The 121,896-nt window shown below is 42.9% G+C and overlaps 1 protein-coding gene across 1 annotated transcript; it reads left to right on the top strand.

The window, feature by feature from the left end:
- Positions 1 to 12,672: 12,672 nt before the first annotated feature.
- Positions 12,673 to 89,267, top strand: FHDC1 (FH2 domain containing 1). The gene is made up of 12 exons (XM_068269582.1): positions 12,673 to 12,838; positions 41,874 to 42,439; positions 57,948 to 58,009; positions 61,706 to 61,808; positions 66,677 to 66,762; positions 68,428 to 68,528; positions 75,243 to 75,313; positions 75,428 to 75,535; positions 76,335 to 76,405; positions 79,721 to 79,838; positions 82,377 to 82,541; positions 85,796 to 89,267. The coding sequence occupies exons 2-12, from the start codon at positions 41,981 to 41,983 to the stop codon at positions 87,767 to 87,769; spliced, it is 3,318 nt and encodes a 1,105-aa protein (XP_068125683.1). The 5' UTR covers positions 12,673 to 12,838; positions 41,874 to 41,980; the 3' UTR covers positions 87,770 to 89,267.
- The last annotated feature ends 32,629 nt before the right edge of the window (positions 89,268 to 121,896 follow it).

The following is a 121,896-nucleotide window of genomic DNA, read 5'->3' as shown; positions in this document are numbered from 1 at the left end:
TCGGCCGATCATATAGGTTGCTCATGTATGGAGGAGCTGGGGAAAGCCCACAGTGTGGGCGTGGCTTGTTATACTTGGCGCATAGGAGACATCCTGGAGCCTACACATGGGGAATCCGACTGAGTGGCTAGCGTTACCCTGGTGGTGTTTGGAAGCAGGTACCTGTTAGCTGCAGGATGCCGCAGTGTTGCTTAGCTCATCCACGACAATCCATCTGGAGAGGTAACCTTAATTGTCGCTGAACAGTGGTATTGTGGTGGATGTGCCTTTACCCAAGTTGCCTATAGAGTCCAGGGGGTGGACTGGTTCTCCTTGGAGTAGGTGAAGATTGAGTACTTAGAGCAAAGAGTCAGGACTGTGCTGGAGATATATGCCTGGCATGTTTGCAGTGTTTGAGAGCAGAAGCCTTACACAATACTGCTGCCCACATGGTCTATATTGCATATGGAACCTCAAGAACTGACTCAGCCCTTATGGTCCATCGTTTTCTTTCCCCAGCTCATCCATACATGTGCAACCTGTATGATCGGCCAATCTGGACAGTATTGCATGCATGTGTGTGGCATGAGTGAGTGTGGGCCATAAGGAGCGCTCCTATGGATGGCCTAGCGTAGTTTTATGGGGGGTTTGTTGATGGTGGGATACAATTTTTGGGGTACCGCATGTTTTTGACCAATAAAGGTTTTTCTATTTTTCTAGTCTGGCCTCTTTTTCTTATAAATTTGGCTTCCCAGGTATCTTTTAGCTTTTCAGGCTGGTTTCACATTGCGGATTGGCGGTACCGATGAGGCACGCTGGCCGCACCGCCAAAAACAGCCTTCAGGGATTACCGTGCTAGTACGCCCAAATCACTCACTGAGCCCTGCTATAGCCGTAATTCCTATTACTGCCTATGGTGGCGCCGGCTGCGCCAAAATCTCCTACGCTGGTTTTACAGCACTCCATTAGAACTCTTTACTGAAGAAAAACATGCAGCCATATATCATACTCCACCATCAGGAAGTGCAGCTTGCTTAGAACACAGAGAATACAGAGTGAACACAGGAAATAAAAATCCCATTCAGATCATCATCGCATTTTACACACAGTGGCATCTTGTGGTTGCTTTACTATACTGCAGTTTAGGAAATAATCCTGTTGATACTCCAACACCCACATCACGATTTTTCCTGTGACCAGCGATTTTTGCGCAATGAGCGTCCGTTTCTGTGATTCTGCAACCTGGGTACGTGAGGCGATTAACTGAACAATGTTTTGCGATGTGTGGTGGATCGGATCTTTAAGATCCCTGTGTGCACCCATTGTGCGTTGTCGCATGATATTGTGTTCCCGCAGGTAGGAAGATGGTTCGTGGAACGCTCATTCATTCAGTTGCGTTGCTGTGGGTTACCCGATCCATCCTCCGGTGAGTACGGGACTTTAGAAGTATGTCCCCATCTGGGAGAGATTCCCTTACTTCTCACAGGAATTGGGTCATTATTTCCAAAAAGACAGAGACAGCAAGAAAATAAAAATTATTATAATTATTGTTGTCAAAATTCCCAGTTAAGTTTAAACGTTTCCTCATTACCTTGGATCTTCATGCCCTGGTGACTTGAAACTGTTTCCAGAGAATGGATTTCATTACTTGGAACTTAAACTTTTTTTTTAGGGAAGTCCCTTTCAGTAAAGGGGCATTTACTGGTCATGTTTATCTTGTCATCCACAAACAGAACCTCCCTTCACTACACGCTCTCATTAGAGGCACACATGTGTGCTCAGCCAACAACCTTCACGTTGTATAACCAAAAAACAGGACAAACATGTTGAAAATAACATTCACTCATGAAGGCCTGATAGGGCACAGTGGTCTGTACTATGTTTGTATCCATTTGCTCCACTGCAGTAAGCAGAATGCAAATTTGGAACGTGTACGATAATTCCGGGATTGACAACAAAGCAGATGCCAATGGAATCGATACAAGCTTATAAAAACGATCAATGGCTGTTCTCTCTAGGCTGGTCATCGCATACATTCCTGCACTACTCACCTGTCTTCGATCATCTAGAGTCCCCTGCCACTGTCACTTGGCTCCACTGCATGGGGCGCTCGGCTGGTATACAGATACAGATCAGGCTCTTATTGGATTGAAAAAACAAACAAAAAGAATCTTCCCTAGCAATGGCGAGGATTCTCATTGGTCCACCACTCAGTAAACCAATGACCATCCTCCCTAAACAGCAGTGGACCGGATGACAATGAGTAGTGTGAATATGTGTCGACAGACACGTGATGGGGCACAGCGTATCCACTCAGGATATGCTGTAAACTCACCGTTGTGTATCTGGTGTAGATGAAAGCTAGCCTAAATGACATAGTGACATAAGCAAGCACTCAGTGAAGCACTGCAGAAGATCTCAGCACTATATAAATATGCAATAACAAATAATAATAACTATAAGGAACTGAGCGCACTTATGTATATCTGTGCAACTGTTTTTTTTTCAGCATATGTATCACTAACCACTTCCAGACGGCAGTGATTGAAATCTACATCATGTTTGGAGGCTGTTATTCCTGCCAGGGCGTAGATTTCACCTCCTCACCACTGCGCATTCTTGCCACTCTCGTCGCTCCTGCTGATCTCGTTGCTGTCTCTCTGCCGCAGCTCACTGCTCTGCCATCTCTGACAGCAGAGCTCTGTGAGTCGGTCAAGTGCCGATTTAATTGACCCTGACCCTGTCATCAATGTGAGCGAATCCCATTGGATACATTGATTACATGATCAGGAGCCAATGAAAGCAGCTCCTGACCAGCTCATAGAGCTCTGCCATCATAGTGAGATGACGGATGTACAGGGTGTACGGTGGAAGCGGTGATTCGGCAGAAGTAGACAGTTTTTGGTGCCAGCGGTCTCTGGTCCTTAACCCTCCTGGCGGTATAAAAAAATCCGACAGGAGGCAGCGCAGCAGTTTTTTTTTTTTTAATTATTATATCATGTAGCGAGCCCAGGGCTCGCTACATGATAGCCGCTGCTCAGCGGCATCCCCCCGCCCGCTTCGATCGCCTTCGGCGATCTCTGATCAGGAAATCCCGTTCATTGCCATGGCGACAAGGCAGGATGACGTCACCGATGTCACCGACATCGGGACGTCATTGGGAGTCCCGAACCACCCCTCAGCGCTGCCTGGCACTGATTGGCCAGGCAGCGCACGGGGTCTGGGGGGGCGCACGGCGCGACGGATAGCGGCGATCGAGCACGAGGCGGCAGCGATCGGTGTGCTTTGCTAGCTGTGTTCAGCAAAAAAAAAAAATTAAACAAATCGGCCCAGCAGGGCCGGAGAAAACCTCCTGCGCGGCTTACCCCGAACTACGTTCGGGGTTACCACCAAGGAGGTTAACAGGCCAGAAACCGCTGGTACTGGTACTGAAGGAGTTAAAGTAAATCTGAGTACCTCGGGAGGGGCTTCTGCATTCTAAAGAGGCTTCCTCTGTCCACATATGTCAGCGGCTCTAGTGCTGGGACCCCTGAAGTGTGGCATCCCTGTGCATGCGCAGTAGCAGCATCCCGCTCATGCTCTGGCAGAAATAGCCGAGTCCGATCAGGTCTGTGCTACTGCGCAGGCCCGCTCTTGCCGTCGCAGGCAAAGAAAGCTCACATCTGCACAGTAGCGCAGATCTGATCCAGCACAGCATTTTCCAAAGAAAGCCAAGCGGGACGGTGCGAGTGCGCCTGCGCAAGCTGTGGACAAGCATCGACAGGCTCTTTTTCAGGAGTCCCAGCGCTGAAACTGAGCTGCGGAGGAGTATGAGGGGAGCGTCTTTAGGATCCAGAGGCTTCTCTCTCCTGAGAAAAATACCCTCTAGGGACACTTTTTTTTTTTGCTACAGGTACAGTTTACTGTGCTGCTGTAAAATGCACAGGCCCTATGTGTGAATTAACAGAAAAAATGTTTATCCTTTCACAGTCTCATGTGAATAATTTCCTAGGTTGTTATCCCTTGGCCTCATTTCCACTCTCATTCTGCGCACAGCTCAGGTAGCCATGGTGCTGCACGATTCTGCATTGCATCGTGATTCTCCCAGATGCGCCTGCAATCTAATTCATTTATAATAATGAGCGGGTTTGCTGAGCAAAAAATGTGTGCAACCATGCGTTGTGATTCCACAGTGACTCACACTGCATGTATGGAAACATCACACAGTGCAGTACTTTCTGATGTCCCTGCAATCTTGCACTAGTTGTGTCTCCAAAAGTGCAGCTAAAATCGTGCAGATGGAAATGAGCCCTGCATTCACACTATGTACGCTGTTGCTTCGCGCTGCGATGCTGAATGTGAACACACTGTCCGTACAATTGTATGGGCATGTTCACATCTCATTGATAGTGTAACGGGTGACCTTATCCAAATGTACTTTCTGCAGTTTCTGGATAGCAGGTGCGTTAATGAACAAATTACCATAGCATTCTTCAAGTTATGAAACAGTTTTGCACATTATAACCTGCAGAATGCTTGCTGTAGTCTTATCATGCCCACAGTGAGATCTGAACCAAAGAACAAACACATCTTGGAGCTGTAAGCTGTTCCTTATATTCATTTATAAGTTTCAAACAATCTTATACAAAGATAGCACAATATAGAACATAGTAAAAACAGTGGCTAACAGTAGCATTCGTGGGTTAACATCTCACTCAAACAAAGGAGTATATTGATCACATATCATAGTAGTGATAATAATCGCTATTGTAGACACTGAACATTTACGGTATATCACGCTTTTCTCCTGGCGCAGACTCAAAGCACCAGAGCTGCAACCACTAGAGCGTGCTTTATAGCCAGGAGCAGTGTTAGGGAGTTTTGCCCAAGATTTCCTCACTGAATGGGTGCTGGCTAACTGAACAGGAAGAGTCGAGATTCAAACCCTGATCTCCTGTGTCAGAGGCAGAGCTCTTAACCAGTACACTATCCAGATAGTAAATTATCAAAACAACATACATCTATGTTACTCAGCAGATCCAAGGCACCCAGTGCTCCCAAACCCTTTGAAATTGTGGCGTTAAGACGCTCATTCAACATTATGCTATGTACTTTGTCTAGCACACGCTTAAAATGGAGATCCCTCTGTCGCTATTGGGAGGCAATATACAGTATGTCTTGGTGGCTGCTTCCAGAAAGTGAACCAATGAACTTGTGCCGGGCATGTTCAATTTGGGGTCTTTAGTGAGGGATATTTTGAACATTTTTCCAACAGCACCCTGCAATTTTGACCATATTTTAACACCGGGCATGACCACCAAGTATGAAGAAATGTGCCTTCCACCTTACAGCCTCTGAAACAAATGAGGAGTACAAGCAATGAATCCTTGAGGGGACAAGATACGTCCTATGTACCACTTGAAGAGAAACCTCCATATGAGTCCTCTGCAAACTTCTCTTACCCAGTATCTCTACACACTGGGACCATAGTTCATTGTCTAAGGTACAACCAAGATCTTTCTCCTGTAATTTCATAGACCTCGAATTATCCTTTGTAAGATCTTGTTTTAGGATAGAATATAAAAAAGTCAACGTGCCTTTGCGGAGAGGGTCTGATTTGCAGAGTGACTCAAAGGAAGTGTTTTTGTCACTTCCAGTGAACAATATGAGAGTGTTTGAGAGTGTTAACACCAAATTTAATGCTAGGTGCACATGATGCAATTTCCTGTCAGATCGAAGGGTCAAATTGATAACTTCCAATATGTCCAATCTGCTCCCGATTGATATCAGGATTCATTTTCAGATCACTACTGCACAAAATTGATACCGTTATCGATCGCGAGCAAATCGGACATGTCAGAAATTATCCTGACAAGTGCATTTAAGTGCATTGTGTGTGCATTACACACCTGCTCCCCATTTACACCTTAGACCAGGGATGCCCACACTTTTTGGCCCGCGAGCTACTTTAAAGTTCGCCGATGCCAGGAGATCTACCGACGTTTTAAAATGCACTGCACCCTCCCCCCCCACCCCCGGAAAAGTAGTTAGGTATAGGTCCAATCAGTATAGGTTAGCTGGGTGTATGTGCCCTTAGTATAGGTTAGCTGGGTGTGTGTGCCCTTAGTACAGGTTAGCTGGGTGTGTGTGCCATTAGTACAGGTTAGCTGGGTATGTGTGCCCTTATTATAAGTTAGCCAGGTATATGTGCCCTTAGTATAAGTTAGCTGGGTGTATGTGCCCTTAGTATAGGTTAGCTGTGTGTGTGCCCTTAGTACAGGTTAGCTGGGTGTGTGTGCCCTTAGTATAGGTTAGCCAGGTATCTGTGCCCTTAGTATAGGTTAGCTGGGGATGTGTGCCCTTAGTATAGGTTACCCAGGTATCTGTGCCCTTAGTATAGGTTAGCTGGGTGTATGTGCCCTTAGTATAGGTTATCTGGGTGTGTGTGCCCTTAGTACAGGTTAGCTGGATATACGTGCCCTTAGTACAGGTTAGCCAGGTATATGTGCCCTTAGTATAGGTTAGCTGGGTATAGGAGCCCTTAGTATAGGTTAGCTGGGTGTATGTGCCCTTAGCATAGGTTAGCTGGGTATAGGAGCCCTTAATATAGGTTAGCCGGGTATATGTGCCCTTAGTATAGGTTAGCTGGGTATAGGAGCCCTTAGTATAGGTAAGCTGGGTGTATGTGCCCTTAGTATAGGTTAGCTGGGTATAGGAGCCCTTAGTATAGGTTAGCTGGGTGTATGTGCCCTTAGTATAGGTTAGCTGGGTATAGGAGCCCTTAGTATAGGTTAGCCGGGTATATGTGCCCTTAGTATAGGTTAGCTGGGTATAGGAGCCCTTAGTATAGGTAAGCTGGGTGTATGTGCCCTTAGTATAGGTTAGCTGGGTATAGGAGCCCTTAGTATAGGTTAGCTGGGTGTATGTGCCCTTAGTATAGGTTAGCTGAGTATAGGAGCCCTTAGTATAGGTTAGCTGGGTATAGGAGCCCCGGTACACGCAACTTACCTCCATCCAGCTCCAGCGGTGGCCTCCTGCTCTTCACCCCCTCAGCCGCAGCTGCCTGGAGGACAGATAAGCCATTTCGGCGGCTGAGGGAGGCTCCGGTGGGCTGCGTGCGTTGAGGAGGAAGTTTTTCTTCCAGCACCACGCCCCCATCCATGACAATGTGTCATGGCAGAGCCGCCCCTGGCCTCTCAGCCGCGCCTCTCTCCTCGTGAGATCAGCAAAATTCAATGGGACGTGGCCATGAGGCCACGATCTACCATTCAGGCGGTCGCGATCTACTGGTAGATCGCGATCGACCTATTGGGCAGCCCTGCCTTAGACCTTGTAACAATAATGAGTAACATGACCCCAGGGAGGGAAGATGTCTAATTGGGCAGAATTTTTACATTCTTTACTTAGGGCTGTACTCACTTTTGTTGCCAGCGCTTTAGACATTAATGGTTGTGTAGTGTTATTTTGATCGGAAAGAACATCTACACTGTTACAAAAGCTGTACACTGACTGCCTTACATTGTATATAAGTGTCATATGTTCAGTGTAGTCCCATGAAAAGATGTAATAAAATATTTACAAACAGGTGCGAGTTGTGAGATACTGTACTGTACTCTGACACTTCTTACACAACAGTACAGTTCATTGCCATAAATACTATAATGCATGTGATCTTGTCCTGTAGAGGGGTCTTCGGACCATAGCCTCACGTTCTGTACTGTTCCAACATTGACCCTTAATCTGTACTTTTTAGAATGATTATTATTATTATTATTAATAATTTATAAAGCGACAACATATTTCATGGCGCTGTACAAAAAAAATAAAATGTGTGACTTTTAAAGGGAACCAGAGGCCCCAGAAAAAAGATTTTATACATACCTGGGGCTTCCTCCAGCCCCATACACACGGATCGCTCCCACACCGCCATCCTCCGCTTCCTGTATCCGGCGGTACCGGGTCCCATAGTTTCGGCCAGTCAGCCAGTCGGCGGCAGCACGCGGCCAATTGTCCGCATCACAGGGGCTCCCGGCATACCCTTACGCGTGCGGCTGTATACTGCGCAGCCGCACGCGTAAGGGTATGGAGGGAGCCCCAGCTCATGCGGACAGTTGGCCGCGTCCGCCGGAAGTGACGGGACCCGGTACCGGCGGATCCAGGAAGCGGAGGATGGCGGCGTGGGAGCGATGCAGGCTTATGGGGCTGGAAGAAGCCCCAGATATGTATAAAATCTTTTTTCTTTTTACAAGTCTGGCGTCTCTGGTTCCCTTTAATTACAGTAGCATGTTTTAGTTTAAAACTATATTAGCTGAAAACTGAGAAATTATGATTTTTTTTTCTTATTTACTTTAACCACTTGCCGACGGCGCACTCATACCGCGCGTCGGCAAAGTGGCAGCTGCAGGACCAGCGACGCCGGCTGCAGGCTAATTAATCAGGAAGCAGCCGCTCGCGCGAGCGGCTGCTTCCTGTCAATTCACGGCGGGGGGCTCCGTGAATAGCCTGCGGGCCGCCGATCGCGGCTCGCAGGCTAAATGTAAACACAAGCAGAAAAAATCTGCTTTGTTTACATTGTACGGCGCTGCTGCGCAGAAGCGCCGTAAGGCAGATCGGCGATCCCCGGCCAATCAGCGGCCAGGGATCGCCGCCATGTGACAGGGGACAGCCTGTCACTGGCTGCACAGGACGGATAGCGTCCTGTGCAGCCCAGATTGCCAGGGGGGACAGGGATGAGAGGGAGGGGGGGAATTTCGCCGCGGAGGGGGGCTTTGAGGTGCCCCCCCCCCCCGCAACACCCAGGCAGGCAGGAGCGATCAGACCCCCCCAGCACATCATCCCCCTAGTGGGGAAAAAAGGGGGGCGATCTGGTCGCTCTGCCTGCACCCTGATCTGTGCTGGGGGTTGCACAGCCCACCCAGCACAGATCAGCTAAAACAACGCTGGTCCTTAAGGGGGGGTAAAGGGTGGGTCCTCAAGTGGTTAAAATGCACACCAAATAAAATAATTCTTAGCAAAAAGTACCACCCAAAGAATGTCTAATTTGTGGGAAAAAAAAACATGTATAGATGATTTCAGTGCAGGGCGTAACAATAGACCCTGCAATGGATGCAGCCGCAGGGTGCCCAGAAGCCACAGGGGGCCCCATGGGGGGAGAAGTTTCTTTTCCCTGTACTGAGAGACTGACAACTAAGGGAATGGAGAGAAAAAGCTTTCTGCTCTCTGCACAATTGTTCTAATGACTGCATCTGCTCAGCCACTGATAAGGAATCATACAAAGTTTTGTAGACAAAGATTTGTAGACAGTCCTTATCCAGTGTACAGCAGGCTCTTGTGCACAGCCCCCAACCTCTCTACCCCTCTCCAACTGCTGTGTACTGTAGTGATGCTGGAGGAGTCTGCAGAGCCAGCTCTGCCCCCCAGCTTCTCCTCCCTCTCCTCAAGTGCTCAGTACTGTAGTGATTCTGGAGAAGTCTGCAGAGCCAGTTCTGCTCCATCAGAGATGGACAGAGTGAGTGTTATAAGCTGAGGCTTGGAGCACACACATTTTCTGTATGTGTTTTCTGTACACCATGTGTGAAAACATGCATGTTTTATTACGGAAGCTAATGTAATTCATAGGGAAAATGCTCCCAGTGCTTCACTGCTGTTTTTATCTGCATGGGGAAAACACATTCAAGTGTGCAAAAGCCAATCGAATAACATTGGTTCTCAGTTTACCTGTGCAGAAAGCAAGAGAGTGGGGTTTCGTTTGGCGGGTGGGGGCCCTATCCAAAGTTTCGCAGGGGGGCCCAGTGATTTCTAGTTACGCCCCTGTTTCACTGTGATAAGTAGTGATAAAGTTATTGCCGAATGAATGGACGCAGCTCTGAAATGTGAAAATTGCTCTGGTGTTTAACCACTTGAGGACCCAGCCTTTACCCCCCCTTAAGGACCAGCACTGTTTTAGAAATTCTGTGCTGGGTGGGCTCTATAGCCCCCAGCACAGATCAAACAACAGGCAGAGCGAGTAGATCGCCCCCCCCTTTTTTCCCCACTAGGGGGATGATGTGCTGGGGGGGTCTGATCGCTCCTGCCTGCGTGTGGCTGGTGTGGGGGGGGGGGCACCTCAAAGCCCCCTCCACCGCAGGATTCCCCCTCTCCTCCCTCCCTGCCCCGGAGATCGGAGGCTGCACAGGAACGGATCTGTCCTGTGCAGCCTCTAACAGGCTTCTGCCTGTCATGTGACAGCGATCCCCGGCCGCTGATTGGCCGGGGATCGCTGATCTGGTACAACGCTGTTACTGTTAGCAGCGTTGTACAAATGTAAACAAAGCGGATTATTTCCGCTTGTGTTTACATTTAGCCTGCGAGCCGCGATCGGCGGCCCGCAGGCTATTCACGGAGCCCCCCGCCGTGAATTGACAGGAAGCAGCCGCTCGCGCGAGCGGCTGCTTCCTGATTAATTAGCCTGCAGCCGGCGACACTGGTCCTGCAGCTACCACTTTGCCGACGCGCGTTATGAGTGCGCGGTCGGCAAGTGGTTAATGGAGAAAGCCCTTAAGGTGCCCATACGTCAGAAGATTATGGGCAGATTCGACAAACAGAAAAATGTATCTCTAATCGAATCTGATTAGTGAGAGATTTGCATCTTGGTTGAAGATGCCCATATACTGCAGGCCGATTCCCGTCCGATTTCAGCAGGACATCTTCAGGGAATCTGCTAAGCCCGATGCCGCTGCCCCTGCCATGTATAAATGTTCCCCCCGTGTGTGCATTTATACATTACCTGTCCTGTGTCAGCCTCCCCGTGGTGTCCGTCCATAGCGTGTGACGTCAGACACTATGCGCCGCCGCCAGCATGTACCGTCTGTCCCCGAAAATAAGACAGTGTCTTATATTAATGTTTGCTCTAAAAGATGTGCTAGGGCTTATTTTCAGGAGATGTCTTATATTTCTATTAGAAAGTGTCTCTCAGCAGAACATTTCCTGTTCCTTTGTACTGTGATGTTCATGGATTTGAAAGTATGCTACTGTACTGATTAGGCACCTGCCCTGTCATCCCTGCACACAGCTGATAACCTGGATGTGTGCTGAGATGACAGGATCAATGCCCGATTGGCACTGCACCCCTGTGTCCCCACTTACTGGCTGCCTCTTCCTCCTCTTAAGCTTCCGCTAGGGCTTATTTTCGGGGTAGGGCTTATATTTCAAGCATGCTCAAAATTTCAACTAGGGCCTATTTTCAGGGAAAGAGGGTATGTAGCTGAGCCCACCGGTGATCGGACACCATGTGGAGGCTGACACAGAACAGGTAATGTATAAATGCATAAGGGGGGAGCACATTTATACATTAGGGGGCAGTGGCGGGGGGTTTGCCGTTTCGTCGCTCGTTCCAAAATGACTGTCACACACCAGATCAACCAACTTCGGCCCGACATCTTGCATCAGACGCAATCGATAAATGCAACCAATTTATTCCCGATTGGTCACAATGTTGGTCAGGCCTGCATTTGGCGGCACCAATTTTCAACCAATTTGATAATAATAATCAAATTGGTTGGTTGATCAGCCGACAAAAGGTGCCTAATGTATGGGCACCTTTAGAAGTGAAGTGGTAAAACAATGCACATTGCCTGGCTGTCCTGCTGAGCCTCTGTCTTGAATAAAAATTAGCCATAGACCCTGAACAAACATGCACATTAGATGTTTCTGACTGAAGTCTGACTAGAATTAGCCACATGCTTGTTTCAGGTGTGTGATTCTGACACTACTACAGCCAAAGATCAGCAATACTGCCAGGCAATTAGTATTGTTTAAAAGGAAATAAATATGTCAGTCACTATATCTCTCTCAGTTTAGGTGTTCTTTAGAACTATTAAATACTGTATTGCGAAATGTTAAAGTCTGTTGGAGGTTTATTGCATGTAGAGTATCTCAGTAATCAGTGCCATTACTATATACCAAAATGTTATTGCTTAAAACCCAAACGGAACACAAGTTTGGTTTAATTCTGGAGTGACAAACACATTGCATTGACCGCGCACGGAATGCATCAAAAACAAATGCCAAATAAAAACTGTTTTTACATAGATCCGTTTTGATCCATTTAGTGTGAACTAGGCTTTACTCCAGCGTTACCTAATTAATGTCTAAATCACTGGCAACAAAAGTGAGTACACCCCTAAGTGAAGAACGTAAAAATTGTGCCCAAATTGTGACTATTGTTTGCCCACCAGAGACTTTGTGGTACTATGGGGGCTGCATAGCCCTATGGCTGCCTACCTCTGCTTCTACTCTGCTACTTCTACACTACTAGTGAGCAAAGGAATTTTACTATTTAGCAATAGCGGAATATAATAGTTATTTATGTCATTATTACTTTTCATGTATTGTATATAACAATAAGTAGTGTAGTGCAGTAAATTAGAGCTCGCACTGTGGAGTAAGGGAATGTATACTTTGTTTCAATTCAGAAATTAAGATTCATTTTTTTATGTCCAGAGTCCTTCTTTAATCAGTCCCATGACTATAATCTTCAAGAAGGCAGCGTCATTCCTCTAACAACGGGCCAGAAAAGGCTAGTCATAGTGGAAACGGTGGGAGGAGGCAATGGAACCTGTGCATGGAAGGACATTGAGATGTGTACCTGTGCCTGCCATGCTCTCTACGCATGCGCGGGATCTCCTGCTCTGCTGCCTTCAGAAGACAGCGACTGCTGCTGAGCAGATAGATAGTGGAGCTCTCGCTGGTTGCCAGCAGTGACACGGGAGCTGCTCCCCGGAGACCCATCATTGCTGGATTATTTACCTTTGCCCTAAGCGTCTCTCTTCCACTGCAGCAATAACTACAGACGGGAGCTACTATTGTGGCTTATTTCTATGGATATGCAGAGGAAAGTCAGGTAACCTATTTTCCATTATAATTAACCTTGCTGATGGTGAATGGGGCTGTACGGAGTTCTGGCTGCGGATCTGTATGTCTAGATGCGGTAGTTCATCGTGTATGTGTGTGATGGGGGAAAGTGTATCCTCCGGTACTGCATGGAAGCTGGGGTAACTCCTGATCAGCGTATCCTCCAGTACTGCAGGAAAGCTGGGGTAACTCCTGATCAGCGTATCCTCCAGCACTGCAGGGAAGCTGGGGTAACTCCTGATCAGCGTATCCTCCAGCACTGCAGGGAAGCTGGGGTAACTCCTGATCAGCGTATCCTCCAATGCTGCAGGAAAGCTGGGGTAACTCCTGAGCAGCGTATCCTCCAATGCTGCAGGGAAGCTGGGGTAACTCCTGATCAGCGTATCCTCCAATGCTGCAGGGAAGCTGGGGTAACTCCTGATCACACTTCTGCTGCTTATCATCGTCATGCTGGGATATCAGGTGCTTCCCTGCCTGCTGCACCCAATCTACTGATCACAAGGCAAGCAATCCCATCACTACCCAACTTTCCTGATACTAAAGTGGCTTTGCTAGTGTGAAGAGCTCTGCATTTGCTCATGAGATGTTACCCAGCTTATGCAGGAGGCGATTTCCCATGACATCAGGCGTAATTAATCATTTATAGAACATGTTTCTTAAGTGCTTGGATAGGTGGCTGCTATCATGTGAGGCACTAATGTTCTGAATAATGAATATTATGTATGTTTTGTGTTTATCCAATGGTTCCCAAGTAGGAATACTCTACGCTGCAAGTGTCCTGCCCACCCCCTATACATGCAATCCCTGCACTGTACAATGAGTAATATTCATGCTTTTGTGCAATCATGGGTATGCCACTTTCCTGGAAAGTAAGGATCCTACTGATTTAGAACTTATTGCATTTGCTGATGGCTAACATGGTAAAATGCTGCTTCCCTGGAAAGTGTCAGCAGTTACTTCTGTAGACTAAGCTGCACTGTTGCAGAGCTGAGATCTGATAGGGCTGTTGGTCGGGCTGTGTGTGACCTGTCTAGTCTGTGAGGTTCGCACACTGCGATCACTGATTGATTCTACCCGCATGCTGAGGCTCTGACGGACCGGAGTCATGGTTTCCACTCTTTATTCCCCATTGAATCTGAGTTGGAGCAATAAAGTATAGTCCCCGTGCTCCCAGCCCTGGAGACTGTAGAGTGGCTTGGTGGAGGGGGAGGGACGCTGGATGCGCTCACCGCCACCCATGATCATTCAATGGGAAAGCTGGCAAGTGACTTCAAATAAGGTTTGCATTGTAAAACGCAGGGAGGGGATGAGAGAGAGACTCCTGGATGGGTGGGGGAGGAGGATGGAGAAGGCTGAGCTCATCCCAGCCACAAGCTTTACTAATTGCTTTTCCCAGGGAATCTGTCCAGCAACCTGTTGTGCATCTTTATCTGAAGAAAGGTGACTCCTCCTTAGTTATGGTGAGAATAATGGGTGCCTGTCATAAAGTGAGGTTTTTGTATGTTGCATGATGTCATGTTTTTTTCATACAAGACAGGAGTTGATAAACAGTTACTAGTATAATTGATTTGTTACATATCCCCTGCATCTCCTGTGGCAATGTTAATAAAAAGAAGTTAATACTGTTTTCTATTCCATTGATTAGGGAAAATCATAAACGCAAACTCGAAACACAGCAAAAAAAATTAGAACGCACAGGGCAGAAAGTGCATGGTTTTCTGCACTGCCTAGTGTGTGCTCAGCCTTTACTAATCATCTGCTACTAATATCTGTTCAGTTGACTCAAAGGCCTGGAACCCACTAGCAGTATGTTACTAAGCAGTTGTGATTTGAAAATCTCTTGCTAATGTAATGCTATGGATGTGATCCCACTCCAGCGATGTGATTTTATCAAAATCCGCCTTAGCATTGTAGTAGCATTTTCAAATCGCTAGCGCTTAGAGGCTGCTAGTGGGTTTGAGCCCAAAGACTGCATTGTGATGATGGGTTTATTTCCCTCAGTGATTGCAGTGTGCAGTGCACAGCGGGTTCTTGATGGGCCTCACAAGAGCAATGTTATGTCACAGTAATTTACCTTTGGACAGGTATTTGAACTCCTCCAGTGCAACACTGCAGGAACGTGGCATTTTTGTGGTGCAGGGACATGTGGTTTTAAAACCATACACAAAAAAATAAACAAAAGCAAAGGCTGGTGAAAGTTGGCAACTATCTATATATCTAGGTCTTTAAAGCGAAAGTTTTCTTTTGAGGAATGTGGTGTTTGTATTCCTTGCCTTTTGTTGATACTTGGGTGTAGATAGAAGGCAGGCACATGGTGGTATCTGTGTAGTCACAGTCAGTGGGCTTTTCTATATGGTATGTTATTTTCATCTGCATTGTAATTGTTTCTTGTCAGGGAAAGTCTCTCACACGCACAGTCTGCATTACACACAACATGACACCGCAGATGTCTATTGGCCCAGCTGTTTTACATAGGCTGCTCTTATTTGCCTCATCTGTTTGTAGCTGAAGCTGTATGTGTCTTTCAGGTATTTATGTGACTGCAGCACCATGCAAACTAGCAATTAAAGGAACACTATAGCAAAAATATTCAGTCTGCCCCTTGGTCATTTTTATGTGGAGATGGCCAGTGAGTAGCTAATAAATTCCAGATTGCATCTAAATTTGTATGCTCCTCAGAATTGGGTCAATCAAAATTGGCAGAAACTGCATTTAATTATTGTCCCAATACTAAGCTGCATTCAATTTGCATCATCAAAAAATGATTTCTGTATCTATCAGCAAAACTGCTGTTAAGGACCGTTATCCCCTTTTTCAGTTGGGCACCTCCACCTGACAAGAACAACATTTACTAATCTGTACACAGTTGTCATAGTAGCTGTCTGTCAGTTGTTGCATTGAAGTAATTGTTGTTAGAACTTTTGTTTGGTTAAAGAGACCAGACGAAATTGCTCTTTCTGGCTAGGAAAGGTTCCCATGTTTTACTTGCACAGCCATACAACCACAGAACCAGTCGCCTGTTTGATGGCTTTAATAGGAGGTAGTGGTGGGTGAACGTATTCATCTCTGACCTGCTTGGGAACGGCATTGAAAAGACATCATACCATCTGTGGGAACTAGACAAGGGTTGAATGCTGCCTGAAATAATCTTTTGCCATTGATTTGAGTAATTGCTTACTTATAATTAGAGATGTTGCGAGCGGTTCGCCGGCGACCGGTTCCAGGCGAACTTTGGGGGTTCGCATTCGCCTGGACCAAGCGAACTTTTGCGGAAGTTCGATTCTCCCCATAATGCACTATGAGGGTCAACTTTGACCCTCTGCATCACAGTCAGCAGGCACATTGTAGCCATTCAGGCTACACTAAGCCCTGGAGCCCTACCCTCCCTTATATAAGGCAGGTTTGCTGGCCATGACACTCACTCGTGTGCCTGCTGCAAATAGACAGACTAGGGACAGGGTCCCCACGGGCCTGAGCCCATTAACGCAATTTTGTCCGCTTTTTAGCATCTGTAACATTGAGATGTAACTGAAAAGTGGTCACCACTGCGTTAGTTGGCTCAGGCCCTGACTGTGCCCTTCTGATTCTTATGTGCAATGGTTTTGGATGTAAGGTTCTCTTTTAGGCCAGGCTCAGATGAAAGTTTGAAAGTTGAGATTAGTGTTAAGCTTCATGGAAAGGTTTAAAAGGCCCCCGGCAGTGAGATGTGCATGGAAGTTGCTGCACGATGTCTTCCTATGCCTCTTGTCTTGCTTGTATGCTAATTGTTCTCAATGCCACCAGTCCCTTCCAATCTGCTGATCTAGGAGTAGAATACAAGAGATTCAAACCAAGTATACTGATCAGCTTTCTCAACACCACTGACTTCATGCTTCTTTTCGGTATGTGAACAAACATGTAACCAGACAAGTAGCATTTTTAAATGTAATTAAATTGTCATTTTTCATATTTCAGGTTTTATTTGACCTAAAGTTGTACTAGTTGCTGTTTTAGTTGCCTCCACTTGCTGGCTGCTTGTAGTAATAACAAGCCTCCATTGTAGCAGGGAGTTGAGGGGTTTTATACTCCTGCACCTCCAGTCACATGACCATACCTTGACTTGTGCATTGGTGTAGAGGCTGGATGATGACATTAGAGGGGCCTTTGCTACCACTACCAAGAGGTAGTGCTGGGGCTCATGGCATACCAGGTGATTATATTTACAATCAGTGCAAAACTGTAATTACAGCACCATATAATGCGCCCACCAGGCTTTTTAGCAGTTATTTACTAAAATTCAAACCCACAGTATAGTCTGGTGCAACATTTAGACTGTTGATGTGGTTGGAGCTATCTGAAAAGCTGGCAAACTGTCAAGAGGATTTTGCCAGTGAGCTATTGATCCCTGCAAGCCTGATCTATAAACTTCTGACTGATTTTGGACAGCTTTTTCATCAAAAGTGTGACAAAGGGCCCATTTCCACTAGCCATGAATTGCAGCCATTCTCTGCATGCGATTTCGGATGCAGAATCGCTGCCTATTGAAATGGGCTGCATCCAAAATTACCTGTGCCAAAAACAATAGTGCTGGTTGCAGTTTTCCACAGATCGCATCCGAATACCTATAGGTGTGCAGGCCACGGCTATATTGATTTTACCGCAGCTTCGCAACAGCACGGGTGCTGCGTACAATTCAGCACGGCACCCAGTGGTAATAGGCCCTAAAAGGAACAAGGTGACAGACACATGGAGGCTGCCATATTCTTTTCCTTTCAAACAATACCAGTTACCTAGCAGTCCTGATGATCTTCTGAAGCAAGCATGCAGCTAATCCTGTCAGAAACGTCTGATCTGCATATTTTGCATATCAATGTAAAGTATTGAAGCGCTGGCAAATCGCTCATGAATTGCTACACACAGTGATTTGTGTGCGATATTAAATTGCAGGTAGTCCCTGATTAACGAACAAGATAGTGACAGTAGGTTAGTTCTTAACCTGAATCTGTTCTTAAGTCGGAACACTGTGCCATCTCTGTCCCCTGTACCTCCTCTGTACTCCAGTGTCCCCCTCTGTGTCACCTCTGCCCTCTGCCCTCTGTACCTGCTTATACAAGCTTAAAAGCCATTTTTTCTTTGAATTTTTCAAAATCGATTTTCTCAAAATAAAGTTAAATTTGAAATATTTTTTTTTTGCTTGTTCCCACGGAAACACAGAATCCAAGCCGTATCGGCGGGGCATTCATAAGTCGGGGACTACCTGTACTGTAAAAAAAAAAAAAAAAAAAAAGACCAATCAGAATTCAAATCCCTACATAATCGCCGGCAGAAACGTACACTTTTTAAAATCGCTACCAAAATCACCGGAAAACGCTCATCAAATTGCTTACAAAACTCTAATTAAAAAACGCTAGCAATTTGTGTTGGGTTCCAGGCCTTAGGGTCTAAGTATGGAGCAGTGGATCAGCAGGACAGCCAGGCAATGTGCATTGTTTAAAAATAAATATGTCGGCCTCCATATGTCTCTCACTTCAGGTTCCCTTTAAATGCAGTACTGCTTTTTATTTTTCTGATGGAAAGAGAGATTGGGACATATATGGCCTCATTCCTTTGTAATGCATTGGATGGTGGTAGGTAGATCGTCTCCAAATCAGAATCCTACTGAAATCTTGTAAAACCTTGTGTATATTCTGCTCCCCGGGTGGGATTGCTTGTCAGATTAAGCTGCTATTTACCCATATATTGCTCCATCTGTCAAAAGAAATAGATTTTTCTGCACATGTAAGGACACTTATGTAACCTGTTTCCCTGTAAGGCCAAGTGAATATAAATACTTCACAGTAACCCCAAAATTGGGATTTGCACTAGAGTATCTAATTAACTCTAAAGGCAAATATTTTGAAATCTTTATAAGAATAACTGTGAACTAAGCTATAGTCTTCATAATGGTTTCCCAGTTGGCCTCAAGCTGGTTAAATTGAAAATATTCTTTGTGTGATAACCTAGGCTAATTATTTACCTTATCACTTGAATGACTTCAGAGGTGCTTGATTGTCTACTTCTGAAGAGCTCACGCTTCATGAAACCTCTCTTCCTGTAGGAACAGAGTAACCAAGCAGCTCAGGGTGACCCAAACTACTAGGAATGTGTAGGGGGATAAAAGGGACCAAAAAGCCCTCTTACTAAAAAAGCAAAGCTTGGTGTAATTGCCTTCTTAAAACAGAAGGAAATTTGCAATAATTCGGTTATAAATGAACATTTGTGGTTACCCACAATGCACTACTACTAAATATGCAAATTATCCCTTTTCGCCCTTGTTAAGCCAAGCAAGCATCCAGAACCGCTGGTATATAGCAAGCCTATAGCTTTAAGTTTTACACAGCCATATCAAACCCACATGTAGACAGCCTGTTTCGGACTTTTGGTCCTCATCAGTACATGGCAGGGATTGATAAGGTTGTATGACACAACAGAGTAACCAAGCAGCTCAGGGTGACCCAAACTACTAGGAATGTGTAGGGGGATAAAAGGGACCAAAAAGCCCTCTTACTTAACCTTCTGCCGCCCGCGTCACGCCAGTAGGCGTGGCCGCGGCTGCAGCCCCAGGACCATCTAACGCCAATTGGCGTAAAGTCCTGGGGCTCTGTTTTGCATGAGATCGCGCGCATGGTGCGCGCGCATCTCATGCTCGGAGGGCGGAGTTCCGCCCCGCCTTCAGTCTCCGAGCGGCTATTGCCGCTCAGGAGACTGTTAGACGGCGATCACGCCGTCTATTTACTAGGTGCAGCGCTGCGATGAGCAGCAGCGCTGCACTGGGGACAGCCGTGTGACACGGCAGAAGCCTATGACAGCCGATCGCCATAATTGGCTGGCTGTGGGGAGGGAGGGAGGGTAGAAATTTAAAGTAACAGGGTTTTTTTTTAAACAAAACAAAACAATAATATTTATTAAAAAAAAAATAAACATGGGGGGAGCGATCAGACCCCACCAACAGAGAGCTCTGTTGGTGGGGAGAAAAGGGGGGGGGGGGGGATCACTTGTGTGCTGAGTTGTGCGGCCCTGCAGCTTGGCCTTAAAGCTGCAGTGGCCAATTTAGCTAAAAATTGCCTGGTCACTAGGGGGGTTTAGCCCTGCAGTCCTCAAGTGGTTAAAAAGCAAAGCTTGGTTTAATTGCCTTCTTAAAACAGAAGGAAATTACACCAAGCTTTCCTGTAGGAAAGGATGGCTAACTGATTTTGTGTTTCTGGTACTATGCTTGCTTATAAGGCACACCATCCACTGAACTACAAAACTTTGGTTATAACAAAGTGATATATGTGCTTCTTTTAAAGCAAAACTAGAATCTAAGCAAGAGAAATACAATGTTACCTTGATGTTCAGTCAAAAACAAAAACGAAAAATTCCATAATTTCCCTGTAAACGTGCATTGAAATAAATGTGACCTCCGCTTGCCTAAAGCCTTGTACACGCATGCATTTTTGATTGGTCAATCAATTATCAACTTTATCACCTTTATGTAGTATGAGAGCTTACCTACACAATCTGTTCATAGTATTTAAAGTCTGTTGACCCTCATACTACATGAGGGCCCATTCACACTAGAAGCACGTTTCTGAGCACTTTGTGATTAGCGCTTTTTAAAACACTCCCATTCACTTTCATTAAAGAATACCCGAAGTGACATGTGACATGAGCTAGCCGTGTTTGTACAGTGCCAAGCACACAAATAACTATGCTGTGTTCCTTTTTTTTTTTTTTTTTTTTCTCTCTCTCTCTCTGCCTGAAAGAGTTAAATATCAGGTATGTAAGTGGCTGACTCAGTCCTGACTCAGACAGGAAAGTGACTACAGACTAGAGTGACCCTCACTGATGAGAAATTCCCGTTATTTGTGTGCTAGGCACTGTACATACACATGTCTATTTCAGCATGTCACATGTCACTTCGGGTAGCCTTTAAAATCGGGTAAAAATCAGTGATTTTTGCATATGCGATCACAAAATCGATGCGATTTTTAGTGCGATTTCAATGAAAGTGGGAGCGATGTGTTTTTTTTTTTGTTTTTTTTAGCGATAATCAATCACAAAATGCTCAGAAAAGCGCTTCTAGTGTGATTGGGCCCTCAAAGTGGTAAAATTCAATCAAAATTGGATGTGTATGCACCTTTAGGATGGTAATATGTTACAGCTGCACTGTTAAAAATAAGTAGATGATATATGGTATTATTATTATTATTATTATTATTAGCGGATTTTACCAGTATGTGACAATATCAAACATATATATGTATCTCAATATATGTCTATAGTGCTACAGGAAATATAACCTAGCTAAACTTGACCATTGAACTGGAGCTTTAATAAAAGAAACTAAAAAGTAGCAAATTGTGTCATGTGGTGTTTATGAGCCACAATAAAGATTTAAAAACAAAATTGTTACAAATGTAGCAAATGTTTTGTATTTTGAATATTACAAAATATCTTTGCATTCCTGTTTGCAGCAGCTATGTTTCTACGAAACCAAGGATGAAAAAGTATTTCTCTTTAAAAGTCTGAATTCTATGGACTGCCTTGGAGCTACTCATTATCTGTACTTGCGCCAATATGTGGATGGGCAGGAAAATATAAATCTCCCACTTTACAGTTTCTTTTGTGAACTCCATGTTTCCACGTAAGGAAGTTAAAGTAATACTAGGTACACACGATTCAATATACTATCCAATTGATAGGTAATCTTGTATCGTGTGTACATGTTCAAACTGCTCCCGATCCTTAACTGGATCAATTTTTCCCATAACTTCACAAAATCAATCCCGTTATCGATCGGGAACAGATGGGACTTGTTGGAAATGATTGCATCGTGTGTACTTTAAATAAGGTTTGCCATTTATCGTATATATGTAAATTGAATAAGTTGCTGCCTTTTTAGAAATGGTAGAGTTTTAGTAATAATAAACATTGTGGGTTGCTTTGTACACCACGGCATACAGTTGTTATGACTGCAAAAAATTGCAAATAATTGAAAACTAAACTTCCTGGTAATAAAAAATAACCAGTTTCTCCTGTAGGCTGAATTGTGTAACACAAAGGTGGGGAAAATTATACATATAGGACGTTTACGATGGTTGGAGATCGCCAATGTGCTGCAATCTCTGCAGTGTAAGTAATCTCGTAGGATTATTCGTACAGCATCGTTTTGATTGTTGGCGATCAGCAAAACATGAAATTGTGGGCAAAACATGCCCAAGTATGACTGAGTCTTGAGGTCACAACTACGGTAGCAAAACAGATACCTAAATCAAACATGGGTCACTTCGGTCTGGTTAGAAGTGGAAGTGATTTGGGATCTTAATAGCCAATCAGCGTTGCAGCTCCCTGCTGTATTACAGTTTTGGTAACTCCTATATCTTTTCTCCAAACCCTTCACCATTGTTTATCTTTACCATACTCCTATACTCTTTATCTGAATTGTGCAGCATCTGTGTGATGTGCAGTGTTCGCGTTAGGTTTGATCTACGGACAGGTGAGAAATTATCAGGCTGTGTGGAAATCAGATCACACACTGAGAGGGTACAGTTGTGTTTCATGTCAAGACCAAGTACATGTAAACAATATGCAGCCAGGAAATCCTTTAGATCTATTCAGGAGGACACAATCTGTAATAAATTGCACTTTTGATCAAGGAGTCATTTGGCTTTGATAGAACTTTTTTATGAGTTTACTTATCCTTTAAGTTATGATTAGAGTAATATGAAGGTGCCCAGAGGGCATTCCAGCCTTGACATGCCAGGAGCACAGTATAGCTACTCCTTGTGCTGCCACTTCCTGTTCCAAAGATGATCGCTTTTATGTAACGCTCACTAAATTACCATGGTGGTGTTATTAAAGGGTAGGGAGTTAATAAAACGTGTGGAAATATCAAAACAATACTTGGCAAGCCCCTCGGGGCAAAACATTCATTGTATATGGCTTTACTTTATTAGCGTCTATTCACTTTTCTAGCCTATTCGTTTCTTTTCCCTTTTATTAGGGAGATTGATATTGTTTCCTCACAAGTTCATGTGTGATCTCCAAAGGCTTTACAGATTAGCCTGTTTCTCAAGTCCTGGTGAAGTGTCTCTTGATGGTTTTTCCATTGTTTGCTCTTCAGCCCACTCCCTGATACTGCACTTGTTCCTTATCTGAAGGAAGGATGTTCTAATTGCCTTTTGGGACCTGAATGAGAAGCTGTTCCCTTTACCTGGACAATTGTGTATTTCATGGACGGACCTGTAATCACTTTGATAGCTCTGATTGAGTAAGGAAGTGAGTGGATTTACCTCTATTCCTTCCTCTTAATCAATGCCCCCTCTTTGTGATTGGGAGTATAAAGGGACCATACAGCAGCTCTGATGACCCTTGATGTGCATGCATGGATGTGACTATGGGAAGAGCAGTCTTTCTGGCTTGGCTTATGTTTAGGTCACTCAGGCGTTGCATGTTTTCTGCTATTGGAGGGTATAGCTGACAGAAGCCAACTGGTAACCAGTCTGTGTGTTTGGGGCATGAAGTAGCAAAAGTGCTTAGATGCATTACCTTAGATCCAAACCTCTTTCAAATGACTCCAGAAGTAAGCCTAAGCAATAGAGTATCATGTATTTAGTATTTATATAGTGCTGACCTCTTCTGCAGCACTTTACACAGTATATAATGTTGTCATTATTAATGGGCGTATGACTATTTGTATCATTGGTGTTTACCTCATTTTCTCAATGTGCAGTAGATGTAGACATGAATGGGCATGATTCATAAAACTTGTTCTCCTGTTTTTTTCCCCTGTTTTCATCTTATCTATGCTACATATTTAAGCTCCCAAAGAGCAAAAATCTAATGAAGGTAAGAAAAGCAATACTGAAATTAAGTTACAGGAACAACTTACTGTGAGTGATTATTTTGCTTGTAAATGTGCTGAAAGGTTATGTTTATCAATTAGGTGATAAGTCATTTTATGAGAAGTTTTGTGGATAATTGGAACAGAAGGAGTAATATAGTATAAAGTGAGCTAAGCTTCAGAGATATCTCATTGATCAGTGAAGTCTTCCATTTTATTAATTAACTAATTATGGTCGTTATGAATGTAGACATGGATCTTCTTTTAGGCGGAGCTGTTATAAAAGCAGAACATGTGTTTTGGTGTTTATATGACAGAGCTCTCCTCAGCTGTTAAACCTGTGTGTCAGCCAGCATAGAAATGTGAGGGCTGCACTGTCGCCTATCCCCTCATGGTGGTTGTATAGCTGTGGGGAAGGCTTTTCTGTATTCTGTGGAGAATTATCTGCAATCCAATGATGCTTAAATTACACCTGAACTGAGAGGGTTATGGAGGCTGCCATATTTATACTTTTTTAAACCATAATTTCCTGTTGAACTGACAGCGCGATTCTGAGTGAGAAAGTAGTTTATACTCCTCCATCATCATTTTCACATGAAGTAGCGAGACCGCAGTAATCTACTAATGGCAATACTGTTTATGGCAGGTTTAAGGCAAAAATAGTTAAAGTAATTTTAACAATCTGCATACATTCTGGGACCCACTAGAACTTTTCTAAGTGCTTGTGATCTGAAAAGCTGTTGCTAATGTAATGCAATGGGGGATTTTGCACGCACGCACGCACGCACGCACGCACGCACACACACACACTGTAGTAGATTTCATGTATTGTTACAGTAAAGCTGCTACTGAACAGCTACTGTAACAAAAACCCTGGCAAACCGCTCTGAAGTACCGTTTTTCAGAGCGGTTTGCGTTTTTCCTATACTTAACATTGAGGAAGAAGCGCCTCCGCAATCCAAAATCTGCAGCAGCCCGGGAGTATGCGTTTCTGCAAAACGCCTCCCGCTCTGGTGTGCACAAGCCCATTGAAATACATTACCCAAGCGGATCCGCACCCGCAAGCGAATCGCAAACTGCAGCCGAACCGCTCTGGTGTGCACTAGGACGGGCACGCACGCACGCACGCTTTTCAAATCACAATTACTTAGAGAAGTGCTGCTAGTGCCACTAGCAGCACTTTTCTAAGCTTTATGTTAGCGCTTAAGATTTGAAAAGCTCTTGCTAATTTAATGCTATGTGTGTGATCCCACTTGAGGGATGGGATTATTATTATTATTTTTTTTATCCCCTATAGCCTTACATTAGTAAGAGCATTGCAAATCACAAGCACTGCTAGTGGGTCCCAGGCCTAAAGGTCCGTACATACGCCGGACTGCAGGCAACGACGGGTCCGTTGTCACCTCCCGCTGAGTGGGCGTTCCAGCGACAGTCCGGCGTGTGTACGGTCTGTCTGCAGACTGATACGGCTGTTTCTGAGCGATTCGCCCGGCGCATCGCTCAGAAACAGCCGTATCGGTCTGCAGACTGTACACACGCCGGACTGTCGCTGGAACGCCCACCCAGCGGGAGGTGACAACGGACCCGTCGTTGCCTGCAGTCCGGCGTGTGTACGGACCTTAAGACTGGTTGCTTTATCTGTGACTAGTGGACCCACAGCATAGCATACGCCACATAAGAGGGTAGCGGGCAGGAAGGGGGTATTGGGCACAGCGGCGGGGAGGGGGTCGGACCACCCCTCCCTCACCTGGGTCCCCCATCTGCGCTCCCCCTCCAGCTTAAGTGCCGCCGCCGCTATTAGTAAGAGACAGTGGGCAGGGATGACTCACCTCTTCCGCGTTCCAGCGTGTTCCACTTTTGTCACTTCCTGCAATGCCGCCCACTGTATTCTAAGTGGACGGCATTGCAGAAAGTGATGACAGTGGAACGCACGCTGGAACACGGAAGCGGTGGGTCATCCCCCGCCCACTGCTTCTTACTAATAGCGGCGACTGCTGCTGAACTTAAGGTAGAGCTAGCTTGAACTCCCTGCCGCTGTGCCCAATAACCCCTTCCTGCCCGCTACCTCCTCCAGCTCGGCGGCAAGTATAGGACCGCCCCTGGGGGCAGGGCGCTACTGCTTCTTCTTGCTTAGACCGGCCCCTTCTTCTTACTTGGACCGGCCCTGGGGGCAGGGCACTTCTTTTTCTTCTCCTCCTTCTCCTTTTTCTTGTTCTAGTAATTACTCGTGTGTGTGTGTGTGTGTGTGTGTGTGTGTGTGTGTGTGTGTGTGTGTGTGTGTGTGTGTGTGTGTGTGTGTGTGTGTGTGTGTGTGTGTGTGTGTGTGTGTGTGTGTGTGTGTGTGTGTGTCTCAAAATACCTTTCCATGTTGAGTTTCCCTCTGTCCTCTGGGATAAATTTCGCATTTCTGCAAGGTCTCATTTCGGCTGACAGCTGATTGGTGGGGAATTCACTGCCTGTCAGCTGCTCTCCTGCATCGGCCAGGTGCTTTTTTTAGTGCTTGATACTGGGGATGGACAGACCATAACCCCACCCCCCCAAAGTTGCATCTGAACGCGGCTGCTGCTGTGCTTATACGTGACATGTTGCGGTGTCTGCCATCAGGTAATGCCACCGCATATCAAGCGCTGACACGCATGTTATTACAGCATTTTAATTGCACCCAAATGGTACTCGTGGGTAACAAAGGGAAGGCTGAACTACCCAACAAGCTGTGAAATTCAGTCATCCATCTGAGGCCTCAACCAGTCAAGCTGTAAGGTGCAAATATATTGAATGAAGTTAATACATTAGTTGGTTTTCAATCACAAAGTGACTTGTACCGTTAGGATTTTTGTACTAATGTGGAGTAACCCTTTAACTATAGTCTTCTAAAATCCTAGATCTTGTCTTTATAGTGGTTACAACTTTACTGGTGTTTGAATTATAGCTCTATAGATGTTATTGAAGGAAGAATTTTGTAATCCCTGTAATCAAATAAGTAATAATTACTGTAAGTTATTTCAAATGATGTAGTAGGATTGTAAAGCATGTAATAACATGACAATTGAAGGTATAGATGACCTGTTGACTCTTATGGTGTATTGTTTGCCTTCGTGGATTACACTTATTAACTGCTTATGATTCTGTTAATTAGAGGTGCTCCTGTATAGCAGAACTGTTTTTACAAAAGCATGTTATTCTGATCAGGTGACTGATTTGTAAGCTTCTGATTTGCTGTGATTGCCCATAACAATTGTCTTGGCAAAGGATTATCCAGCGTGTGTAGGAGGCTTAGGCATCAACACATCAAATGTTTAGGTAGGCAGCCATGCTACATAGACTTCAAATAACTCAGTGCAAGGTGTGTGATCAGTGTAATCTAATGGCCTATGAGGAGAAATTGTTTTCAATATTATATCCTATAATCCTCAGTTTTGATGCTTTCCCTTTTGCTTGTCCCCAAGTCCTGCTTGGTAGGTAGGGAAAATCATAACTAAAGCTGGCCACTAACGGTCCAATTTCTAGCGAAAAAATTGTTTGAGCGATCAGTAATTCTGATCGGATTGGTTGTAAATCTCCATTGGTGGACACAATCGATCATGAAACATGAACGAGTGAAAAAAATGTTGCCCGAATGAATTTTCGTCGAACAAAAATTTGGATTTTCTTGGTGGTCGTGATAGGAAGCAAGGATTGGTTAGTTGATGGTGTAGTGAACGATTTTTCTCTAACCATCTCAGTGTACGGCAGGAAAAGGAGAGACTCCAGGCTCCTCCTCCAAGGGAAACACAATTGACAAGAAGTTTAAAAGGCCCCCACCCCCTGCTACCCTCAGTATCTTGTGTTTCCGGCCTGCCGAGGACACAGTTGACCGCTGTAGTTTATTTATCTATTTGGCGACTTTGTGTAGCTATGCAGAGCAGTTTGTTTGGGATAAGATCCCATCCTGGCCTGTGATCAGGCGTTGGGAAGTTTATCCTGCCTGCAATAGTTAGACATAGTGCTTCTGTTCCCAGGTGGTCATCATGTCTGTGTGTGTTATGACACTGGGAATCTCCCCCCTTCGGTAGCCTGAAGGGTCGCAGATGATCTCACTTAGCTCGGCCAGGTGGGCAGTTTGAGCGGTGAGTGCACGCGGGTGCACAGTGGCATCTGACAAGGCGGAGATGGCTAGGATGAGACGGCACCAAGATTTGTGTATATGGACAACGCCGTCCTCCAGCAGCCGTAGGAAGTGATCACAGCAGAAGCTTAAGGATGTGGTACTTCCGGATCACTCCAGTATAATGGAGGAGACAGAGACGCCGGCTGAGCGGTTGCTGTTGCAAGTCATGGCGGATCCTCTGTCGGCAGACAACACGGTGATGTAGCGTTTACCATGTATTTGCTTGGGGGGAGAATCTGAGGGGACAGTACAAAGATTAGAATCCCCAAGTGTCTCTTTTCTCCAGATGGGGCTCAGCGATTGCTAAAAGCCCTTACCCCTGATCCTATTCCTATGAGTTTACAGAAGTAATTTTCAGGTCTAGCATTTGCATAGGATTGTTGCATGCTAGCTGTGGGGACTGATAATTATTTGCTGGGGAAATGCATTCACATGGCTGAGATTAGAGTGGTTTCCCTTGTATGTTTTGTGCTATTTCTTCTCCTTTGTCCAAACAAGCAAGCAATAGATGCAGGACTGGATGAAGGTGGAATGTTGCCATTTGCAACAATAGGTTTCCCCGGGATTATAACAAATTAGCTGGTCAAGCCTGCACAGGAATAAAGTTGATTGGCAGAATTGGGGGTATAGAAACTTTCACCCAACAAATCTCTGAATAATTTCAGGTGGTCCCCTGATTTGCATTTGTGTGCAGATTATAATTTGCTTAGGCTGCTTAGCCCTGCATTTATTTGCTGAGACTTATTAACCTTGATTTTATTTGCATATGCTTGTTAGCCTTGTTTTCATTTTGCATAGGCTTGCAAGACTTTATTTCTTTTGCAGAGGCTTGTTAAGCCTTACATTTATTTGCATATACTTGTCAGCTTTGCTTTTATTTACATATGCATGATAGCTTTGCTTCAATTTACAGAAGATTGTCAGCCGTGCATTCATTTGCATTCATTAGCATTTATATGCATAGGCTTGATAGCTTTGCTTTCATTTTGCAGACGCTTGATAGCTTTGCTTTCATTTTGCAGACGCTTGATAGCTTTGCTTTCATTTTGCAGACGCTTGATAGCTTTGCTTTCATTTTGCAGACGCTTGATAGCTTTGCTTTCATTTTGCAGACGCTTGATAGCTTTGCTTTCATTTTGCAGACGCTTGATAGCTTTGCTTTCATTTTGCAGACGCTTGATAGCTTTGCTTTCATTTTGCAGACGCTTGATAGCTTTGCTTTCATTTTGCAGACGCTTGATAGCTTTGCTTTCATTTTGCAGACGCTTGATAGCTTTGCTTTCATTTTGCAGACGCTTGATAGCTTTGCTTTCATTTTGCAGACGCTTGATAGCTTTGCTTTCATTTTGCAGACGCTTGATAGCTTTGCTTTCATTTTGCAGACGCTTGATAGCTTTGCTTTCATTTTGCAGACGCTTGATAGCTTTGCTTTCATTTTGCAGACGCTTGATAGCTTTGCTTTCATTTTGCAGATGCTTGATAGCTTTGCTTTCATTTTGCAGATGCTTGATAGCTTTGCTTTCATTTTGCAGACGCTTGATAGCTTTGCTTTCATTTTGCAGACGCTTGATAGCTTTGCTTTCATTTTGCAGATGCTTGATAGCTTTGCTTTCATTTTGCAGACGCTTGATAGCTTTGCTTTCATTCGCATAGGCCTGGTAGCCTTGCGTTCCTTCGCATAGGCTTGTTAGCCTTGCGTTCATTCGCATAGGCTTGTTAGCCTTGCGTTCCTTCGCATAGGCTTGTTAGCTTTGCGTTCATTCGCATAGGCTTGTTAGCCTTGCGTTCATTCGCATAGGCTTGTTAGCCTTGCGTTCATTCGCATAGGCTTGTTAGCTTTGCGTTCATTCGCATAGGCTTGTTAGCCTTGCGTTCATTCGCATAGGCTTGTTAGCCTTGCGTTCATTCGCATAGGCTTGTTAGCCTTGCGTTCATTCGCATAGGCTTGTTAGCCTTGCGTTCATTCGCATAGGCTTGTTAGCCTTGCGTTCATTCGCATAGGCTTGTTAGCCTTGCGTTCATTCGCATAGGCTTGTTAGCCTTGCGTTCATTCGCATAGGCTTGTTAGCCTTGCGTTCATTCGCACAGGCTTGTTAGCCTTGCGTTCATTCGCACAGGCTTGTTAGCCTTGCGTTCATTCGCACAGGCTTGTTAGCCTTGCGTTCATTCGCACAGGCTTGTTAGCCTTGCGTTCATTCGCACAGGCTTGTTAGCCTTGCGTTCATTCGCACAGGCTTGTTAGCCTTGCGTTCATTCGCACAGGCTTGTTAGCCTTGCGTTCATTCGCACAGGCTTGTTAGCCTTGCGTTCATTCGCACAGGCTTGTTAGCCTTGCGTTCATTCGCACAGGCTTGTTAGCCTTGCGTTCATTCGCACAGGCTTGTTAGCCTTGCGTTCATTCGCACAGGCTTGTTAGCCTTGCGTTCATTCGCACAGGCTTGTTAGCCTTGCGTTCATTCGCACAGGCTTGTTAGCCTTGCGTTCATTCGCACAGGCTTGTTAGCCTTGCGTTCATTCGCACAGGCTTGTTAGCCTTGCGTTCATTCGCACAGGCTTGTTAGCCTTGCGTTCATTCGCACAGGCTTGTTAGCCTTGCGTTCATTCGCACAGGCTTGTTAGCCTTGCGTTCATTCGCACAGGCTTGTTAGCCTTGCGTTCATTCGCACAGGCTTGTTAGCCTTGCGTTCATTCGCACAGGCTTGTTAGCCTTGCGTTCATTCGCACAGGCTTGTTAGCCTTGCGTTCATTCGCACAGGCTTGTTAGCCTTGCGTTCATTCGCACAGGCTTGTTAGCCTTGCGTTCATTCGCACAGGCTTGTTAGCCTTGCGTTCATTCGCACAGGCTTGTTAGCCTTGCGTTCATTCGCACAGGCTTGTTAGCCTTGCGTTCATTCGCACAGGCTTGTTAAGCCTTGCGTTCATTCGCACAGGCTTGTTAAGCCTTGCGTTCATTCGCACAGGCTTGTTAAGCCTTGCGTTCATTCGCACAGGCTTGTTAAGCCTTGCGTTCATTCGCACAGGCTTGTTAAGCCTTGCGTTCATTCGCACAGGCGTGTTAAGCCTTGCGTACATTCGCACAGGCGTGTTAAGCCTTGCGTACATTCGCACAGGCGTGTTAAGCCTTGCGTTCATTCGCACAGGCGTGTTAAGCCTTGCGTTCATTCGCACAGGCGTGTTAAGCCTTGCGTTCATTCGCACAGGCGTGTTAAGCCTTGCGTTCATTCGCACAGGCGTGTTAAGCCTTGCGTTCATTCGCACAGGCGTGTTAAGCCTTGCGTTCATTCGCACAGGCGTGTTAAGCCTTGCGTTCATTCGCACAGGCGTGTTAAGCCTTGCGTTCATTCGCACAGGCGTGTTAAGCCTTGCGTTCATTCGCACAGGCGTGTTAAGCCTTGCGTTCATTCGCACAGGCGTGTTAAGCCTTGCGTTCATTCGCACAGGCGTGTTAAGCCTTGCGTTCATTCGCACAGGCGTGTTAAGCCTTGCGTTCATTCGCACAGGCGTGTTAAGCCTTGCGTTCATTCGCACAGGCGTGTTAAGCCTTGCGTTCATTCGCACAGGCGTGTTAAGCCTTGCGTTCATTCGCACAGGCGTGTTAAGCCTTGCGTTCATTCGCACAGGCGTGTTAAGCCTTGCGTTCATTCGCACAGGCGTGTTAAGCCTTGCGTTCATTCGCACAGGCGTGTTAAGCCTTGCGTTCATTCGCACAGGCGTGTTAAGCCTTGCGTTCATTCGCACAGGCGTGTTAAGCCTTGCGTTCATTCGCACAGGCGTGTTAAGCCTTGCGTTCATTCGCACAGGCGTGTTAAGCCTTGCGTTCATTCGCACAGGCGTGTTAAGCCTTGCGTTCATTCGCACAGGCTTGTTAAGCCTTGCGTTCATTCGCACAGGCTTGTTAAGCCTTGCGTTCATTCGCACAGGCTTGTTAAGCCTTGCGTTCATTCGCACAGGCTTGTTAAGCCTTGCGTTCATTCGCACAGGCTTGTTAAGCCTTGCGTTCATTCGCACAGGCTTGTTAAGCCTTGCGTTCATTCGCACAGGCTTGTTAAGCCTTGCGTTCATTCGCACAGGCTTGTTAAGCCTTGCGTTCATTCGCACAGGCTTGTTAAGCCTTGCGTTCATTCGCACAGGCTTGTTAAGCCTTGCGTTCATTCGCACAGGCTTGTTAAGCCTTGCGTTCATTCGCACAGGCTTGTTAAGCCTTGCGTTCATTCGCACAGGCTTGTTAAGCCTTGCGTTCATTCGCACAGGCTTGTTAAGCCTTGCGTTCATTCGCACAGGCTTGTTAAGCCTTGCGTTCATTCGCACAGGCTTGTTAAGCCTTGCGTTCATTCGCACAGGCTTGTTAAGCCTTGCGTTCATTCGCACAGGCTTGTTAAGCCTTGCATTATTTTCAATCTACAGAGAATTGAAGCGATTAAGCTTTTTGGGAGAACCAAAGACTGATTGGTCCAGATATGCATTTTAGATGGGAATCTTCTTCAGTCAGTGCCAACATTTTGGTTGAAAGGTGCTTCAGGCAGCAGTCCCTCCCTCATGTGAGTAGGGGGTTACTCGCCTATCTCTCCTTTTCCTGCCGTACACTGAGATGGTTAGAGAAAGGTCAGTTTAGACTTACCTGGTAAAGATGTTTCTAAACATCTCAGTGTACGGCATACTACATCCCTCCCTCTATGCTGCCTTCTATCCTTTCTTCCTGACTTTTTTTGCACTGTTTTGGTGTGGATTGAGCTGTAGACAGGAGTCTGGGTCACGTTTGGGTGTCTCATTGGCCGGATTTCTTGTCTAGATACTGAGGGTAGCAGGGGGTGGGGGCCTTTTAAACTTCTTGTCAATTGTGTTTCCCTTGGAGGAGGAGCCTGGAGTCTCTCCTTTTCCTGCCGTACACTGAGATGTTTAGAAACATCTTTACCAGGTAAGTCTAAACTGACCTTTTTGTCCAATCAGAATGTCTGTTCGCTCGAACGATTTTTTTTTTTTTTTTTTTTTTTTTTTTTTTTTTTTTTGCTAGAAATTGGACCGTTAGTGGCCAGCTTAAGTTTACCTTCTTCTCTTTCCTCTGAAGAATTTTCTTTACGGCTTCCCATCTGAGTTTATCCAGAGTTTTTCTCAGGTAACTACAGCAGCAAACAGTAAGCCTGGTACACACTACACACTACGCACGCACGCACGCACGCACGCACACACACACAATCACTGGGATGAGAAGAGAACACCAAGAGCCCAATTTAGTGTAGTATGTACTGGTAATGATAGATTTACAAAGTAATTCAAAATGTAATACTCACAAACACGTAGTGTGAAGCTGCGTACTCACCACACGACTGGTCCTGCGGCGTCCCCTTGATGACGGTCGTCATTGACACTTCTTGTAGTCTGGTGCGCACGATGTAATGCGACGCTACACACCTGGAACAAATAAGACTTCAAGCAATCAAGGTACTTTGCGCGGGAGTCTGGGTTTTAATGATCCGATCTGTCGTTATTGCGCTGCCACGCTAAGCGTCATTATATGGTCGTGTGTCTGTACCCACGTCACATTGTCGCGGAAATAACTGTCGCTCAAACCAATCGTCAATCGGCGGGTAAAATCGCAACATGGGTACTTAGCTTGAAAGCTTCCCTACCCAATCTGTTTATAGAATTAAAGCGGACCCAAACCGAACATTTTTTTAATGCAAAATATTTAGTTGCACCACTCTGACACATACAAATATAAATAAACACTCCTTCAAGCCTATGAGCATTTCAGTGCATGCTTTTCACCCTCTTTGCATAACTAGGGTTATACAGGTGGCAGCCATTAGCAATTCCTCCTTTGCTGGACACCATCTACTCCACCAGTTTGCCGGATTATTTGCCGGCAATATGAAAGGAAGGGAGGGGTTTCTCCAATAAATGTAAAATATTTTATATATCTGTCATCATGCAGCTGAAAAAAAGGCTGCTATTTATTATTATAATTTAGAAAATAGATTTTTTCTGAAATGTTGTGTTTTTAGTTTGGGTCCACTTTAACATTGAGAGCCCTTTCACACTGGTGCGGTGCAGTATTTTCCCTGCACCACACTGCAGGGCAATGAAAGTCGATGGAGTAGTTCATACTACCCACAGTGCGGTGTGCTGTGCTGGAAGTGCCCTATTTAATACGAGTGCATACCTACGTTGCTGTCCGGCTCCTACCATGACGTGCGGCGGACTGGAAGTGAAAATGGCTCACCCTGCTCCTGCAAAAGTCCCGTCAGCATTATTTACTATTCACCTTCCAGGACACAGTGGGAAATACGTAATTTGGCTTTCAGCTATTGCTGGCAACTGAATTACGCTGTTTTTTTTATAGTAATTCGAGTGCCGTCTTTTGACAGCGCCTAAATTACTGTCTGAGTGCCGCTATAGCCGTAACTCACATTACGGCCTATGGCAGCGCATGTTTGCGCCCAAATTACCAGAGCCCTTTTTGCCTGTCTCGAAATTAACTCCCCTTCCCCATAATGGACCTGGGTGGTAGTGAGCTTAGTTAGCCTCCCTGACGGACAATCATTGCTCTGAATGGTTCAATGTTCTCTATAAAGTATGTAGAAAAATGTCAGAACCATGTAAATGTATAAATAAACAATTTATATGGAACAGACTTTTTTTCACAACTTTTTGACTTATTTGAAATAAAAAATGATCTCATCCTTTCCTGGCTATTTTTACTCTGCGAAGACCTTCAATAATGTATTCTAATGCTGGGTACACACGATGAGATTTCCCACTCGATCGCCAGGTCGATCGATTATTTCCGACATGTTCGATCGGGTCTCGATCGATACAGCCGTTGATTTTTCTCATGTTAAGTATGCAAAATCGACGGCTGTATCGATCGAAACCTGATCGAACATGTCAGAAATAATTTGATAGATCCCACTGATCGAGCGGGAAATTGCATCGTGTGTACCCAGCATAAAACTTTTTTTTCGTCGTCACTGGGAAGATTGAAAAACATCTGGCACTGCATTGAAAAAATTACACATTTATTGTGGACTCGTGCTCAAGAAATTTTTTAGAATGCATACAGCAAACAATTCAACAAGAAGAACAATACTGTCCTACCATAGGTGCTTGGATGGCAGTGGGTGCTGGGTGTGATACGGGCAGCCTGACGGCCGTTTCGCACGGCGGTGCTTCTTCTAAGGCTGTGGTTGAGCCTTAGAAGAAGCACCGCCGTGCGAAACGGCCATCAGGCTGCCCGTATCACACCCAGCACCCACTGCCATCCAAGCACCTATGGTAGGACAGTATTGTTCTTCTTGTTGAATTGTTTGCTGTATGCATTCTAAAAAATGTCTTGAGCACGAGTCCACAATAAATGTATAATTTTTTTCAATGCAGTGCCGGATGTTTTTCAATCTTCCCAGTGACAATGAAATGCTATAGAACTTTGCCATCCTGAGCACGCATTTGGAATATAGGTGCTTATTGTGTCATTCCCAGCATATCTGAAGGGCAATTCCTCCGAGTAGTGCCGACTGCCTCTTTTTTTTTCTTTTCTACGTGGTTCAAAATAAAACTTTTTTTCTGTGGTGCACGATCTATGTAGAGTTTGGTTTGATATATTATCTATGTATCCAAAAACCACAGACCATGCCCACAATGCATTGTTCAGCAACTCAGTATATGGAAGTGGACTGGACACAATTGAACGTTTACAACCCCCACCCCCTTATTCCCACCCACAGGCAAACTCTTTGTATGCTGTTTTATTGTGCTTTGGAGACCTCTGTGTGTGTGACTTTAATAACATACCAGTTTCCTCCTATTACTATTGAGATAAGACAGAGTTGTTTTTCTAGAGGGGATTGCTGATAAGGAGGAAGTGTTTTGTGGCATTTTGTTTGGAACTATACAGGTGAACTGCTTTTGTGATTTGCAGGTACACTGATTACTCCATCATTAGGCAAATAGATACTCATCAGCAATTAAGATGTTTGAATAACAAAAGACCCAAGTATTTGGTTTAGCAGGATACAAGTAATCAGGCTTGTTACTAGGATGGAGATAATATCTGTTTAAAGACGCCATAAACCTTGATGAGTTGTTTGATGGGCTGACCTGTGCTTGTTGCTGGGCTTTCAAGCTGAGGCCTCATTTGCATATTCTACAGACTCCTTTAAGGAGCTGGTTAGGGTAAGTTATTATCCTTATTTACATTTCCTATAGAACTTCCATTTGTCAATTGCTTTAGGAAGATCAGTGTGACCACACACAGAGGGGAGAGAACTGACAGGGACTCTGGAGAAGAGTGACAGCATATGATGAACAGCTTATTTGCTGGATGAAAGACTGTATGGCCAGATGTTCTCAGAGAAGTCATGTTTATATTGCTGGTAGGGATAGGAATTCCTCACCTGTATTTCTGGACAGCAGATAACCACACACATCATCAACACACTGATCAAAGCAAGAGTATAAAGTGCTAAAACATCTGACGCTGAATCAGAAGAGCGCATCTGAGCAGCTGCATAGGCTATAGTCATTGGAAGTCATCCTGGTGTCAAAATGGTTTGGGTTTCAAATTAGTATTCCAGATGCCTCCCACCCTCAACACTCTTCTGATTTTTATTTTTCTCTTTCTTTATAAAGAGGACTATGCCAAGATAACTACAAATGACAAATAGACAAGACAAATAACATTTATATTGCGCTTTTCTCCTTGCGGACTCAAAGCGCCAGAGCAGAGCAGCAGCTACTAGGGCGCGCTCTATTGGCAGTAGCAGTGTAAGGGAGACTTGCCAAAGGTCTCTTACTGAATTAGTGCTGGCTTACTGAACAGGCAGAGCCGAGATTCGAACCCTGGTCGCCTATGTCAGAGGCAGAGCCCTTAACCATTACACCTTCAGCCAACTGCAGAGTATATATAGCAGGCAAGGCCTTTTAAAGGGGTTAATTGGGCATCTGTGTGGTCCATAACAGCAAATTAGTTTTCTGTTTGTCTGTTGTAGATGAGGAAGTGAAAGGATCTGATTGGTTATTGCAGCTCACATATATACTGTGTGTGTGTGTGTGTGTGTGTGTGTGCGCACACACACACCTGGTGCACACCAAAAAACGCTAGCAGATCCGCAAAATGCTAGCAGATTTTGAAACGCTTCTTATTTTTCTGTAGTGTTTCAGCTAGCATTTTGCGGTTTTGTGAAGCGTTTTTGGTGTAGTAGATTTCATGTATTGTTACAGTAAAGCTGCTACTGAACAGCTACTGTAACAAAAAACCCCTGGCAAACCGCTCTGAAGTACCGTTTTTCAGAGCGGTTTGCGTTTTTCCTATACTTAACATTGAGGAAGAAACGCCTCCGCAATCCAAAATCTGCAGCAGCCCGGGAGTATGCGTTTCTGCAAAACTCCTCCCGCTCTGGTGTGCACAAGCCCATTGAAATTACCCAAGCGGATCCGCACCCACAAGCGAATCGCAAACCGCAGCCGAACCGCTCTGGTGTGCACTAGCACACACACACACACACACACACACACACACACACACACACACACACACACACACACACACACACACACACACACACACGTACGTTTTCTGATGTGACAAGCATTGTCCAATTGATTGGCTTCCACAAACTAGCATGTGCAGCAGATTGTACTTATTTGCTGCAGATCCAAATCCATGACTAGTAGCACCAGCAAACTATAAGCTCCAGTCACTGGTAGATAATCCCCTCTATGCTACTGGTAAATAAACAGTAGCTGAATGTGGGTTTATCCTTTTTATGTAGTCATGGAACACGTTCATAGCAGGTGAATAGAGCAACCATTTTTGGGCTGGGTGCCCCAGTGGCGCTACCTGAAAATTAAGTCAGATGCAGGATATCAGAAAAACTGACAAGAATGGTATGTATGAGGCACTAGGCTAGTGTAGGAACATATTTGAACTGAAGAGCTGTGATAGATAGGGCATGATTATATTCTCGATGCATAACTGTGAAGGCTATCACCAGAACCTAGTAGACCCCACAAGAGAATATACAGTATATAGCTTATGTATTCCAGAGGTGTAGTAAAACTGTTCCTGTTCAATGCCATGAACTTCAGAGGGGCAAACCTCAGAGAAATGTCTCACAAGTCCAGATTAAAAAATTAATGTGGTGGGATTTCTATTTTAAATTCCGTAGACTGTAAACTCATATGGGAAAGGGTCTCCACTCGATTGTATCTCGGTGTTACTGTATCTACTTTGCTTTCTCTTCTTAAGATACATTTTAGATGTGCCATTCAACTTCACATCACCTATTTTGCAGTTGTTTGTGCATGGGATTTTATATACTGTATTGTGCACTATTTATTTTATTTATTTATTTTTCGCATTGTGTAAGTCAATAATATATGGTTTGTGTAAAGTGAGATTTTGGCAAAAGAATCAGTTGTCGGGAATGCAAGAACTATACAGAACAGGACATATGTGATGGAAATGCAAACGTAATATCCAGTTGATATTACGTAAAGCAGTGCTGTGTGTAGTCCTTGCAATGAACTCCCATAGGAGATGGCTTGTGTGCGTTGCATATTATTCATAGCAAGTGACAAGAAAACACAGGAGCAGGTAGGTTTCCAGGATGCAGAAGTGCTAACCTAGGTGTGGCTACGCTTGTTTTCAACAAATACTAAGATCTGTTTAACATCATGGAAAGGTAACAGCTTTCAAACACTGGTTGCTGTGTTCATTGCACTTTGTATCCTGCTACTACAGAGCAGGTAGAACTACCTTCAATAGGCAATGGTTTAAGTAGCTAAAGGGGTTATGTCAGGTGATTATCTCTGAAAGCATGGGAAGATTGCTGCGTAGTGGAAAATACCCATTTAGCCTCTTGATATGGACTGGTTCAGCGGTGCAGTTATTTATTTTTTTATTTAAGCATTTATATGGCGCTGACATACTATGCAGCGCTGTACAGAGTATATTGTCACTAAGGGCCTGTGTTCCACTACACGCAGATTCTGCATGCAGAAAACTGACTCCAATGAAAGCATATGGGCCTGTTTCCACTGAACGCTATTTTTCTGATGCAGATTTCCCATAGGCATTCATTGGAGTCAGTTTTCTGCATGCAGAATCTGCGTGTAGTGGAAACAGGCCCTAACTGTCCCTCAGAGGGGCTCACAATCTAGTCCCAAGGGTAAACAATGATGGGGAAGTTGAGTCCATGCACGGGTGTTGGCATGTATCCAGAGCCTTGCCTATCTTTACATCCAATCCCGAGTGGCTCCAGTAGCAGCTGCGACTTAAGTCTGTGACCTTTGACCTGTAGGCACTTGCTCTGCACATGTGCAGTATGTCAGTCCCAACTTCCATATCCGCACTTGCCTATCTTTATGATGTAGGTGTGCGTGCCGTCACATACCGCAGGCTGCAGGAGAGGCATTGGAGCATTCATTTCATAAAGGGACCAAGTTGAAATTGACAAACTTTGCGGGGCGAGTACCTATGGGTCAAAGGTCACAGACTTAAAAAAAAAGTCCTGGCTGCTACTGAAGCAATTCATGGACTGGATTGAGTTGAACAGAAAGATAGGTAAGGCTTTGCCATATGCCCTCGGGTAACCTTTTAATGGCTGATTCCTGATATTTCTAGATTGTAAGGTTTCCGCCATACATGGGTCAAGAACGACCCAACCTGCTAAGCAATAAGGACGGTTCTGATCAATGTGCGTTCTTGCTTTCTTGATTTCAGCAGATGTAATCAATACTCTGGCGAACTACCATCCCTGCTGGTGTTGTACTGCTGGACTCTGAACAAAGCTTTGTTTCACTGGATCGCCCACCATTCCACCCTGGCACACTTAAAGGACAAGTGAAGTGCAAAGTACGTGGTGGCTGCCATATTGATTTTCTTTTTAAGCAACACCAGTTGCCTGATTATCCTGCGGATCCTCTGCCTCTAATACTTTTAGCCATAGACCCTGAACAAGCATGCAGCAGATAAGGGGTTTCTGACATTGTCAGATCTAACAAGATTAGCCGTATGCTTTTTTTTTCTGGTGTTATTCAGACACCACTGCAGCCAAATAGATCAGCAGGACAGCCAGGCAACTGGTATTGGTTTAAAGAAAATATGGCAGCCTCCATAGCCCTCTTGCTACAGTTGTCCTTTTAAAAGGAACCCAAAGTTGGAGACCTATGGAGGCTGCTATTTTTTTTCTTTTTCCTTTTTAAGCCATACCAGTTGCCTGGCAGTCCTGCTGATCTTTCTGGTCAGTAGGGCCTAAATCACACACCTAAAATGAGCATGCAGCTAATCTTGTCAGCTTTTTCAGACATCTGATCTGCATGCTTGTTCAGGGTCTATGGCTTAAAGTATTAGAGGCAGGGGATCAGCAGGATATCCAGGCATTCTGCATTATTTAAAAGGAAATGAGCATGTCAGCCTTCATATCCCTCTCACATCGGCTTCACTAAACCTTACCACCAAGCTTGATCACACTTAATAGAAAAAACAAACTGTACCAAATCAAGTGGAAGTTTATTGAATCAATCTGATGCGGTGAGTAGATCACTGGCAAATTTAATCAGTGATTGGACCTGCCCCACCCCAAAAATGACTTGTGGTCACCTAGAGTCCAAGTAATTTAGAAAATAATTTTATAGTAACAAGATTCTTCCTGCCTTGTATGTCTTTTGAGAACCCAAAGGTACAGCTGGCCATACACTGGATCAATATCTTTCCAGTCACTTTTAAATTTGTGTCTGAACTCTTCTGCAAATTAGCAAGCAGCCAGTCATGGGACATCAGGGATTTGAAGGTAACATAGCTTTGTACTGCACTAAGTAGTACAATAGAAGAGTGAGAAGCAGTTAAGTGATTCCACATTCCTGCTGAAATCTGACATCTCATTGAGATTGGAAGGTAACTTTTTTTTTTTCTTCCCATCAGTAAAGGAGTAGTCAATTCATTAGCCCATTTCCATGTTTCTTTAATTATGAACACTGTGAGACTGAGATCTGCCGTGAAAGCCTGGGATTTGGTTCAGAGATCTCTTTTCTAAATCTGTTGACAATACTGCTGACCTTATGTAGCACTAACCTTTCTGCTTCAGAATGCATTGTGTCCTTATGTTGCCTCCTACAAAATGGTGCTAGCAGCTAGACAGTGGTAGTTGCTGAAGACTATTACTATGTTAAGGTCCGTACACACGCCGGACTGGAGGCAACGACTGGTCCGTCGTCACCTCCCGCTGGGTGGGCGTTCCAGCGATAGTCCGGCGTGTGTACAGTCTGTCGGCGGACTGATACGGCTGTTTCTGAGCGATCCGCCGGTCGGATCGCTCAGAAACAGCCGTATCAGTCTGCAGACAGACTGTACACACGCCGGACTGTCGCTGGAACGCCCACCCAGCGGGAGGTGACGGACCCGTCGGTGCCTCCAGTCCGGCGTGTGTACGGACCTATAGGGACAAATGGATTGTTTGCCTCTCTGAAGATTTCATGTGGATCTGGAAAGCATTGTGGATAAGATATACACTCTAGAAATGGTAATAATCATGGGTGTCTCTAGGGAAAACCCTTTGTATACATACAATGGCAACTGCCAGAATGACCGTTTGTAGTCCAGTCATGCAAGGTGGACAGACCTACAGCACTGATGCTTTTAAAGCATATTAATGGGAATGATTCACTAAGCTTTATCATCTGTTTTCACCTTATCTTTGTTACATTTTTATGTTCTCAAAGGGCAAAAATTATAATATAATTACGGTAAGAAAAGTATTATTGAAATTAAATTAATCAGGAACAACTTATATTGAGTGATTATTTTGTATCTTGTAAATGTGCTGAAAGGTTATTTTTGTTAATTGGGTGAGAAGTCACGTATGAGAAGTTTTGTGAATAGAGCCCATTGTTGTTGATGCGTTTTACATTCTATCCAGTCAGACACGTTATGTCCGGCTTGTGGGTTATGTATTTAGTAAATAAACAGATCTGTGAATTCATCCATTTTAATTCTTTAACAACTAAATCTATATCTTCTTTTTTTTTTTCCCCCTCCAGGTTTTAGACCTGCAAATAATAAAGGACAGACCCTTCCTGGGATGCTATTCTGCTGCTCTAGCTTCTGTGATCAGTGATGCATCGTATGAAGATAGGCCTGCACCAACATGCATGTTATGAACTGTGTCTCTTTGGTCACTGATAAAGAAAATGGTGACTGCAATGTGGTTATCACGAACTTAATGCTAGATCACTCATTGCCACCAGCGCCTCCACCTCCACCACCTCCTCCTCCTCCTCCACCTCCGCCACCACTACCTTTTCAGCAAAATGGACTACATTCTGTACCACCTCCACCTCCTCCTCCTGGAGCTCCACCTTTTCTGCATCATGGTCATGGACATGGTAACAACAAAAAAAAACGGATGCGGAGCTTTTTTTGGAAAACTATCCCTGAGGAGCAGGTTAGAGGGAAAAAGAACATTTGGACTATGGCTGCGAGGCAGCAGTACCAAATTGATACAAAGACAATTGAGGAACTGTTTGGTCAACAGGAGGAGGTGAAGTCTGGTGTTTTCCAGAGAGCGGGGAGCTCCAGGCAATCTTTCCGAGAGCCAAAAGATGAGGTAAATGTTTGCTCTTTACACAAATTATGTAAAAATGTAATTATTTTCACTTATTTGGTGTTTAAATACTTTTTGCTTGGCTGGTAATCGCCAATAGAGAATGTTATTTGGGGTTCATGAGGCCTTGTCACATTCTCTGACAATCCAACTTTTTGTGATGCTTCAAACCTGTATGGCAACAATAAGAAACAGAGGCCCATATGCAATAACCTTTTTCCCCTAGGAAAAGTTTTCTCCTAGGAGATAATTTTTCATCTTCTACTTAAAGCGGAACCAAACATTTTTTAATTCAAAATATTTAGTTGCACCACTCTGACACATACAAATACACCCCTTCAAGCCTATGAGCATTTCAGTGCCTGCTTTTCACCCTTCTATTTTCATAAATAGGGTTATACAGGTGGCAGCCATTAGCAATTCCTCCTTTGCCAGACACCTTCTACTCCACCAGTTTGCCAGATTCTGTCCCGGCAATATGAAAGGAAGGGAGGGGTTTCTCCAATAAATGTAAAATATTTTTTTATTTGTCATCATGCAGCTGAAAAAAGGCTGCTATTTATTTTTATAATTTTAGAAAATAGATTTTTATTTCTGAAATCTGTATTTTTAATTTGGGTCCACTTTAAAACTACTTTCCAGCACTTTTCAACTGAAAAAGTACCAAAAAGTTGGTGAAAAACTACTATCGCAATTATTATTATTATTATTATTATTATTATTATTATTATTATTATTATTATTATATTTTTTTTTTTTTTTTTTTTTTTTATTTCTTGCTTTCTGGTTGCTTTAAAGGCATTTTATTGACAAGTTTTTAAAATATTACCTGAGAGAAAACTCAGGAGAAAATGTTAATTGCATATGGACCAGAGAGAGTGCAGGATCTGTTTCATGTCAGCCATTTTGGTAAGTGTAGCCATGTGTTATGTATTGCTACGGATGGTGACACACTTGGCTACAATTGGTTCTGTTCTTCCTCGGTAATGATGGAAAATCACAAAGCCTCCTAAGATGAATACATTGTTTATGTGAGTTAGTAGCAGGAAGTAAGGTGTGTTCACAGCAGCCATTGTATATCTAGTCTAGCTTTTTATACAGCAGCCATTCTGGTGTTAAGAGGGAATTCCTTTTTTAATGGACTGTTAGAATGACAGATGTGCAAGATTCATCATGTATGTAAATGGAACTTAAATTTGAGTAGTCCTAAATATTACTGGTTACTACTGATGATCCTGCTTTTCAGGAAAAAAATAGTTCTGGTATTAAATTGGCTAATGGCTAACCAAATTTTGAGGCAGCTGTCAGAACAGCCAATCAGAATTGTGCTTTAACAGTTTTTCTGTATATAACTAGTTTTACTGCTGCTTGTTTTGTGTACACCTGTCTTGATAAACCCCAGAGCTCTGTGCGCCTGCCTTCTTTCCAGCTGAACAAATAGTAGAGGCTAACATCCTAAAAAATACATGAAGATTTAGAAAATGTTGGCATGGCGTAGGTGCTTTCAGCATGGGTTTTGCTGTGTTCTAGAGACTGACTACTATAATTACCTGGCTCCCACAGTGCCCTCTAATAGGGAAGGGAGTAACTCCTGCTTCTTAGTGCACCATTATTGGAAACAGCAGGTGGCATAGCTATGTAAACCAGTTGCCGTCCCTCCTGAAAACTTGTAGGAGATGGAGGGTTTGGTTTGGATGGGGATGACAGGTTACTGTACAGTTGGGGACCCCACACATGTAAGGGTGCTTGGGGGGACATGATTCATGATTCAGCTGGCAGGTACAAAAGCTTTTTGTTTTATCTGAGCAATTACGACTTGTCTCTTGTGATTTTCTTTAACTTGCACTGGGATTTAGTGATGTGGGCATTTTAGTTCCTGCAAGCACCATAAAATATTGTGAACTTGTGCTTTTATTACACTCATGTCAGGGGCAAACCCAGGTTTGTCTAGGGGGTAGATTCCTGAAAGGTCTCCCTCAGCCACGCATAATACAATATGGTAGGACATCATGCTGGGTGCACATGATATTTCCCAAACGACCAACAATGGGATCGATCAGGAGCAGTTTGGATACAGATAATGAGGACAGCCGACAGTGGTAATGAAGGGGAAAGTGAAGCAGGGCACAGGGCTGTGCTCATACCTGACTGTTAAGTTCCGCAGAGCTGCTCAGCGCTCTGTACACAGTGCTGCTGCTCCACACTCTGTGCACACGCTGCTGCTACATTCAAAGTGAACTGTAGCTGGAGAAGAAAGGGGGTAGAGCTGTGAGCTGCAGGATACCTGCAGATATCCTGGTGTCTGAACTTTAGCCTGTCCCCAGACACGCGCGTTTGCCTATGCATGTCTCTATCCTTCTTATAGACACCCCGGAGGACGGAAGTTATGTAACTTTGCTAAATGACGTTTTTTTCTGTCATGTCTTTTAAGCCATTGTTTATGTGAAACATTAGGTGTGGTGCAAACATAGTGATGTGTCCTTCAGCCCATGTGCTGATTATCTCCTCACTCAGGTGTTCAGTGAGGTCACTTTATTATAATTTAGTTTTTATTTAATCATTATCACATGCCGCATATAGGAAAGTCTCTGGACTTGCCTTGCTGCTGGAAATTTTCAGTCCTGTCCTCTACCCCAGTGCATATGGAAGTGTCGGGGAGAATGCCAGGATCAGACCCTACCATGCCTAGTGACAAATGAGAGTAAGGTACTGGAACTTAGAAAAAAAATACTTAGATAAATGGGCACAGTAGGGCCACGCTCTGGTACAGAGCAGTTGGGGTGACCATGAGAACATATCTGACAAGATCTTGTCGGATATGTTTTAAAGGGTCCATGCGTGGCAACAGTGGGGGTTAGGAGAACATGGGAAGCCTTTGTTCTATCCATAGGGTTCCCTCCTACTTGGGTAAGTATACATTTTTTATGTATTTATTTTTTTTAATAGAAACCACCTAGTATATAATTGAAACCACACATGTTCAGTACAGCTTTGAGAACACTTATATGCAGTGACATATTACAGCCAGTCAGCTTTCAGTAGTATTTCAGTTCATTGCTATTTTGCTTATCATTTTCCTACTAAACAACAAGGTTTCCACTAGGCCAGTGTGTGTTTCTTCGAAAAACAAATTGTGATTAAGGCCTGAGACACAATGAGCTCTTTTCTGACCATCAGCGCTGTCTGAACTTTAAAAAAAAAAAAAAAAAAAAAAAAAAAAAGCTCCCATTGACATTGCAGTAAAATTACTGTGATCACAATTTTTTGAAACAATGCGATTGGCGATTTTTAAGTCAGTGGGAGTGCTTTTTTAAAAAAACACTCAGACAGCGCTCACGGTGCGCCTCAGGTCTTTCATTTTTGTTGTGGACATACCTGAGCAGACAAGTATGCCTTTCCCGATCCATACAAGAGCACTCATTGGAGCATTGGAAAAGTAATTCACTGCTAATAAAACTCATAGTTAGTTGGAGCTTTCATGATATTATAACTGTAGTAAAATACTAAGCAGGTCTCTTGGTTATTGGCCTACTTGTCATTTCCTCAATGAAGAGTTCCACTTTTCCTTACAAGCTGCAGAGTTGCTTTTCACAGAGTCTTTGTAGGGTTGATGTTCCAGCTTTCAAACGTACCTATTCAGGATGTGGTGTTTTAAGGTCCGCTCAGCGCAGGAAGGGGATCCTAAACCTAAAAATAGAATCCGCTTTCACTTGTTTAGAAAAAAAAAATCTGTGTTCTATGTTGCGGTAAATGGAGCAGAGAGTCCGAACTTTTGTACATTTTTCTGGACCGGCCAGGGAAATTTATGCAATGAGAGCCTATAAGAAGGGATAGTGTTGATTCTCACTTGACTAGTTGCCAAGTCCATTCTGTCTGCTTTGATAGCCGCCTTGACGTAAATTGTTGCGTGTCTCCCTGGTTCTGATGCTTGGTCCCGGAAGCAGAATTGTGGCTGGCAGAAGCATGGAGATCTCCATTGGGCTGCAAAAGACCAATAGGGAATCCTCATCAACACGGAGAATTCTTAATGATTCACAGTTAACCAATGAAATTTCTCCCTGTTGCTAGGGAGAATTGGTCTATTGTCTCCTATAGGAATCCCATGTCCCTACCAGCCTCTAGGTTGTGTACCAAAGGACCAAGTGGTGATGTTTAGTGGCGGGACACATATACAGCGCAATCAAAGTAGATGGACATATGCGGAGCTGACTGCCCAGATGAGGCAAAATGAACGGAGCTTACCGTGCCAGTTGTGCATCCGCTCAAGTGTGAACTGGTCTTTCCAGTACACTTTTGGACTGTAACTGAGCACAGAACATTGTATGACAGTTCATTTCAGGTAACCTTTAGACACCCAAGTCCAATGGAATGTCAATCAGTTTGGCTGGAAGCTTTGTTAATTACATTTTTTTTTTTTTTTATTCTTTCAATATACTGAACTAACAGGCTATCCATACATAAACTGTGTCTGAGTCTGCGTGCTCTACATGGAGATATTAAAAAGAAAAAAATCACATTGCCGGCTTTTAATTAAGCAACGACATTTGATTAGACTGACTATTATTGTGGCAGTTCTGATGTATGCCTGCTACCTGGAGCTTTGGTACACATGTGGCTTGCATGCTGTTTGTGCTTATGTCAAGTGCTGTACAGTGGTCTTAGGCGTGATGCTGTTTGAAGGTGGAGACAATAACAGGCGTTGCACAGGGTGTAAGAACAATTTATTCTAGCTTCTTGCTTGTGGTGCTACAAGGTGACTCATGCATGTGGTTTGCATTTCCCAGGGAAGCACATTACACCATCTAAAGCTATAAAAGCCACTCCGTCCATTTTTCCCAGTGTCTCTGCTTGAGAAAATCTTGTCTGTCAGAGAGTCTTGTTTAGCAATGACGTCCACTGTAACACTAGTATCTGAGGTTTAGTGTGTAAAGTATTGCAGACTTTGAATGTACATTAGTGTGTTTTATTCTGTATTTTTCACTCAGCTGTGTGTGTTGAAGCATAAGCAGTGTACTTGTTACCCTGGAAGGTTCAACTAAGTGATGACTAGGGATGGTCAATGATATGAAAATCATTTTGAGTTAATGCGGGGTTATTCAAATTTTGTATGCACATTTATGCAACTTGAAAATGGACCAATCAAATTTTACCTCCGCAAGATTAGTTCATTTTCAAGCTGCATACAGTTGCATAAAAAATTTGCATAAAAAGTTTGCATAATGCTGCATCAACTCAAAATTATTTGCATCTCATTACCATCCCCAGAGATGACCTACTTAGGATATATAGTAATAGTCATCACAGTGTTTCCTATCACCTTGTTTGTTCCTGTGAGAGGAATAGCAACAGATCTACAGTCACCAACTAAGGTTGGGAGTGCACTTGTCTGCTTTTGTGTGTTATCTGAGAACCAATGCTAATCAATGGGCTAGTGTACACTTGAATGCGTTTTTCCCATGCAGATAACACTGAAAGGCAGTGAAGCACTGCATGCATTTTCTCTATCAATCACATTAGCTTCTGTGAAAAAAACGCATGCATTATCCCACATACAGACGCACCAGGTGTGCAGAAAAAACGCGCACAGAAAACTGTGGGTAGGAACACTAGGCATATTAGTTTCCATTATGTGCTATGGAAAACGCATATGCGATTCTGCCTAGTGTGTTCCTACCCTGACCGCCTAGTTAAGGCAAATTCTGAAAGCAATTATGTTGGCTAATGTAAATGATAAACATTATCTGCTGTGTTTGCCTGTAGCTGTGTTCATGACTGAATTAGTGATTTTCAATGGGATACAAATCCAAGATGCTGCAAATTTTATATGCAGATTTTATGCAAATGTATGCAACTTGAAGATAAACCAATCAAATGCCACAATAAAGAGTCAGGTGGAGTACCGCTACGCTCCACAAGCTTAAAGGCAGTGTTTGACGAAGGATAGCCAGTCCCAGTGGTAAAAAGAAATGCAGTGGGCCTGCACAATGCCAAAATAACCTTTTAACGATAGACCAATCACAGCGCCATAGTAACACACGGCTAACTTGTTTCTGTTTTCAAGCTGCATAAAATGTCATTAACTCAGAATTATTTGCATTTTGTTGACCTGCTTTGGATGACTGTGATCCACACACCTGATTGACCAACACATCAGCAGAATGCAGAGAGAAGATGCAACTGCACTGCAATAACTACAAATACAAATGAGCCTTTGTACAGCTTTTACTGCTAACCATCACTTTTGTTCACATTTTATATTATCTGATTGCTATTCAAATTAGCATTGTTGGGCTTTAATATGTGGCCCAAAATACCGGTAGTTACATTAAAGTTTAGCAACAAGTAGTTTTGGAAGAATTCATTTTTACACAGACAAGGCGACCACAACTAGGATTCCGAATGGTTGCCATGGCCACTAGTTTCTTGTGCACTTGGATTTCTGAATGTCTGCTTCACAGCTGGTTTTATATTGGCTTGCTAAGCAAAACTTGTGGAATCTGTGACATATCAGGATAGATTAGCCATTGCTTATGTCCCTTGTATTGTCAAAGAAATATATGGTATAGTGTGATTGTCACTCAGTAAGGAACAGTAGGGCCTAGCTTTTAACCTAGCTAGTTTTTAAAGGTAGACACTTGGTTTTTGTAATGTTCTAGACTTCTTTGTGGCAGCAGCAGTAAAGCAACACTTCTGCTCGTAAAACCCTGTTAGATGGAGGTGCTAGACTGTGTGTTGCCTGGAGTAATGGATTATCTGTACAAATACAGTACATTTCCTTAACCTCAGTTGGCATGAAGAAGTAGGTTGTACAAGAGAGAAAACTTATTTAGAGCACACTACGTGTGGGTTTTTTTGTTTTTCTTTCTTTGGTCTATATCATATCATAACCTGGACAAATGAGAACTTTTACAGACCAGTGACAAGCTATGACAAACTTATTATTATTATTATTATTATTATTATTATTATTATTATTATTATTACATTGGTTGACTACAGATGTAATATAGAGCCAGTGAAGCATATACATGCAATGGCTCTGTATTGATGACCTTGTTGACAATGTGACTGAGACAACCTCACACATCCTTGTGTGCTCCCCTCCCCATCAGACTTCCCTGTTCATCACTGAGCTATAAAAGAGCAATAAAACTTTTTGTAAAAATATGTTGAAATGGGACTTCTTGGGAGTTCGGTGGTCGGTGGTCAATGGGGCATTCTCCTGTATGCTGCATTTACACAGCACGGTTTAGCTTTTATTCTGGAGAAACTATAAATCAGAGGAATGTCAGCATACCCTCATTAAAGATGTCTACTGACGCATGTGTCCTGAATGGGTTCCCCCATCCCATCCTAGTAAATCATGTCCAGAAACAGCAGGGAATGCATGGAGCTTTATCTCTGCAGTGTCTGCTCAGTGCACCAGATTCCTGCTTTGTCTGTGTTGTCACAGATCTGTTTCTAGTATATGGAGTCACATTCCCCAAAATAGCTCAGTCTTCGCACAAATCTATCGTAATTGGGATGTGTGGGGCGTGCTGAGTGACTAACAGTGTGCAAGCAGTGACTCACTATAGCGTAATCGGTTTGCCAAACCTTGCCAATTGTTGTTTGCAGGTAATGTTAACCCTTTGCTGTGCACTGTGCCTAACTTGTGCTTCATATTTTCATTGTTCTTGTGTAAAACATTCTAAGCCCTGTACACACACTAGACGGTTCTCGGCCAGGGTGGGCATTTTGGGACGTCTCTACCCAGAATGGAAACCATTATTACCATGCACAACCTTTTGTGTTAGTTTCTAGTTCATTGGCTGTCATAAATATCCTGTGCCTTCACGTAGGTAGTCACGGACCTGAATCTTGCATGCTTGCAATGTCAGGAGTTTAGATCATTCCCCGGGCCGCATGCTTTCTTGTTTTCTTGGGTGAGCAACTTCAGGTTCAAGGCACGTACTTCCATAGCGTCAACTAGGCAATCGTCTATGGCACCCAGCTCCTTAGGTCAGGGACAGTATAAGTATGCACAGGGCCCCACATTTACTCAAGGTTCCATTTTTACCAAAGAACATCTGTTCAGGTTGCAGACTGGTTAAAAGCAGGGCTGTGGAGTCGCTACAAAAATCGATCACTCTGACTTTTTGACTCCGTCTCCACATCCCTGGCAGGACTATAGATCCATGCAACTATAGATCATACAACTCTGACTCCCCAGTTAATGAAACCACTGACTCCAGGTACCCAAAAATTGCTCAGACTCTACAGCCTGGGTTAAAAGTGAGTGGTATTTCATCTTTGTTGACCTTGATAGTTTCCCTGTGTTGGTCACATTTTAAAGTCCGCGTGAGGCTCCCTGCACATTGCAAATTTGTTTTGCGATTCCGATTTGCAATTCCGATTTTTCCTGAATGCTATCAACAGAAAAATGGAGGAAAAAAACGCAGCATACAGTAACTATTAAAAATCAGAATCTGATGTAAAAATCGGAATCGTGTGCCTTAAGTAATATGAAATATGCTCTGTCATTGTACAGTATGCAACATACATTTAAAGGACCCTTTAAGCCCACATCTAAGGCTGGGTTCACAATGTACCAGAGGAGAAAACTGATCCTGTAGAAACTGATCCATGTTCTGTTTGAACGGATCAAATTGTGGTCTTAGTTCTTCATCCGTTTTTTCCTCTCTGCCAACCGCTTGCTACCTGTTGCCTTCACATTCCTCCACCAATGCAGGTGCTGCCACTCTGCTTCTCGCCACAGAAGTAATGCCGGTAAACATACCAGAGAGCCTCATTGAAAGCATTAAGTTACCATTGGTTTGCATAATATGAATTTGTATGCATTTAAAACACAACTGCCCATAAAAAGCAGCATACTGCCAGGTTTTCGTATTTTTCTTTTATTCATTTATTTAATTTGAGCATAAAAACACATTGGAACGGAATGAGCTCACTGATTTAACACCATCTGCCAGTGCTGATGTGTCTGCATTGCAAAAATCCACACTTATTGTGATTGGACCTTTAAAGAGACTCTGAAGCGAGTGAGCTGGGATTTGATTCGTGTAAAGCACCTTACACAGTGCCAAAATGCCGCTATCCCGCGGCAAAACAAGGGGTCTTTACCCCCCCCCCCCCAAATCCCCTCTGCAAAATCCACGACTTTCTTGGTCGTGTATTTTGCTGCTCATGGAGGCAGAGCTATGAGCTGTAGCTCTGCCTCCATGCGTGTCAATCGCCGCACGGATCTCCGCCTCTCCCCCGCCCCTCTCTGTGAAGGAAGAGTGAGAGGGGCGGGGAGAGGCGGCGATCAGCCGGGACTGACTTGCTGAGAGGCAGAGCTACAGCCATTAGCTCTGCCTCAAGCAGGAAACGCTCCCCGGACCTAGAAGAAGGGATTTGGGGGGTAAAGACCCCGCCTTTTGCTGCAGGATAGTGGCGTTTTAGCACTATGTAAGGTGCTTTACACAAATCAAATCTTAGCTCACTCGCTTCAGAGTCTCTGTAGTAAGGACCGCTATCATAAACAATTGTAAAATATAAAATACATTTAAAACTTACAAATAAGTATGTTTCTTCCAGAGTAAAATAAGCTATGAGTTATTTTTCTCCTATGCTGCTGTCACTTACAGTAGTTAGTATAACGCTGATGGAACTGACATGTTTTTGACTAGTCCATCTTTTCTGGGGGGATTCTCAGCATTACGTTTATTCTTCACAAAAGCACTCCCTGGAACGGATCTATACAAAGATGCTACCCTCCACCACCAGTATGCACACTATTCTGGTAGTTGGACTGAGCGATTGCCGTTCACTAAGGGCCCTTTTCCACTAGCAATCGCAATCACAAACGCCAGTGATTGCGTTTTGTTATGCGTTTTGCAATTTTTCATTTGCATTGCATTTTCCCTCTTAAAATTGCTCCAGAAAGCGATTGCGATTTGCAAATCGAATTACTATAGTGGAAAATACTTCTCATGATTTCTATGATAAAGTAGCAACCCTAGCGATTTAAAAATCACTAGCGATTTGTGATTTTGTGATTCAGCTGTGTAGTGGAAAAAGCGCTTTTAAAAATAAAGAAAACCCTGAGATCCCCATGAAGAGATGGGCTAGTCCCAAACCTGTCAATGGGCTAGTCCCAAACCTGTCACTTCTGCCAGATTTCTACTATCTTCTGTAAGTGACAGTAACATAGAAGAAAAGTAATTTATAGCACATTTTACTCTGGGAGAAATGTACTTTTTGTTTATTTGCGGTTTTCATATATTTTACATTTTACTATTGTGATAGTAGTAAACTAGAGAGAGGGGATACTGGCTGTGTGCTGGGGAGGAACTCTGACCCTGTTAGCAACAGAGATAGAGGACCTAGATAGGAGCCGGCATCTAGGTATTTTACATACATTTAGTGCAAAAAGTACTGATTTGTGGTTTTTATGCATTAATATGAAGATTGAACTAGGGCTAAATCCTACTGGAATGTGGCGAGTCCTGCGGATTATCTGTTCTGTCTGCAAAGTCTTTGCTGTTAAGGTGTTTCTGTATTTCCAAAGATTGTTCAATCCGAAGCTTTAATATTCTTTATGCAAAATAGAGGTCTTTCATGTTAAAGGTCACAGTTCATCCCTCATTCCAGTAATCTATTATATTTACCGAGGAAAATAAATGAGCTCAAAGCGTTTTTTAGCAATATGTTTACATTGAACATTAGACACTACCATAAGTGAGCCAAACCATTCTTGCGCAGATCTTCTTGTGTTGAATAAAGGCTTATTGACTGTCATCTCTGGGAACAGTAGCTTCTTTGATCGGATTATGTAGAGTTACAAATACAGCTTGATGCATTGCGTTCTGTTATTGTGCTGATTTTAGCCTTCCATTGTTGCTGTAATGGCTGAACTTTATTGCCTAACAAGGATTCTGGTTAATGACGTTCATTTTTTTTTTTTTTTTTAAATGTGTATATACAGTAGACTGATGATGTCATTGGACATTGTGTACTGATCCTTGGTTGCCAGGTTAGTGCAGTACTTGGTTTGGAGACAGAGATGTTCTCAAGTGTTTATTTACTATTTATTGTGTGATTATTGGCATGCCTTGATCACACGTGGCTCCGCCACAAAGTATTGCTTTGCCCAGAGCCATTGCTGTAGGAGTGAAAGTGCAGGATTACTGTAGAGATGTATGCTCTTAATTAGAAAACGTTTGTTTGTGGTAATTAATAACCAAGCGGCTGGTTAGCCTAATGCTTACAACACACAAGCCTTTACATGTGGAAAAAAATATATATGAAGGTTACAGGCAAAATAAAAAAAAAAAAAAAAAAAAAAAAAAGAATCTTCAAGAATTCAAAATATAAAATGCTTTGCATTTCGCATGTTGCTTTGGCATTCCATAGAATGCCTAAAAGTAAACCAGGCAAAGCATAGAATGTGAAAAGATGAACCTGCTTTATTCAGCCCTGCTTTATTGTATAAGAGAGTTGATCTGCACTCTAGAGGTAGCCATACATCTAGTTATTTTGCTTAATTTGACTAAAGATCGACTTTACCGGGCATTTAACTTTATTGTGGTTGATCGAAAGTCTATCGAATAGTGGCCCACACACCACCAGCAATATCCTATGCCATACACCTTCACTAATCGATCTGACCGATGTTGGGCCTCCATGCTCTCCATGCTGTATAAATCTATTCAGTTTTGATCGAATCGTATGTGAAGCCAATTCCTGTGCAATTGACCGATATCTTCCTTACTGCTCGATCGAAGAAGTTGGTCAATTCGGCATGATATCTGCCACTCTTCATTGATCAAGCATTCTGGGACAGATTCAATTATTTCGGGATTACAGTAGATAAAATGATGAAATTGAATAATGGCCAATCGTATAGCCAAATTACTAGATGTATGGCCACCTAAGAGCCCTATAACTGGTCTTTCTCTGTTTACCGAGTTCTAATATATATATATACTCCTGTGTCCTATTTATCTAAATGCTTGATTATGCATTTGTTTAAACCTGAAAAGGACTTGTGCCGTTGCATACTGTCTTCTATAGAGAGGGTACAAATGTAAAACCATTGAGAAAGATTATAATCTGTATTTATTTTTTTTACACGTTAGATTATATACTTACCTCTGTTGGACAGGAGTCCTTGTTGCACACTTTTTTTTTTTTTTTTTTTTTTTTTTTTAAATACTGCCATGAGTAGCAAGGGGTGTGGATTTATTGGTACAACACTGTTAAAGAAAATTGCTCTTTTGCATGTTAGATCCTCGTGCTTTTTACAAAGTCTATAATTTGGTGTGGTGAAAAACTAGAGCTATATTTTTGTTTCCTTCCATTTGATATTCTTCCTTTTTATGTAGTTCTAGTCTAAGCTAAGGCAATAGTTCATAAATGCAGCAATTTCATGGAGATGTCTGTCCTGTAGTTCTGTGTGAAGCAGTTTTCCCTGGTGCCGTGAACACCTGGCCCCAGAATGGGGCTATGAAGTACTTCTTCCATCAGCCTAGGTTAAATCCAAAAGCAAGAAGTTTCTTTGTGGTAGTTTTTAATCAAGACGGTAATAAGGAAAGGCCACTGCCACCCATGTTTGGACTTAAAATTGTGCTTTATTGTGACATTTGCATTTTATGGTGGACAGTAATGCAAATTACTGAAACACAGTTCTTTTGCTTTCTTGGTCTATTCAAAACAAGACTCTCCCAGACGCAAGTGACAAACTTGTTTGCATAGCAATATGCTGATTTAAGTCATTCAACATAAACACCTACCTTTTATTCTTCCTAAAGCCTTAGTTCAGCCTCACCATGTTTTAATGCATTCTTCACTTTTTTCAGTAAATATATTGGAAGCACTCGCTTGCTGGGCCCTGTAGCTTTATTAAACAGACCGCTGCCCAAACTCCTCCCCCTAACCCCTCTTTTTATTAATCATAATAATCCGAACATTTGTATAGCGCTTTTCTCCTGTCGGACTCAAAGCGCTCAAGAGCTGCAGCCACTGGGACGCGCTCAGGAAGCCACCCTGCAGTGTTGGCTTGCCTTGAACTCCTTACTGAATAGATACTGACCCTAGCCAGGATTCGAACCCTGGTCTCCCATGTCAAAGGCAGTGCCCTTAACCAGTACTCTATTCAGCCACTGTTTTTGAGCTAATGAAGGAGTTGCTGAGAAGGTGGCTGTGGTCAGCATTTCCCTTACCCTGCCCACCTTCTGCCATTGTGGCTGGGAGATCAACTTGAACAGCACTGCAGCTACAGCTCTGCACTTCTTCCTCTCCCTGCTCAGTGTGTAAAGTATGCTATAACCCTTTCAGCACTCTCCCCAGTGCCCTTATAAAAGGGTTTTATAGGAGAGCAGGAAGAAACTTTTTCTTATTGCAGGGTGGTGAAGGGTATACATCAGAGGTCTCAAACTCAATTTACCTGGGGGGCCGCAGGAAGCAAAGTCAGGTTGAGGCTGGGCCGCATAAGGAATTTTACAATCGCGGCGCATAGCCACCTCTGCCCGCCCCTCTCACTCTTCCTTCACAGAGAGGGGCGGGGAGAGGCGGCGATCCGTGCGGCGATTGACGTCAGGAGGGGCAGAGCTGAAGCTGAAAGCTCTGCCCCTTCCAGGAAATGCCGGCGGATTGCCCCCCGGGTGATTTGGGGGCTCCGCAGCCCTCGTTTAGTGGCGGGGATGCGGCGGATTACTTGGGAGCACTGAAGCGAACTATAAGGAAGCTTTTGCCGCGCGAGGGCCACAAAATATTGTATCGAGGGCCGCGAGTTTGAGACCCCTGGTATACATTGTGTTTGCTGAGCAGAGTGTGGGAAGGGTTGAATGCTTTATTACACACTGAGCAGGGAGTGAAATGGGCAGGCAGATAGGACTGCAGTGCTGGCCAGGTAGATCAGTACCTATCAGTAGAGAGGATTGAGAAAGGGGGTCTGGTGATCAACTCTGTGCTTGGAAGCATCTCCTGCTCTTTTGGAAGGAAGGAGCAACAGGATACAGTCAGCCAGGCACAACGTACAGGCATGCAGTGCACAACAAAATTGCATTGCTAATTAATGCAATTTAATGGCCAGTGCATTAGGAAATGGGTGGCTGAACCTAGTGCTTACAGGCTGTTATAGGAAAACAAATCCGAGTGGTTAGGAGCGTTCACAAAAGTGAGAAGGTATTTCAGTGTCAACGTATATCCACTAAACTGCGGTAAACAGAGTAACGTGCGTAGTTATTCTGCTTACTGCAATTTAGTGAATATACCCCAAAGTTTTATAGATGAAGTCATATATATCAATGCCTTTTATTGTTGAGTTAAGGAGTGGCGGCTTCATGTTAATGCTGCTAAACAAGCAGTTACTGGCATCCTGCAGTCACATGACAAGCAGGGCAGGGAGAGAAGAGATTAACCTGACAGATACAAGATAAATTATGCAGAAATACATTGTGTGGCTGATCAAAGCAAATGACTGTTACCTTCTGCATGACCCTCCTAGAATTGGGGCATTGATTTTCTCCTATAGTTTTATCAGCAAGTGGCTATATTCCAGAAATGGATCACTGATTTGAAATGAGATGTGTAACCCCTTCAGCTTACCATGTGTGAAGAGGGGAATGTTAAGGCCTGCCGTGATGCCCAACTATAGCAGTGGTCAGAATTTTAAATCAAAGCCTCATAAAGAATTTGGCATTAATTGAAAATATAGGCCAGAGACAGTGGCTAAAGTAACAGTACATTTTACAGATCTGTGCAGGAGTTCACCAATGCTGTAATTCAAAGCTGCAGTGTACATTACATGGTGCTTCCTGTGCACTGTACATTGATATTGTAGCTAGAGACTTGCTGTCCTCTACAGTAGATAAGGTCATGTTTCCAGGGGAATTGTCTTATAGACTACACACTGGAAAGTGATGACACTGCAGGAAGCAGATAGTATGGGAGGGGTGCACGACCTCCTAGTTAACGTGCTTGCTAGCCCTCAGCCATGACGTGATGGTTGAAATGACTGATAGCTGCTGTTTTGATTTTTTTATGATTAGATCATGTAAAAACAAACGCCATTCTAATTATATACAACAGTGGCGCTGGCTGCTGTGTCTGTCTGTAGGGCATTAGAGGGGGATATAGAGAGACTGAGGCAACTATAGACACTGCAGACAGGCCTCATTTAAGCATTTCCTATATTATGCTGGCTAAGCACCTGTCCTGTCATTAAATCTCCTCTTTGTAACCATGGTTCAGTTTCAGAACAGGCCTACATAATAGTAATTCTGGTTTGGCATCTGTATCCGCTTACAGGATGGTCTGCTTCTGACAATTATAAATAATGTGCCTGTCACCCAATCTGCATTAACAGACCTATCAGAACTTGTTACGCTGTCTTTGTTTTTCATGGCTCTAGAGGTTTACTGTATCACAGATGTGATGCCTGATGCTCCTCTTCAACCCCCCCCCCCCCCATACACACATTTATTTATCTGTTAGATCTCAAACTCTCATGTTTTCAATTATACAGGTGGCTGTTCTGGATTCAAAAAGAAGCATGAATATTGGAATATATCTGAAGCAGTTCAAAAAGTAAGAATTTCTACATTTGCACGTGGCTTGATATCATAATATGCCTGCCAGTAATGTGTTCACATAGTATTTACAGAACAGTAATTCAAATATGCTGCTGAGTTGAATTTGCAAGTGATGCATATAAAGGGAAGGAATTTAGCATTGCAAATTAATCAACTAGATTTGTACACACACCAAAAATATGCCTGTGGATCTCCTACATTGTATAGTAAGCAATGCTTATAGACATGCTTAGCATGCGGCAGAGACTAGGTCAGGTGTTGGGTGGCCATGCAGGCAGTAGGCATTTGCATTGCATGGTGAAAAGGACAAGTGTGTCTGGGTCCTAAATGGGAGTTCTCACCTCACTTCCCTCTCCATATTTAATGTTTCTAGGAAAGGATTCACTTTAGTCTTCCTGGAGGAGGGGAGCTATTTTAAAGACAGCCGTAGGTGTAGGTTTGAGTTTTAGGCTAGTCGTTTGGGGGTTACGGCTAAGCAGTGTACCGGTAGTATTGTGTAGTGTAATGTTTTGGGACTGCAACACACATTTTATCACTGGTTTCCTTGCTAATGACAGTCTCCCCTTGCTGTCTAACCTTAACCTAAACGCATGGAAAATGCCTGATTTTTAATCTTCTAACCCTACGTAATAAAGTAGTATTAGGTGGGACTGCTACTCAGTCCCACGTAATGGTTGCCCAACCTTCACCACTACTCGCCTTTTGTGGGATCTAGGTCCAGCACCCAGTTGACCGCCCCTCCACTCAATGCTGGATATCTGACCAGGCAATCAAATCAACTGATTAGCGCCTCAGGAGGACAAGGGGGCCCCCATAAAGATTTATTGCCTCTGTTCATGCAGTCCATAAAAGATACATGAGGCTGAAAAAAAGACTCAACTCACCTGGGGCTTTTTCCAGCCCCTAGAAATGTCTGTGTCCCTCTGCACAGTCTCCCAGTTATCAGCTCTTGCTTCTGTAATGGTTGGCCTGTTCTCCTCATGCACGCACGTGCCGCTTGTGGTCAGACTCCCTCGGCTGGGAGTGTGCTGCGCAGATGCTGTAGCCCTGCATCTGCGCAGAAGAGGCTGACCTGGCTGATTCATCAGCCATCACGGATGCAACAGCTGACTGGAAGACTGCGCAGCTGCGTCGAGGGACACAGACCCTGTGTAAGCCTGGTAAACATTTCAACTTCGGCTTGCATTGTGCAAAAGAACGTTTTTTAGCTCTAGATCTATCCTAAATACTGTTCAGAATCATTTAAAGAGACTCTGTAACAAAAAAACTTCCCCTGGGGGTACTCGCCTTGGGAGGGGGGAAGCCTCAGACTTCCAATGAGTCTTCCCCCTCCCCTGTAGTTGCAGGCAATCCAGCACTGGCTCCCCCGAAGTTTCCGGCAATTCTGGCCCGACAAGCCTGACGAGCTACATTTATTTACCTTCGCTAGCTCCAGCGGGGGCGCTGTTGCGGCTCTCAGCACGGAGATAGGTGAAAGGGGAACTTTTTCTCATTACAGGTTTTGTTTAAAAGCTGTTTTGCTTGTAAAATGTGTTTTATTGGTAGACTGGAAAAGGACTGCCACCAGGCAACTGGTATTATTTAAAAGGAAATACAATAATTGTCAGCCTCCAGATCTCTCTCATCTCCGGTTCCCTTTTAAGAATACTTAAACTGACACTTGTTCTTGTTTTGGGTGACTATGCTAGCAGAGTAGTAAAGTGGTGAGCGACATGGCTATAAGGATAGGGAGCTCAGACCTGAACAACTCAGACTGTGTGCGCAGCCTGGGAGTACTGATTGATGGGAAATTAAGCTTCAGGAATCAAATCTCAGCTGTTGTGAAACATTCCTTCTTGCACCAAAGGAATATTGCAAAGACTAAACACCTAATTCCTTCAGAGGATCTTACAACCCTAGTTCATGCCTTTCTCACATCAAGGTTAGACTACTGCAACGTCCTCTACATAGGCCTTCATAAGAAAGACCTACACCGCCTGCAATTAGTACAGAATGCTGCCGCAAAGGCTGTTAACGAACCAACCCCGCCATTGCCACATAACACCAACCCTGTGTTCACTCCACTGGCTACCGATAAAATTGAGAATTTAGTTTAAGATTGGCTGGCTTTAGTGTTGGGCGAACACCTGGATGTTCGGGTTCGGGCCGAACAGGCCGAACATGGGCCAGATGTTCGGCCCGAACCCCGAACTCAATGGAAGTCAATGGGGACCCAAACATGCCGCAATACGGCCCCCCTATGGGGTCGCAGGCATAAGGGGGGAGCATGCCCCGATCGCGGGGGGGGGGGGGGCAGAAATTCCCCCCACCCCCTCCGCTAGCGCTCCCCCCTCTGCCCGCTTCCCCATAACAAAAGTTTGTTGAAAGTTAATACTAGTACCGGTGGCTGGCTGCTGGCAGTGGAGTGAGTGAGGAGGAGGAGTCCGCCTAGGAGAGTGACGTGTTGAGGCCAGGCAGCGGGTGGTTCTGCGGTAGTACCCTTGTGGTACTTCCGCCCTTTCTCTGACCTCACGTCCTCTACGTTATGACGCATACGAGGGTACGCGTTAATTCACTTTCAACAAACTTTTGTTATGGGGAAGCGGGCAGAGGGGGGAGCGCTAGCGGAGGGGGTGGGGGGAATTTCCGACCCCCCCCCCCCGCGCGATCGGGGCATGCTCCCCCCTTATGCCTGCGACCCCATAGGGGGGCCATATTGCGGCATGTTCGGGAGAACAGGGCCCTGTTCGGCCGAACAGGGGCCCTGTTCGGCGGGCATTAAATAGTTCGGGCGAACCCGAACTAAAAAGGCCGAACACCATCAGGTGTTCGGCCGAACTCGAACATCACCCGAACAGGGTGATGTTCTGCAGAACCCGAACAGTGGCGAACACTGTTCGCCCAACACTAGCTGGCTTACTGACATTCAAATCCTTGCACAATCTGGGCCTCGGATACCTGAATGACTTGCTGCAACTGCATCACACCCCCACAATCTTAGATCAAAAGGACGTAACACCTTGGTCACCCCCAGAGTCCACCTCAAAACCTTTGGAGACAGAGGCTTCTGTCATGCTGCCCCTAAACTTTGGAACTCCCTGCCACACGCAATCAGGACAGCCCCATCCCTGAAAGCATTTAAGTCTAAACTGAGAACCCACCTCTTCAGTCTGGCATTTATGAACACCTGTCTATCTCCTCTGTGACAGTCCAGCCGGCAACCCTGTATTGATCTGAGACACAACTATGCGCTTTGAGTCGTTTGGGAGAAAAGCACTTTACAAATGTTGTTGTATTCTCTAGGTGGAGAGTGACTTTAGTGCTGGGTGACTATACAGGCTGAGAAGGGGAATGGGTGGTGGTGCAGGTGGAAACAGTGTATAGCTCAAGGTGGCTGTGCAAGCAAAAACTGGAAATAGTGGTGGGGGGCTGTGTAGATGGATAACAGGTTTAGAGGTAAATAACTGTACTGGAGATCAAAGGTTTGTGGGGCTGTACAAGCTCAAGGGGGATTTGGTAATAATGTATGTATGCTTATATTATACAGAGTTTCTAACAACCTGGAAGACAACTGTCCTAACAACCCAGTTCTAGTTTTCCGGTTGTTAAGAAGTCAGATTCACTTATGAATCAAACACTCTTCCCCAGTGTTTTTATATTACTCTCTAAATTCATATATTGTTCCCTTTTTTTAATTTTTTTTTATGGACAGATCTGTTGAGCATATCATTGATGATATTCGGACAGGAAAATGCGAATTATATGATTCTGAGGCACTACAGGAACTTCTTAAGCTTTCTCCAGAGCCAGAAGAGGTAAGACTTTTCTCCCTATAGTATATGATAAAAATTACATGAAAATATGCTATTAATCTGAATGTTACATTTTTATATTCTGTAGTCAGATCCATATTTGTGCAGTGAGGCCCTGTAACACAATCATAGAATCATAGGCTCAGAGGTGGCCTTTTTTGATTTAAAAACCATCCCTCAGCCTCCCATTGTTTAATTGATTGTAAATTTGCATTAATTGGCAATGCACAAGGTTTAGTGTGTTGCACATTTGTTCTTGTTGCAGTAAATAAATACCTGTCTGGATCCTTTGGTTCAGTGCAGTCACAAAGCTGATCCTGGGACCTCCTCCATCTGCTACAGCAGTTTTGTATCTTACTGTACCTGCTCAGTGTTATAAAGCATTTAACTCTTCCATCGCCTTGCCTAGTGTGTTTATAAGAAACACATGCACCTCTTGTCTTTGCAAGCAATAAGAAAACCTTTCTCGCTCCTTATCCTTTTTATAAGTAAGTTCTAAAATGACCCCTATCAAGAAAAATTCTAAAATGTTAAAGGCAGCTATTAAGTCTGTCAAATTTTAGACTAGTCCATCTCCCCATGGGGGATTCTCAGTATTTTTCTTTCTTTTTTTTTAATAATCACTCACTGGAAAGGATCAATACAAAGATGCCAGCCTCCTTACTCACTTGCACGCTATTTTGGCAGGTCGACCAAGCAAGTGCATTCAGTAAGTGCTTTTGAAAATAAATAAAATCCAGAGTACTCCCCATGAGTAGATGGACTAGTCCAAACCCAAATTTTTACAACCTACTTGTAAGTGACATAGACTTTGGAAAAAAGTAATTTTATGGTGTATCTTACTCTGGGACAAATGTACATATGCATACACATGTATTTTAACCCCCTCCCAACTGCCTAAAGCCGAAAGGCGTCGAGTTCTGGGGCGGGGTTTTGCAGGGGATCTCGCGCACCAATGCGTGTGCATCCCCCGCTTGAATGACTGAGCTCCACTCTGTTATCAGCCTACCAGCGGCGATCACCGCTAAGAGACTGTTAGATGGTGAAACCGTCATTATTTACATTGTACAGCGCTGCGATCTATTGCAGCGCTGTACTGGGGACAGCCGTGTCACTCGGCTGTGCCCTAGAGAGGCTCAAGAGCGATCGGCTCTCGTATATCTCCACTGTCAGAAGCCTTGTTGGTTCAAAGACCCCTCTGTGCTACTGCTGTAAACTTCCATTCGCTGAACCTTTCTTAAAGCTGAAACCTGTGCATTGTACTGGTTTCCTACTGTACCTATCTGTCCTATTGTCATGTTCTCACTTTACTCTGAGCATCAAATAACTTGTAATCAATATTTCAGCTGGAAACATCAAATCCTGTTACGTCACTAAATTCCAGTGTTACTGTTTCCATTAGCTGCTGCCACCCTTCCTGTCTCCAACTAGATAATGGCAATGGCTGTAATGTAAGAGTTATCCTGCTATGTACTACATTTGGCTATGTAGCACAGTGGTTTTGTGTGCAGTAAATACAGTGTTTCAGTGCTAGATGTAGAGCTTACAACTTCAAATTCTGGAGTTTTTAATCCACTATGCAGGCAAACATTACATTAAACCAGTGACATCTTCTTCATCCTGCTAGCGTAGCAGCACTGTATATGTATAAGCATGCAAAACTACCCCTATACTGCTGCTGTTTTATGATAAACTGAAGCCAATGCTGGGACTTGTGCTTTAATAAGGCGATTTGAGTATCAGACTGGCCGTGCTGCTTCCTATGTCCGGACTGAGAATGGTGGAGAGCGGTAGCTCAGCCTTGCTTCCCTCCCAAAAGAGAATACAGTATGGGAGAGTAGGATTTTTCAAGCAGCTTAGTCACAGGTTGTATTTAGGAAAATTTTAGACGTTGACACGGATATTGCTACTCCATTGGGAATCTGAAGGAGCCTCTTATTTAATAAAATTAAAGTTTTACTTGCCACACAGGTGGTCCCTTAACTACATAAATGTGGTGCCTAAAAGGATGAGTTCTATTGATCCTTTTGGCCTTTAACATGGTGTCTTCGCTGCTCCTGTGCTCTGACTGGGCACTCGCTAGAATTTGGCATGGGCAATGGAGAAGCAGTCATGCTATTGAGTCACATCTGTGTGCAGCCGTGCTCAGACATGGGAAGTTTTTTGGGGGGGTTTTTGCCACTGTGTCTAATGCTGAAAGGAGTAGAATTACTAAGGCTGCCATTTGGCTGTATTCAAATTGCAGATGCTCATGGCTATCAGATTAGATGCTGAACTGCCTGACAAGTGTGCAGTTCAGCCTCCTGTCTGAAAGGCAAGAGAGAGAAAGTAAAGTCTTTCTTGAGTTTGTGTAATAAAAATTGCCTTTTATAAATCACTCCTTTTATAGACCCACCTACTCAGGGGCGTAGCAATAGGGGGTGCAGCGGTAGCGACCGCATCGGGGCCCTTGGGCCAGAGGGGCCCTGAAGGGCCCTCCCTCAACTACAGTATTCGCTCTCTATTGGTCCTGTGCTCATTATAATCACTTCTATATATACATTGAATAGTGGTAAACATTAACAAGCTGCTCCCCATCCCCTTCTTGCACCTCTGACACTGTAGTTGCCATTGGCAGGTTTTGGTGCGCTGTATCAATTGTTATGTATAGAGTGCCTGGGGGGCCCCATTGTAAAACTCGCATCGGGGCCCACAGCTCCTTAGCTACGCCACTGCACCTACTTGTACACCGTGCCTCTCGGTATGTCCACCAGTCCAATCAGAGTTGTAGCTACAAATCATTGGGTCTCATCTCTACTGTAAATGTTTTGGGTGAGGCATCCGACCATAGACCTACACAAATAATTGTACTTTCCTCCATAGATATGAGCAGACAGGGCAATGTTCACTTGCCTACAATATACAAAGCATAATGTGCATGGAGAGAAGAGTCAGAGCTGTTTTGCCCCCCCCCCTCCCCCCTTTCAGAATTAGGTTGCTTTGTATCTTTTTAAAAAGCCTTGCATGCATAGTAATGCTGAAGCTAATGCTGACTAGCCTTCTAGAGGAAGTTTGATAGTTTTCACAGAAAAGCCCATCTTTTTTTTTTTTTTTTGGGCTGCTGCCTTGCCCTGAAGCTCGATCTGTCATCACTCTTCTAACAAACCTGTGCTGACTGTACCCAGCCTAGAGTGAAGCTTATGTAATACCAGATACTCGAGGAAGTGCTTACTAATTAGCCCATGTGATTTATGAGAGCAGCCTATCCTTAATTTCCATAGCTTTCCTTAGAAAAAGCTATAAATATGTTAGGACATTTAAGTCTATCAGGATGAAACTGCTGATGTTTTTTGGGTCTGACTTGGCCTTTTTACACCAGCCTTATATGTAAGGGAAAATGTTTTGTCTAGGCTGCTTTATCATGTCTCCTTTCTGCTATTCCGAAAGACTGCTGGCAGAATGCTAAAAAAAGAAACTAATCAAGCCCTTATCCTTCAGGATGCACAGAGCTAATAAATCTCTCGTTTATTGCTACAACCCTGTCATCTGTACAAAATATGGCATTTTTTAGTTATTCTTGTGCTCTTTCTTCACCACAGTACACGTTCTGGAGTACTGTAGGTATCATCCATAAAATCACATTAAATTGTCCAGTAATACTCCAGGAAAACAAGCCCACCTTTTTGGCTTTTTGCTTTGCACACTGGTGTAAATTGATTAAGGCATATTTCACTGTTTGTATCTTTTAATTTATTTCTAAGGTGTGTCATCATACATCTTGGAGGGGAGAGTGGAATCCCGGGTTCAGGAGTGGGCTTGTTTTGCTGGACTGTAACTGGATAATTGAATGTGATAAGATGGTTGATACCTACGGTACTCCAGAACTTGTATTGTGGTGAAGAGAGAGCACACTAACCACTAAAGAATTCTGTAATCAAGTGTGTGCTGCTTTGTGAGGTTTTTTTGTTTGTTTTTTTTGTTGTTTTTTTTCCCTTACAAAATCTGGTATAAAGTAATTTACTCCTTCCAAATCACAGTAAAAAATCAACACTTTAATCCTGGTCAGCTCTGGGTAGTATTAATATTGTCCATTAGCAAAGTATACTTATGCGGAGTGGTTACTACTTTGCATAAGAGTAAGAAAAAAAGGAATAAAGTGTATAACCTGCGTATTTGGTACTACTATATGCCAAGCGCTTTATCAGTGATCCTGAGCTAACCTTAGATACTGAACACCATGTAATCTTTTCAGTGACATTAAAGGACACATTTGTATTTTGAATCTGCATTTTTCTTTTCTTTCCGGTCTTTTCTTTCTTTTTCTTCTATTGATTATTGCGTGCAGGTGATCTGAGTTTGTTCATAAATATGTAAAAGTGTTTGCATGACAAATACGACCTATAGCTGTACAGATAATGCTATAATAACAGGCTGTGTAAGAAATCCACTGTGGTCTGTACAATGGGAGGGATTATGTACAATTATATAAAGTTGCAGCTTTTATTTTTGTATCCTGTTTTAACATGCAGCAGTGGCTGCATCTGGGATTACAAATAACTTTACAGGGTTGTTGATTTTTAGAGTATAAATAAAATCTTTTTTTGGATCTGTTGAAAAAGGGGAATTCAGAAGTGCCATTATCGGATTAGAGAGCTCTACCGTTTGGGAGTGTTCTTTCATAGTCTGAACAATCGAGATATTCTCTGTTTTATTAAATAAACCTTCTACTCCTAATCATTGGAGCTGCTGGCTTTAATGCCTGGATACCATCCACACATGTTTGTATTGTCAGATGATACTTTACTGCTCATTTCTGTGGGCAGGAAAAAGAAATGCATGAAAAGCAGAATTTGTTGATTTTGATTTTTCTTCTTCTTTGGTTTTCTCAATAGGTGAAGAAGTTAAAAACCTTTAGTGGAGAAATAACAAAGCTGTCTCTTGCGGATTCGTTTATGTACATGCTGATCCAAGTGCCAAAGTGAGTTTCAATACAGAGAACTTTCAGACATTCATGAATGATTTTATTAATTAAATGCTCATCAGACAATAAAATGGCAAAGACAACATCAACATAACAATCAATAAAACGGGTCAAAATAATGGATCAAACAAATGTATTAGGGGAAAAATCCTCCAAGTGAAAAGAGAAGTATGTAGGAGGATACATCAGATCCTGATAAAGCTGACCTGAATTAAGAACTTCCTCTCTGCTCTGAAAGATACACAACCACATAACATTTTAAAGAAAAACATTTCTTTGTTGCACTGCAGATTTTATATCAACTGTATCTACTTCCTGCTTTCATGGAAGCAGACACAGGGTTAACATCCTGTGCTTACAAATTAGCTGCTCTGATGAGGCAGCTAGCGAACACGCATGAGAGATCAAATTACAGTTGTGATTAGTCACAAATGAAGGGGGTTTAGACAGGCTAAACTTTCTACATACAGGGTGTATTTCTCTGTTTTCCCTCTGTCCTGTAGGTAGAAAAAAACTTATTAGAAAAATAATACCTTTTATTGGCTAACTGATAAAGTTAAATTATGCAAGCTTTCTGGGATCTAGTCCCCTTCTACAGGCATATTTCCAGATGATAGCTGAAGTAAAACACTGATGCAGGTAAGGGCCAGGTAAACTCCAGTGAATGTCTATGGGCCTGTTTCCACTAAACGTGATTTTTCTGATGCAGTTTTTACCATAGGCATTCATTGGAGTCAGTTTTTCTGCATCCATTCTGCATCCAATCTGCGTGTTGTGGAAACAGGACCTTAATGGTAAACCCGTAGATGGCAGTTGCGCTGGTTAATATTTATCCGTTAAACAGTAACTTCTGTCCTGTGCAAGAGGTCCGGTCTACTTTAATACCTCAGTATGCAATCCTTTCATCACAAATAAAATAGAATTTATCTACAGTATCTAAACCGGAATAGTACATCCTATCGACTAACATAATCGTATCCAGACGATCCTTGACCAGCTGTATGGATAAAGTCCTAGACTTCTATAGTTGGACCATAGCCCACATGGAAGCGATAAGCATAAATCTATACAACTTTTTAAAAGCTACCGGAATCTCTGAATTGGGGGACAGCAATTGTTGTGCAGTGAGAGGGAGCTGAAAAGCAAAGACCTGCCATAGTTTTCCATTCTGCCTAGGACTAATACTACATTTTACTATGTTTATCCCATGTAACATGTTAGTACAGGTATCCTTTAACATGCTATCTGAGTGGCACCTGGTAATCACTGCTTGCTTCTGTAAGGTAGTGTTTAAAGAGGAGTTCTCTGCTCCATACAGAGGAAACCCACACCAACACAAGGGAACATAAACTCTCTACACCATGTCCTGGATGGGATACAAACCTGAGACTTTAGTGCTGCAAGACAAGTATCCCATCCACTGTGCCTCTGTCTTTGTGAGCCCAGAAGCACTGGCGCCTTCTGACTATTATTAAGCCGATACAGGTTGGGCAAGAGCCTTCTTACACTGAAAAACAACTCGAACTTCATATTTTAGAAATACATCACTTTAGTACTGTACATTGTGTACATGCCATTAATGAGCTAGTCATTGTTTTGCTTGTAGTGCTTATTTAATCATAATACTTATTTAAGGATAATACATTTCTGTCTGTTCTCCAGTTACTCTCTGCGAATAGAAGCAATGGTGCTGAAAAAAGAATTTTCACCTTCTTATGCCTCCTTGAGTAAAGATATGATGATTATCAGGCTGGCAACAAAAGGTGAGTAAATGAGTAACCGGATAGAGAATTCTGTAGATGCAGTGCTTATGAACAGGCTGCTTATCCAGTAGATCATGCTAGAATCTGTCATTGACTAGGCGGTGTGTATGAGCTAGGTGGTTATCATTAGATCATACCTCTGTCTGTCAGTAATTGGGTCATGCGTGGTGCAACCCTGACCTAAGGCTGAAATATATCTGCTCACATATATGATGACTGATGTCCTCTGCATATGTGTGATCATATATGACATAAACAAGTAAATGATTGGCTTGAGCACTAAATGGGCTTCAGACATGGTCTTGCCATCATATTTTGAAATATGTTATAGTAGATGTGGCTGCCTGTACTGTATATGACTCCTCAAAACTCTTAGGACAGGGGCCCACTGAGTGTATTGCTTGCTAAAGCGCAAGGGCTTTGTGCAGCGTTGTTGGCCTCATTTTGCAGCGTGATTTAGGGCTGTACCTGTGGTTGTACATCACTTGCAATTTGCATTTTGAATACAGTTTTAGGTACATGCTGGGTCTCTCCATGTGCACCCCACCCCCTTGCACAAAGTCTCACATCTGTGCTAGGGGGAGGGCTACCTACTGGAAGCTGAGAGACCGGGTAGGTAGATACAACCTTATTCAGACCAGAATTGCGCGGCACAATCTCTGCATAAATTGCTTTTGAACAGTGATTCTGAAGCGCTCCTGTACATTGCAATTGCTCCAAAAATGCAGCGGGACCTATGATTGCAATTTGGCTAAAATGCAATCATGGGTGTGGGTTAGCTCCATTGACTTCCATTAGCAAATCTATTTTTGGAATCACTGACCCTTGTCGGCTATCCAAAAACATTGTAGAAAGCGCTCAAGTGGCTCCCAGGTCCTAGGCTCCATTACAACGCTGTTTCTGCATACAGGGACTCAAATCTGTGTGTGGTTGAGAAAAGAAAATGTATGCAATATGCATGCCAAACCGGCAGAAATGGTGGTTGTAGCTCCGTTCTTGTGTAGATTGTGTAGGTAAGCTCTTATACTACATGAAAGTAGTATGTATAGTAGAAATACAATTGGTAAATCAAAATTGCATGTGTGTATGCACTAGGCCTGAAAGATAAATTTAATTGAAACTGAAATCGCGATCACCAAGATCACAATTTTGGAATCATCAAAGCAGCGATTATAGCGATTATGTCATTTCCACATGGGGGAAGTTTGAAGAAGCGGCTTCAAACTTCCCCAAAGTCCCTGCGATTGCAGCCCGCAGCGTTGGACATACCTTTCACACGAGTCCAACGGTGTCTGTCCACTATCGCGGGCTCTTGTACTAGGCAAAACTGCGGGTCCTGTATGTCACATGACATACAGGAAGTATTCCGTGCATTAGAGCCTGCAGGAGGTGACGTGGTTAGACGGGCATCGCTGGACTTGTGTTGGAAGCTATGTCCAGCACTGATGCAGCTTGGGGGACAGAGGAGGCACAGAGAGACACAGGAGACACAGAGGGAAGCCGAGCGGGCACAGACACAAAGGGGGCAAGAGAGAGACCCAGAGGAGGCTTAAAGAGGCAAAGGGGGCACAAAGAGAGACAGGGGGACAGAGGGGGAACAAAGCTTGATTGGAAGGAAATCGTGAATCGACTCAAAATCGCAATTTCTGACAGAAATCGCTCAATTCACTTTTTTACGTAAAATCGCTCAAAAGCAAATGATGCAGTGCCAGTAGTGAAGTGATTAAAAACTGATGCATGAAAGATCAGTAGGACTGCCAGGAAACTGGTATGAAGTCCTGCGCATGTGCAGCACAAGAAAACCTCTATTGCGCATGCGCAAGACGCACCCGGTGGCAGGTGTGCGATCGAGGACGCACGCGGCTAGGCTAGCTGAGTTGCCAGAACAGATAATGGGGCACTGCGGAGGACTGGAGGGAACGCTCAAACAAAGTCGTGGCTGCAGGGGGCTTTTAGGAAGCCCCAGGTGTAAGTCAAACTGGCTTTTTTTCCATTACTTTAGATTTCCTTTAAAAGACAATACATATGACAATCTCCATATCCAATCTTCATATCCCTTGCACTTTAGGTGTCCTTTATAGAGTCTCATGTACATTTGCTTTCCTCGTGTACTTTATAGTCCTAAAATTGTAATACAAGTCTATGATGGGTGGAGGGAAAAATTAAAGAAATAAAATATTCCATCGAATGATTTAAAAGCTTCTTAAAATTCTATTTGGATAGTCAGAACCTGTAAATTCCTCTTGCCACTGAGTGGTTTCTCTTGTCTGTATCAGATAAAGTGGGTATTTAGTATACGTGAATTCGTTCTCTAATGTTTGGGTGTCTGTTACCTGAGTGTGTATTTTTAACTTTACATTAAGTGGTGTTATTTAAATAATAGAGCAGACACACCGAGCCAGTTCCTGTTCAGAAATGTGAAAGCACACCCATTCTGCAAAGTGCACCCTAATTACTGCTCTGAGCACCGCACGTCTTTGGAAGTGATCATTTAGGATTATTGAAGGGGCCTGACCCACATTATTTTAGGGTGTGTGTATAGGAGGGTAGAGAAGAAAAAACTGAATCATATAAGTGATACTGGCTACATGCATAAGGAAACAAAACAAAAGTGGTAAATGGATACATCGTGTGTGTGTTTTATTTTAATATTTATATTTTAAAGGATAACAGTTGTACAACAAAATGACTAATTTAACTCCCAATTATCCCCTGCTCAAAAGTGTTATAAACATTAATTTTGCCCTTCTGAGGAGGTCATAGAGCCCCGACTGCTGCTCTGATATGCTTCCTTTTCACCTTATTTAAACTAAGCACACACTTTTTAGATTAAACTCTGCCGAGGAAGCCGATAGTTATCGCCTCTGTCAAGAAGTGTTGTGTACAGCAGTACCTCTGGCGGATCAGCTAGGCCACACATGTCAAACTCCGTCCTGTGGGTCAAATCTTGCCCTCTGAGCCATTAAATTTGTCCCCCAAGTGGTTTCCTCACTTTGCATTATGTATGACCCACTCTAGACCACCAGGGAAGCTATATTGGAGTTGAAGCCCTAGAACAACAGAGAAGACATATGGGGAGGTAGGGGTAAAGCACTAAACACTAGGGAAATGTACAGGGGAGGGAGGACCACTTGACACTGGGGAACTGTGTAGGGGAGGGAGAAGAAACACTAGACACCGGTGAAACTGTTTAGGCATTGGAGGGGAGCCGTTAGATGCCAGTGAACTTTATGGAGGAAGGTGGCTACTAGTCATTGAGGTTGGCCCGCGACTGGGTCCCAGTGTTCAATTTCGGCCCCACTTTGTATATAAGTTTGACACCCCTGAGCTAGGCCTAGTGCTGGCCGAGGGCATTATTCAACATACTCACCATGCCCTTGAAGCTCCTCCATGTGTGCTGCTCAGTCAGCCAACTTCCCACACCAGAACACGTTGCTAGCCTGGAGTCCAGTGACACATCTGTTCAGCTTCACACAGTTGCTTGAGGGCTGAGTCCGAATCCCTGTTGGGTGACATGCCTCATATGTGTGTATGAAGCTTTATTTCAATAATAACTGAATGATCTCTCCTTCAATACCTGAGATGGTAGAGCTTGCTGCTGACCAATCACCGAAAAGCCACTGCATTTATTTAAAGGGAACCTGGAGTGAGAAGTATATGGAGGCTGCCATATTTATTTCCTTTTTAAATACCAGTTGCCCAGCAAGCTTTGGGAGTGACTGAATCACACCAGAAACAAGCATGCAGCTAATGTCTGATTTGACAAAAATGTCAAATGCCTGATCCTACTGCATGCTTGTTCAGGGTGTATGGCTGAAAGTATTAATGCTCATACGCACGCTTGACTAAAGTTGGCTGAGGAGGCTGATAACGACCACTTCACCCAATAATCAAGCGTGTATACGGCAGCCCCCGACCTCCAACCCATTATGGATCCGCCCGACGGTTTAACTCACCCGATGGGCAGCCAACTTCTTTGAAGATGCCGCTCCCACACCCGCCACATGATGTCACACATGCGCTGCTCCGTTGTCCCTCCAGTCCCCGTATAGTAACAGTATGCATCGTAAGCTACACAGCTGACACACGCCTGTACTGGCTGGCCCAGCAATGCTGCCCAGGGGATTAGATTCTGATCCCCAATGGGTGATGCAAGTCAAAGGTGTGTACGTACCTTTTAGAGGCAAAGGATCAGCAGGACAGCCAGGCAACTGGTATTGCTTTAAAAGGAAATAAATATGGCAGCATGCAGTAGTTATCCCTCTCACTTCAGGTGTTCTTTAAAGACTAGGGGGAAGAAAATTAGAACAACAATGCAGCAGTTGTAGAGATCCAAGTCAGTTTCTTCTGACCACTAAAGTGAATGCTTTTTCTTGGCAACTGCCCCACTTACTTTTGCTCCTGTTTTTCCTTGTACTAGTCATAATAAATCAGCCCCATTGTGCTGCTTCTGTGTTTACACACTTCTCTCCTCATTCCTTCAGCGTTCACACAGGTCCCTCCCCCATACCGTACTTCAAGAGAATGGGGTGACTGAAAATTCTCATGATTTCTGTTGACTGTGTGTATTTAACATTCTCACTTTTAAAGCCTAAGTTTTCATTGAACTCTGTAAGAAGTTTTCTTTTACTGGTGATTGACTTCTTATGATTTCATCCAAGATTGAGTATCTGAGGGCATTAGCATTTAGGTGATTTGCCTTGTAGCGGAGTAAAATCCTGTGCAGGTGTACAGTGTAGGGATATGACTTGCTGATGAAAACTGTAGCAAATTGTGCTCAAGCTCACCACTGTGCCATAGGTGTAGAAATTGTCAATAGTTACCTATTTTGCTCTTCAATTCACCCCCTTGGGTGGAGGAACGCTACATTTTGGAAGAGTGAACTGTGGCCACAAGATCACCTGCTGACCCTCCCAGTCACGACATGGATGGGAAAGTGGCCCAGTTTCCTCAGTCTTCTCTTGTTGGGGTGAAAGAGGAGTGAGTGGCCTGGTAGAGAGGGATGGCTCAGTGGCTCTCCTGGGGTGTGTCTCAGGTACCTCGCCATTTGGATTTACAAATCACAGCAGCAGGTTAGACAGCTGCACTTTTTTGTAACGCACAGAATTTGTACTCCCTGTGGAATACAGACAGTCTAAAACGTCCTCATTTCCAGCATGATAAACTAGCTGTGCAGTGCAAGATCTCCCCTCAAAAACTAAGCAAGCTGAAATAAGGTTTTCCATTAATGCAGCAGCGTGTAGTTTATAGAGCCAAAATAAAGGATCTATTTCCTTTTAAACAAGTGTTGAAATTTCTTTATGGTTCTAATAAAATGGCTTAATTTGTCACTGCCTTTTATGCTTACTGTCAGGATTCACCATTGCTTCTTCAGGTTAAAGCCGGATTCTAACCAAACCATTTTTTTTCATGCTGGTTTAGGGTAAAGCTGGTAAGGGTTGCAAGTACAACCTCTGTCAGGTGGTTGTTGCTGTCTGTGTTCTGTCTTCGGAAATGTTCCCTCTCCCTTCCTATCTGCAGTACCTCTATGGATCTCCATCAGTTTTAATATAAATTCTGGAGAATGGGGGGGGGGGGGGGGAGTAAACCTTAAATTTACAGGAAGAAGGAAAGTACCATTGCAGACTCCTTTTTAAAAAGTTGTTTGATTGGTTGTCCTGATCCTAAGGCCCTTGATTATTCTGAATTGGTGAACCAAAAGGTGTTTGCCGATTAATACTAAAACTATACAATAAGCAGTACAGCCAGACAAATCTAATTCTTACACTAGTATAGCAACATGGCAGCTTCCGTATTTCTTTCACCTTAAGGTTCTTTGGAGGGACAGCAATAAAAGCTTTACAAAAATTGACAAATGTTTTCTCCTAGTGCAGCGATTTACCCACTTCTTACCAGATGGAAAACACAGATGATAATAAAAATCTAAAGGATCTGACACTTTTCTACACTGCTCAAAAATCCAAGTCCTTATGGAAGAGACTTGTGGCCTCCTTTAGGGTTTAGTCACCTATAATTACAGTGCTTGTTTAATGAGTAATAGCTTGGCCTGCCTATTGCTATTTATGAGTAATGCACAAAGTGACTGACACTTTTGTAGCCAAATTATAGAATTTAAAACCTCACAAAAGATATTGCTGAACAGTGAAAATGTAATGGCAGGATAGACTTTTACAGTTACAGCTAAACTGTAAAGTATTCAGTCACTTGTGTTTGTGACTTGGCTTTCATTTCCTGCTTCCATACCTCCTGAAAATGCAGTGTGTGCAGCAATGGTCAAAGTCTCCACTCACTGCTGTCGTTTTTGTTAACAAGCACACAGCATAACGTGAACACGGGAAGGAGAAACCTGATAGGAAATGATCGCATAGTGAATAATGACATCCACAGCTTTGGTCTTGTTTAAGAGGAATGTATAGCATCCTTTCTTTCTAAGCATTGTGCTTGTGTTCAGTCATAGAATAGTAAGCAGAGGATGCATTACAGTTGCCACGGCAGTGTGTGGCATTTCATTACACAGGCCTGGATGTGCGTGGACTGAAGTGTACATCATTATCAGCATTGATTCTTGAGCTACTATTCTGTCAGGGTGAAAGTGTAGTAAGGTCCTCTCTTATTAATTGCTTATGACAAGCTGTGTGGCATGAATACATGTGAAATGAGAGAGGGAATATTTTATATCGTGCATCCCTTTATAAAGTCTCCTTCCTCTTTCAGAACTGATGTCATGTGAGCAGCTGCATTCTATCCTGTTCTTGGTCCTGCAGGCTGGGAACATCATGAATGCGGTAAGTGTGATGTCACCTCACTGCTGTACTTTACGTTTTGCATTTTCTTTATGCAAATCTCATATTCAGCTATTTAAATACAGGTTAATGACTTCATGCTTTCCTATTCCACAGGGGGGTTATGCTGGAAATGCTGTTGGCTTTAAATTATCCTCGCTCCTCAGGTTAGCGGATACGAAGGCTAACAAACCTGGAATTAATCTGTTACACTTTGTGGCTCTGGTATGTATTTGCAGCCTTTATAGTCTTTGTTCATTTACTCTGTGTGGTGAGTCAGGTGATTGCTGCTTCATGATCGCTCTACTTTATATGCTTCACATACCACAAAGGACACAGACACGTGCAAACATACAGACCTGCGCACACACAGCTATGGTGGCCACACACGATGCATTAAAAATATCCGGTTATACTGCAGTGTGGTAAAGGGATTGGTTGTACAGACCAAATTTTTTTTTTTTTTTTTTTTTTTTTTTACATTGTAATTGAGTGAGATGTGATTGAATTTCCAGTTTTTATTGATATGTCGATTGGGAGTGGCTGATTTTTCCCATCCTTATTATGAAAATTAAATGGTGTAAGCTAGTTTCAATTTCTATTAGTCCCAAGCAATTTTGTGGTCGTTTTTTTTTTTTTTTTTTCATCATTAAGGAAAAATGTAACAATTGTGTAAACTATTGCTCAGATTTTTTTCCCAAATGTTGCAATTAATCAGAAAAGTTGATTGTAATTCTTGAATGGAAAAGAAATATAAAAATAAAAGAGTATATCGTGTGTGGCCACCTAAAGACCACGCCCGTGAGCCACCATACAAGAAAATAACAGACCATTTAGTGTCTGCTACTTTATTCTTTCCGAGAGTGTTATCTGTAGCATATAAAGCAGGCATGTTAGCTTGTCATTTGCCGGTATGCTATAGTGCTATCTTGCCATTTGTGCTATAGTAAGGTTATGAGTTATTTACTATATGACATTACAGTGTGCTGTGATGACATTTCATAACATTTTCTATGTATTGTAGGAAGCCCAGAAGAAAGATCCTGCCCTGCTGACATTTTCTGAGGAGCTGCAGCATGTGAAGGAAGCAGCCAGGTAGGCACAGTACACTAAAGAGCCATACTGTATATTAGTATTAATTTAGGCCCATATCTCCAAATTGCTAGCAACTACTCTAAACATGGCAACCGTGCTCTGTAGAGTCGCTAGTGCTGCTGTTGGCAACACACAATGTTATTAAGTCGTGATTAGCTGGTGGCTACTCAGTCACCCATGTCACGTGGGCCTAAGAACACGATTTATAGCAGCCATCCAACTCTGCATTCATGTGAAGAAACAGTTTACTCTCTCCATTGGTATATTGTTGTGCATTTTAAAGGACAACTGTAGCAAGAGGTATGTGAAGGCTGCCATATTTATTTCCTTTTAAACCATACCAGTTGCCTGGCTGGCCTGCTATTTGGCTGCAGTACTGTCTCAATAATACCTGAAACAAGCATGAAGCTAATCTTGTCAGATCTGCAATAATGTCAGAATCTCCTGATCTGCTGCATGCTTGTTTAGGGTCTATGGCTAAAAGTAGGATCAACTGGATAGCCAGGCAACTGGTATTGCTTAAAAGGAAATAAATATGTCAGCCGCCACATACCTCTTTGCTACAGTTTAAGATCATCTCTGGAAAATGATTTTAGTTTTGCATAGTGTGGGAAGAGTCTAGAGCCTAGGTTTATACTACTGTCTGAGACCTCCATGGTTTGCAAGCAAGCTCCAAATCATAAACTAAGTCTCCTGTAGGGACTTGACCAGATACTCCTTTCTCCAGAAAAGTGCCCAATGGTCCTCAGAACTTCTGTTATTTAAAGGTGTGTCTACCCTACAGATTTTAAGGTTACAGGCTACCTTCCCATGATGATTGTTAGCTGATGGCCATTTTAGAAGAAACCTTCATTACATAATAGTGCTGAGTGGGAAGGGCTGGGACAAGCAGGAAAGTTCTTATGGGAAGGGAGTATTTTTTTTTATTTTCTGCCTACTTTGTTTAATGTGTGGATTTGCATTTTATTTACATAAATCCACAGTGGCCCCAAGTACTAGAAATGATGGACAGCAATACAACTTTAACATTTTTTTTAACTTATTCCCATTCTACCAAAATGTGTGTAAAACTTTTTTTTATTTCTGCTGGGAACATGTACACACAACTCAAATATATTTCATTCCATGAAAGATTTTACCTTTTTATGAATCATGAAAAAGAATACCATGTAAGGCACCAAAATGGATGTTCAGTTCTTGAACGTTGCACGTGCTGCATGTTTGAATACACTACTGTGTTACAATATGTAATCACACAGCTGCCTGTGTGCTTAAACACGTGCACAAGAGATAACTGTTTACAGGTTTATGTGAGCAGTCACCTGTGTATTGTGTGCCCAGGAAACTAGGTTTGTCCTGAAGAAATTCCTTGTTTTTACTGTATACAAGGCATTGCACAACACACCATGCCATGTTACGTGCTACCGGAAGCAGTGAACGTGCATATTCATTATCTTCTAGTTCTAAGACCTAAGAAAAGAGAAAATCATCTCTGTGCCATATTAGGCAATAGAAATACTGGGGACCAGGATAAAAATAGTAAAACTTGAAGAGATCTAGTCTCATCAGCAGGTTAAAGACCTGCAACCTCTGCATCATAAAGACCATCACAGTAAGGCTTGGGACCCACCAGCAGTGCATTTTTAAGGGGCTTGTGATTTGAAAAGCTCTTGCTAATGTTATAGACATGATACTTTGCAGTACATTTATGATCATTGCTATTAAAATATATGCACTTTAAAATGCTTTTATCTTTCCTATCCTAATTCTAGGAGGAAAGAAATTATTTCCATACACTTTCACCTAGAAATCTCTTTACAAGGGTTAAATATAGTCACCATCTATTTAGACCTCTAAGCTTTAGGATTCTAGGAAGTATGACAATAATATAAAAATCAGTAATTACCATTTTATAAATAAATAAATACAAAATACCCATAATGTTTTGAAGGCAGAAAAATGCTCGTTGACCAATTGACATGACTCGCTGCCCATGTGAAGAGCTTAAAATCGAATGTCCTTGCCACAGACTAGGACCTGTAGTACTTCAGGGAGCAGTAGTGGTCAGAGGAAACCCTTTGCAAAATGTGCTTTAAATTGGTCACCCTACAACTGCAAAGCAAGAATGCTAACCACCATACTGCCTGGTGTAGCTACTAAAAAAGTTATGATTATTAATATTAAAACACACAAACAAGCAGCTGTGCTGTAGACAAACTTTATTTTTGTCTTCCACATGCTTGGATTCTGCTGGGTAAAACGAAGTGGCATATATAAATTGTGCATTCGCGCCCTTGCAGAGATAAAGGAATGAACAAGAACCACTGATGGGACTATTTCTTCTTTTCTATTGAATAAAAAAAGAGCAGGAACTTAACCTCCATGTGTCAGGTGCTTGGCTTTCCCACATTACTTGCTGGAGGCCGCTTTCACTTGTTACTATGACAGAGAAAGCAGGGTCAAAAGGCTGATTCATATACAAAAGCTCAGCTTGTACTCTGGCACTGAGCAAACCAAAGTCTTCAGAATAGCGAGGGAGTGTACGCTGGCACAGTGAGAGGCTTCAGTGCCTTTTCTCCCACACATCTGTTCTGTATCCGTATAGGCATTCACATTGTCTCTAGCCGCCCTGGCCATTGGTGACTTTTTCCCAACCTCTTAATGACAAACGTTCAGCATATACCGTACACGGAACCCAGTTGTATCCATAAATCTTTCCATAGAACCTTTACTACATCCTGAGGGGAGCCTGGTGTCTCGTGCTCAGTAGTAACACAATAAAGTTATGTTGTTTTTGTAACAGGAAGCAGACATTTTCCATTATTTGACTAAAGTTGTTAGTATTGGAAATGTGTAATTAGCCTCATTGCTGAATAATGTTCCATTGTTTTCGTCTCAGTGTACAGAAGCAGGTGACAAACCGTGTTTAGAAGTAATTTATCAACTGCTTTGGAAAATAAACTATATAAAAGTAAACACAAGTACAGTGCTGCTATTAAGAGTTTAACAAAGCAAAGTGTTGGCAGCCTTGCAGTGAGTTTGCAGGCAAGTAAAGCTCTTATCTGTGGATAAAGCATCAGTAATTTTTATCTCGTGAAACAGGATTGTCAGGGAACAATCTTTTGTTTAGTTACCAACAAACGTGTGTATGTGCGGTATTGCTTCCACCCTCGCTTATCTCCCCGGCTTGGCGTTGACTTGGAGGCAGGGCTGTGTTTGGGATTCAGATGCTTAATGGTGACATCATTAAACCTCAGGGAATTTGTTCTTGCTGTTAAACTTTCATTCATTATGTAACATTTTCTTTCCTTCCAGGTTGTCAATAGAAAATCTAGAGGCAGAATTTCATTTAATCTCTACAAAAACAAAAACTATTAAGGACCAAATCAAAAAAGATCCTGAGCTGATGCAGCAAATGGAAGATTTTCTGCAGGTAATAATGCGTTTTATGAGGACTAGCTCAACTCCCTTAAGACATGTTCACATTGAGGCCGTGCATTGTACTACAACATACTGCCACCCACAATGCTGTCCACTGTGACAATGGCCCCATTAATTACCCTGAAAAGGGCAGCACACATTAATATGCACGGCAGTGTGATATCTCATGCTGCCTGACATCACACTAGTGGGGACGTCAAGCAATGTCTTCTAAGCATTCACTGATGTGGCGGGACACTCTGTATGGCGCCTGTAGCACATTGTGCTACACATAGTGAGACTGAGGCCTGAGCTGGATAGTCTAACATGGAGTAACTACATCAGAGAATTGTCAGAAGCACCTCCCATAGCTGAACTTTGTGAACTGCCTTTTGCTTTTGTTGGTACCCAATTAATAAAATATCACGATGGCGTATATGCATTGGACTCCAGTGCATTCATGTTCTTACTTCATCAGCTCAGGCAACAGGCATTGTCTAGTAGGCTTTATAACTTGTGGCTATTTCCATTGAGCTTAGTGCTAGGGCTCAGAAGTGAGAGCGTCACTGTGATTTGTCACAATGAGTTGCATCAACAAATCTCTGTGACATTCTCTGCTTTTTTTCAGTCTAGTCTCTTAGATGCTGTCATCACTAGCAATTCTACGCTATCACCAGGGACTAGATTTATCAGAATCCTGTAGAATACGTGCAATCTTTGTATAGTTTGTAGCTGCTCTGAGTTGCATTGGAGCGAGCTACAGCAGCAGTTCTACAATTGCCCAAATTTCAGTCGGAGGAGAGACTTGTAGCTTTACCTCCGTTTGCGCCCGTAGTGTGACCCCACCTGTTCCCACTGGTAGGAAGATGGATTAGGGAGCCTCTTTTGTCAGGAGGCATCGCTGTGAGGATCCCCAATCCATCTTCAGGTGAGTATTGAGATTTAGTCTGCCTCTTGTAACCCTCGACCAATTAATAGACATAGCATACATGTATGTTTTTGTAGCAGCTACATCTCTATCAGTGATTTGTGGCTAGCTTCAAGAATTATGTTTTTATGCTGCTAGTCTCTGTAAAGTAACTACAGGATGTTCATACTGATCAGTCATACTAACCAATTCAGCAATGAACTTCCAATGCTAGTAGTACGTTTTGCAGTGATGCGTCGTTGGTAAACTGTGACTGACCACCACAACATTGTTGCTCATGTGCCATGGCCCATATTTAATGATGTACCTTTTTAATACTTATGGTATCTGTTAGTGGAGAGGCTACTCTTGATGTTTTTTAGAAAATTTGTAAATGGTTCGATCAGTGGATAGTGCATTAATGATACCCTTTTAGCAACTTTAGCTATATATTCTAATAAGACCCAGCACTTCATGCATGCCTAGATGCGACCTGGTCATAGTTTCATCTCACATCAGAGAATAATTGGGGTGTATTCATAGTGTCTGTCTGTCTGTCGTGTGTGTTATATGGTCTAGAGTTCTACCTCATTGCAACAGCTGCTTTGAGTCTGAAGATGCTTGGCTATTACAGAAATCACAGGAAGTCAAGTGATAGATTTGTTAGAATCTGATTGGTTGGTCATCCCTAAAGAGGAAGCAGAAGTGATGTTATGTGGTGTTAATCTGTAACATGATCAGATCATATTTCGCTTCATGCATTCTTGATAAGAAATTGTCTACTTTCTATCGTTTGGCTACATATGCACTTAAATATGAATGTTACATATGAAGAAATATGCGTGCAATATTTTGTTTACCTACTTTGGAAAACAAATTGGTCTTGAGCGTGTTCAATAAAGAAAATATCTAACCTACACTTTGCATTCCCTTTGAAGGAAGCAAATAGATTTTCTTTCTAACCACACATGACAGAATGATGAATGCATAGGCACACAGAGACTGAAGCTAAGCTATAATGTTATATGAAGTGTTTTACAGGAAAGCACTCTCAGAAAAATAACCTGACATTTTCATCACCTTGTTAAATGTTGAGAGGTTGTTTTTTGTTTGTTTTTGTTTTTTTTTTACAGTAAAACTGCTACTTGTTTTCTAGCACTTTTGTTGTATCTGTGTGGTGCTTTAATGCAATATAACCTTTGAATTTGGAAACATTCAATAATTAACCAAAAGTAAAACCATACCTTATGTACATTTTCACAAATTAGTTCATTGACAAGGCAAATACTGGTAACATTTATCTTGTGCTTTTCTCCTGGTGGACTCAGAGCTGCAATGACTAGGACAGTAGCAGTGTTGGGGAGTCTTGCTCAAGGTCTCCTTACTGAATAGGTGCTGGCTTACTGAACAGGAAGAGCTTAGATTTGAACCCAGGTCACCAGTGTCAGAGACAGAGCCCTTAACCATTACACTAACCAGCCACCATTAATTAATTAAAATCGGTGGGCAGCTGAGATAATGAGCTGAAAATAACAGGCTCTTTGTAATGACAGAAAATGGTATCACTGTTGACAGAGATCTCCCAGAATGCATTCACCCTTCACCTGCGTTGCTCTTGTGTGATCATATTCCATTTTATTACAGGTTGCTGTAAAGGACCTAAAAGAACTGGACAAGCAGAGAGTGGAGTTACAGAAACAGGGACAAGCCCTCATTGATTTCTTCTGTGAAGACAAAGAAACCATGAAACTGGATGAATGTTTCCAGATCTTTCGGGATTTTTGTGACAAGTTCAGCAAAGCTGTAAAGGTAAGATCACTATGTCGGTATATCTGAATTAAATAGCAGAGCAGACTGGAGACAGGCAGAATAAAATGTAAGGTGCGTACATATGCACAAATATTGTCACAGCAGGGATAGGAACACTCCCTTGGACAACTGTTCAGGGCCGAGTGCTGCACAGACATGTCATGGGACTACGGCCTTGCAAAGTGTTTTGTTGCTATAGAGGAGGGAGGGAGGAGGCACTGTGGTGCACGACAGAGCAGCTTCCAGTCAGAGGGGTAGTTAATTATCTGACCTGCATGCTTGTGGACAGAGGATCATCAGGACAGAAAATGTGCATTGTTTAAAAGGAAACTAATCAGGCAGCCTCCATACGATGCAAGGAAAAAGGGGGTAGAAATCCTTTCAGAAAAACCGCCCCGGCATAGGCGCCTATAATAAAAGCTGCAATTTGTGACACGGCAGGGAAATTTGGGCACATAGTCCTCGATTAATCAAGACTTATCGAATCAATTACAGACAGCTCGGTAAAATACCAAACTCGATACATTGATTTCAAGATTCATCAAAGTTATCTACAGCTGTTAGTGAGCATTCAGTAATGATGCGATAAAACTGAAGAAAGTGCAATTCATGAAAATGAAAGTGGGCATGATTTAGGCTTCTTGCACACAGGGACGTTACAGGCACACGTTGGTGCAGCCTGTAACGCTCCCCCAACGCACAGCAATGTAACACAAGTGGGCTGTTCACACTGCCCACGTTGCGTTACATTGTAACACAGCAAAGTGCTGCATGCTGTGTGTTCTATGCGGCCAAGCCGCGTTAGACTGTTTGCACATGCTCAGTCATGTTGGGGAGGGGGGGGGGGGGGCGGGGGGCGGCCGGGCACATGGCTAATTAATATTCACTGCACTCAGTGACGTGCAGTGTTTACTTCCTGGAGCGGCCGCTCTGTACAGCGATTGGCCGGGCGGGACCACGTGATGCCGCATGCGTGCAAGAGTACCCATCACGGCATCACGGACACCAGAGTGAGCTGCACAACGCGGCTCACTCCGACGTCCACACCAGAGAGCACCAGGCGTTGCGTTAGGGGCACATTATGTTCCCTATAACGTCCCCTAAATGCAACGTCCTGGTGTGTAACTAGCCTTAGCATTACTTTTAGGATTAGTTATCTCCTTCACTGCTCTGTCGCTATTCCTGTCAGATCATTGCTGACAGAGAAGATGGAGCCATTTGAAGTGGTTATGTATCAGCTGAGAGTAATTTAAAGGCACAGAAGGGCAAGAATAAGGTCTAGAACCATGTCAATTTGCAAGAGAATAGATTTATTTTCTATACCAGGACATCAGCATTTCTCTTGAATCATCTTGTAAGAGAGCACAGGCAATGCCAGGGTTAACTAAATTGCTAGCTGCACTACATTTTTTTCAGAAAAGGCTCCTATCAAGCCGAAGCTGGCGAAATTATGAGATTGTCCCAAGCCACTTCCAGAATCCTGGTCCAGGTGTTGAACACCACCTAGCAACATTCCGAATAGTGCTTAAAGGACTGCCTTTTTACCCACAATTCCATTGGAATCTTATGGCCTTCCGTGTTAAATTACCGCTGTAAAATGGAAATATCGTCACGTTACCGAAAGGTTACCGCATTGTTATTGACACGTTACCGAATGCGGAAAAACCTTGATGAATACAACTAGAAATCGATAAACTTCGAATTCGGTAATTTAACGAACTGTAAAAAGTTATCTCAAAGACAATGATTAATCGAGGCCATGGTAGGGGCGTTAGCGGGTGCCAAAATTGATCTTCTTTGCCGTAAATTGCGGCTTTTAGAATGGGCGCAAGACGCGGCTATGAAGTTAAATTGAGGTGCATGATTAGCAGCAAGAGGGTGCGATTTCAGCAGACAGGCTTGCTGAAAACCAAATTGCGGCATTGCATAGCGGGAGCAGCATTTGTCCCTCAGTTTCATTAAGTTTTACATTCCTGGATTAGAACCCATCTGTCTTTAGTGATGTCAGTGTCCCCTATAGGGTCAATGCTTGACTTCCTGTTCTGGTGGCATGCAAAAGGGTTTCATGTTTATTTCCTGTGTGGGACAATTCATTTACCAGTGTTATATGTATGAATCGGTTTCAAAGAAAACCTAGTGGTAGTCTGCTAGGTACTGCTGCTATCTACACTAAGTTGCATGATTGGCAAATTAACCATTGGAAAAGGTTTCACTTGCCATAGGTAGCACCTGATGTAGCAGATTTTCAGAAATTCCTTCATTGACAGATTATGTATCCTCTAATGTCTTGAAACTGGTTCCCGTTGGTAAAAATGTCTATTGTATACACTATATAGTTCAGACACTTGTGTATTTTGGTGAAGAAAGTGGAGTACAATTATTTAGATCAATAGAGAAAAGTCAGAGAGACAGACAATGTTATCTGGTCTCAATGTTTTGGGATAATTTCCATGCTAATGGTGGACACACACTATACATTTTTTTTTCATATTTCTTTACAATCTAATTTGCAATCAGTTTTTCTGATTGTAACATTTGAAAAATCTGAACTATCATGTATTACACACATTTTTATTCAATTATGAAAAAAAACCTCTGATTTCTCGCTTGAAAAAATAAATGTAATTTATTTTTTTCCCAATAGTTTTTATCGAATTCCCCCCCCCCCCCCTAAATATATTTCCATTCTTAAGACCTTATTGGAAGCTGTGAGTGTCCTGTAGTATATGTAGCTAGAGATTCTGCCCTTTAATATCCTTCATAATCCAATAGTATGAGGCTAGTTACACATCAGGACGTTGCGTTAGGTGCACGTTATGTGCCCCTAACGCAACGCCTGGTGCTCTCTGGTGTGGATGTCGGAGTGAGCCGCGTTGTGCAACTCACTTTGGCATCCGTGATGCGTACTCTTGGACGCATGCGGCATCATGCGGTCCCGCCCGGCCAATCGCCGCACAGAGCGGCCGCTCCAGGAAGTAAACACTGCACGTGCGCCTGTAACGTCCCTGTGTGCAAGAAGCCTAAAGAATCACTAATACCACTGAACATTTTTAGTAAACACCTGTATATATTTTAAAGTTCATATTTGGATGGAGGAACAGCCTCATTCCACTGTGTGAGTCTAGTTCTGTCTGCTGCTATTATGAGCCTTCTAAAATAGTGCAGAGAATTGGCCACACTTGTCTTTGCCATTTTCTATGTATGTTGCATGGGTTGGAGAATAGACTTTAAGCATTTATTCATTTTTCTTGTAGGAGAATAAAGAGAGAGAAATACAAGACCTACGTCAGAAGGAGAAGTTAAAGGAGCTGGAGCTAAAACGGAACTCCTTGCTTTCTGGAGATACTGGGGGATTTGGAAGGAGTAGCAGTGAAAGTGACGTTGAGCTACTTTCAAAGAAAGGACTTGAGGAGTTTTTACCCTTTTTGCAGCAAAGACCCCAAAGTCCATTGAGCAGGAACTCCAGCTCAAGGCGCTCCAGGCTCTCTTTAGGTGTTGCAGCAGACCGAGAACTTCAAATGTACTTGGAAGCCCCACAGGATGATCAAATGAGCAAATGCAATAGTCTACCAAGAACTCACACTCGTCAGTCAAGGCCAACTATTGCATGGATAACTTCCAAAGATAAAAATGACCAGGACAATATGCACTTAAATATGAATGAAGCTAATAAAAGCTCCTCTCCTTTGCCTGTGGTACTAATTAGTAGTTTGGAAGATGACCCTACTGCCATTTCTAATAAACCTTACAGGGAGGACAATATAGACCGTAACAACAACCAGTCTCAACTCTGCCGAAACAGAGAAGTTGCTCATAAAAAGGCCCCTTTAAGCCCCTTAGCTGTCACTGTTGAAGAACGTGAACTGGTTAAAAAATTGCAGAAGTTTGACCTGCAAGGACCTATGCATGAAAACTCAGATGTTTGCATTACAGATTTGGAAAAACAAAAAGTAAGTGTATGTACCCCCAGTCTTACAGGCAGAGCTTCTCCTTCATTTAAAGATACCAAAGACCAGTCTTTAAATACCTCTGAGGCCAGTAAAATAAATGAAGTATTTCTAAACCATGCAGGAATTACTTTGTCACAAAGCACACACAGTACGGAGAAGCAAGAGCACGGACCCATTTTTTATGTTGAAGACACTACTGATAGCTCTCTAACTTTAGACTGTTCTGAAACACAAGATATCAGCTGTGAGATGGAGGACACAGAGGTGGTACAGGACAAAAGCCATGAAACTGCAAAAAAATCTCACTCTGATCAGCATAAAAATAGTCAACAGAGCACTGAAGATACTAGTACTGCGAAAGAAAATACAACAAAGTGTAAAGATCAAAAAAAGCCCCATGCAGTGAAAGAGAGAACTTCAAGCTTCACAAAGACAAATGCAGTTCGCTCAAATAATACAACTGCAACAAAACCTGTGCGCATGTTGAATGATTCTGAGCATGAGACAATGAGGAAGGTTGTCCCCATCTCCAAGACCAACAAGCCAGGCAGTATAAAGCGTACGGAACTCAGAAGCTCGCTGCGAGATGACACAAAATCAGACGACCAGAAGCAAACCTTCCGTCATTCGCTTAGAGCAAAAAATGATAATGTCCCAAAAATGCCTGCAAAAACTAGTACCCCTATTGAGGAACCCAAACTACAAAGGGGTTCAAGTTTTGTATCAAATGGTTCACGTTTTCAGAGGGACCAAATCCAGCGCAAAAGTTCTGTTAGAAAACCAGCAGCTAAACCAGTTAGGAATATTGCTAAACCAAAGGTTGATGACACCAAGATATGCCGGACATCTCCAAAACTGCCCAATTCTGCAGAGGCCAGCAAACCCCAACCTAGCACACCTACCACCAGCCCTAAGTCCTGGGATTCTACTCCAAGCTTTGCTAGAAACACTGTTGCATCGTCTTCAAGGCGTACAAAACAGGAACCTCCTTCAACACCAGCGAAAACTTCAACATTTACTCGATCTTCATCATTACGCCAGTCTAAAGGAAAGTCAGAGCAATTAAGTAGGGACACTAACCCAAGAGAAAATGGCATTGCAAGTTCGTTTAAAAGAACAGGTAGTACAAGGACACCTATTAAGGCAACAGAGGGTGTTAGTAAGTGCACCCCAGAGGATGTTCAGAAGGACAAGAGTATTGTTGAAAAGTCCTCTGTGAAGCTTAAAGACACAGGCAAAGCCACATTGGGTAAAATACTGAAGCCTTTGCTGAAGTAGGAGTGTTATTTAAAACTCCAGTTGTTAACATGACAACCCCTGCTTGGGCGCATAATTAAAGGTGTATTGTGATGACTCCTTTCGTATGACAACCTGCACCTTACAGGTGCATAAATATGACCGTCGGTAGAGTAACCGTGTATTGCCTAGGGATTATGCAGCCTCATGAAGGAATTTGTCCTTTGGATAAATCTACTACTTTATATAGCTCTGTATGATGTGTTTGTTACATATTGCATCTTTACAGCCATGGAAGAACTTTTTTCTAAAGGGATTTTCAGCTGTAAAAGCAGGACTCAAGTTAGTGTTTTGACACTAGGTACAAGTTAATCACTGACTTTGTATGGCTGGTTGCTTCCAACTAATGGTATACTTGATTCTACTGCCATTGGCGTGGATGAAGACTCTGCTGGGTGGAGTCTTTTTGCTTTGCTGGATGATAGAATGATTGGCACAGGTGTGTTTCACTGCAGCACAAGGAAACACACGAGAAGATGAGTCACTGAGGATATTGCCTTCATGTAAAGAGCTATCCAGTTTCATGAATACTAAAGTGCCATGTATTTATTATGCATATGAAAGGTGTTACTGTACGATATTTAAATTCTCAATTTTTATAGAGAGCACTTCAACCATTCCATGTTTCCCATTGTGATTGTTCTTTGTTAACATGTGAATCCTGCTGCTAGGCTTCTGCTGTTTTCTCTTGTCCATACTCCTCTCGCTGTCGGTCACACAAAGAACACGTGTTAGGAATGGAAACTATTTTCTCCTACATAGGACTCCTCATTTTTATGCTCAGTGGGACGGAGACTCTGCTATGTTTACACATACACAACAGTTCATCCTTTTTGTAGACGAGAGGCCTTTTGAAGCAAGTGCTAGACCCTCAGATGTACACTTTTTATGTGTCTTACTTCCTAGCAAATACTCATAACATGAGTACTGATACATCTGTTCCGTAAAGCTGAGCAACAAATTGTAAATAAAACTATGTCGGCTCTTGTCTGCCAAACGTTTTATAGGGTTGTCCAGCCAGTCCAGGGACTTGGACACTTCTGCCCAGCTATAAAACCAGCTGATGGCACCAGCATTTCCTATTTAAATATTGCAATTTTGTTTGTCATCCGCCTGTTCATTAGGCTATAACTCTGCATTGTTTCACTGCTTATTAATCGTGTGCGGAGCAAAATTGGGTAACGCAGGAAGTTATAAAGCTAACAAGTTTGAGGTCTAGCCTCGCTCGTGTTGTGCAGGGTAGCAGAGGTGTATAAATGACAAAACTGCAAAGACAGATCCAATTACATGGTAAGAAGTCAGCTTTACTGACGATTCAACAAAATCACATTTGATTCTTTGGTTGTTTTTCGTGAGCATACTGCTATTTGAGTCATCCTGATTGTACTAATATTGCAAAGTGATGACGCATAAAATGTATGCTATACCAAAAGGACCAAATGCTCATCTAGACAGAAAAGCGTTTTGAAGATCCCAATTCTATAACTAAGTGTTTTTTTTTTTTTTTTTTTTTTTTTTTTATAGAACGCTTAGTTATACCAAACACTCCTTTCAGCTCCTACTGATTGTATTAAGTGATTATTGTGACTTTGTCATATTATTTTGCTTTATATCCTGATTTCTATTTCAGTTGTATTAGAAATAGACCTATGAATCTTGAAAGGTACAAAACTGCACAATATTGCTTTTAGCTATTGCAAAAAGACCTGAAAACATGATTGGACACCCCGAGTAGGCATATAGTTATGTGACTGGGATGGTACTTTTTTTTTTTTTTTCCTGAAACATCTTTAATTTTTAGTTGAAGAGTACATGCCCAATTTGATAGTCTCGTCAGACTCTTGATGATTGCCTTATTGAACCTTGTTGCTGCTTTCTATAAAAGTTGGTGATTAAATCACCCGATATGTATTCTCTTACTATAACTGATCAAAGACTGACTTGAAATGCCTTTGAAGTGACAAGTGACATGTCAAATAAACATGCATATATGAATAGCCGGTTCCTACTTAGATAGCCAGGATACTTTTTTTTTTTTTTTTTCCACACCATGAGGATTTAGAATCCACGGCTCTTGATTAGTTTCTCTGCAGTGGGGAAATGGTTAGCAACTCTCATTTGTAACTGATCAGAGATCATAAAACTCCTGTGTGGCTGAAAACAAAATTCCTAAGAGCAGAGCACAGGGAAAAAAAAGTTTAGTAGTTAAAGATGTTTGGATGGGAGCTGAATAAAGCTTAAAAAAATCAAAAACAAAAAAAAACTACTTGTACCTAAGACAGTCAAACCTTGAAACCAAGATTTCTTTTTTTTTTTAAATTTTGAAACCAAAACCTGATTATTGGGATTCCTATTTAGGATTAGGTCTATAGATGTAACTGTTTATCTGATCAGTTTATTTTCACTTCAGGCGACTACCATACACTATTAGAATGTCTAAGCTATTAGAAACTCTTATTTAATAATATATCACAAATGAAGGCCCTTGCTATCAATTTCTGAGTGAAATATCAAATGTGACATGGAAAAGGGTATTCATTCATTGAACAGAAGTTTAGATGGAGGGTGGGGGGAAGGGGTTGTGAAGAAAGCTGCACATGATAGATGGCCATATAGTTGTGTACTGTGCAAAGCTGTACAGAAGTATAGCATTTCAATTGATGGTTATATATATTACTGCTTGTATATTTTCACTATCAATTAGCACAATGCAGTAAAATTATCAATATTCCCTGGATAGATTTTTTTTTTTTTTTTGACCAAGGAACTGTACAGGGTTGGCCATACATCTAATAGTGTATGGTAGCCTTATGTTCTGGACCATTACATTCATCCTGTAGTTATTTACGACCACCTGTTCCTCTAGGTCAGTATCTCCCACACTACTTTCAGGGATCCCTCCCTGGCTTAAGCTGGCCATTCACTCATCCATATTCCTGTTCAGTTCCCAGAAGATTCAATCACTCTGATCCAAGCTGCCTCAAATCTATTACCTCAACTCGCCAAATCAATGTAATTTCTATTGATTTGGGACTAAAATAGATTGGAATGATCAGTTGGACAGGATGGAAAATTTCCGTCAATTGGGGCAGGACAGGCACAGTGGTTGATCCGTGGGCCTACCTCACACAGTGCGGCTCGATTGATACTTCAATAGATTTTCTCTTTTTGCTAACGTCTATTGAATATTGATGTGCTGTGTGGGATCAGAATCAGATTGGATTGTGATCGATTCCTACCAGAGTGTGATTGATCAGCCTGCCACATCGAGGGAAAATCAAAGTGTGGGGCCAACTTTATTCAGTAAACATCAGGAGCTAAATTAAATGAAAGATACAGTAACCCATAGCAGCCAGGATGGGTTCTGATTGATTGCTGTGAATACTGCACTTTTCATTTAGCACTTTGCTCCTTGATAGTGTATCAAATAATATGTGTAGTATAATAGAGTAGACTTCCTCAGGTGAAATGATTAATGTGGGTGCCTAATGCTTCATACACACTTGAGATAAGTCTTTGGAAAAGGCAAGATCACAGACCAATTTTACCCCATTCCATGTAGTATGAGAGCCATACTCTACACAGTCTAATCTATTGAGCTGAACTCCCCATCAGATAAAAATCTTTGCAAGATGCTGTACACATTCAACGGATCAGTATCTGCAAAAGATCAGTTCCTGCAAAAGAACCGTTCCATCCAAAATGCATTCATAGTCTATATCTGCAGATCCTCGTACACACCTTGTTTAATGGACAATCCTGTGCAGATCAGATCCACCAGGATGGATCTTCAGATCTGCAGATGGTCTGATCTGAAGAGGAATGTCTGTTAAACAAGGTGTGTATGAGATATGCAGATATCCTTGACTATAAATGCATTTTGCAGATACTGATCTGTTGAATGTGTACAGCGTCTTTGTGTGCAGCATCTTGCAAAGATTTTTATCTGGTGGGGAGCTCAGCTCAATAGAATAGACTGTAGAGTATGGCTCTCATACTACATGGAATGGGAAAGAGTGGTCTGTGATCTTGCCTTTTCCAATTACTTTTATCTCAAGTGTGTACGTAGCATTAACCTGCTTGTAAGACCGTTCATTCGCTCACAGGTTATTCTGTTATCAGGTCAGGGTGATCTTTCATCAGATGTTGTTGGGATGCTTCTTGAATGCGGTGATGTTGGCATATGTACAATAGGATTTTGCCCTTTTCTTTGGAGAAAAGGGAACACTCCTCAGTCAGTTCCATAATGTACCAAGATACTCTGTTGTCTTCCATTCCTAGTTATCACCCTTGAGATGCTAGTTCCCCTAATTTTATGCATCTTGGAACTGGGCCAAACACAGTGGGCAGCAATTGTATTTGATGGGTCGAATGCCAAACTGCATACAGTTTGCATTACATTTGTATGCAAGTTAGGAACCCTTGTGTCTTTGTGTATGATTATCTGTAATCCCCATGCTTTCACCTTCTTACAATACTAGAAGAATCTGCCTCATTGGAAGTAGTTCTCGGGCATGTCGGTCATCATCTAGTAAGCATCTGAGGTTCATTAATGGCAATCTTCATTTAGTGCTGCTCAGGCATAGCTGTGCTGACACTGTTTACAGGTTTAAATTGGGCATACACACAAAGCACCCACCTGCAAAGCTGATAGGTGCTGACCGACGTGTGATGCAAATGAAGCCTATACACAGCTTTTGTGAATGTAACCTGATGACAGACCATAGGCAGCCATTGAACACAACACTACTTTACACTTGCGGCTCAACTAAGCCCGAAACTGAACAAGGCAAATTGTGATAGCAAGTGAATATAAACACTGTATATTATAGTAAGCAGAACACATTTCATGGGCTAGATGTTCTTCACACTTTAGTACAGCCTATGTTCTGCACCCTCTGGCTTCAGCTGCTGGGCGGGGCAGTCAGATGTCACCATGTGACACACCAAGTACGGAAAACCGTAGGTGCCAATCTAAAGTTTTCAGAATTCCAGCATTGCAGTAGAAAATATGCCTACATAAAGAGGCGGGACTGAGTAGATCATGAGAAGGTGTTGGCAATTTTAATCCCACTCCTCTCCCACCTCCTTGACATCTCTGTTAATGGGGAAATAACAGGCTCTAGAGGTCTTAAAGTACACCTGAGGTGAGATTGATATAGAGGCTGGCATATTTATTTCATTTTAAATAATTCCAGTTGCCTGGCAGCCCTGCTCTTTTTGGCTGCAGTAGTTTAATCGCACACCTGAAACACGCATGCAGCTTATCCAGCCAGATTTTTGTCTTAAACAACTGATCTGCAAGGTCTACAGCTAAAAGCATTAGATGGCCAGGCAACCGTTTTGTTCAAATGGAAATAAATATGCCTGCCTCCATATCCCTCTCACTTCAGGTTCACTTTAAGCCAACATGGATAGCTGCAGTAAGCACAGCGGCACAAATTCTTTATTGTTCAGAATTTCATTTCTGAAGATACTATTCATATTTTACACTCATCAATATGATTGCTTTTGGAATTTCTCTGAGTTTGGTTGAGTTTTAACCCTAGATCTTCCCGACCACTAAAGATGTAAATGTCTACTATAATGTAACTTTAAGCTTTCATCTCTCTTCTGTAAGAATCTGATGGGAGTGATGTGGAATCCCGTTGGTATCAGGCTGCACGTTTTACCGTGATTCCCATGTGAGCACAGGCTCATTATACGCTTGCACAGACCATCACAGTGCTTTAGATGCATGTTGCCAAAACAAACCACTTGAACACCATTATACAACATGTAATGTTTAGTAAATGAGATGACCGATTAGGAAATGTCTTCAGTAAAGCACAAGATTCATGTAAACGCTCTATACCTTGTGTATTCTTTATACAAATACAGGTCAGATTTTCGTCTTCCTGTCCAGGTATCGGTCATTATATTAAAGCAGATACTCTGGCGCAGGAAGCACAACATTGTTTATTTGTCTTTAAACTTTGTCAGCTCTGTCATTTGTATGTACATTTTACTACCATTTTCCAAGTGAACGTCTATTTAAATGTTTAATATTGTAAATTTGTATACTAGAAGGTACAATGTACATAGACAATATATATTTAAAGGAACTTTACATATTTCAGAATAGTTAGCTAATAAATTTTTCAAGTGACAAATAAAAGGTGTGTTGTTTAGTTTTGTTTAAAAGATGTTTTTTTGTTGTTGAAAATGTTCGCAATGACATAAAATGTCAGCCTAAAGCTAACAGACTGGGATGGACAATAAGATTTTATGCTAATTCATGTAGCTTGGGAATGGACCGATCAAATGCAGTAGCAGCCTCTGCATTTGATTGGTCCATTTTCAAGCTGTTAACATTTGTGTAACATTAACATGAGCTTAGAACTATTAGCATCTCATTGACTATCCTTATACAAAGTGGAAGGAGGAACCACAAAATGCAAAGGACAGGATATATACGGAATAAATCAAGTCTTGCGTCAATACGGAGGTTTGAACATATATTCTTTGGACACCAAAAAAGACAAGTTTCCTGGAACTCGCCTGCTTCCTCGGGTCAATATGGCAGTGTCTAAAATGAAACCTGTGAAAGCGCTCACAGTCGCATGGAAAAATCCACAGATTCGTACAGCCATACTTACTTGTTATAGTACGGTAATTGGCAAAATAATCCTACATATGATGACAAATAGAATTAGAAGCAGTCCTATGCTGGGTTCATTAGACTCCAGGCTACTGCACAATAGCTTACTGCAGATGCTTGGCAAAACCGTCACCATAAAAGAACATATAAACATAGTGACCATAAAATCTTTTAAAAATGTTATTAAACTGCTAATAATAAATTCAAAAGACCTAAAAAGATAAAATGTTGTTCAGATTCCTGAAATAAATGTATCCTTTAGCAGCCAATTTATTTAGAGGCTTGCAAGTGCTACAGGCCAATCTTATTTTAGCACACTTTTCTTTATTTCCTGGCTACTAATTAGTACTGCTGTAATGTGTATTTATGGCCACTTGTCACTAGGGGGCAGTGTGAGACTAGCAGAGGACTTCTGCTTTCAGTTTCTATATACTCTGCTGGCAGAGAGACATCAAAGCATTCTAATAAAATACAGGAGTTCTGCCAGCTGAGGTCAAAAGCAGTGCTCTATCTCAAACAAGATAATTCCTTTGAAGCTGCTAAATGGTTAATAGATTTTATTTTTTTTTAAAGACATTTGAATTACATTTTTATGATCTTTTTATGTCTTTTGATTTTAATGGATAGTGTTCATGGCTAAGGATGGTCAATGAGATGCAATAATTCTGAGTTGATGCAGGATTATGTACATTTTGTATGCAAATTTATGCAATTGAAAGCGATCCAGTAGAATTCTGCTGACAATTTTGATTTGTCCATTTTAAAGCTGCATACATTTGAATACAACATTTGCATAATCCTGCATCAACTCCTAATGTATTGCATTTCAGTGACTATCTCTAGTAGTATTGTTCAGGGTATGGAGCCCCACCCATTCTGGCAAACCAGTCAGAATGGGGTTCAAGGAGTTAGGAAGGGAAGGGGTAGAGAAGGGGGTTCCATTTTCTTTTTTAAGTGTACCAGAGATGAATATTAGTCAAAGTTTTATACATACTTTAGGGATTCCTCCAGCCCCATCCACATGGATCAACTCCCACGCAGCGTCCTCAGCCTCCTCCAGCTCCGGTACTGGGTCCCGTAACTTTGGCCAGTCAGAGCATGCACAGTACTATTCTCCAGAGAGAGCGCTCTGCGCATGCTCACACTGGCTGAAGTTACGGGACCCAGTACCGAAGCCGGAGAAGGCTGAGGACGGCGGCGTGGGAGTGATCTGTGCGAATAGGGCTGGAGGAAGCCCCAGGTATGTATAAAATTTTGACTCCTTTTCCTCTCTGGTTTCCTTTAATGAAAAAAAAGTTAAAAAAAAAAAATGCTCATCTGTTAGCCCAATCTCTTCAAAGATGATATAGCAGATTTCAGATCTGCAACCCAGTGGATTTAATTCCCCCCCTGATGTGAATATTCTCTGTCTAGCTAAGAGGTACAGAAACCACACAACACTCAAATTGGTGGAAATGCATCTCATAAAGTTTATATTGCATGTGATATTTGCGACACAGGTACAGACAATGATGAACTACAAAAAGCAAGATGTACAGAGCAATTCAACAGTATAAAGCATAAGCCCTAGAAAACAATACCCGCCATGTATACATTAACATGTAACCTGAATGCAGCTTCCCAATATGTCCTACAATACAACCCACATTACCCGGAAGCATTCCATCTTACCCAGCCAGGATAACCAGCAGCAGACCAAAGGAGACCGAGACTAGGAGCCGCATGATGAGACTATATACTCATTGACTCCACCCCCTCACCAAACATCACTTCCCTTTAGGAGGCTCAGTGTCATTGGCTGAAAGAATGCTTTTCAGCAAATTTAAACTTTATCTCCGCCTAAGGTCAGTTAAAAGGAAGTGAAGGCTTTTGTCTGAAAACATGTGCTCTAAGAATGGTGCAATGCCTGCCAAAAAAAGCAAGCTGTGAAACCGTCCATTTCTTACATCATCAGTGATTCAGACCACTGATGCTAGGAATGATCAGGCAACTGGTATTGTTTAAAAGGAAATATGGCAGCCTCCATATCCCTCACTTCAGGTTACCTCTAAAATTCCCTTGTATTGCCCTAGACCGTGTGAGTTTAACCTTTATAGAGAGCTGCAGTGATGACTTCTTTGGTGTTGAGTAAGTCTTTTACCTCATGAATTTTAATTGGGCCCAAAATCTTCAAATGCATTCTTAATATTCACCTCCCTCAGGAAGCCTACTGTCTGATCTAGGATGTGGCTTACTAAGGTTACTGACCCGACTTGGGTCTCATTCTCCATAACTTAATTGGGGCACCACAACTTTGCAATTCCTTTTACCCTTTGTCTCATCTCTCTATGGCCCAAAGCAATTACAATTTTTCTCCTAGGAAATCATTTTTCATCTTTTTAAAATACCTTTTCAGCAATTTGCAACTGAAAAAAAGTATCAAAAATTAGGTGAAAAAGTCCTAACAAAATGGTTTGGCATATTTTCTTACTTTCTGGTGCTTAAAAAGGCATTTTATTGACCAGTTGTACAAATCAAAATCCTTTATTTCGCCAAGCATGACATGGCCGGAATGGACTTTGGCACATACAAAGCTCAGCGCCTGAATAGCTCTGTGCACAATACAATACAATACAAAAAATATCACCTAGGAGAAAACTCAAGAGAAAAAGTTAATTGGATATGGGCTCATGTCTTTTGTAGGCTTTAAGAGACTACAAATCTTTTTTTTGTAGATTTGTAGGCACTTATTAATAGGGCCTCCATTCCAAATGTCTTAGTATTTCTTCTGTCTTAGCTTTCTGTCATGTATATTTTACTTGGTAAATTAAATGTTTTTTTTTTTATAATTCTATTGCCCTTATTTCATCTAAATGTCTATATTTTGTGCCACAATAATTGTGCTCCAGTAATTCTTTGATGCAGTACAATACGTATATAATGGTAATATTTTCTGTTTGTTTTGATAATCACCTATCTTGGTAGAATTTTGATTCACTGACCTGGAATAAACATGAAGCTCAGGTGACTTGCTGCATGCTTATTTCAGATCACTGTGTCAAACTACCAAGGCTAAAAAGATCACTATAACGGGCAATTAACATTTTTATGATTATCCATATCCCCATAGTGAACTGTTGTAAGCACCATTTCTGTCACTCTGTGCAGCTGCCCAGACTTTGCTATCTTCAGGGCACCAATCACAAGTGGAAGCAGCATCCTATATGGGGGAAAGGTGTCTGGTCAGATCTGATATCATGTGGAGGAATAAAAGCAGAGCTAGTGTAGCATTACAGATTGGCCACATCCAAAGCATTGCCATTACGGACTAGGGAGAAGAGCTGCCAAGTGGGCATTTTCTATTACATCCTGCTTCCCTATAAAAGGTATTTAGTTGCCACCAGCAAGGAAAAGTAAGCAGGATGAGTATCAGTACTCTTTTTAAATTTATACTCCCAAAACTAAAATGTTGCTAATTGGGTACATAAAATAACATTTGATAGCATTTCTAAGCATTCCCTGGGTGTAAAAACACTTACTTTCAGTGCGGAGAGCAGTACAAGCTTGTTTATCTCTGGCTAATCAGAAAATGTAATTACCGTATATTCCGGCGTATAAGACGACTGGGCGTATAAGACGACCCCCCAACTTTTCCAGTTAAAATATAGAGTTTGGGATATACTCACCATATAAGACTACCCCCTCTTCCAACCAACACCAAATAAAAAAAAATAAAAATACATCATATACTGGTGCTATGTATGAACAGATACTGGCGCTGTACTGTATGTAGTACCTAGTATATAACACTATACAGGGGATTGACTGGTTGGATTGGTCAGCTCTTCTTGTCTTCCTGTTTATCAGAGCGGTATGGAAGAATAGATTGCGCTGTGCCCATAAAAAACGCCTCTTTCACCCTTCTGGCCCCGCCCTTGTATCCTATTTACCTCCTCTGCCTCTCAGATCTCGCACATGTGCGCCTGCGCCGATTCACTACAGTCCTCAGGGAGTCCTGGGAGAAGAAGTGAGTGGACTCACCTAGAAAACCCATGCGCCGTGCAGCACGGCGTGCCAAAAAATGGGTGTGGTCAAGCATACGGTGGGTGTGGTCATGGGTGGGGCCAAATACACATGACCTTAGCAGTGATGTAAAAGGAAAAGCTCTGCCGGGGAAGTTTGAGCTCTGCCGTAGTGTATCCCCCCAAAATAGATGTAATCTGACAGCATTTCACCAAAAAGACACATAATCTGGTAGAAGTTCCTCCAAAATACAGATAATATGGCAGTGGTTCCCCCAAAATAGATAATGTGGCAGCAGCAGTTCCCCCAACATACACAGGGGGTATATGTCCCCAGTATATGTAGCCAAGGGGTATATGTCCCCAGTATATGTAGTCAGGGGGTATATGTGTCCAGTATATGTAGCCCGGGGGTATATGTGCCCAGTATATGTAGTCAGGGGGTATATGTCCCCAGTATATGTAGTCAGGGGGTATATGTGCCAGAATAGGTAGCCAGGTTTCCCCCCAGCAGGAGGGAAGCAGCGCAGAGAGGACGGAGAGCTGTGAGCAGCGGTGGAGAAGGGGGCCATCTCCCCCCCCTTCTCTCACCTCGGGGCTCTCCTTCCCTCGCTCTCCCCTCCACAAGTAATGTGCGGGCAGCCAGCAGCGGGCGGGACTTACCTCTCCTCCTCGTCGGAACACCGGATCTGCATGCCGCAAGTCTGGTCTGGTTCAGACCAGACTTGCGGCATGCAGATCTGGCGCCGGAACGAGGAGAGGTAAGTTCCGCCCGCTGCCGGCTGCCCGCACATTACTTGTGGAGGGGGACAGCGAGGGAAGGAGAGCCCCGAGGTGAGAGATGGGGGGGGGGGAGATGGCCCCCTTCTCCACCGCTGCTCACAGCTCTCCTTCCACTGCGCTGCTCCCTCCACACATGCCAGCATGGACGGCGTCCACCACAGGGACATAGTAAGTGGACGCCGTCCACGCACGTCCACGCCCCACTCGACCCCTGGAGCGTATCATCCGGCATCAATGACACCCGACGTATAAGACGACCCCTGACTTTTCAAAAGATTTTCAAGGGTTAAAAAGTAGTCTTATATGCCAGAATATACAGTATTGCCGGCCAGGAAACACTCCCTGCCTGTGTCTTGATTCTGCTCCCTACCTCTGCTGAAGAGACACATTGCCCTGGCAACAGCTAAGTCACTTCAGAGGAAAAGGAGGGGGCAGAGTGAAAACACAGGCAGAGAGATTCTCGCTGACAATTATTATGTGTTGATTAGCCAGAGATGAGCTAAGCTGATACTGCTTTCTGCAGTGAAAATAAAAATTTTTACACTCCGGGTATAATCCCACTTTAAAAGAAAATTAGCAATGGCAGCCTCCAAATTACCATCCATGGGTTATATAGCTGCTAATATGCATCAGAATATTTTCTCTTTGTGCCAAAACAACAAACTGTGAGCATCTTCTTATATTATGTTATTTGCGCTATTGCATAACATAGAGCTATGGTATCTGCCCTAATGCTGTAACGTGTGCAGGTAGATCTTGTGACAACATGGCTATTGTGTTCTATGGACCTACCACAACACAAGCCTAATCTCCATGTATACCAATCCATGCTCTTTGTATGGGGAAGAGGGAAAAGGCCATAGTAGCTGCCATAGTCTCTCTGCAGGGCATCCTGAGACAACCATGTATTTGCTTTTACTCAAATGCATAATGGACATTCAGTGAGCATAGCCCAACCCAGCGAGTCCTCGTTTCACCGCCAAGCAGTAGCATGCAAGTTGGAATTAGTGGTCAGCTGTGAGTTTATTTATCTTGTCCTCACCAGTTGCTGTTGTTTGGCTGGGCATTACACTGATGCTGAGAATGTCTGCTTGAGCTCCTTCTCTCTCCTGTATATAAATGCACTCTGAATGGTTTATAATATTTTAGACGGGAGGTATTTCTACATTCAGATTAAGCTTACACATTTGGTTGCAGGTTTCAAAGTCTGTAGATTGTCATCCCTTGTTCCGAAGGGCTTTATTGTACGGAGTGTGATCATAATTCAGGTAAAAGTGCCAGGGCAGGGTGCCTGTGTACACACGTCCTTGCATGTAGCTTGGCCAGACTCAGGCATTATGTCACTTGGAAGAACCATGCCCAGTGGGTTATGTAGATATAAGGTGTAGACATGAGTAATCACAAAGGCGTACACCCACTGAAAAAACATTTATTTTTAAATATTTCAAGCAACTGCCAACCTAAACCACATCTTGCAGTAAGTAAAAGCTACAGATCTGGGGCAAAGCAATAGACACAAGGTCCAAGTTGTTCTTCACCTGCTCCATTGCCTTATTTTGGCCCCTACCTTTTTTCTTGCAAGACACTACTCAAATCAAGCTATGAAGCTCGGTTAGGGGGTACACATGAAAACTTTGCTGTACATTGCACAATCTCTCCTACACAAGGTAGGTAATATTTAGCCACCACCCTGAAGAAGGTTACCTCATTGATAGAGATGGTCAATGAGATGCAAATATTTCTGAGTTCATGCATGATTATTTAAATTTGTATGCAAATATATGCAGCTTGAGAATGGGCCAGTCAAGTCTCACCAAGGATTAAATTGATTAGTCCCTTTTCAAGCTGCATAAATTTGCAAACAAATTTACATAATCCTGCATGATCTTGAAATATTTGCATCTCATTGATCATCCCTACTTTTTGATCATAATTCATGATGCCTGCTGGTAGGGGTTCCAGTATGTTATCAGCATAACACCTATCTTTGAAACCCCAGCATTTGCCTGCCCTTCCATTTCCTTATTTCTGATCTATGCTGTTCCCCAGTGGGGCACATATTTCCTAGTATACATTTCATAGTATATGCTAGTCTGTGGTTGATATTATGGTGGTCTTTTAGCCACAGGTTCCAAACATGTACATATTTTACATCCTGTCGTTACCACTTTTATTTAATCACTTACACACTTACATTTTAGTCACATCATTGCAATACTACTGGAGTGAAGAACTAAGGCCCCAGCTTTGCATGATGGTTTATGATACTCGGTGAGATTTGTAGGCCTATGTAATGTGGATAGCTTTATAGGTGAGTTACAAGAGGATTGGAACCTTTCCATGTATGGAGTATTACAATTGTTCCAGTATTAGGGGCAACCACATCTGCCATCCCACAAAGGGTACTAAGATCCCCAGATAGGGGTCTTTTTCTTTGTTTTACTATTGTAAATTTTATTTAAAGAAAAAAGGTAGCATACAAAGTGAAACCATCACATGAACCAGAAGCGGTTGAAATATACACAGTGCAGAGAATCATATAATGTATGATAAACAGTCACTCAGTTTGAAAGACAACAAAACATTTATGCATCATCAGAAATGTAAACCTTCAACAAGCTAAAAGTTCTTATTAACTCCTATTTTCAGATAGGCAGTAAGGGTCTATTGAATTGCCTAACAGGCCAAAGTGTACCCTCAGGGAGAACAAAGAAGGAGAAAGGAAAGGGACAGGATAAAGAAAATAAGGCAGAAGGGGCAGTAATCAGGTGACCCACCTATACCGACCATGTAAGAATATAGCGGTCAAGCTTATCATGCGCCAACAAAACCAACTCCACCATATCAATCCTTCGGAACCACTCAGGTATAGAAGGTGGGTCTGGTGCTTTCCAATGAACCGGAATAAGTGCCCTTGTTGCACTGATCAAATGGATCATAAGTGATCGCTTATATGATTTCACGGAGGAGGTGGTATTGTGGAGCAAAAACTTCCCAGGGGAAAATGGTATTTTTTCTGTATTAATCTGTTCTGACAGATCGTGAACTTGTCCCCAGAATTGATGAATACAGAGGCAATCCCAGAATATTTGGAGCAAAGAGCTGCCAGTTGCACCACACCTCCAACACTGATCTGGAGTTGAGGGGAAGATTTTATGAAGGACATGATGAGTCTTATACCATCGTGAGATCATTTTATACCCCAATTCCTGGGTGTCAGTGTTAAGTGAGCCCTTATTATTTAAGAGTAACATTTTCTGCCAGCATTCACCATCCATTGTCAGACCCAAATCTCTTTCCCACTTATTTTGAAATTTAGCGGAGCCCCGCTCAGCTAGGGGTCTTTTTCATGCATCATGCAGAATGTTATATACTTTCTTAAATGCCCTTGTGAGATTGGCTATGTTGGACAGACTTCCAGGAGCTGTAAGACCGCTGAAAATAATTCATTTACCTGAAGGTACTGATCCAAAATTCATGTCCCTTGAAAAAGAGAGCAAACGGGTGGATGCATTTAAAACTTCTATACGGACTTTAATCTATAATGCTTTTTACAAGTTCTCTTGTATTTAGCCATGATGATCCAAGGACCAGGGGTGGTTTGCCTGATCTGTGCTGCGTGGACTCTCCAGCCCGCAGCACAGATCAGGATAGAGCCAGGGCGATCAGACTTACCCCCTTTTTCCCCACTAGGGGGATGTCCTCCCGGGGGGGTCTGCTCGCCGCCGGCTTGCTGCGCTTTACGGGGGGGGGCTCTTCAAAGCCCCCCTCCGCAGTGTTTTCGGCGCTCCGTCCCTCTCCCTCCCTCTCCCTCCTCCTGTGAGCGGCGCAGGACGGATATCCGTCCTGTGCATTGTAGGATAGGCTTCAGCCTATCATATGCCGGCGATCCCCGGCCAATCAGAGGCCGGGAATCGCCGATCTGCCTTACGCCGCTGCTGCGCAGCAGCGCCGTATGATGTAAACAGCGGGGATTTCTTCCCCGCGTGTTTACATTTTGCCGGCGAGCCGCGATCGGCGGCTCTCCGGCTGTTCACGGAGACACCCTCCGTGAACTGACATGGATGGTAACCCACTTAAGACCTGCTGACGCCTATGGGCGTTAGCTGGTCCTTAAGTGGTACTCGAGGCCACATATGGCATGATGAGATAAACATGTGTATGTACAATACAGTACAAAACATATTAATAACCAGGCTGTTTTACTTGTTTTATTTTGCTGCCTGAAAAAGTTATTTTAGGCATGGAAGTGACAGCTTCTGTCTTGTCCATACCTTGTTGGGAATGTAGAAAACCTCACTGATAAGCTAATTGCAGCCATAAATGTTTTCCTGACAGAATACAACTCCTGAGGACAGGGAAGAGATGGGGCAAGGTCATTAGTTCATATATTTTCAATCTGGGACACAGACTGCTACTGATTAGAGACAGTAAAACATTCAACCTTTTTTGTGTATGCTTAAATATAAAAGAAAACCATGGGATACTTACAAAAGTCATTTTTAGTAGTAGGAGGATAAATATAATTGTTTATCTCATCATTTTATTTTCACCTCGGATTCACTTTAAGTTCTTGTGCCTGCCCTTTTCAGGCGTGATTTGTATATCATTCACTGTTTACATGTCTGGCACACTTCATGTTTGTTAGCACTTGATAACGGTTGCACTGACCAAAACTTGTGGTTTTTAACTTTGGTATGTGAACACAAAAAGCAGATTTGAATAAAAATCCAGGTGGAGTCGTTTTGCTTTTCAAAGCTGTAAGACCATTGGATGACAATGGTGATGTATGAACCAATTTCAACTATATTACCAAAAAATGCGGGGTACTGTGTATTATTAATATTTAGTATTTATATGGTGCTGACATCTTCTGCAGTGCTGTACAGAGTATATAGTCTAGTTACTAACTGTCCCTCAGAGGGACTCGCAATCTAATCCCTACCATAGTCCTATGTCTGTGTGTATCGTGTAGTGTATGTATTCAAGTCTAGGGCCACTTTAGGGGGAAGCCAATTAACGTATCTGTATGGTTTTGGAATGTGGGAGGAGACCGGAGTACCCGGAGGAAACCAACGCAGACACTGGGAGAACATTACAAACTCCTTGCAGATGTTGACCTGACTGGGATACGAACCAGAGACTCAGTGTTGCAAGGCGAGAGCGCTAAACACTACATTACCGTGCTGCCTATGTAAGATGTAAATAAAAAACAAATGCACTATGTGGGGTTGAGTGAAATCAAATTTGTGAAAAGCGAAATTGCCTCTGGGTATGGGGTTGGGGGGTACACGCTGCGCAGAGGGGATTAACTCACCTAAGCCACTGCCTCTAGCTGATGCTCTTCATGCTGCTCTCCATCTTCCCACACTTCCACCTTCTAAACCAGGACTTCCTCTTTAAAGGCAAAAGTGTGGGAAAGGTGAACAGTGTTGTAAAGCGCATCGGAAAGAGGCTGTAACTTAGGTGAATTAACTCCCTCTGTGCTGCTGGCAACCCCTGTATGCTCCAGGGCAATATTACTTTTCGCAGAATTGATTTTGCTTATTGTTAGTGATGTACAAATGCTGAACCTTAGAAACAGGGCCGGATTTACCATAAGGCACTGTAGGCACATGCCTGCGGGCTCCTGATGATGGAAAGGTGGCTCACTCCCCTTCCTCTAGTGCCTCCCTCCCTCCTTCCCTATGCAGAGTCCCAAGTAGAGCATAAATAAGAGGCTTCTCACCCAGCTCTTGACATTCCACTGATGAGATCTCCCTTCAGTCTGGGGCACCACTAGCTACTTAATACTGAGGATACCTCTGGCTACCTAATACTAAGAAGCACCTGTAGCTATCTATGACAGGCAAGGGAAGTAAGAGAGAAGTGACAGCTGGGGCAGCCAGTATACTTGTGGTGCGGTTCAGCTGGAGTTTGTAGGTTCCTGGAGGGTGAAGTCTAGGGTGCCAGGACATCTGTGTGCCTATAGGCTCCTGTGAAGTCAATCCGGGCATGCTTCTGGAAAGGAGACCCTAAAATGTTGAGCAACTAAAATCCTATATCGAGCAAGAATGGGACTACTGTACATTTGACTTTCAAAGCAACAGTTACGTATTGGTCTCGTTTTAGTTCCCAAACTCTTGTTTTAGTTATTAAAAGCAATAATTGTTGCACCAGTGGTAAATATGCACTTTTGCCAAGTTTTTTGCCGGCATCAGAGTCAAAATAAGAAAATATATATTTTCTAAAAAGCAATATTTCTCAGTCTGCCCTGTATTTGTACTATTAACAGATATAAATACCACAAAATAATAATTCTGATTTAATTTCCATTTTACACAGCATCAAAGCTTTTTCAAAATGGGGTTGTAATTCAGCTTCATTATTTAGATCATGAAAGCTTACATAGTGAGTTCCGGGGCGGTAAAACATCAGAGAGGGGAGAGGGAGCAGTGCGCCCATCAAAAGATTTGCCATGGGGCCCCTTGATTTGTAGCTGTACCCATGCTTGAAAGCAACAAGGTACAAAAAGTCCAGGTCAGCACACCTTTTTCAAGATACGAATTTTCTCAATTTATTGCTCCATCAGCACGTGAAAACTTGACAATTGTTTCGGGGCCACGGCGGGTCCCCTTCTTCAGAAAGTGCAAACAAACAATACACCAATCAGTGCACATATAATATATACTCTGCAAAGTGGGAAGCCACCCATGTCCATCAAAGACAAGCTCCTCCCCTCCATCCCTCTCATCACATGTAAACACTGTACAGTATAAATCATCATACAGCAAATCTTATGTTACCTGTCTGCATAACAGTAGCGTGGCATCTGTCTCTCTAATGTTGCAGCTAGCCACGCATAATCAGCCTGTCTATTAATGCCCACAGGAGCAGTGTCAACTTACCCCCGTGTGTCACTCAATGCCCAAAGGGGCGGAATTCCGTCTCTATTCAAATCCAATAGGTCGCTGCTTCGCGCCACGGCCATTCCAGCCGTTACTGAGCGCTCTCAGTGTCCATTACTATGGTAACGGCATCACTTCCGCCGCCTATTCTCCCTCGTCGCATCACTTCCGCCGAGCGGTAGGAGCCTCCCACACCATGTAGCCATGGTAACCGCTAATACGCTGCGTACCTGCAAACGTCGCTCTGGACGTCATGGTGGATCACCCAGGCCTACCCACAGCGCCACCCACGTCACACTGTGGGCACTGGCCTGGGATCCACCGGCCAATCCTGGCTCTCTCCGCATATAGTGTGGTCATCTCATTGTACGGTTGCCTCAGCAACCATAAACAATAAGCAACCACACACGGCCGCAGCACGGACGCAGTACAGGGAGGGCAGAGGCAACCCAAAACAGCGCGCTGTGGGTGATCCACCATGACGTCCAGAGCGACGTTTGCAGGTACGCAGCGTGTTAGCGGTTACCATGGCTACATGGTGTGGGAGGCTCCTACCGCTCGGCGGAAGTGATGCGACGAGGGAGAATAGGCGGCGGAAGTGATGCCGTTACCATAGTAATGGACACTGAGAGCGCTCGGTAACGGCTGGAATGGCCGTGGCGCGAAGCAGCGACCTATTGGATTTGAATAGAGGCGGAATTCTGCCCCTTTGGGCATTGAGTAACACACGGGGGTAAGTTGACACTGCTCCTGTGGGCATTAATAGACAGGCTGATTATGCGTGGCTAGCTGCAACATTAGAGAGACAGATGCCACGCTACTGTTATGCAGACAGGTAACATAAGAGTTGCTGTATGATGATTTATACTGTACAGTGTTTACATGTGATGAGAGGGATGGAGGGGAGGAGCTTGTCTTTGATGGACATGGGTGGCTTCCCACTTTGCAGAGTATATATTATATGTGCACTGATTGGTGTATTGTTTGTTTGCACTTTCTGAAGAAGGGGACCCGCCGTGGCCCCGAAACAATTGTCAAGTTTTCACGTGCTGATGGAGCAATAAATTGAGAAAATTCGTATCTTGAAAAAGGTGTGCTGACCTGGACTTTTTGTACCTTGTTGTGAATTTGGATGCTGGGGCTCAGCATTTACAGGCCATAGCACCCACATCTTGGGTAAGGTGTGCCACCTCCGCACTTGAACTGCATGCTTGAAAGCAGTGATACGGAAGGTCAGCATTGTGCAGATGTTGTTATGAGAGCTGTGTAGTTGTGCCAAAAAAGTCTTTACACCACTGAATCCCGAATCCTGGTCCTAGGGCCCCTGAGCAAATATTTGTTATTATCTATAGTTGTGCTGATGGGGAGGCGCACCCAATTATCTACAGGAGAATGTTTAACTAGACATTTCATGTTCCTTAATTAAACTCTGATTGGAAAACATAATGGCTGTATTATAATGCAAATAATGTCTGGTTAAACTACATGATCAGTACTGCAAGGCACTCAAGGCACTGTTTACTACTGAGATCTGCAGATCCTTTATTGTGTACAACTGATACTTCTTTATTTCTATATGTAGAGAAAGCACCCCGCATCAAGTCTATATCAGCTGGGCTTCTCCATTGAGATGAACTTCCCTTTTCCATTCTATAGCATGTGTTATATAATATGCATTTCCTGCCCCCTGGCCCATTCTTCATACTAATCATTGGGAATTCACCACAGGGAAAGGAAAAAAAGTATAGCCCACAAGCTAGTTGTCACAGAAAGTGACCAGTGGTGTCACAGACTTGGTAAAGGAGAAATGTCCAAGCCACTTATGAATTCTAGAAGTATAAGTATCTCAGTCTGATCTACAGTCCTGTGATCTTGTCTCATAAGCCAGATTTACTCTGTAGTGTTGGAAAAGTCAAACATCTGATCTCTACCTCTACAATACCGGAACTTTGGTCCAAAATTTGGATTAATGCCACAAAAGCTTCTATACACATTATTTTAAGGAAAACATCTATGAGATTCTGCTTTTGTGGTGTAGAACTCCTGAGAGTTGACATATGTCTGCACTGTTCTGAAGAAGAGGACCCTGCATGCATCTGAAACAATTGTCAATGTTTGGTGATACATGCATTTGAAGAAAGAAAACATGTTTTGCTCATGAGAAGCCTGGTGTGCTAACCGAACTTTGTACTTTTATGCTTTACACCATAAAGTCATGAACCATGGCTATACCCTTTACACCATAAAGTCATGAACCATGGCTATACCCTTTACACCATAAAGTCATGAACCATGGCTATACCCTTTACACCATAAAGTCATTAACCATGGCCATACCCTTTACACAATAAAGCCATGAACTATGGCCATATTATTACACCTTAAAGCCATGAACCATGGCCATACCATTACACCATAAAGCCATGAACCATGTCCATACCATTACACCATAAAGCCCTGAACCATGGCCATACCATTACACCATATAGCCATGAACCATGTCCATACCATTACACCATAAAGCCATGAACCATGACCATACCATTACACCTTAAAGCCATGAACCATGACCATACCATTACACCATAAAGCCCTGAACTATGGTCATGCCATTACACCATAAAGCCTTGAATTATGGTTATGCCATTACAGCTCAAAGCCATGAACCATGACCATACCATTACACCATAAAGCCCTGAACTATGGTCATGCCATTACAGCTTAAAGCCATGAATTATGGTTATGCCATTACAGCTCAAAGCCATGAACCATGACCATACCATTACACCATAAAGCCCTGAACTATGGTCATGCCATTACACCATAAAGCCATGAACTATGGTTATGCCATTACAGCTCAAAGCCATGAACCATGACCATACCATTACACCATAAAGCCATGAACCATGGCCATACCATTACAGCATAAAGCCATGAAATATGGCCACACCCTTTACACCATTAAAGCCATGAATCATGGGTATACCTTTACACCGTAAAGCCATGACCCATGGCCACACCATAAAGCCATGAGCCATGGCTACACCATAAAGCCATGAGCCATGGCCACACCATAAAGCCATGAACCAAGGCCATTCCAGACAGTGTAAAACTTTCGTATACATGTTTTAAGTCTATGGCCCTATATCAGTAAGGTAAAAACTTCTCCGCTGCACACCAGCAGATCTGAATGCCTCAGATTGTCAAATGATATAGGAATGACTTGCATGATTCTGCATGCTGTCCCGAAATGAGACGTTCCTTGTTTGGATCTGTGCTTTTCTGAAAGCAGCTCTGTAATCTGTTTAAAGGTCATTTCTGGTTGGTTATCCTGCACATAGGCATGCAGTCGCAGGTTTGTAAATCGGTTTACTCTTTAACAGAAAGTTGAACTCAAGTAAAGGCCTGTGCTTACCTGGTCCTAAAATAGCTGCAGCACTATTGATAGCAAAGCATGTGTTGAATTTACAAAACATCTTTAGATATATCTCCTTTTTTTATTATGGTACACATTGTTTACTATCTCCATGGTTATGTCACAGAAAAAGCTGGTTGGACAGATGTTAGTACCCGAGTGACAGAGCAGTGATCTCTGAATTGGTATGATAAAGAAAACAACCCTTAAAATAGAAAGTAAATCACACAAAGGAGATAAGAAAGAACAAAGCAAATACGAGACTGAAAGAAAATAGTACAGTGCCTGAAGTGGAGGCTGGAATTATATTTTTTTTATATCATTATTATTTTCTATAGCACCAACCTCTTCCATGGTACTGTACAAATAAATATTTCACAAACAAACCACATAGAGAAAAGGCCAATACAAACTGTTTTGATTTATGCATTGCTTGGGCGGCATGGTGGCGTTGCGGTTTGGATCTGGGTCAGGAAACTGTGTGCATGAAATATACATGATCTACCTGAATTTGCAGGGGTTTCCTCCAGCACTAGTTTTATACATCATCCCAAAACATACGGATAAGTTAATTGGCTTCTCCAAAATATAGGCCTGAGACTGTGATGTCATACCATATATCCGATGTACAATGCAATATACAATACAATAACATTTGTAAAGCTTTTCTCCCATAGGACTTAAAGTGCATAGGGATTAAATTGTGAGCCCCTCTGAGACTATATACTGTGTAAATGACTATATAAATACAAAAGTAATACATACACATAGGTTACTAGAACTGAAGGGGGATCAGTAATCAGTGAAAATGGCCTAGGTCAGATTATATATTTCTTTGGAAAAGTGAATTTTTGGGCTGCATGTGCACCAAGAGCTAACTCTGCCACACTGTGTTTTGTCACCCGCTTTTGTACTTCCTTCCCTCATTCCTGGGCTCCTTATATTTGCCCCCTTATGCCCCCCTCACACTCCCGGCGACACAATCGTGAGACACACGGCTCTCATGCGCAGAGGATCCGCAGGTCATGATCTCTCTTGGAGGGGAGAGCGGTACTACAGCGTGGGACCTAACAGACTTGTAGGCTAGTGAAACTTTGTTCTCCCGCTTGTATCCTCCAAGTAACATGAGAGATTTACGTAAAAAGTATCTATTCATATTATATTTATTCAGTTTTCCCTTCTACTACATACATTTAGCAAGATCCCACAATCAGGAGTGTATCATCGATGTATCATCGATGGGCACCTTTAAGAATGGCAGATAAGTTGGGCAACAGAGTTAAGGATGGACTGAGGAAGAAAGTATGATGAAGATGAAAATAGAGTAATGGTAAAAAGGATATTTGTATTTATTTTTAATAAAATATTTACTTGTAGTTTTACTTACTTGAGTTTTCCCACCTCTTTTCTATCTACTTATCTGAAAGGGGACAGATACAAGGTCCCCTTACAAATTCTACCATATGTTCTACCATATGTATTCTAATGCCTTCACCTTTTCCTCAGTCTGGAGGTAGAGAATAGCCCCTTGTCCATAACATCGGACAGGGGTGGCCTGCAATGGTGGGAGGCGTTATGGAACATGTGGTCCAGTAATGTTGGGGGTGGGACCCCATGCTAGTGGGATATGCATTCCCTGGGGAATACCAGCAGCATGGAGGACAACGGTTAATAAAGCTTGGTGGTGGGGAAATATGCTTGTTTATGTATTTTATAGTTTGCTTTCAAATTACTAATGTCGGAACTAGTCCTCCTGATCTAGGAAAACCAGATACTAAGAGATTTGCTTATTATTATTATCGTGGCTGAGACTTGTTATGTTTGCTCAAGTTAGGGGTTAGTTTTCCATTCTACACAATGCGTTTACCAAGCATTGCATCACCTAGCACAATCATCACACTATTCTCTGAGAAGGATCTCATTTGGTTATGAGCACAAAGACGGCCTCTAAGTAAACGGACTCTGGATATATAATAAGGCCAGGTTAAAGTAATCCTAACCCTGACAGGAGGAAGAAGGTCTGTGACCTGGCTCTGGTGCAGTTAGCATTCATATCCATGGTAAATTGTCTCCATGGGGACTATAAAATGCAGCTCTGGAACAAAACAAAAAAAAGGAAAAAAAGGGTTGTGTGTATTTGATATCCACAATGAATTGCTGTCTTCATGTCAGGCAGGGCAAAGGAAGAAGAAGAAGTGGATGTCCTACTAATTTATAAGAAGAGTACTGAAAACAGTGTTAATTAAAATAAAACTCTTTAAACAGTTACATCACCAGCAGCTTTCTGCAAGTGTTTCCAAGGTCTGAGCAAACCTCGACGACTCTATTCACTGAGCTGTGATTACTATAGTCCCGGGGAAAAATCCCTTTCATTCACACTATGGAGAAGGAGGAACTGAGCTTGGCATGTTGTGAGTACAATCCTTACACAATGTGCTATGCACACTCGCAGCAATGTTTTCATCCGCAAGCTCTTAAAGTAGCCACTACTGGTGGGCCTTACCTAGGGATGCAACTACAGGGTGGAGTAGAAAGGCCGGATTTATACTTTTTTCGCCCCAGGCCAAGAATATTGGGGCTCCCCTTCCAAGCTCAGCAGTGCCCCTCCCACTCCATGTCCCGTTTCCTCTTCCCCCCCTACCCACCCAGCAACTGCAACGTTCAGTTATTGCAAACATGTCTGCTGCACCCTCAATATTTGTGTTGCCTATAATCTCCTGCTGCCGGTATACAGAAGGCATCCCACCATGTGAACTCTTTTGCTTAGTGTGCCATTTGCAGCTGACCATTCCCATTGGTCCAGACAAATGGATCAATTGGAAGAAAAGTCAAATATTCTGATGCTGGCATTCCCGATCAGCACATAGCAGGGATGAGGCGAGTATGGATAGTAGGGCAGTGTTATCCAAAACAGATAGTAGAGGACCAGAAGAACACAGAAGAAGAACAAATGTAATTCCTACATAGCTTTAGGAAAATAGACACAGCACTGGATTTTCTGGTATTGGAAACCTGATTTTTTTTAAATTGAAACTATTATTAAATCCTGTATGGTAAATCACAGGAGGGTAGCGCACCTGCTCATGCTTGAAGAAGAGCCCGGTCCCGATCAGATTACCGAAAAACCCTTGTTGGTATTATTTGGTGGGTCCACGCTCAGCAACGGGGGACCAGAGGACATTGTGGGAAGCCTAATTAGGATGCAGAGGCTTCCCTCTTCTAAGGTAAGTACTGTATGTGATTTTGTACCTGAGCTATGGCTCAGGCAGACTTTTTAAGTACAACTCTTTTTGGGGTCAATTCATTAAAGTGGTCAGAAACTCTGACATAACATTCAATAAAAATCTGCTTTCCTATTTTTTATTACCCATACAGTTACCATATTTGCTTTTCTGCACAAGTAATGTTGTCTATTTACAAGTTACAAGTTTCCAAAATACAGTTTATCTGCTCTGAAAGCTGCCATTCCATTGTTTTCAAGCTGCTTTTTATTATATATTAAAATATTCAAGTGAGCTCTTCTGAACTGTGTGCATGCTTGCAGCCAGAAGAGCTTGTTTTCAGCACAGCTAAGAATTTAATAACTGAGGAATGTTAACAAAAGATGTTATCTACTCTTCAGGTGCAAATCATAAGCTGAAGGGGCTTTCCACTGTAGAGCAAAGTGCTGTGTTTAACAGTTTGAATGCTATTCTGCTACATTTTTTGTGCTAGTAGGTGTAAGGCTGTAAGGAATCTTTTAGAGCATAGAAGAAATGCTGAGTTTCAGACCACTTTAAGTGCCACTGCTCTAGCAGTGCGAGTTAAAAATCAGCGTGCGCACACTACACACAATCGTGCTGCGTGGAGTGTGCTCCTAAATTACATGTCATTTTCCTAGCTACGCGTGCTCCCTCCTGGTAACGGGCTCTCCTTTCATCTGCCATGAGATGTGAAGTAGTGTGATCGCAATACTTCACTAGCGCAGCCACTACTACGTTATTGCGTAACCACGCATAAGTTGCGTGTGCTGATTTTTAACTTGCGCTGCAAGAGAAACGCAACATAATGAATTGACCCCTTTGTATGTTTTGCCTAGAGTTCCACTTTACACAGCCAGCCATGGAACATGTCTCAGCAGCTCTGTAAGCACACAATTCCAAAATGTACTGCGGGGTTATAAATATGTATAAACAATTATATAAGTAATAAATATTAGAACATGTCAGACAGCTTCCTCAGTTGTTACAAAAGAGATAACCTAATCCACCTTATAGATAAAAAATGATATGCAGCTGTTCCTTGATGATAGCTGTTGTAAGGAAAATAAGGTCAGGACTTTACGCTGCATATAGCTAACAATTAAAGGACCTGTAGAGACATGACTGCTGAAACTGTGCACACTGAACCAACAGATAATACATCACTCCATTACATGTATCCACCACTCCTTCTGCCCTTCAGATATCAGGGCTTTCCAAACGGCAGGCGTCTTATTAACTCAGACAGCACTAATATGGCTGTGCAATGCCATGCCAGCATAACATAAAAGTGCCTCCAGTTACTCTTCCTTACAGAGGGCCGGTGCTTGTTTGCTCATTTCACCCTCTTATTTCCATCCTGTAAATTAATGTGTTCTAAAAACTAATATGAAAGCAAATGTTTCCCTCCAGGAATACTGGTTATCCATTAGTCTTTTGTTTTTAAAGAGAACCCGAGGTGGGTTTGAAGAATATTATCTGCATACAGAGGCTGGATCTGCCTATACAGCCCAGCCTCTGTTGCTATCCCAAACCCCCCTAAGGTCCCCCTGCACTCTGCAATCCCTCATAAATCACAGCCACACTGCTGACAAACAGCTTGTCAGAGCTGGCTGTGTTTATCTCTATAGTGTCAGTCTGCTGCTCTCCCCGCCTCCTGCAGAACTCCAGTCCCCGCCTGCATCCCTTCCCTCCCTGCTGATTGGAGGGAAGGGACGGGGGCAGGGACTGGAGCTATGCAGGAGGCGGGGGAGCAGCTGAGACTGACACTACAGATGTAAACACAGCCTTACAGCATGGCTGTGATTTATGAGGGATTGCAGACTGCAGGGGGACCTTAGTGGGGTTTGAGATAGCAACAGAGGCTGGGCTTTATAGGCAGATCCAGCCTCTGTATGCAGATAACATTCTTTAAACACACCTCGGGTTCTCTTTAAAGCGGACTTGAACTTCCTTTCTGCTCTAAAAGATAACAGATTAAGCTCATGGTGAGCCAGAACTCCTAGGGGTGTGTAAGGGGCTACAAAGGATCAAAAAGCCCTCTTACTAAAATTCTATGGAAAACATAGAGCCACATTAATCCATGCCATGCACTAATGAGGCGCAAACAATCCAAAATAGTCCGTATGCATGTTGGATTATTATGGCTCTGTACAATTAACAAGCTGACACATCATTGCATTCCAGCGGATCTGGGGGTGTGTTTAGCTTACAGGGACAACAAAGGATGATTTGCATATTAAGCAATGATGCACTGGGAGACATCTCAGAACTCACCCCAACCTGAATAATTGCAAATACTTTCTATTTTAAGAAGGCTATCTTTTGTTTTCTTTAAAAGATATGCAACAGCATAAAAACCTTCAAAGAAAAACTTTTCTTTGTTACTGCTGATACAAATTCTGCAGTAAATCTGCAGTGTGTCGACTTCCTTCTTTCATGGAAGCAGACATATTGTTAACATCCGGTGTTTACAAATTCGCAGCTCTGCCGTGGCAGAGGAGATTCCTGAGCTAACACAGCTGAGAGATTAAATTAGAGTGTTGATTAGGCACAGATGAGGGGGAATTAGACAGGCTAAACTCTCTAAATACATACAGGGTGCATGTCTCTATGTTTTCCTTCTGTCCTGTGCAAGAGTTCAGGTTCACTTCAACCCAATTCTCTTATGGGGCCCATACACTTAACGATTTTCCCACCGATATACAGCAGATTTGATCACTGTGATCAAATCTGCTGTGAAATCGTTGCGCAAACGCCGACAGAACGATCGATTTCCATCTATCGATTTTGTGTGAATGGTGCACATGGATATATTTTATTAGCTCCCTGGTGGGATTAGTTTGATGCATTATCTGTCCCAAGAGAGGACATCAGGATATGTGCTCCTAATCTTTAGATAGGTTTGATGCAGTGAAAGTTTGTCTGCACTATGCATGTTACAGGGCCAGAGTTAGCACACCTACAAATACTGGGGTACCTCTGTGTGGTATAGGTGACTACACAAGAGAATGTATCCTTGGTCGCCTGTGCAGTAGAGCACACCCAATCAGGCTGGGCTATTTCTGCCATAGCTCGAGTGGAGAGCCGCTACTGCACCTGTGCTGAATCGCGGTACGTAGATATTTACCTATACAATGTTCAGGGGCTTCCTGCAATGGATTGCAGAGGCTTAGGAGGATGGGGAGATCCTCATTAGGATCCAAAGGCTCCCCTACCCGAAGGTAAGTATCCCCCAGAGTGTGTGTGTTGGGGGGGGGGGGGGGGGTTCTTACAGATTTTCTTTAAAGCTCAAAACTATGTCAGCTTTATCTAAAGTAGGTTAGAATCTATTTCTTTCACTTCCTGCATTAAAAGAAAATGGGACAAAATTCTCCAACAGCAGCAATACAAAAAAAAAAATACAAAAAAAAATTATCAGATGAGTGGGGAAAAGTTGTAATTTTTCGCAAGTTCCTGCATCCCTCAGTAACATAAAGGCTTCAAAAAGATGGTGCATGGTAACATCAGGGCAGAACACTGGGCTCCTCATTAGCGGCGGATACGTTAGATAAAAGCAGCATATTGTACTACAACCCAATGAGGTTTGCATGTATGAAAAAATAGGCCATTACGTAATGAAAGATAGAGAAAATCCAATTACCACTATCATCTTATTACCTCTCTTACAAGGTTATATGACTCAACCTATGATCTCATCTAAACAAGCCGTGCTTTTACAGAACGTCTTCAACCAGTCACAGATCAGATTTTTATGATTGCATTAGGTAGAAAGTAGAATGACATTATCGCACAAATGTTAGTACACCTCTCCTATTTTTGTACATATATTATTAGGTGTTTTCATGGGCCAACACCGAAGCTATGACACTTTCATGGCTGAAACTACAGGGGAACAGACCCTGCGACCACAGGGGAGGCCAGAGCTGTAGGGAGGCCCTAACTACCTAACTACTACTTAAATCCTTATGATAAGGGGGTCCATCCTTCGGTTCAGGTGTTTTTGTGGCTACACTTGTTATGGGTGTGGAGATTTCGATGTCCACACTTGTTTTATAATCCTTGCAAGATCGACCCCAAACCTGTGAGGGTCACAATAGGTTGGCAAGGGAAGGGTCTGAACATTGGCGGGCCCATCAAAGTTTTGCTGGCAGCCCCCATGATTTATAGTTACACCCCTGAACACTTTAATACAGTGTAAAGTAATCAGTGTCCAGCTTGTATAACTAGGATCTACTCACCAGTTCAGTTCTACCAGAAAGGGTCTATTTATTCTTTAAGGCTATTAGGAGAGCCACCCTTCTTCCCTGTTCGGCATTAATGATAAGTGGTAGAGCTCAGTGGATTTTGGAACGGTAACATTTGCAAAAGTCTGCAGATAACAGTGTAACAACAGCCCCCACCACCTCCATATCTGGGTGGGGACCACTTCCCTCATCTCCATTCCACAGGCCTCCTCTACCACTCCTTCTGTATCTGCCGACTGACCCGCAATATGTAGCAATAGCACAGTGTAGCACAGTATACTACGTACTCCAGTGCAAGGTTAGTCCCACCCACCTCTTCATTGCTGCCACACGTCCTCAGGGCCGGTTTAAGCAACAATGGGGCCCCAGGGCAAAATAAACCTGGGGGGCCCCCCAACAGATACCCCGAAACAAAAATCGGCATTAAGGGACCTTTTTTGCAGCTGGTATAGTCAGGGTGTGAAGCCCCAATCGGTCGGAGCTCCACATTCTGGCTACCCCAGCCTGCATGGGGGACAAGGGGTTAAAAAGTTTCAGGAGGGGGGACCCCACATAAAAATGGGAAAATAGGAAAAAATGCCAGGGATCTTCATACAGCCATATTGCGGCTGTATAGCGATCCCTGGCCAAAGCGCTGCGGCTGCATATGGACCCCCTGGAAACCCCGTCAGGAAATTCATTGCTCTTTCTTTTGATACATGTAAAATTACACTACCGTTAGGTTTGCTACTAAAAGTGACATTTACCGCATTTAAAAGTATACTTTTTTCCTTCAAAATTTTAAAATCGATTTTCTCAAAAACTATAAGGTCTTTTTGAAAAATGTTTTTTTCCTCTTATTTCCAATGATCTCCTTAACATATCCTCTAAATTTAGGGTTTCTAGCATTTAAGGTGGATTTGCTATTAACCGTTAAAGTCGGCGGGTTTTTAAATGTGTATTTTTTTTCCTTTGAAAGTTTTAAATCGATTTTCTCAAAAACTATAAGGTCTTTTTGAAAACTTTTTTTCCTCTTGTAGCCACTGGGGGCCCCTACAAGCTCTGGGACCCTGGGGCAATTGCCCCCTTTGCCTCTATGGTAGCGCCGGCCCTGCACGTTGTAGTGCTTCATAAAGCTCTCATCTCTTCCTGCATGATAGAGGCCAATTTAGCCCGAAACCACTGTCTGCAAATTGGATTAGTATGGCAGAAGGTAAACCAGTAGCATTAGCTTTGTGTTTGGTTTTACAGAGACATAAAGGAATGATGGACATATTCACTCACTGAGGAGAAGTAACACATCATGGGAGATCTTTCTTGCTCTCAAATCTGAATAATTGCAAATACTTTCTGTTTTAAAGCAAACCTGAAACAAGCTGTACAAAAAAAGATACTAAAATACCTATTTAGTGGGAAGGCTCTGAATTCCATAGAGCCTTCCCAGTTCTCTTTCCATTACCTCGTTTTACCGCTGTGCCCTGTTCAAAATTGGTGGCTTAGAACTCATTGGAAGGCTTTGGAAGCACTCACGCCCCCATAGCTTCTGAAGACAGGTGCATCTGTGCTGCACGAGTATTTCTGAAACCTCCCAGAGGAGGGCCAAAGACATATCCAACTTGTAGATCTAATAATTTCACCAGGGAGACCAGGGTCGGAATTACCATAAGGCACTGTAGGCACATGCCTACAGGCGCCTGATGATAGAAAGGCAGTTCACACTGCTCCTTGAGTGCCTCCCTTCTTCCCTATGCAACTTACTACTGAGGGTACCTCTGGCTACCTAATACCAAGGGGCACCTGTAACTACCTATAACAGATAAGGGAAGTAAGGGAGAAGTGACAGCTGGGCCAGCCAGCACACTCGCAGTGCAGCTCGGTGGGGGTTTGTAGGTTCATTGAGGGTGAAGTCTAGGGTGCCAGGATATCTGTGCCTATAGGCTTCAATGATGCAAATCTGGGTCTGGGGGAGACAGTGGGGGAACCAGAGCATGGAGAGAGGACTGGGAAGTCTCTATGGAATCCAGAGCCTTCCCTCTAAACAGGCGAGAATCTAACATTTTTTACAGCTTTTTTCAGGCTTGCTTTAAGAAGGCAAATTTATACTTTGTATACTTAAAATAGTTTTTTCTTCTCAGTAATGAGCTTTTATGCTCCTTTTAGCCCCTCATAAAATACTCATGGTTCTGGTTCACTATGACTTTGTACTAAAATATAGTAAGTCTAGTAAGACACTGGGAATCAGCAGAGGCTCCAACAATATTACAGTTGGCATGTTTGAATGAAACCTCTATTATTAAATCTATAATGGCAATAAAAAAAGATATATTATGACATGAAGTTCAAGAAAAACTGGCATAGCTGGTTAAAGGATAAGAGATGTTTTTGTGTGATTTAAGGGTACAAGGAAAGCAGTTTATGATGCACAATAGAGGTATTGTACTAATATGCATAGGATTAGGATGCACCCCTGGTTACTGTTTAAAGTTTTATGGGAAAAAAATGATGTAACAAGAAATATGTTTGATCCAAATAGGCTATTTGTGTAAAACGCAGTGACTTGGTGTCCCAGTCTTGTTTTTCTTGGAAAGAAGGACAAAAAGTTGTCTGCAAAAGAAAAACAGTCCTTCCAAAAAAGAAACAGTTAAAGCGGATCCGAGATGAAAAACTAACTATAACAAGTAACTTGTCTATATATCTTATATAAAGTTTAGATAGTTTACACAGCAAATCTAGCTGCAAACAGCTTTAATAGAAAATGATTATTTCTTCCTGTGATACAATGACAGCAGCCATGTTGTTTGTAAACATTACACAGAGGCAGGCTTATCTGTATCTTGAGCCTCCCTCCTCCCCTCTGTCTCTGAAATCAATGGCTAGTAACACCTCCTCCTCCTCCTGCCCAGACTGAGCTCCCATGAGCCCTTGCTACTGCCAAGGCTCTCTGAAAACCTCTGGGCGTGGCTTATTAGTAGTAAAACAAGTTAGTATTAAAACAAAAACAAAAAAGTATTTGGCTTGAGGAATGCCCTATAAACAATAGGAAAGGAACACAATTATGCAATGAGTAAAAGTTCACCTCGGATTCACTTTAATTTCTACGAATGGCTTTTGGACACATGAAGGAAACTAGATTTAAGACGTATTTAAAATTACATATGATGATATGGACGTGTACTGCTTATACAAAACAGATAATCTTATCATTGTATGTTAATGCTTTAAAAACTGTGTTTATCTGTACAAGTCACAAAAGCATGCAGCTGCTAGCACAGTGGCCCAACTAATACTTTAGTGATACTACATAATAGTTATTAACTGTTCCCTTTTCTAATGCTGGGAATAGACGGTGCATTTCCACGGCTCGATTCTACCGCCCGATCGATTCCCCGCTTGACCCCGCGGGCGAGTCTCTTATCTTCTGCTCGTTTTCCTTATCTTTTTCCATTGTCCCCTATGTAGTATCAAGCGCGGAATCGATCGGGCGGGTGATCGGACATGTCGGAAATTATCAATCGAGCGGTACATACCGTGTATTCCCAGCATGAGTGATAGTGATAGAGAGTGATATCCACCATGTCCTTACTCACATAAGTTTCATATCTGATGCAGCTATTCCACAGAAATCACCTTTGGAAAAATCAGCCATGTGACCCAGGATCCAGTCACAAACATGCAGTTGCTGGCACAGTGGCCCAACTACTAAATAACTTGAAGAAAGCTGTAAAATTCTTTATTATATTTTGAAATTAGTCAGAAGATAGTAGATGTTCATCACGTAAGATCTGACCCAAAAACCAAATCCCATGCCGCTTCCAGTATCGGTAGTCCAAATCTTTCACAGATCCAGAGACCTGAGCATTGTCCCAAAATGTATGTAGTTATGCATTGCATTTGTTGAGAACCGAAGAACAGAGATACTCTGCATACGATTTCAGAATTGCTATTAACATTTCAGCACCCTCAGGAGGGAAAAATCATAAAAACTCTTTTGTCACCAACCGTGTCACCAAATGAGAAATTGGAACAACAAAATAATAGTATTTGAAACTAAGAAGGGCAATGCCACCAAAGCTATAGTACTGGCCACAAAGTGTTCATCTATTTCCAGTAGATTGAGAAACTGGGGGTCAGGTGACCTGTGCTAACAGGGAAAGGCTGGCTGTGATGTTACGATGGGGATAAATTTGGAAAGCTTTCTGTTCAGTAAAATCACACTCATCTCAATAAGACGTTGAACTACAGGGAGCCATCTATTTAGCTAATTTTAGGGATCATCCAGTAAAATTCTTGATAATATGTTAATTAAATGGTAAATCAGCCATCTGTACCCTTTGTCAACTGATTGTGCCCTTTTCTGATCAGTGCTGAAAGCAGTGGCACAAGACCCATTTCCCCCCCTGGGATCTACAATGTACCCTGAAATCTGCAGGCTCTCCTGCATGCAATGATCTCATTCATTCAAGGGTTACACAAGAAACCCATGATCTCCAAGTATGATGTAAGCATATAAATGCATACGGCACGAAACCGGTGACTCACTGCTATCTCCAGGCAAAGTACAGCGATAATTGCTTCAGTCAATCAGTAGGACAAGCAGAAAAATAAAATAAAGTGATGTAAATGTACCTGCAGCATGCTTTCCAAAGACAGCAAATTATGAATGGAAAAAGTGATATGAAGATTGGCAAGGAGGAGCAGCAGAAGGTGTTGAATCACATAATCTCATTTGTATGCACAGTCACTCCCCAGGATATTACTATATGATGTTGATCCTAGATAAAAAATACAAAAGCCCCAGGTCAGAGAGAATCCAGATACAAGGAAAGACGCAGCATAGTGTTTTGTAGCCAAGGCAGTCCATATTCATGCCAGTTTTTCACAGGTTGAAACACAGAGGCAAAGTCAGTTAACCCTTCGC

Source organism: Hyperolius riggenbachi, chromosome 1 (assembly GCF_040937935.1).
Source record: "Hyperolius riggenbachi isolate aHypRig1 chromosome 1, aHypRig1.pri, whole genome shotgun sequence".
NCBI classification, from domain to species: Eukaryota; Metazoa; Chordata; class Amphibia; order Anura; family Hyperoliidae; genus Hyperolius; species Hyperolius riggenbachi.
The sequence above is the reverse complement of the archived record's forward strand: the minus strand, read 5'-3'. Positions and strand labels throughout refer to the sequence as shown.

Bases quoted from the DNA above. Each gene is read 5' to 3' on its own strand.
- FHDC1 (XM_068269582.1), top strand. From the start codon at position 41,981: ATGCATGTTATGAACTGTGTCTCTTTGGTCACTGATAAAGAAAATGGT. The intron at 76,406-79,720 runs GTAGGCACAGTA...CTTTCCTTCCAG, and splicing joins CATGTGAAGGAAGCAGCCAG to GTTGTCAATAGAAAATCTAG. The intron at 79,839-82,376 runs GTAATAATGCGT...ATTTTATTACAG, and splicing joins AAATGGAAGATTTTCTGCAG to GTTGCTGTAAAGGACCTAAA.